At 48.5% G+C, this 135004-nt stretch overlaps 5 protein-coding genes and 1 non-coding gene across 12 annotated transcripts; 4 read left to right on the forward strand and 2 right to left on the reverse strand.

Annotated features, from left to right (window-relative positions):
• Positions 1-1937: 1937 nt before the first annotated feature.
• Positions 1938-15342, reverse strand: THAP8 (THAP domain containing 8). Of its 3 annotated transcripts, none has more exons than XM_048833169.2 (4): positions 15166-15342; positions 13071-13263; positions 10610-11704; positions 1938-4059 (listed from the first exon to the last, which is right to left on the reverse strand). In XM_048833169.2, the coding sequence occupies exons 1-4, from the start codon at positions 15246-15248 to the stop codon at positions 3913-3915; spliced, it is 1518 nt and encodes a 505-aa protein (XP_048689126.2). In that variant the 5' UTR covers positions 15249-15342; the 3' UTR covers positions 1938-3912. The 3 variants fall into 3 exon arrangements, with proteins under 3 accessions (XP_048689126.2, XP_048689129.2, XP_048689127.2); XM_048833172.2 differs by lacking the exon at positions 15166-15342 and adding an exon at positions 13912-14004; XM_048833170.2 differs by lacking the exon at positions 15166-15342 and adding an exon at positions 13940-13996.
• A 10662-nt stretch (positions 15343-26004) lies between these two features.
• On the forward strand, positions 26005-64925 carry WDR62 (WD repeat domain 62). Of its 2 annotated transcripts, XM_048832728.2 has the most exons (30): positions 26005-26243; positions 28783-28874; positions 31400-31462; positions 31845-31902; positions 32254-32424; positions 33895-34029; positions 34601-34783; positions 34932-35092; positions 36609-36783; positions 38204-38341; positions 39449-39624; positions 40244-40335; positions 40738-40863; positions 42301-42368; positions 42765-42886; positions 44456-44531; positions 47991-48102; positions 48918-48981; positions 49915-50037; positions 50883-51013; positions 51391-51443; positions 52662-52865; positions 53437-53588; positions 55371-55495; positions 55902-56060; positions 57477-57603; positions 58756-58867; positions 60510-60576; positions 61661-61746; positions 64229-64925. In XM_048832728.2, exons 1-30 carry the CDS (start codon positions 26136-26138, stop codon positions 64493-64495), a joined length of 3726 nt encoding a protein of 1241 aa, XP_048688685.1. In that variant the 5' UTR covers positions 26005-26135; the 3' UTR covers positions 64496-64925. The 2 variants fall into 2 exon arrangements, with proteins under 2 accessions (XP_048688685.1, XP_074978681.1); XM_075122580.1 differs by lacking the exons at positions 26005-26243; positions 28783-28874; positions 31400-31462 and adding an exon at positions 31306-31356.
• On the forward strand, positions 37316-37457 carry LOC125628497 (small nucleolar RNA SNORA16B/SNORA16A family). The gene has a single exon (XR_007354232.1). It is a non-coding gene; the product is annotated as a small nucleolar RNA SNORA16B/SNORA16A family (small nucleolar RNA).
• Positions 64926-70321: 5396 nt separating the features above from the next.
• Positions 70322-77299, forward strand: OVOL3 (ovo like zinc finger 3). The gene is made up of 4 exons (XM_048832731.2): positions 70322-73197; positions 73863-74011; positions 75106-75289; positions 75855-77299. The coding sequence occupies exons 1-4, from the start codon at positions 73095-73097 to the stop codon at positions 76130-76132; spliced, it is 714 nt and encodes a 237-aa protein (XP_048688688.1). The 5' UTR covers positions 70322-73094; the 3' UTR covers positions 76133-77299.
• On the reverse strand, positions 77287-85029 carry POLR2I (RNA polymerase II subunit I). Of its 2 annotated transcripts, none has more exons than XM_048832732.2 (6): positions 84768-85029; positions 83952-84006; positions 82135-82244; positions 81004-81078; positions 80132-80183; positions 77287-77512 (listed from the first exon to the last, which is right to left on the reverse strand). In XM_048832732.2, exons 1-6 carry the CDS (start codon positions 84824-84826, stop codon positions 77450-77452), a joined length of 414 nt encoding a protein of 137 aa, XP_048688689.1. In that variant the 5' UTR covers positions 84827-85029; the 3' UTR covers positions 77287-77449. The 2 variants fall into 2 exon arrangements, with proteins under 2 accessions (XP_048688689.1, XP_048688690.1); XM_048832733.2 differs by having other exon boundaries at positions 82135-82208; positions 84768-85022.
• Positions 85030-85202: 173 nt separating this feature from the next.
• LOC125628027 (sphingolipid delta(4)-desaturase/C4-monooxygenase DES2) lies at positions 85203-128934 on the forward strand. 3 transcript variants are annotated; one of them, XM_048832727.2, is made up of 4 exons: positions 85203-85523; positions 86185-86322; positions 126912-127654; positions 127928-128934. In XM_048832727.2, exons 3-4 carry the CDS (start codon positions 126938-126940, stop codon positions 128069-128071), a joined length of 861 nt encoding a protein of 286 aa, XP_048688684.1. In that variant the 5' UTR covers positions 85203-85523; positions 86185-86322; positions 126912-126937; the 3' UTR covers positions 128072-128934. The 3 variants fall into 3 exon arrangements, with proteins under 3 accessions (XP_048688684.1, XP_074978682.1, XP_048688681.2); XM_075122581.1 differs by having other exon boundaries at positions 85203-85384; XM_048832724.2 differs by lacking the exons at positions 85203-85523; positions 86185-86322 and adding an exon at positions 109603-110209.
• The last annotated feature ends 6070 nt before the right edge of the window (positions 128935-135004 follow it).

The following is a 135004-nucleotide window of genomic DNA, read 5'->3' on the forward strand; positions in this document are numbered from 1 at the left end:
CTACTTTCCTTAGTCAAGGCAAAGCCTAAATGTCCCCATTGTTAGCTCTCATATGGTACTTATCAGTAGATCCCAAGGAGATAGGTATCCTCAACCCCGAACTGAAGCACAGAGAAGGTGGGGTGACTTACCCAAGCTCACCCAGCAAGCAGAGTCGGGAATAGAACCAATATCTCCTGAGATCCAAACCAGTGCATTATCCACTAGGCCTCCCTTAATTATTAACCATTCCCCTGCTCATTAACGCAGGTCAGAAAGGAGAGGGAGGCTCAAATTAAGAAGATCTACAACAGCATTTTGCAGAGAGCGTGCGGGGTGGCAAGGAGACACATAAAGGACTAGCTGCAACCGATACGCTTGGGGGTGGGATTGTGTTTTCCTTACATGGAGCTTGTCACCTTTAAAATCCCTCCTGGCCAGAGGAAAAATCCTTTCACCTGTAAAGGGTTAAGAAGCTAAAGGTAACCTCGCTGGCACCTGACCAAAATGACCAATGAGGAGACAAGATACTTTCAAAAGCTGGGAGGAGGGAGAAAAACAAAGGGTCTGTGTGGGGACAGAACAGGAATGGAGTCTTAGAATTTAGTAAGTAATCTAGCTAGGTATGTGTTAGATTAGGATTTCTTTAAATGGCTGAGAAAATAGCTGTGCTGAATAGAATGAATATTCCTGTCTGTGTGTCTTTTTTGTAACTTAAGGTTTTGCCTAGAGGGATTCTCTATGTTTTGAATCTAATTACCCTGTAAGGTATTCACCATCCTGATTTTACAGAGGTGATTCTTTTTTACTTCTATTAAAAGTCTTCTTGTAAGGAAACTGAATGCTTTTTCATTGTTCTAAGATCCAAGGGTTTGGGTCTGTGGTCACCTATGCAAATTGGTGAGGATTTTTACCAAACCTTCCCCAGGAAGTGGGGTGCAAGGGTTGGGAAGATTTTGGGGGGAAAGACGTTTCCAAACGACGCTTTCCTAATAAAAAATAAACCCAGATAAATGTTTGGTGGTGGCAGTGAAAGTCCAAGGGTAAAATAGTTTCTACCTTGGGGAAGTTTTAACCTAAGCTGGTAAAAGTAAGCTTAGGAGGTTTTCATGCAGGTCCCCGCATCACACAGACAGACACAGACCCTTTGTTTTTCTCCCTCCTCCCAGCTTTTGAAAGTATCTTGTCTCCTCATTGGTCATTTTGGTCAGGTGCCAGCGAGGTTACCTTTAGCTTCTTAACCCTTTACAGGTGAAAGGATTTTTCCTCTGGCCAGGAAGGATTTTAAAGGTGATTACCCTTCCCTTTATATTTATGATAGAGCTCAACTTTCAAACGTCCGGGACCCACCCGGCTTCATGGTGTGATTTATAATGGGCTTTAGGGAACGTTCCTTTGGCAGAGAATGGCGTTAGCCCAAATAAAAAATGAAAGAGAACAAGCAGGAGTTTGCCGCAGGAGATGTAGCCATCCAAAAGTGCCTAGAAGGGATGGACTGCCCAGTGGTTCAGTGTGTCTCTATACTGCATATTGGAGCCTGCAGCAGCGATGCCCCCAAGCCCCAGCACAGATCCGCTAGCTCAAATCTGCCAGACAAAGGCTAGCAGGAACGCTTTGATGATGCGAGCTCCAGCCCGAGATGCAACTTCAGAGCACTGTCTATATGGCACTTTTGGAAAGCCAGAGCAAGCCTCACCAGCCCACATCAGTCAAGCCAGGCTGGCAGGCTCCAAACCGCAGCGCAAACGTGCTCTCAGGCACTCTGCTCCAGTACAGACGTCATGTGGACCCAGGACTGGTGCCCCAGCTCCACACGCTGACAGTGGTGGCGTTATTCCTGATTTACACTGGGAGAGAGTGAGGAGGAAAAAATAAATAAATCAGACCCCTGATTTTAATACACCCAATAGGCTGGAAGGAAATGCTCCAGGGAGAATTTTTCACTGTGGAAACCGCACTTCTTTGTCATCATCATTCATTTTTATTAAAGCATTTTTTAACCAGGTACAAACACAATCTCTCTGGTGGAGAGACAAATCAAGATTTAAGCACGATGAGGTCCCCGTCCCTCCCCTCAACACATTCAACAAGATCTAAAATCGTGGTGTCACCAGTCAACCTTTGATTCCGGCTGTTTCATTTGCAAACAATTGTATTAAAAATAAACTTAAATAAAAAAATAAAGTGGAAGAGAATTTATTCACACCCTCAGGAAAGAATCAAGTACACAGCTAGTCAGGGAAAGCCACTGGCAACGGGACAACATGGTGCGGGGGAGGAGGGGGGGTGGATAGCCTTGCTTTAAAGCCTTTCAAGGATGAGCTATCCTTAGATCTAAACAAAGCTTTCTCTTCTACTGATAACTTGCAATTCAGGGACCAATCCTGCACCTACTCAAGTCAATGGGAGCTTTGCCATCATCCTCAATAGCAGCCGAATTGCTTAACTGCAGTGTCTTTCAAACAGGGAACCTGATAGACAAGAGCTGCCTGCAAAGCTAGGGCACCCAGCACAGAAGCCCCCACTGGAGTCATGGGTCAGGCTCTAAACATTCATGGATTGGGCTCAGAAAAAAGCAGGAGTCATGGGAGTCTGGAGACACCCCCATCTTTCCACCCCCACCCCCGAAAATCCCAGGTGCCCAACCCCTCTGCCAAATCCTTTATCAAGCTTTCTGATGACCCCAACTCCTGGCAGCCACAAACCTCTCCGCAGAGCTAGTGCACACGTCCACGTTCCCTGAAGTGACTGGCCCTGCCCATCTCCCCAGCTGCTAAACCTGCACCATTACAAGCCTCCTACACAGTGTTGCCAACTCTCATGATTTTGTCCTGAGTCTCATGATAAATTATTATTTTCCTTAAAGCCCCAGCTCCTGGAGATGTGATGATTGCAGCCTTCATTCTTAAAGCAAAAGTAAGCTTCTAGCCCTCCTGGCTGGGGAGAAAGCTTCAAAATGCGACCCCAGGGCACCCTAAAGGCTCAAAAAGCAGAACGCCAATAAAAAGAACCCCAAAGCCCTTATTTTCAAGATTTGAAAGCCAAGCTCCTGATATTTTGGTGATGTTTTGAACATTTGGGGTTGGCACTACTGCCTAGAACAAGCCATTTAAATACCACGGCAAACTGCGCACACCCAGGATGCATGGGACCCTGGGGGGGAGCGGAGAGCCTTGTAAAGACAGCGTTTTGGGTGACAATGCAGCTGGCCAGTGTTAACTGATACACAGTCACACATCCCTCCAGGACCTCTGCAGCCCAGATCTGGGGCAAGCACTGGTATCCTCAAGATTTCCAGCCCAGCTTTGCTGGTTCAGTCTGCTCGGTCCATTTCCCATCCGCACAGACTCTTGTGCATAGGCAGAGAAATTTGTGCTAGGATTCCAAAGCATCAATGGGGGAGGGCTTATACACAGGATGACCCAGGGGAGGCAGAAGCCTCAGGGCCAGCAGCAAAGCAGAGATCTGACAGGAGGAGTTTTCAGCAGCTTAGGACGGGGTGAGTTGGCTTGGCTTATACACACCCCACTCATTTTTGTTGTCACTCAACCAGGCAGCCAGCTTATACGCAGGCAGAGCGAGTACACAAGTAAATACGGCTTTTAATCGGTGGTTATTAAGCCAGTGACAGCAGGTCCCAGCAGCTCAAGATGCTCGGGGAGGTGGATGCATGGACAAGCCAGTAACTCGATCCCCCCCCACGAGAAGACCCTATAGAAACAATCATTCCAACCTGAAACAAACCCACCTCTCTACTCCCCACAAAAATAAGGTGCCATGGCATTAAGGCCATTGAATACGCAGCTGCCGCATCACTGCCAGCAGCACGGGAATCGCCGCTCCTGTTGCTGGGGAGAGAAGGACCTGGGCGATCCCTGAACGTGCAGCTCAGTGAAGCAGGGAGCGGAGGGCTCTAGAGGGCGGGTCTCTGGGTTACTGCTCTTCCACGTGGATGATTGTCTCATTCCCTTCCTCTGGGAGCTGGGGAACAGCGTACACTAGAGCCCGGTCTTCCTCTTGGCAGATGATGGCAACCGTGCTGCCGCTTTCTGGCATCACCGCGCTGGACTGCAGGCAAGCCTGGGGGAAGAGCAAGACGGGAGGTTAAAGATTTTGCTTGGAGAGGTTTTCAGGCAGCGCTGCTTAAAGGACGGGAGGGGCCAGGGCTCAGAGGTGTACATCTAAGACTGCAATAAAAGACCCGCAGCACAGCCACGGCTTGCAGGGCTCAACATTGCAGTGTAGACGGTCAGGCTTGGGCTGGAGCCCAGACTCAAACCCACCAAGCGGCAGGTCTCAGAACCTGGGTTCCAGCCCGAGCATCTACACTGCCATTTTTAGACCCGCAGCTCAAGTCAATGGACCTGGGCTCCAAGCCTCGGTGCCGTGGGTTTTTGCATTGCAGTGTAGACGCACCCTCTGGTGCTTGGCTGGCTGGTTCTTGCTCCTCAGCGTCAAGAAGGAATTTCCCCCTGGAAGGTCACACTGGCGGGGACCTCAGGGGGTTTTCACCAGCATGGGGGGCAGGTCACTTGCCGGGATGATCTGGGTCTATCTCATTGAATCATTTCCCTGTCACTGCTGGGGCCTTGGGCACAGGTGCCCCTCAGTCCCTCCTATTCGCTGCCTGTGGCACATGATAATCCAATCTCCTGCAAGCTGTAATACTTGGTCTAATTTCAGTGGCTGCGTTTAGCACGCAGGTGCTGATGGTAGCCTGTGAGATACAGCGGATCAGTCTAGATGGTCTGGTGGTCCCTTCTGGCCTTACGCTCTCTGACTCTAGCTCCAGATCGCTCCTTAGATCTAACCCCAGGGAACAGCAAATGAGTCGTTCCCGTCTGACAGCTGTTTGGTGGCCCATGGACAAAAGGAGTTTGGTTGCTATCGAACAAGGGTGCAGGAGCCAGAGGTGCACAAGCCAGAGGTGCACTTAGGCCCCCATCAGCAGCCTCAGCAGAGAACCCAAGGGCTGATCGGACCCTGGGGGCTGAACTCTCCCCTCTGAGCCCTAGAAAGGGTCCTGCAGATCACAGAGAAAGGGGGCGACAGAGGAGTTCAGTCTCAGTGGCCTGTGCATTCCTTGGCTTCTCTGCCTAGGCTGCTGGGAAGAGGCCTGGTTTGTGATGGGAACCGCACGCAGAGGTCGGAAACCTCCACTTGAACCGATGACCTAGAAGTGAAAGACGCGCCTCTCTCCTAGTCAAGCCCACAAGCCATTCGACCCCACCTCAACTATTTCAGGGCTCATCAACATGGGAAACTTATTCTGGAACAAGGCAGGGTATGGATTTCAAGTCCTATAGATATTCTGGAATAAGAGTATCCATATGGGAAGCTATTCTGGTCAGTTTCCCTGGGTAGACAAACCCCCAGGTCCACAGATCAGTAGTTTTTTTGTTTTTGTTTTTAAGGCTAGAAGGGACTACCACAATTATCTTAGTCTGGCCTGGGTAAAGCAGATCCTGTTTCATGCAACATAATTTTGCTTCAACTGCCTCTCCCATACCCCCTATTCCAAAATGCTACAGGAAAGCATGGGGGTAAACATACGTCAGGTCTCAGAGCAGCAGCTGTGTTAGTCTGTATTCGCAAAAAGAAAAAGGAGTCCTTGTGGCACCTTAGAGACTAACCAATTTATTTGAGCATAAGCTTTTGTGAGCTACAGCCCACTTCATCGGAATAAACATACTGTCATGCTGAAAGGGCTAAAGGCTGCCAGGAAGCAAACCTTGGATCCAAACACAATCACAGGCCCCACTGTACCCAACGGGTGTGGCCAAGCACTCTTTTAGGCTAAACAGAAGGAGCAATCAAGCCACTTGATGGCAGCTGCAGACAAGAAAGGCTGGCAGCCCAAGGGAACAGGCTGCATGGCACATCAGAGCTATGCCATGTAAACTGAGGAGGGGCCCTGGCTGCAAACTCAAAAGCTAGGCAAGAGAGCCAGGGGAAAGAGCTGTGAGTGTGACCCTGATAGGAAGCAGAGAGATGGGATTTCTTGGGGACAGCCCGCTCTGGAGGGACAGACTTGAAGATGTATGAGCAAGAAAGATGCCTGTTTTGTTTGTACTGTATTCAGGGAATCAGCACTTGGTAGAGATAGTTGTATATAGACAAGATGACATCGTGAGTCTACCTGACTCATAAAATCAATTTCTCATCCTAACAGAGACAACTCTGCCAAGCCCCCAACTTCCCAGCCCCACAATACAGTGTAGGCCAGTGGTTCTCAAACTTTTGTACTGGTGACCCCTTTCACACAGCAAGCCTCTGAGTGCAACCCTCCCTTATAAATTAAAAACACTTTTAAATACATTTAACACCATTATAAATGCTGGGGGCAAAGCACGGTTTGGAGTGGAGGCTGACACCTCGCAACCCCTCACGTAATAACCTCGCGACCCCCTGAGGGGTCACAACTCCCAGTTTGAGAACCCCTGGTGTAGGCAATAAATTAAATCAAAGCCTCTGGTTTCAAGACCAGCATGAGTGAGCAGCAGGAAAAGATCCAACTTCAAGCTACGATCTGAGGAAGACTGGGGGATACAGTCCATCCACATGCATTTATCCAGTTCAATTAAAATGATCAAAAACAATAAACTGGCTGAGTGAATTCCAATTGAGGATGAGGGGAAAGTTCAAAGTTAACAATTAAAACCCTCCTAAAACAAGAGCAGTGTGAGAATCTTTTTGCATCTGAGCCCAGCGACAGGGAGAGAATGGTGACTGAACAGACAGCCGAACAGATGTGCTAACAAAGAACCCAACACCACAGCCAATTTGGCACTTAAGGGCAGACACAAGCCACTCCCACAAAAGATGATTAGGCATGGAAGGTTATTGCACTAGTCAATGGAAAGATAGTCTAGTAGGGGCTCTGAGCAACCCTATCTCCATGGCACAAGGTATTAACAGCCTCTCAAGGGGCGGGGGAAGATACAGAGCTGTGAACATTATCAGATTTATTATCCATCTAGGGTACTTCTATAGTGCCCATCACCATAGTATCTGAGCATCTCACAATCTTTAGTGTATTTCCCCCCACAAGACCCCTGTGAGGCTAAGTGACTTGCAACAGGTCATACAGGGGGTTTGTAGCTGCACAGAGAATTGCACTTGGGTCTCCCATACTGGCATCCTAACCCATGGGGCCACCGTGCCTTCTTGCTAGTACTATTTGCAAGAACTGGCTCCTATGACGGTGAGGAAGCTACGCATTGGTTGGTTTTATGACACTGCTGTATCACTGAATGCCTCGGTGTATGTGGGTTCCACCATCTGCTCTCAGGGCTGTAGCATGTCTCTTCCAGACCAGGGACAACGGAGACTTATTAACCTGAATGGCTCTCATTCAATTGGGAGTGCGCCTCAGGACCAGGCGCTGGCTGAAGCTAAGAGGACTGGTTTTCTCCAGCACCTCTGCGGGGGCCTTGGGTTTGGAACACTGGAATTTCCCAGAAGGGAAGAAACAAAGAAACTGGATGTTATTGCTATGCCATATGAACTCAGAGACCATAGAGAGGAAAAAAAGGGACACACTTTCATAGCAGAAGACAGCTTTTCTGACTGCAGTACCACTCAAGGTCAGAGAAGCTCGCTGGAGAAGAAAGAGAGCAAGAGTAGGGTTCAGAAGAGAAGCGGTGAGTTGCAGGAGGAGGGTCCTGGACACCTGTTTTTTTTATTGTGTGTCATTGCCCTGCCCCAAAAGTCAATAAAAGGTGCCACTTACTTTTCGACTCTGATCTAAGTCCAAAGAAGTTTCAGAGAGGTGAGGAAACTGATGCAGGGAATGCGTGGAGGTGTGCGTGTTTTGTCTGGATCTGTATATCTCTTGGGCCATCTCAAGCAGAGAGTGATTGTTTTATTTGCAAAGCCTCTGTATTGTGCATGTCAACGGTCACATGTCCCTGAGGAGTTCAACGGCAGAGAGGCCACCAGGTTGGAAACCTTATGTTTCCAAACCCTTATAGTTGCCTTTAGTTTGAATCTTTACCTGGAGCTTTAATGTGGTTTTACTATAGACGTGTCTAAGGAGAGTGCTGAACTGAGAAGCCACTGAACAGGGGTGCACTGCTTCCACACAGACAGCGGATTGGCGCACCCTGCAGGCATCCAGAAAATAGGGGACTGGGCACTCACATGTAACAAAGTGGGGTGTGTAAACTGCTAGCCTGCATTGGGAAAGAGGGGGCTCCTGGAGCCCAGAGCAGTGCACCTGTGTTGCCAGCAGCTGGTGGCTGGGGAGAGTTTCCCCTGGTGTGGCACAGACAGGGTGTCCTCCCGCTGTAACCAGGTGGTAGTATTCACCCCGGTCATCCTGGGTAATGCTGAAAAGTGCCCCACTCCCCCTACCAAGGTACCTCCATCATCACCCCAGCAGGGAAGAGGGGGTGTTTGGTCCCAATGGCCCGATGGATTCTGGGCCAAGGCGATGTGGGAGTTAGTGGTTTGGCTTGGCACACAGACCCCTGCTCGCTGCAAAAGACCTCTCCCCCCCACTTCTCCTCACACAGGGACAGCCAGACAGGCTGGCAGATGGGAACAACTTTCCAATGGTTGTTGTAGCCTTGATTCCCATAGCAGTGACATCACCATTAGGAACAGACACCCACAAGACACTGGGTCACCCAGTCACCAGGACAGCATACCAGGCCACATCCTTCCCTGGAGCTGTTCCACAGAGCAGAGTGAAGCCAGCTGGATGAATCTGGCCCCACATATGGTATAGAGTAGGGAACAATAGGCTATACGGTCTGTCCCCCACCCACCGAAGCAGGAAAAAATCCCACCCCTTGTATCCCCACATGAGGCACTCAGAGCATCCTGCTCAGGCTGTTTGTGGGTATCAAACATGGGACCCCTAGCTCTAACTTCATGAGTTGCTACTGCTTGAGCTAAAGGCCCGTATCTGCATTCTTTATGGGACATAGCCACTAGGTAGAACAGAACAGTGTTCCAGTGGCTAGAGCACTGCTTAGGAGACCCAGGTTCAATTCCCGGCTCTGCCACAGGCTTCCTGTGTGACCCTCGGGCAAGTCACTCAGCCTCTCAGAGCCTCAGTTCCCATCTATACAATGGGGACAAGAGCCCTGCCCCACAGGATTTTAAAGATTGTGAAGTGCAGAGATACCACCACGATAGTACCTACGGCTATGTCTACACTGCAGCCACGGGTTTGTCTTGGAGACGTACTCCAGCTAGCCCGCAGTGCCACATCCTGGCTTCAAGAGTGCAACTAGCACAGGTACATCCACACAAATTGCAATCATCCCCATGTATGCATACATGTGTGACCCAGGGACCTCATGGTGCCAACTGACAGAGGGCTACAGGGATCTCCGGAGTCTGGTATTTACATTCTAGTTCACCAAAGGTCCATGTCAGGGTCTACTGAAAGTGTGTCATACACTGGTCCTCTTGATCATTGTAAGATGGATGTACAGGGGATATTTAAGGAGTTATGTTTCTGTAGAATAATTAGCTAAGAAACATTTCTCTCTCTGGTCTGGCTTGTCAAATGCTAACAGAGGGATGTGCCATCAAGGAGAAAGCAGCACAGGAAAAAACAAGCTACAGGGGGTTTATCCTGTTTGCAAACAATGGTTTGGGGGACTATTTCTAGGGGGTGCTTATGAACCCCCATTAGTCCTTCAATCTGTAAGAACAAGCTGTCAGTGGGATTGATTTTATGAGAAGAGGTCTCAACCCTACTGGCTGAAAATGCTGGGGAAAGGACTTGGGGTAGGCTATCTTGTAGGACAGTAGTTCTCAACCAGGGCTCCAGGGCCCCCTGGGGGGCCACAAGCAGTTTTCAGGGGGTCCACCAAGCATGGCTGGCATTAGACTCACTAGGGCCCAGGGCAGAGAGCCAAAGTCCTGCCACCCAGGATTGCACCTCGGGTCCCTGAGTCCTACACCCAGGGCTGAAGCCAAAGCCTGATCAACTTAGCTTCGTGGGGGTCCCGGCAATTGCCCTCCTTGCTACGCCCCTAACATTGGCCCTGGCTTTTATATGCAGAAAAACCGTTGTTGTGGGACAGCTGGACTGTGGAGTTTTTATAGCATGCTGGGGGGGCCTCATAAAGAAAAAGGTTGAGAGCCCCTGCTGTAGGAGGTATGAAAACGCCTTGTGTGAATTAAATATAATCTCTAGAAAGCGTGTTATGATTTTGTTTCATATGTAACCGTTTCCAATATTCCGACGCACTATCACTGGAATCTCTGTCCTTGGATGCTGAACCGATTCTTGTTTTTACTATATAGATACCTACGCAGTGGGGTGTGTGTGTACACTAAAGTGGTGTCCAGAGTTGCATTTTACAAGCTGGAGTGGACTTCTCCTTTGGGAACAGCAAATCTACAAGTTCTGTCAGTGTTCAGAGGAACAGGGCTAGGCCCACAGCAAGATGACATGTGCCTATTGCTTACCTGTGTGGAGAAAGAGGGGCCTGCAGAGGCCTGGAAGGCAGCACTTGTGCTCCCGAGGCTGGTAGTTTCAGGAAGCCAACCCACAGCAGGGACAGACAAGACTCCCTCATGCTAAGGGCAACTGGTGGCGAGGGACCCGGCAAGTATCAGAACATACCCTTAAGGCAGGCAGACAGAGCTTAGACACGCGCCAACCTACCATCTCCAGCAGCTTGAGCTTCTCCTCCGACACCAGGCTCTCCTTCCTCAGCTGCTCCACTACGCCCTCCATGGCTTCCAGTTTGGTGCAGTGACGCCGGTGTCGCTGCTGCAGCACCTTGACCTTCTTCTGCAGGCCCATCACCAGGTCGACCAGCTGCTGGGTGGTTAGCTCGTTCTTGTGGTAGCGGTGCTCCTCGAGCTGCTCCTCCAGGGTTTCGGCACATAGCTCCACCTCGATGGTGGAGGAGTCGTCGTCGTCATCCAGGGAGCTGGCGGCATAGTTCGACACGATGGGCACCGTCGAGACAATGGGCACCGTCAAGGCTGAGGACAACACAGTCTCGGGAGGCGACGCACTGGACGTCAGCGTCCCCATGGCACCGGAGGTCACCACTGGCGCAGTGGGGATGGTCTCGAAATATGCCACCATCTGGGTGGTCGACACCTGCAGGGAGCTCAAGACAGCTGCGGTGGAAGGGTCGGTTTCCAGAAGGGGCTGGATGGACACGTTCTCAATGAAGAGGGTGCCCTGGTCTGCGATCTCCTGTGGGTCCACCGTGGCCACCAAGGTATGCGGCTGATCAGCAGCGAAGGTGCCCTCAGGCTGGTCCACCACAGCAGCATCCTCACAAGAGACCATGATCTCTGTGGCAAACTGCTCAGGCACATCCGCCACGAAAGAGTCCGGTGAGGCCTCAACGGAGAAATCCACACACTGGTCCATGGCGGGAGGAAACGGCTGGCCCGGAAGATGGATGGGGATGGACTCTACGCCCTCTGTGGGCGAGGCCATGGCCAGGGCCACAGCGTTGAGCGGCTCCACGATCTGAACGAGAGGCATCAGGTTCACCGCCCCGACCAGAGGGGAGGAGAGGGCATGGAGGTCCAGATCCGAGACAGAGGGCTGGGTTTCCACGTAGATCGGGGCTGAGGACAGACCTGGGTCGATAGCTATGGCGAGAGCTTCCAGTGTATCCTGAGTGGGGTGGGCAGCCACGGCTTGTGGCCCCTGCACGGTCCTGTCCATGCTGGTCTCAACAATTAGCTTCTTGGTCTGTGTTTCGCATGGAGGCCTGGCAAGATTCTCCCTTTTCTGCAAGCCACCAAAGAAACAACATGTGTTTGCCTCTGAATGACAATGCAGAGGTGAGGGGGCCCAACTACCTGCCCTGCTTGAGGCAGGAGGAAGAGGCGGCTAGCAGTTCCCTTCGCATTCCCCTATGCTGCGGGAGAGCCTTATCTGGCTTCCAATGTCAATTACAGCAGCCTCAGAGCTGCTCTAAGTTATGCTCTTTTTCCTATGGGCCCTGGGGAGCAGAGGATGGACACAGCACAGTGCACTCTGGCCACCCCCACACACACACACTGCTGTGTGCTCTGGCTGTGCCCTGATCTATCCCCAAGCCAGGTGTTACAAGCAGGACCCTTACACCTACTCTGTGCCAGCTGGGGAGGCCTCTGACACAAGAGGGAGGCTCAAGCAGCCGTTTCTGCTCACTTTCGGGCCCCTTTGCACTCTTGAACAGTGAAAAGCGGCTTTAGGTTTTCCAACAGGCCTGATTCTCAACTGCATTACTAGCTGCCATTCCCTGGGGGGCTTTGCAGGGACTGCCCAGATTTAAAGTGCTGTCAAAGGCCTGCCACTGGGGTCCCTGAGTCATCAATCCAGCCCCCTCTCCAACACCTTGCACAAGCATGCACAGTCAGACAGAGCCACATGCTCCTCACCTCCCACTCCTATGTTCTGATTAGGCAATTATTTCCTCCATTGCTATTAGCCTTTGTTAAGTCACATGACAGAGCTGTTTACTCTCAAGCTGTTTGCTCTGGGAGTGACAGACTGTCAATAACCTGTTGAACCAGGGGCAGGTATAGGCAGGCCACCTGACAGTGACTAGGCTGGTTTCTGATCATCTTGCCAGATTCATACAAGTAATAAAAACACAGTGACTCAAGCTCCCCTCAAGGGGCTCAAAGCTTCACAGTCCCCTCAGGAAGCGGTCAATATCATTCTTCCTATTTTACAGATGGGACAACTAGGCTACAGAGAGGGGAAGAGACTTGTCCAAGGTAACACAGAGTCAGTAACAGAGTTGGGAACAGCATCCAGGAGCCCTGAGTCCCCAAGTCCCCCATGTTCTAACCACTGGACCCCACTCCCAGGGTTGAGAGTAGAACCCAGGAGCTGCATTCCAGTCCCTCCTGCTCTAGCCACTAAATGCCATTCCCAGGGTCGGGAATATAACTCAGAAGCCCTTACTTTGAGTCCCTTCATACTTCTGCACCTCAGTCTCCCCAACTATAAGTATGGGAATAATTTCTTCCCAGAGTAAAGAATAGAGCTCAGTCCGCTACACTAGCTACTCAGCCACGCTCCCTCCCAAGTCAGCTATTTTGTAAAACTCTCTTCCAAGTTCACACTGGAAAGTCCCCATATCAGTTGATGACCAGAGACTTACCAGGGGGTTTTCAGACAGTTGAAAGATGGTGGGGACAGCATCAGGCTTTAGATAGCGAACCCCCCACCTGTATTCGAAACACGACGGAGCAAAGTGCTCGCTGCATAAATGCTGGTATCTGGTGGGTACCCACTTCTCTTGGTTCATCTGAGAGAGCCATTGTTGGAGTCGTTCTGGGTTATGCAAGGGAAACCTGCATGGACATCAGAAGAGGTCTTCAGTGATAACCAAACCTCACACTGTCACGGCCACATTCAGCCTCTGATCTCCAAGCAACCCACAAACATTCACTGATTTAGCTTCACAGCCCCCTTTGAGGCAGGTCCATGTTATGATTCCCATTTTACAGATGGGGAAATGGAGTGACAGAAAGGTGAAGAGCTTGCCCAAATTCAAGCAGTGAGTCAGCAGGCTAGCTAGGAAGAGGACCTAAAAGTCCTGACTCCCTGAGCACTGCTCTTGGCCCATATGCTATCAAATATCCAAACAGATAACAGTGATTAGAGAGGTGGCAGCAGACACCAGGATTCGGCTGGCAAGGCCTGAATATCAACCCCAGGGTAATGCTAAATTCCAAATATTTGACACCCTGCTCTTCTCCCCCTACACCCCAGGGCAGCAGGTGCATGGGCTCAGCCAGACACCAATAAAAACAGATGCAGTGAAAGAGTCTCCTGCTCTCCAGCCCATTTCCCTGCCCCATTCCAATACCTTACAGTGCCTAGGGCCTATTAGCCATGGCTACACCCTGGTGTTGTAAGCACCTCTGTAACCATACGGCACTTGTCATTCACTGCTATTAAATAAAGGGCCCGCCTACGCTGAAAGTAATATACAGTACCTGGCAATACCCACCACGTGGCACATACCGATATGACAGCACCATCCTGCTACTGGGGGAGGGGAATTCCATGCACTTCACCCCTGTATGGCCCACTCCCCACGCCAACTGTGCTCCCCCTCACCCCACTGCCTCCTGCCCCCCAGACCACCCCCCCATCTCACTGTCTCCTGCCCCTCTCCACCACCTCCTGCCCCTTCCACGGTCCTCCCCCTCACCCCACTGCCTCTTATCCCCCCCAGACTGACCCCCACTACATCCCACCCCCTCACCTCACTGCCTCCTGCTGCTTCCTATCCCCCCCAACTCCTGCCTGTTCCACGGTCCTCCCCCTCACCTCACTGCCTCCTGCCCCGCACCACCACATCCTGCCCCTTCCACGGTCCTCCCGCTCATGCCACTGCCGCTTGCCCCCCCAGACTGCCCCCACTGCATCCCACCCCCTCACCCTCACCCCACCGCCTCCTGCTCCCCACGGTCCTCCCCATCACCTCACTGCCTCCTGCCCCCCCCACTGCCCCCCACTGCCTCCTACCCACCCACCCTCACCCCACGGCCTCCTGCCCCCCACCACCTCCTGCCCCTTCCATGGTCCTCCCCTCACCTCACTGCCTCTTGCCCCCCCCAGACTGCCCCCCACTGCATCCCACCCCCTCACCCCACTGCCTCCTGCTCCCCACGGTCCTCCCCTCACCTCACTGCCTCCTGCCCCCTCAGACTGCCCCCCACCGCCTCCTGTCCCCCCACCCTCACCCCACCGCCTCCTGCCCCTTCCACGGTCCTCCCCATCACCTCACTGCCTCCTGCCCCTCCCCACTCCCCCCACTGCCTCCTGCCCCCCCACCCTCACCCCACTGCCTCCTGCCCCCGCCCCCCACCGCCTCCTGCCCCTTCCACGGTCCTCCCCATCACCTCACTGCCTCCTGCCCCTCCCCACTCCCCCCACTGCCTCCTGCCCCCCCACCCTCACCCCACTGCCTCCTGCCCCTTCCATGGTCCTCCCCTCACCTCACTGCCTCTTGCCCCCCCCAGACTGCCCCCCACTGCATCCCACCCCCTCACCTCACTGCCCCCTCATAGCCCTCCCGCTCCACAGTCTCCCACCTGCTCCGCCCCCCTCCAGGCCGGCGCCCGCCTCCCGTCCCGCGTTGCTCGGGGCGGGGGGGGAGGAATGGGGGCGACAACGCCGCGCGCGTGACACTCCGGACCGGCGCGTGACGCGTCCTGACGTCACGCCGCGCCCGCGGGACTGACCTATAGAAGCTGAGGCGCTCGCGGCCCGGCCGGCGCTGCCCGGCCGAGTTGGAGCAGTTCGGCGCCCGGCAGTACTTGGGCATCGCCGCTCGGCCGCCCCAGCGCCGGGCTGGCCCCCAACTCCCACGTCACACGCGCCACGCCACGCACGCGAGGCGACGTCGTGCGTCGCCACGCATAACCCCCACCCGCCGGCGCGCGTGCTGCGCTGCGCAGCAAGGTGGAGGGGGCGGAGGAAGGAGGAGCGGCCTAGGATGGGGGCGGGGGTTGCTATGAGAGGGGCGGAGCTAGGGGGTGTCACTCCAGGAGGGAGGAGGGGCCTGGGATGGGGGGTTGCTATGAGAGGGGCTGAGCTAGGGGGTGTCACCCCAGGAGGGAGGAGGGGCCTGGGATGGGGGGTTGCTATGAGAGGGGCGGAGCTAGGGGATGTCACTCCAGGAGGGAGGAGGGGCCTGGGATGGGGGGTTGCTATGAGAGGGGCGGAGCTAGGGGATGTCACTCCAGGAGGGAGGAGCGGCCTAGGATGGGGGCGGGGGTTGCTATCAGAGGGGCGGAGCTAGGGGGTGTCACTCCAGGAGGGAGGAGGGGCCTGGGATGGGGAGTTGCTATGAGAGGGGCGGAGCTAGGGGATGTCACTCCAGGAGGGAGGAGGGGCCTGGGATGGGGGGGTTGCTATGAGAGGGGCGGAGCTAGGGGGTGTCACTCCAGGAGGGAGGAGGGGCCTGGGATGGGGGGTTGCTATGAGAGGGGCGGAGCTAGGGGGTGTCACTCCAGGAGGGAGGAGTGGCCTGGGATGGGGGGTTGCTATGAGAGGGGCGGAGCTAGGGGGTGTCACTCCAGGAGGGAGGAGGGGCCTGGGATGGGGGTTGCTATGAGAGGGGCGGAGCTAGGGGGTGTCACTCCAGGAGGGAGGAGGGGCCTGGGATGGGGGTTGCTATGAGAGGGGCTGAGCTAGGGGGTGTCACTCCAGGAGGAAGGAGGGGCCTGGGATGGGGGGGTTGCTATGAGAGGGGCGGAGCTAGGGGATGTCACTCCAGGAGGGAGGAGGGGCCTGGGATGGGGGGTTGCTATGAGAGGGGCGGAGCTAGGGGATGTCACTCCAGGAGGGAGGAGGGGCCTGGGATGGGGGGTTGCTATGAGAGGGGCTGAGCTAGGGGGTGTCACTCCAGGAGGGAGGAGGGGCCTGGGATGGGGGGTTGCTATGAGAGGGGCTGAGCTAGGGGGTGTCACTCCAGGAGGGAGGAGGGGCCTGGGATGGGGGGTTGCTATGAGAGGGGCGGAGCTAGGGGGTGTCACTCCAGGAGGGAGGAGGGGCCTGGGATGGGGGGTTGCTATGAGAGGGGCGGAGCTAGGGGATGTCACTCCAGGAGGGAGGAGGGGCCTGGGATGGGGGGGTTGCTATGAGAGGGGCTGAGCTAGGGGGTGTCACCCCAGGAGGGAGGAGGGACCTGGGATGGGGGGGTTGCTATGAGAGGGGCTGAGCTAGGGGGTGTCACCCCAGGAGAGAGGTGGGGCCTGGGATGGGGGGTTGCTATGAGAGGGGCTGAGCTAGGGGGTGTCACTCCAGGAGGGAGGAGGGGCCTGGGATGGGGGGGTTGCTATGAGAGGGGCTGAGCTAGGGGGTGTCACCCCAGGAGGGAGGAGGAGCCTGGGATGGGGGGGTTGCTATGAGAGGGGCTGAGCTAGGGGGTGTCACCCCAGGAGAGAGGTGGGGCCTGGGATGGGGGGGTTGCTATGAGAGGGGCTGAGCTAGGGGGTGTCACTCCAGGAGGGAGGAGGGGCCTGGGATGGGGGGTTGCTATGAGAGGGGCTGAGCTAGGGGGTGTCACTCCAGGAGGGAGGAGGGGCCTGGGATGGGGGGGTTGCTATGAGAGGGGCTGAGCTAGGGGGTGTCACTCCAGGAGGGAGGAGGGGCCTGGGATGGGGGGTTGCTATGAGAGGGGCTGAGCTAGGGGGTGTCACTCCAGGAGGGAGGAGGGGCCTGGGATGGGGGGTTGCTATGAGAGGGGCTGAGCTAGGGGGTGTCACTCCAGGAGGGAGGAGGGGCCTGGGATGGGGGGTTGCTATGAGAGGGGCTGAGCTAGGGGGTGTCACTCCAGGAGGGAGGAGGGGCCTGGGATGGGGGTTCACCCTGGAGGTGGGGGCTAAATTAGGGGTCTTGGGCTGGAGGGGTCTTCTTGGGAGTGTTGAGGTGTGGGTGTCACCACAGAAGGGAGGAGGGGTCTGAGCTAGTGAGGCATTGCTCTAAAAGGAATGAAGGGCAGCCAAGAGGGCGGGATTAGAATTAGAGGTGACCAAATAATTGATTTTTCGATTCTGTGGCTTTCAGAAGAGCGCTGTGTGCATTTCTTTGCACAGCACAGCTAGAGGACCCCATAAAAAGGCCACTGTCAGGAATTCCCGGTTGATTTGCTCACAAAGGATTGCACCCTGAGGTCTTTACTGGATCCAACTCTAGATGAAGTTTCTGGGAGTTTTGCATGAGTGTAAATCAAAGCCTGATCTGCACATAAGAATTTTGCTCGCATAGCTCTAATGCTGAGGACAGAGTGTGTGTGTTTGGGGTGGGGGGGAAATCACACCCTTGGTTGACATTGCTCTGTGGCAAAAGCCTTAGACTAGATGCAGTTACACTGGCAAAAAAGTCCATTTTCTAAACGTATAGCAGTTTGAGAACAGGTATAAACTACATCTCTCCTAGGGGTTTTGCTACCATAGTTATGCTTCCTAGGGGGGACAACGTCTCTATTTTAGAAAGGGTTTTCAAAAATCACCTCTTGACTATGCTTGCACTCAGAGCATGTTAGCGGTCTACTGTCCTGGCAAAGTGCTCCTAGTCTGGACGCAGGTATACCGGCAAAGCTGTGCTTTGTGCCTGTATAGTAACCCACTGCCCCATGGGTAAAACAAACACAGTTTTGCTGGTGTAACTGTGGCTATGCTACAGACTCTGCTGCCCCGGCTCTGTTGGTCCAGGCCGTGAAGAGATGTGATTCCCTGACTGGCGGAAGACTGTACTATAGACCTGGCCTTTGTTTCCCAAGTGATTCTCCTACCTCACTCCAGCTCCAAGTGACTTTCAATAAGATTTCTGTTCCTAAGGCCTGGTCTACATTAGTGTTCTCTCTAATTTTTTACATCTATGTGCGGAATAAATTTTGTTATGTGCAACAATATGGAGGTGATGGGTGGGGCCGAGGGGTTCGGAGTGTGGGAGGGGGCTCAGGGCTGGGGCAGACGGTTGGGGTATGTGCAGGGATGAGGGCTCTGGTTGGGGGTACAGAGGTGAGGGCTGCTGGGGATGAGGGGTTCAGGGTGCAGGAGAGGGCTCAGGGTTAGGGCAGAGGGTTGGGGTGTGGAGGGATGAGGGCTCTGGCTAGGGGTGAAGGCTCTGGAGTGTGGCCAGGGATGAGGGGCTTGGCATGGAGGCTGCTCCGCGGCTGCAGTGGGAAGAGAAGGCTCCTCTCCCCGGCAGCTCTGGCAGGGCTGGGGAAGGGCTCCTCTCCACCCCTGCCTGCATGGCCCTTGAGACCCTGCTGTGCAGCCGCATGGCTGTGCAGCTTACAGGGAACCTAGGGACTCTACACTACAGAGTTAGGTCGATGCATGGCAGCTTACATCAGCCTAAGTATGGAAGTGTCTACAGTTAAATTTTGCTACCACCGACTTAATAACTCCACCTCCATGAGTGGCACAGAGTCAAAAACAACATAATTTAAGAGGTGCTATCAACCTGAAATCTAGTAAATCAAAAAAAAAAAAAAAAGTCAGGGAGGAGGCTAAAAATAGTCCCAGGCCCTGTCCCTCATCTTTCTCTCTCAGTCCATCTGCCAAAATTGGTGGTTTTAAGATCACATTTTCCTATTTTTACAGTGTTTTATCTCCCTTGTGTTTGAAGCCATGGACCAGAACCCCAGCTGGTGTAAATTTGCATAGCTCCAGTGGATCTACACTGATTTACACCAGTGAAAGGTCTGTCTCTGTGTTAAAGACACACATGAATAATAGGAAAAAAACTGACTAGCCAGTGTACAGGTTCTTGACCACCCTTCTGCTTTTCTTTGCCATAGGGAAATGAGATTGCTAGAAGGTCTGGCCCACACGGAACTGTTTTTGTTCTTTGCTACCCTCTTGCAGAATTACACAGGAATAAAAACTTGACATCACACCAACTGTGAGCAGCACAAGGAACAAACCACACTTTCATCGTCTTTTTACTCTCTCATTGGCTGCACTGTTAGCAGGATGAGCTCTCACTAAAATACGTTTAAGGATTGTACATGCTGGAAGTTCCGAAGAAACAGAACAGACAAGGATATGGCAAAATAAAAGAGAAGGAAAATTATAGTACAGTAGGACCCAGAGTCCCCAGTTGAGATCGGAGCTTCATTTATTTCTAAGAGAGGAAATTACAAAGGTGATCAAACAAAACTCTTCTTTAAGAAAAGAAAGCTTCAAATCTTGAGAATCTTATCAACATGATGCCGATTTTAAATGTGCACTTAATTTCTCTGGTGCGACCAGTGATTTTTATAGCAGTGATGTTTGTTTCTGTGGTGCAGTGTGTAATCTCTTGGAAATTTACATGTAACCGACTAGTTTCCTCTCTTTATTTTTTAAAAAGGAGCACTCAATTTTAGAATATTTCAAAATATAGGTTTCAGAGTAGCAGCCGTGTTAGTCTGTATTCGCAAAAAGAAAAGGTGTCCTTGTGGCACCTTAGAGACTAACAAATTTATTTGAGCATAAGCTTTCGTGAGCTACAACTCACTTCATCGGATGCATACTTATACTCAAATAAATCTCCCCACTGAATTTTCCACGGTATGCATCCGATGAAATGAGCTGTAGCTCACGAAAGCTTATGCTCAAATAAATTTGTTAGTCTCTAAGGTGCCACAAGGACTCCTTTTCTTTTTTCAAAATATAGTGATTAGCATCTTCACATAAGAAGCTCCCTATTCACAGATAAGACCTTGATTTTAAATAATCCCAATGGTCACAATGGAAGATAGCTACTTTTAATACAAGTCATTTATAACTTGGAGACAGCCTGTTATTCTAATATTTCTCCTTGATTCTTTCACAAATGAACATTCAGAAAAACTCTGCCACCAATATCCATTTAGAAAACAATGACCTATTAGGGCAGGAACTGTTGGTCTGAGGTACAGAATAGGTGCTCCAGTAAAATAAAATCACCATCCCATTATAATGTGCTCTATCACTGGGAAGGTTATAAAAACAAGTGATCCCAAATTCTCCATTTTCCAAAATCATGATTGTCTGATTCATTTGGATTGATGAGGCCTAGTTTATATTGCCTAGTTCCATGCTCATAATTTGCCACAGCTTGCATTGTTGTTGCAAATGATTATATTATTCTTAAAAGAAACTTGCATTATTGCAGCAGTAAGTTCCATAAAAATTGATGTGTTTTGCCGCAGTTCTGTTTAACGTCTATGCCGAACTGTCATGGTTTTATATAGAATTTAACACTCCTCACAACTAGCATTTAATTCAGCACGTGCTATATACAGTAATGCACCATGTGTGAAGGCACAGTGACATCTCGAAAGATGGGCTGTGGCCATTAATTGTATCATGTCCTCAAGAGCCTGGAACAGGTCCTTATACAGCATTTCTGCATTGGTCTCTGGCCAAGATTTCCAGGCAGTGCAGACCACTGCAGTCCAGTTACCTCTGATTCTATAGGAAAAGCCACAGTGCACTGTTGCCAACCAGGTTGGCTGAAAGCACAAAATTCTCACCTTGACTCTTATCCTGAGCCTGCAATGTGACCCCAACTCCCTTCATAGATTCCACCTGTTTACCCCAGAGTCCTCCTGACGGTGGGAGCTCTGGTTTCCCAGTTAGAGATCTATGGAAAACAATGCCAACCTCTCCATGTCTTCCCCATCCCTGTGAGGCCCAAGTTTAGTCGAGTCCCTCCAGCATAGGGTTGCCAACTTTCTAATTGCACAAAACCGAACACCCTAGCCCTGCCCCTTCCCTGAGGCCCTGCCGCCCGCTCACTACATTCCCCCTCCCTTGGTGGCTTGCTCTCTCCCACCCTCACTCACTTTCACTGGACTGGGGTGCAGGTGGGGGTGAGGGCTCTATCTAGGGGTGCAGGGGTGGGGTGGGGCCAGGAATGAGGGGTTCAGGGTGCAGGAGAGGGCTCTGGGCTAGGGCAAGGAGATGGGGTGTGGGAAGGGATGAGGGCTCTGGCTGGGGGTGCAGGCTCTGGGGTGGAGCCAGGAATGAGGAGTTTGGGGTGCAGGAGGGGGCTCCAGACTGGGGGGTGGGGCAGAGGGGTTATGGGTGTGGGAGGGGGCTCTGGGCTGGGACAGGGGGTTGAGGTGCGGGCTTACCTCCAGTGGCTCCTGCGCAGCGGGGGGGCTATGGTAGGCTTCCTGCCTGTCCTGTCTCCACGCTGCGCCCTGGAAGCGGCCAGCAGGTCAGGCACCTAGGCAGAGGTGTGGCAGGCGGTTCTGCACGCGGCACTACTCTTGCCCACAGGCATTGCCCCCGCAGGTCCCATTGGCCATGATTCCTGGCCCATGGGAGTGCAGAGCTAGTGCTTGGGGTGGGGGCAGCACACAGAGCCCCGTGGCCGTCCCGCCTAGGAGCTGGACCTGCTGGCCGCTTCCGGGGCACAGCGCAGAGCCAGGACAGGTAAGGACTAGCCTGCCTTAGCTCTGTTGCACTGCCGACCAGACTTTTAACAGCCTGGTCGGCAGGGCTGACCAGAGCCGCCAGGGTCCCTTTTCGACCGGGTGTTCTGGTCAAAACCAGACACTTGGTCACCCTACTCCAGCAGGGTCTTCTGTTTCTGGTAGCTAGCTAGATTCAAGGTATGTCTACATGTACTGCAATCACAGCTCCGTGCAGTGTAGATATCCCCTTGGCTTAGACAGCGTTCATCTTCTTAAATATGGCCTTTTTTTTGCCCCTGCACTTGGGCAGCACCAATCCCTCCAGTAGGCTTCTGGGCAGAGAGTGAGTCGAAGTCAATGCTGGCACCAAACGTGTTGTTCCATCATTCAATGCTCACGGCACTTGACTGCTCTGTCACAGCTTCCCGGATGTGGTTTCTCCGTCAAGCGTCTCCTACAACAGCGAATGCTCCAAGCTCAGCTAGAGGTTGTGTTCAGGTGAGAGGTTGAACTATAACGTAGCAACCGCAAACCCAAAATGGAATTCATATACTGACACACCTGTATCCCCCAAATGTGTCACGGCCTGGTTACTTAATCCACCACGCACTAGGCTGATAATTCAGTGCAGGTGGGTCAGAGCCCAACTCCCCTGAAAGGGCCAGCCCACCCTGTCACAGCCCCTTTGAAGAATCTCAGGTTTGGCCTCCTTCCCCCCACTAAAAAACAGAGTTATCCGAAATCACTAGTCACTTTTGAAAACCTTGGCTCCTGACTCTCAAGTCATGTGCTCTGATCATTAGACAACACTCCCTCTGCCATGCCTCTGCTTTATCACCTATAATCATAACAACATCTAGCTCTTATCACCCATAGCTCTCAAAGCGCTTTACAGAGGTCAGTATCATTATCTTCATTTTACAAATGGGGAAACTGAGGCACATTGGCGGGAGGCCCAGATCCTCAGAGTTATTTTGGTGCCTAAGTCCCACTGATGGCAATAAGAGTTAGGCACCTAAATATACCTTGGAGGATCTGGGCTGAAGTAACTTGCCCAGGGTCTCATGAGTCCCAGTCCAGTGCTCTGTCCCCTAAATTCCCACTTCGCTGCAAAGTAGCTACTGCTGTCAGAGCTCAGCTTTTTATGAAAAAATTAAGTGATGGCAGCTGAACCTGGGCAGTAGGGAAAGGCCAGGGAGTGTGGTCTGTTGTGAAATTCTTGAAGCTAGCCTTGGTGCCTAGCTATCCCAATGATTAGGCCCTAGGAGATTCCTTGACTGCTGGTGCCACTGATGCAAACAGCACAGGTGTAGCTGTAAATAGATAAATACACAGACCAGCTACTCAGCTTTATTGAGTTCCCTCTGCCTTGCCTTTACCTCCCTAACTGTTAAGTTTTTATACCTCAAATCTAGCTTAGCCATAAGCATTAGGTCTACAGACCAATTTGATTATCATTACATTTGCTTTCTGGGCTTCTCTTCTCACCAGGCATTTAATGATGGCACTGAGACGTGACAAATACATAAAGCTTTAAAAAAAAAAAAGAGCCCACCCCCAAGGGTTAAAAACTCAGCCCCAGAGCTAGCCTGGGCTCTGATGATGATGATCCCAAGTGATGATCCCTCTGGGGGCAAAACAGCAGAGCCATTTCCCCTGCTTGGAGAGCTCTACATTTGGGGGAGGAAGGAGGAGACCATGGTACCCAGAATGAAAGGAGGAAGGGGAATTAACTGCTCGAAGATAAGCCAGTCAGAGGTAAATGGAAGATGTGCTCCCCTGAATAGGTGTTCTATAGAAGCAGAAATTTTCCCAGGTCTAGCAAGGATGTTTTCAGGTTATTTATTTAAATGTACCAAATTAGACTATTAATATTTATTATGGGGGCTACACACTTTGTAGCTAGTGTAGGCTGAAGTTATTACACACACCAGGGACTTGAATCCCTCCATCCCCTTCTTTTTCAAGGACTGTGTGTCCCCCCAATTCCCCGCTTCCCTCCCCAGCCAGAGGCTCTGTATGCTCCTATTCCCTCTCTCCCTGGTTAGAGTGACCACTTTTGTTGGATGGAAGTAAGGGAAAACCACATGAAAAATAAGGGGCTGCTTTATTTTAAAGAAACACTATTTTCCTTTGCAAATCATGTATTTTTTTCTCTGAAGTGTACATTTCTATGGCCCCCAAGGATACAATGCAATTCTCATTAGCTTCACTGTAATGTTTAAAATTGTACTTCTGATCAGAATTAATATATTCCAATACATCTTAAAACAAGGGATGGATGGTCTCCTTAAGGGAAAAAAATCAATTAAATAAAAGATGGCCCTTTAAAATAAGGGATGGGGGTCACACTACCCCCATTTCCAGGTCCCCTATTCTCCCCCTATGGGAGGAACTCTGTGTTTGCCCCCTATTCTACCCTGCCTTCCCCCTCCCCCACATCAGCCTGGTTGGGTAGTTTGTGAAGTCCTTGCAGTCAACTCGACAACATTTCTCTGTCTGTAACACATTAAACTCTAGAATGCTTTATTCAATCCACTCCAAAACTTCAGGGAACATTCCTGACATCAATGGCCAGACCCATATCCCTTTTGGAGAAAACCAAATGGGAAAAATCAGGGGTGGAGGGACATATGGTGTTCCCTTCTGGTTAGCACAGCCACAGCTTCAAGCACCACCAGAGGTGCTGGGGGGTGTGGCAGCACCCCTTGGTTTGAAGTGGTTTCCACCATATACAGGGTTTGCAGTTTTGTTCAACGGCATTCAGTACCCCCACTATAAATATTATTCCAATGCAACGGAGGACCACTGCAATTGTGTATTGATCAAACAATTGGTAATACCCTGCCTCATCTCTGCTCATCTTTCCAATAGAAATTAGCATGTTGACGACACCCTGAATGTCATCTTTCTGTCTAGGAGGTAAATTCCATGTGAGGGGAGGTTAAAAAGACTGTGACTTTTCAGCTTGGAAAAGAGATGCCTAAGAGGCAATATGATAAAATTGGGACTGGTGTGGAGAAAATGAATTAGGAAGTGTTATTTACTCCTTCACAAACACAAGATATTAACAGGGATATTAAAGGGGATATTAACAGGCAGCAGGTTTAAAACAAACAAAAGGAAGTACTTCTTCACGCAATGCACAGTCAACCTGTGGAACTCATTGCCAGGGGATGTTGTGAAGGCCGAAACGGTAATGAGGTGTTTTTTTTTGTTTTTTTTTTAAACTACATAAGTTCCTGGAGGACAGGTTCATCAAATGGCTATTAGCCAAGATGGTCAGGGATGCAACCCCATCTTCTGGGTGTCCCTAGCTTCTGACTGGAAAAAGCTGGGAGTGACTGACAGGGGATGGATCACTTGATGATTGCCTGTTCTGGTCATTCCCTCTGAAACACTTGGCTTTGGCCCCTGTTGGATGACAGGATACTGGGCTAGATGGAGCATTATGGATGCACTATGACTGTTCTTATGTTGTTAAGTTGCTTGGCATACACAAAGCCCCTACCATGGGGGAAGGGGAGAATCGGGGCATTCATAGAGCCTTTTCTGTGTGTGTGTGTGTGAGAGAGAGAGAGAGAGAGAGAGAGAGACAAATAGAGGGATGCAGGGAATCACAGGTGCATTGCAATAAGCTTAAGGTGTACAAGCTGTGAAGCATTTTCTGACCCTTCCAGTTATATTAGGCTTGATCCAACAAGCCCTAGGCGGCACAGAAAGATCATTGGGTTCAAAGGGAGCCTGTGTATAGAGAGGGCTCGCACAATCGGGCTCCAGTTTTCTCCTCTCAGACTCATGGTTTAATTGCTTATAACTGGTGCTAATTCATTAATTGGGTTTTAAATAATTAACTCATGGCATTGAGTGGGGGCTGGGATTCGAACCTTTAACCTTCAGGCCCCTGGTGGGTGTTAGACCTGAAACAGCCCCTACGAGGGGACAGGGGGCGGGATTTTACGGTAGTTCCGCCACTATTGGCTGATCTGGAAAATGATTGGTTCCCTCCCCGCCCCCCACACTAGATTATACGCACGGTATCTTTCACGGGAGGCGGGATTTAATGGTAGCGCCGCCTCTATTGGCGGAACGAGGGATGATTAGCATACACGTCACCCATTGGGGCGTTACGGAGGCGGGGTTTCATGGCAGAGCCGCCGCCGTTGGCTGCGAGCGGAGATGTTTGGCGTGCGCGGCGGCCAATGGGGACGGGGAGCCGGGTGTCCGCGCGCAGTTCGGAGCGGTTGCTGCGGGTAGAGGCCGCTCCAGGGGGTCCAGCCGGGGCGAAGGGGCGCGGAGGGCCCCGCAGCCATGGCAGGGTCCGGCGGCGGCGGCTTCTACACCCGGAGCGGGGGCGCCGACTCGCCGCCGCTCTTAAGCCTGAGGCGGAGATCGAGGCACCAGGGGCCGGAGGAGGCGGTGAGGGGCCGGGATGACCGGGAGAGAGGCTGAGGCACTGAGGGGCGGGGCTTGAGGGGGGCGGGGCCCCAGCGAGACGGTGACGGGGAGGGGTGGGCAGATGCAAAGGAGGCGGGGCTGGGGGAACTGTGAGGGGGCGGGGCGACGGGAGGGGGCGGGGCTGGGGGAGATGCGGGGGAGGAGAACTGGTGAGGGGGCGGGGCTACATGAGAGGCGGGGTTTGGGGAGATGGGAGGGGGCGTGAGACACTTTTGGGGATGTGTGGGGGGGTTGGACTAAGGAAGTGATGGGGGGGGGTTTATTGGGTTGGGGAGATAGAGGTGAAAAGGGGCAGTGATTTGAGACCCTCCTGTGGGTGTCTGTCTCAGCCCCCCCCCCTTTAGATGTAGACCCTGCCCCACCAGTGTCCCCTAGCATGGGCTGTAGGAGCTGGGTGGGTCTAACTTCTTTGGGGAATGGGTGTGTGGCTGTGTGTGCGTGTTTTGAGGGTGGGGGTTGTGTCTCAGTGGGAGCAGGGCTCTCGGTTACACACATATGGTACAAGTTACAAATAACCCCCCCTCCCCCGGCCACTTCAGCAGCTTGAGGGGTTATACAATCTGTCATGCCATTGGGGCGGTTTGTTCGCTTCTTGCACTCTTGGGATTCCTCTTTGCTGTATTCAACTCCTTACCTCCCCCGTCAGCGAGATAGCTAACTTGCTGTAAAATCCTCCTGGAGACAGCATGGGTAGTTTTTTATCTTGACAAGATCAGCCCTATAAACCTTGTGTTCGCTGCCAAAACGGGTGTGTCTTTTGCATGGGAGTAACTAATGTGTTATCCTCAGGTAAAAGCACAGTGAAGATCAAATATTTCAGTTTTACAGCAAGGTAGACTTGCTGAGGTCAGCCTCACCTCACGGTACAAATAAAACACCTTATCTTCACTATGCTTTTGTCTTGGGATAGCTCACGTGTTAGTTACCTCGAGGTTAAAAAGCCCATACCTTTTAATAGTGAAGATAAAGCTATTCCCTCAGTTCTGGTTGACCTCGACTGAAGTAAAAACCACAGAGTCTTGTCTCCACTAGAATTTTTCAGTGAGTTAGTTGTCTTGATGTAAACGTATCTTTTTAAGTGAAGTTACAGTTTCTGATTGGTCTGTTTTTCTTGTTTATATCTCATTTAGGGTCTCGTGTCCCAGTGCAGTGCTGCAGCATATGGGTTAGAAATGCAACAGGAACTGTTAATTTTTGTAAAAAATCGATTACAATATTTTGAAAATCATGAAAACTGATTTCTACAAAGCCAATTTTTCTTTAAACAAACTTGTTCTGACAGCCTCCCTTCAAACGTAACAGATTGGAATCTTTGAATAAAACATTTAAGCTACCAAGACCTGCATTCACAATTCTGTTTCCCCTTCAGACAGTTTGTATCACTGACATCTAAGCCTTTGCAGGGAGCTGTATTCCTATGGTCTCCTTGCCGTGCCATGGATTTCCTGTGTGACCTTGGGCAAGTTACTTAGGCCATTTCTATGCTACAGGTGCACAGCTATGGTGCTGCTGCTGTAGCACTGTGATGTAAACACTTCCTGCATCGATAGAAGGGTTTTTTCTGTCAATTTAGTTAATCCACTTCTCCGAGAGATACTGACTAGTTTGATGGAAGAGTTCTTCCGTTGAGCTAGCTGTATCTATGCTAGTGGTTAAGTTGACCTAACTTTTACAATCGGGGCAGGAGATGTTTTCGCTGCTCTTATTGATGTAGCTAGGTCAATCTAATTTGTAAGTGTAGACCAGGCCTTAGACTCTGTCTCTCAGATCCTCAAAGGTTCTCAATAGGAGTTAGGCACTTTTGAGGATCTTGGCCTCTGTGCCTCAGTTCCCCAGCTATAAAATGGGGATATAATGCTGCCTTACCTACCTCACAAGGGTGTTGAGGATAAATGCTTTAAAGATAGGGAGGTGTTCGGATACTATGGTAATGGGAGGCTTGATAAGTACCTACACTTAATTTATATTGACATAGCTGGATCAATCAGGAGTGTGAAGAAAAAAAACCCCACTCCTGTGATCAACACAACTATTCCGACAAACCCCCCAGTGTAGACACAGCCATGCTGATTGAAGAGTATAGTGTCCATTGGGAAGGTGGTGCTCTTGCACAGGCAAAAGAAGTCCTTCTGTCAGTGTAGGCTGCATCTGTGTTAGGGGACTATGCCAGCAGAGTCACTTACTTTGATCTCTGGTTTTGGAAGAATAGGGAAAAAAACATTTCCAGCCACTGTTTTAAAGCCTGAAAATATAGTCTCTAATTATTTGGGCTATTAAGCAATGTTTCCATTTTTAAAGAAAGTTCAGTGTTAAGCTCGTTTATTGTACATGATTGATTGCTTGAATTTTTATTGGTTCCCTCTTACCTGATGTGGGAAACCTTGCCTTCCAGGTTGCTGGAACAACTGCGTCAAGAATCTAATAATTGGGAGTTATAAATAAGCTCTTACATAGTTCTGACTGTACTAGACTTCAATATTTTTCCCTCTTTTTTGGGCAGGTTATGCTTGAGAAAGTATTGGGAATAACTACCCAAACCAGCAGTGGTTTAGCTTGTGATCCAAACACCGGGCAGATAGCATATCCTACAGGGTAAGTGTACTATATAACTAAATGTGAAAAAGTGTAAGTTTATGTTGTGTGTCTACCTGCATGATTATAGAAACCACTGCAACTTACAGAGAAAAAAATGGACACGGACCCTGGTTGTTTTGCCAACTGTGTGTATGCAGTAATGTTATTTCACTATTACTTTAGGGCTCCATCTTACAGCCCTTTGTCACTCAGGTAGGCTTTACATAAGCAGAGGCTAATGGGACAGCTTGCACGAGTAAAGGTTGGATTCTATCCCATGACATAATCAGCTACCACTGTAAGCATATTCAGAGTAGCTAGAGGCATGCTTGAGCACCAAAATTCCAACTGACTTCAGTAGAAGATGAAGACATTCAGCATCTCATAGGGCTGTGAGCCCTTAGTAGTTTTTTTTTCCCCTTGTGGGGCTTCTCTAAACCTTATCTCACAGTGTTCATCAAGCAGCCAAGGGCTGGAAATGGAAAGCTCTTGGACAACTACAACATCTTCTAGATCTGGCTAAAGAGGTGTATTCGAGTGCTTTAAGTTCACCTCATTCATAGGCATCCACAAGTCTGATATCACTGCTGGATTAGACCTGTCAGCTTCATGATAATGGAGTAGCTTAAGCTATACTCTTTCTTTCCTCTGTATTGACCCCACCACTTCCAGGCATAGATGCTGGAATTTAGGGTGCTGGGGGTGCTGCTGCACCCTCTGGCTCAAAGTGGGTTCCATCATATACAGGGTTTACAGTTTGGTTCAATGGCTCTCAGCACCCACACTATAAAAATTGTTCCAGAACCCCTACTTCCAGGGTCAGACTCGGTCTCTGATGCTGAGAGTCCAGAAAGTGACCAAGCAAGAGTCCTGACCTCTGATCCCAGTATGACAGTGCGTGGTATGATAGTTACCAGCTGGCCTGGCTTGCTGTTTATAAAATGTGTTAGGTGTGGGGTATGGAGGACTGTTGAAATTGCAAGCTTTCATGCTTAGAATGTGGAGTGGTTTCTTGATCCTGCTTGCAGACTGCGGGGGGTGGATCTGTAGCAAAGCATGCAATCTGAGTCATTCTGAAAAGCGCAAGCTTAAAGCAAGGTGGGGTGAGATGTCTTGCTGCCTTAGGGAGCAGCCTGTTTTCTCTATCTCTGTTTTTGAGTTGAGGGTTCTTGTGTCATCGTTCTGGTTTCTAAGAAATAAAGTCGTATTACTTTGCAACCTTTCAGCAAGAGTGTGTGGTTTTTATCTAACTTCTGTGTGTGTGCTGTGAACATATAACATTAAGCAAATCAAGGGACCTGATTAATCAGTAGCTAACCCACTGAAAGTTATAACAGCACAGGCCAAAATTAGCTTGCTAGGTTACATAATAGATATATTACAGCCAATTTAAAAAATATTTGCGGAATTAATTATTCAAAAGAACAAAATAAATTTGTATTCTTTAACACAAACTTTTAAATATTTTGTTTCCTTTATGGTGTTCCACTGAATTAGAGGGAAAGAGTCAATCATGTTCAGAATCATTTTTAAGAAACATTCTTACCTATTTTACAAATTATTATTTATTTGTACTGCTGTAGCACATAGCTACCCCAGTCATGGCCCAGGACGGCCTTGTGCTAGCTGCAGGACAAACATAGTACAAAAAGACTGTTGATTTGAATTATTACAACTGAAAGAATTCTTAAAATCAAAAACTTTTCTTCATGTTCTTAACTGTTTTGCATTTCTCTTGGCTTGTTAAAAGCCAACTAGCAGTCAGATTCATTTTCTGGCTTGATGCTGTGGCATTTGACATATAAACACCACAGGATTGTCTTTTTTTTTTTTTTTTAAATCCCACTATTTACACTGGTATTATTTAACACCGCCCCCGACCCCCACAAACAAACAAACACAAAATATTAGCCTTGTAAAAGCTTATTTTAACAAACCCTAAATTTTAAATTATACTTTAAATGGTCTGTTTAACTTAAAATATTAGTCAAAAGTGACACTAACACCATCGGTATCCACTGTCAGAGGCTGAAACCAGATTCAGTTGTGCTTTAAGGGTAAGTGCTTATTGCTGAACAATGGAAACAGGGGTTTTAGGTAACACTTTTAGTTGTTGTAGTAATCTCCAGATTAGTGTTAGAACAAAAGCCTTTTAACAATATAACATAACATAAACATATAACAGTGTGGCCTAGTCGATAGAACACTGGACTGGACTCTGGAAACCTTGGTCCTATTCCTGACTCTGTGACTGGCCTGCTGGGTGACCTTGGGCAAGTTGTGTCACAACTTTGTGCCTCAGTTTACCATTTGCAAAATGGGGATAATGATACTGACCCTTTTTGTCAACTTGGGGCTTACTGATGACGAGTTACGGTTATTATTTTATTTTAAAAAATAGGATGTGCTTTTCTCTGCAACATGTTCCCTTTTCTGGGAAGTCTTCCAAATGCTGAAGAATGCCATCTTCCTCCTAACATCCCACCGCTCCACAAACCAGGTGAAACACTTATTAATGTAAATGTCTTGTTCTTTCTTTTCAGGTGTGTGGTTGTAATTTTAAATCCCAAAAAGAATAAACAAAGACACATCTTTAATACTTCCAGGTATTGTCAATGCTTAATTTACTCACCACCTTGATAGTGCTTAGGTATCTTTATCCCAAACTTGCTTTTTGGGATTTGGGTTGCTGAGAAAGGAATGTGACTCTGAGCCGAACAAAGTGTAACTGCTGATACTATGCATGGCTGCTATATGCCTACTTATGGGGCCACCACTGTGCCAGGGGCTTTACAAACACATTACAAAAAGACAGTGTCTGCCCCAAAGAGCTGACAGTCAAAGTAGATAAACTATTGTAGACTGTGTGTTTGAATAACACTATGCTGGGTTACATCAGAATATTTTTTTCCTTACCTTAGCGTTTATTGTGGTGAGCGCTGTCTGAACTTTCTCTGAGGGAAAACAAAAGCTATATCTTTCTTTCAGGAAAATGCTGAGTGCTCTGTCTTTCTCACCTGATGGAAAATTTATTGTTACTGGTGAGGTGAGTGAAGTGTATCATAGTGCGTACACTTGGAATGGAATTTCTGATTTCTCTACCAATGCAAATGCTTGTATGCGTGGAAAACCTGCCGTAGTAAGACTAGAAGGAATGCTCAATTAGTGCCCTCTGTTTTGATGCTAGATTTCTGGCCTCCGTACATTGGTTGAATTCTGGCCAGTTGATCAGGTATTACTAATTTGGAATTTAAACTACAGACTAAAATGGCTGAACTGTGAGTTGTCTGCACTAGGATACCAGACTAGATGGACCATTGTTCTGATCTGGGATGGCAATTCCTATTTTTTTTGTGTACGATTCAAATGGCAGCACATATTCAAATTACTCTTGCAGAACGGGCACAGACCAGCTGTACGAGTGTGGGACGTCGAGGAGAAGACACAAGTATCTGAACTGCATGGCCATAAACATGGAGTGGCTTGTGTGGCTTTTTCTCCCAACATGAAGTATATTGTGTCAGTGGGCTATCAGCATGACATGATTGTCAATTTGTGGGACTGGAAGGTAAGGAACCACAGATGTCAGGGACAAATAGCCTCTGTCATTTCTCACTGAAAAGCAAAGAATTTACTGATGCATTTACAATAATATATAATATATCTGTTAGCTATATAATAACGAATGCAATCAAAATAACCCCTCCCTCATTCAAACCAAGAAACCGATCTCACTTGGGGAAAACAGCTGAACTTTGCTATGCGCCTACAAGATTATCAAACTCTAGCATTCCTGGACCAAGGGCAAGTTTCAGAGGACTTTGCCGAGACTATCTGACTCCCTTTTCCTGATGAATAAGGCACGCATTTTTTAACAGGGAGGGTAATTAACCATTGGGACAACTCACCAAGGATTGTAGTGGATTCTCCATCACTGGAAATTTTTAAATCAAGAATGGATCTTTTACCAAAAAAAAAAAAAAAAGATGCTCTAGTTCAAACAGGAATTAACTCGGAAATTCCATGGCCTGTGTAATACAGAAGATCAGACTAAATAATCACAATAGTCCCTTCTATGAACATTATCTGATCTCTCCTCTTCACTTGCTTGTCTATCCTGCCTCCTGCTCCCAGATTAACCCTATTTGATCTCACTGTCGTCTTTCCTTCTGCCTCCCCACTGTATTATCTGTCACACTAGTAATATGAAAGTACCTAGGGCCTGTCATCTTGAGCCGGTGTAGATCACATATCATTCGTGCTGAGCTTGGAAGGTAATACATTGTAACGCCTGCAGGATCACATGCATATCCAAAAGGCTTTATTAACCTTTTGTAGTATGTTTGCTCCCAAAAAGAGAAGTCCAGTGAAGGCACTCCTGCTTGATTGAACCAGCTCAGCCATATACACATGAAGCCTCTAGGTCAAGCTGCTTTTGAGTTATTAGGAGACGGGTGGAGAGTGGCGGAAGCATTAGAATGTTTTCAAAAAGTCGGAACACCTTTTCCTCCTCCCTACCCCCCCAGGGGCACCGGAATGGGGGGGGTCCAATGGCCCCATCGCTTTTTACTTGCCTTAAGGGTGAGCGATGGGAGGGATGAGGGGGTGGAGAGGAGCAAGAGAAGGGCAGGGCCTTGGGGGAAGAGGTGGAGTATGGGGGTTTTGGGGAGGGGAGGAGTGGTGGTGGGGCCTTGGGGAAGGAGTGGGGTGGGGCCACGGTTCTGGCAGTGGTGGCCCCCCCATTTCGAGTGAGCTTCCAGCGTTCCTGCATCTCTCACTCAGGAGAATCGTCGTTTCACAAAAACACCTTGTCCAAATTGTCAGAAAAAACATCTTTCCTGGCAGATTAACTGTATGCTAAATTGTACTTCATGTCAATGTTCATATGAATTGCTAAGTTATGATGATGAGGATGAAGTGGGGTTGTGTCAAAATTGGCCTTGTAGTGGAATTGGAAATTCAGTCATAACTTCCATGTCTCTTGTGCTGTGTATCTGTCGTACAAATTATTGGGTGCTCATTTTTTGTCTCATTACAGAAAGATACCCTAGTAGCATCAAACAAAGTGTCTTGTAAAGTTATTGCGATATCCTTCTCTGAGGACAGCTACTTTGTTACTGTTGGCCACCGCCATGTTAAATTCTGGTTCTTGGATGCATCAAGAGAAGTTAAGGTAAACCTTTCTCGTGTGCTGTACCAGTTGGAAGTGGGAGTAAACGAGTTTAAAAAAAGGTGCTCAGGATATTCAGACAGCTGACTAGATGTTTATTCCATGTCTGTCACTGCAACAGACAGGGATATTATTTTAGGTGGGTGGTGCCAAAGAGCAGTAAGGCTTTTCATGCCCTACGCTCAAGCTCTTTATCATACCATAACTTCCTGCCCTGCTTCAGGAATGACCTATGGCCAGGCAGCTCTAGCTGGGTTTTGAACCTAGCTTTCTGGAAGTAGTCTACAAAGATCACATTCACAACAGAGCACAAGGGTGAAGGGACAAGAAATTGCTAAATTAACGTTTAAAACGCATTTGCAGGATGTTTCAGTTCTTTGACAGAGCTATTGCATACTTGCCGGATTCCAGAAAACATGAATCAATATGTGTGACAATCCTGTTTCCCATTTTTAAAAAGGAGGAACTTACTTATCTCCTAGTGTTATTCAGAGGCTTTCTTTAGATCCTCAGTGAGAGGTGTCGGAAGGACATGTATTAGTATTTATAATGCAAACTAATGTGTTAATTGCAGATTAAAGAGACTGTGCCATTGGTCGGTCGCTCTGGACTTCTGGGAGAACTTCACAATAACATCTTTTGTGGTGTAGCATGCGGGCAAGGGAAAATGTCGGGCAACACTTTCTGCGTTTCTTATTCTGGACTTCTCTGTCAATTTAATGAGAAGCGAATGCTGGAAAAATGGATTGATCTGAAGGTAAAATGCCACCTTGTCTAATTACTGTAAAATAATTCCATTTTGTTTTGGATACCTAAGCTTTCCTTATGTTACTGTAATTGTTTTATAGAAATACATTTTTTATAACCGAGAACGTAACTTTATGCATGTGGACTTTTTCCTTCAGGTATCACTAGCAAATTGCATTTGTGTTAGTGAGGAGTTTATTTTTTGTGGCTGTGCAAATGGAACTGTGAGGATCTTTCATTCCTACAACATGCATTATCTCACTGATCTACCGAAACCTCACTACTTGGGCATTGATGTAGCCAAAGAGCTTGAACCAAGGTACAAAGTTTTGATGTTAAATATAGTGCTTCACTGTGTGTATTATGTTTGACTTGGCTTGAAGGAAAAAGTGCCTTCTCTTTGTAGATCTTAAATACTCCGTACAGCTTCTAAAGATAGTGGCTAAATAGCAAAGACCAGATTTTCAGAAGTGGCCAGTGACCCTGAGCATTTCTGAAAATTTGATCCTGAAAGTTTGTGAGTTTTAGTCTTACATTTAAGAAAAGAAGAAAATGGATCTCTAAGATTAAATAGACTAGAAATCAGTCATCTTTCAGAGGTCTCTATCCCAGTGTTGTTAACATTAAAATGAGTTTCTGACAGAGCTTGAAGAAACTAAAACCTGATGCTTTGCATATAACAATGTAAGGTTTTAAGACAAATCAGACTTGACAGCGTCTTTGCCTGTTTTTATAGAATCATAGAATATCAGGGTTGGAAGGGACCTCAGGAGGTCATCTAGTCCAACCCCCTGCTCAAAGCAGGACCAATCCCCAATTAAATCATCCCAGCCAGGGCTTTGTCAAGCCTGACCTTAAAAACTTCTAAGGAAGGAGATTCTACCACCTCCCTAGGTAAAGCATTCCAGTGTTTCACCACTCTCCTAGTGAAAAAGTTTTTCCTAATATCCAACCTAAACCTCCCCCACTGCAACTTTGAGACCATTACTCCTTGTCCTGTCCTCTTCTACCACTGAGAATAGTCTAGAACCATCCTCTCTGGAACCACCTCTCAGGTAGTTGAAAGCAGCTATCAAATCCCCCCTCATTCTTCTCTTCTGCAGACTAAACAATCCCAGTTCCCTCAGCCTCTCCTCATAAGTCATGTGTTCCAGACCCCTAATCATTTTTGTTGCCCTTCGCTGGACTCTCTCCAATTTATCCACATCCTTCTTGTAGTGTGGGGCCCAAAACTGGACACAGTACTCCAGATGAGGCCGCACCAATGTCGAATAGAGGGGAACGATCACGTCCCTCGATCTGCTCGCTATGCCCCTACTTATACATCCCAAAATGCCATAAATTTTTAGTTTTTATAAAACTAAGTTTTAATAAAATACTTAGCTTTTGTATCAAGCTTTTCATCAGTAGATCTCAAAGCACTTTACGGCTGAAGTAGGTATCATTAATTTGATTTTTATTTCAGGGTAACTAACTGGCATGAATGTTTTCCAAATAGCTAGGTGGCTTTTCAGAGCTGTGCGTTATCAAAACAGTCCGTTGGGCTGTACCCAGGACAGAGAGATTTTTCACAGATACAAAATTCTGGATGGAAGAGGGTAAAAACCCAAGAATAATATTATGCACTGTAAGACTTGAATTGCACCTAGCATGGACATTTGTGAGACTTATTACATGCTCAGAAAAATCTAGCTGTGGTTTTACGATGTCCGGTAGGCTGGAAGATTAGTGATTTTCAGATGTTTAAAACAGAAATTGTTGTATATACCATACTTGCATTTTTTGTTTCTTAAATTCCGCTAAAAAGAATAATTCCTCTTTCTCCGTCTCTTAAGACGACCAGATTCTGTCTACCCAGACACCATTGCCTTAGCCTTTGACCCATGCAATTGTTGGCTCTCCTGTGTGTATAAAGACCACAGTATATACATCTGGGATGTTAAAGACACAAACAAAGTTGGCAAAGTGTGGTCAGACCTCTTCCACAGTTCCTTTGTATGGAATGTTGAGGTAAGATGTAGTTCATGTGCTAGAAATAGTTATAAAGCTCTAAGATCTGCTCCGTTCTGTCCTCATTGGGGCAAGTATGGTGGCTGCACAGCACAAAGGTTCTGATTTGGAGCTTGAAGTCCGGGAGCTAGTGGTGCTTAGTCCTGATGGTGAGACGTTTCCCTTAGGCCTGTTATCTTTGGCCATCAGAAGGAGCAATGCTAATGACTTTCAAAGGGATCATGGAGAGAGAATCTCCATTAAACAGAGCTTCTGAAGGTGGTTCTGGGGAATAAAAATGCCTTAAACTTCTTTACTATCCACTTAGAAAAGATGATTTTACTATCCTTCTATTATTTCCATATCAGACTAGTAACTGGTTAATAATAAAGGTTTTCCTCTAGTCAGACCATACTATCAACCTTCTTTATAGTACAGTAGCTTGAGGCAGAACAGAGGATGGGAAAAGGCAGAGTTAATCTTTGGGATGGATTCAGATGTTCAACAGAAAATAGAACTAGGCAGCCTCCAGTTGCTCCGCTTTAATAGTGCCCATGACCCTGGTCGACGCTGTCTCTCTCTCTTGTGTAGCTGATGTGGTCAAACAGGAGCCGCAAGTGACTTGTTTTCATTGACTGTTGCTGTTCAGTTTGTTGCATGGTAGCTGTCCGGTGACATTTCACAAAAATACACCTGTACTTTGTGTTTATATGCAAGCTTTGTGCTGACAGTGTCCAGCCCAGTGATGTCTCGTGATAGGACATGGCAGATTCCTAAATCCAAAGAAAACTCGGGCACTTATTTTCAGGCAAAGTATTTTGGAGGGGGTAGACTCTTATCTACCCTGAAATGGCTCATCACTTTATCTAGAAGAGGAACTGATACACAGGCTGTCATCTTCCTCCTGGGGCCATGGCAAGGAGTCTGATGATGGGGGAGCTCTTTGAAAGAGGGATGGTGAGACAGCTGGTCAGAGTGACTCTTGTCTATTACAGTTATAACTGTATCACTGTTCCGTTGTGCTTCCTTGTCTGTTGTATCCACCTGTTGTGATCTTATACTTCGAGTGAAAGCTGTTCTGATGGAGACTTATATGTTATACTGTGCCTTACACCGCGAGGATGGGGACCTTTAGGCACAAATGAAGTATCAATGACAATAGAATCTCTTCATCTGAGTTAGGGGAGTTATATTTAAAACAAACAAAACCCCTCCACCCCATTTGGACAAAGGTTTCCAGCTTCCCTTTTTTTATTAGTCAGTTTCACCTAGGAAAAAAGCCAGGTGATGGGGAGAAAATCTCTCCAGTTTTAAGAGGAGAATTGCAGAGGGGTCTTGTAGAACAAACTTCTGCTGTTACTTAGGCTTCTGGACTCCCACTCTGTTTTTAGAATGTAAACTAATTTGTACCCTTCCTCTCTTATGTTGTGGAAATATGTAGGTTTACCCTGAGTTTGAGGATCACAGGTCCTGTTTACCTCCAGGATCTTTTCTAACCTGTTCATCTGATAACACCATACGATTCTGGAACGTGGAAAGCGACACGAGACCTATGTTCCAGAATAACATTTACAGTAACGTAAGCACCATAATGGCTTTTTGTTTTTTGTTGACAGGCACACACAGCTTTAGAATAATGGGGCCAAATTCACCTGTGGCTTACCCCAGTGTAAAGCCTGGCAGATAAGCCTTTAAGTGTACTACAGGGAGTGAAAATTCTCATGGTGGAAATTATTTAAAATCTCTCTCCTGTGCTGGAGTATTGGGAGAGAGAGCACAGCTGAAAAATTGGTTGGTGCTGGCTGGAAAGACATTGAAGTGAGTGGGATATTCTAGTTCAGTTCCTCTCTTCAGCAGTAACCTCTCTCTTTCACATGCATTTGTCTGACTCAAGACAAGTTACGTCCAATTTAAATCTAATTAAAGCTATGAGGTATCTAGCTTTTATTTTAAACCTGTTCAGAGGTTTTACAATGATCTGAAGAACGCAGGGTTCCTGGATATCTTATTCCTGCCTGTAGGAGCAGTTCCTAGCCACATTTGTCAGTTCAGCTAAGCCAACAATATTCTGTACAGATTTGCCTTTTTTGAAAGCAAGAGATGGGGATTTAGTGGCTAAAGAACAAGACTGGTAAACTGATTTCACCTTTCTTTACTGCATTTTCCCATCTGTGAAATGGGGATACTGTGTCTGTGAGGCTCAGTCAGTATCTGTCAGTGCTTTGGAGGTAGTGTTGCCTAGAGACTAGAGCACTGAACTGCAACTCAGGAGACCGGAGTTCTATTTCTATCTCTGCCACTGGGTAACTTTTCCCCTCTGTGCCTCAGTGTTCCCCTCTGTAAAAGGGGGCTAATGACCGCCCTCCTTTATAATGCACATTGAGATCTGATGATGGAAAGTCCCATATTACAACTAGGGATGATGATGATTTGAGTTCTTGAGATTATAAACATTAAGGTGGGATTTCAAAAACACTTGCGTGAGTTAGGTGCACAGGTCCCATTGAAAGTCACTGGGGCTTGTGCTCCCCACTCATTCAAACATTTTTGAAAATCCCATCCTTAAGGTACTAGTATACTATTGAAGTCAAAATTACTGTACTATCTGGGACTCTAGTAAGCGTTCCATTGTTTATTATTATGGTATATACCTAACTTGATCTTTCTTCCCCCTCACAATATAAAGAACTTGCTGAAGGTGGTGTACATGGACAATAATAATCAGCATTTGCAAGATTCAACCAGTGTGCCTGACAGAAATGAAAATGCAGGATATCTAGATGTGAAAGCAGGTGTTCGTGTGATGCAGGTTAGCCCTGATGGCCAGCACTTAGCCTCAGGTGACAGAGGAGGCAACTTGAGGCAAGTATTATCATATCATCAACTGTCACCTCTCCTCTGTTTCACTGAATGTTGCACGTTTTAACAGAAATGATCCTGGAAATGCTAGCAAAGCAGCTACAAGTTCTGCACCTGTCAGGATACATCTGTCAGGATACCCCTACGTTCTCGTTCTGCCTTTCTCTGCTAGGTTAAAGAGCCCTTTAGTACCTGGTATTTTTCTCCCCCATGAAGGTACTTGTACACTGCAAGTCACTTCTCAGTCTTCTTTTAGATAAACTAAACAGATTGAGCTCCTTAAATCTCTCACTGTAAGACATTTTCCCAGTCCTCAAATTATTTTTTGAGGCTTCAGTGGGTTTACTCAATGCTTAAAGATAAGCATGTGCTTATATGTGTTCTATCCCTTTCCCCGCTCTGTGTCTGTCTTGTCTATTAAGATTGTAAGCTTTCCAGGGGCTATCTGCGGTTCTGTGTTTGTACAGTGCCTAGCACAACTGGACCACATTCTTGGTTCACCCTTAGGCCACTACCATAATAAATATGATTGATAAGTGCTTTGCTGGACTGGTTCCTCTCCTTCCCCCGCCCCATCAATGTGTAAAATTGCTGGCTTTTCACTGCTGCATTTTCATTGTAGGATACATGAGTTACAGTTTATGCGTGAAGTGGTTAAGGTGGAAGCTCATGATTCAGAAGTTCTCTGCTTGGAGTATTCCAAACCAGAAACTGGTAAGTATTTGAAAACAAACTCTAAAATCTATTTGAGGAAAATGACAAAAGCACAACTGAACACATGGAAGGTGCTGAAAGTATATTGAAGGATTATTTGTGTTTCTTTGGCTTCAGTCTGCATCAAGCTATGTGTAACGTTAGCAGAAATATTCATCTAAAACTGCCTTCTGTGGATTAGCTCTGTTATATTAAGAACTCCAATAAAATATTTATTTTACTGGAAAAAATGTGTTAAGTAAAATGAACTTATGAGTCTGACTACACATGCTCATTTGTGTAAGAAGATTCCATTTTTACACTGTAATTTTTCAGAATATGACAGTTCAAACAAATGTTGCTTATTTTTAAAGGAAACACAAATCCCCCTGCCTTTAAAAATGTCCCTTTTAACGTCTCTAGGGATGGCACTGCTGGCTTCAGCAAGCAGAGACCGACTGATTCATGTGTTAAATGTAGATAAAAATTATAAATTGGAGCAAACTCTGGATGATCATTCATCTGCCATAACAGCTGTCAAATTTGCAGGTAAGTTTCCAGACTTCATATTAACACTTATTGTTTCTATTAAACTTCCATTGATCTGTCTCAGAGCTGTGAAGAGAGAACTTCAATTACTTTACAATAGGTTTTTAATTTTTTCTTTAAAAGAATGTCTCCTCGCATAGCTTGGCAGTAGAGGTGGGCAAATAACTCCCTCTCCTCCCCCCCAATTTTCTGGAAGTTCAGAAAAATTGTGGGGGGCGGGGGGAATTCAGTTTGACTCAAATCAAAACCAAAAATTTGCACACACAAAAATTAAATCAGTGAATTAATTGTTTGTTTGTTTTTGACAGTGGGAGGGAGCACTTTTAAGTGCCTGGAGGAGGAGGTGGTGAAGTCAGCTCCCTTATAACTAGACTTGGTAGCATTCGATTTTTGTTTTTTGGAATTTTGACAATGTTTATTTTTAAGCATTTTTTTTTCTGTTTATCAATTTTTAAATTTTCACAGTTGTGGGAGATTATGGGGGAGTCGCACGGTTTATTTAATTACAGGGGATGTTGAAATTCAAAAAGTTAAAGCTTTTATAACCATTTAAAACACATGTATATTTTGACATATGATGTTGACAAAGTAAATAGCCGTAAATCAAACTCTGAGTAAAACACTGCTTGAGAACTTTGCCTGTTTGTAAACTTTTTATTATGAATGGAAATAGTTTTTCATCCATGGGTGGTGAAATCAACGTATAAAAATTGCATCTTTCTAAGCCTACTTTTATCTTTTTAGCCTAGCGGCTAAGCAACCCACTGGGGATGTGGGAGACCTGGGTTCAGTCCCTCCTCTGCCTGATGTGTAGAAGAGATTTGAACTTGGATTCCTACACTGCAGGGGAGTGTCCTAACCTCTGGGCTGTGGCATATCCTGGGCAAATCTTTTTCGGTTCCTTCTGCTGAAGCTGTTCCACCATGTATACATTAAATAGTCATTGGAGCAGGGACTCGAACATGGGCACTTTCACATCTTAGGTGAGCGCCCGAACCACCAGTCTGTTTTTAGTCTTTTCCTGACCCAGGGACTAGTCATTGTCATTCAGAGTGTTAATTCATAGATCTTCATAATGACAAAAATTACCCCAGTTTGCAAGAGTGGTTTCCCATTATGTTAGTTTCCCCAGATGGGAAGCAATCTTTGGCATGTTCTCATAACTCTCTATTTGTCAGTGTAAATTTGGAACCAAATCGTCATCTGATGTAAACTGAGTAGCTTCATTGACTCTTATACAGCCTAGCAGATTTACATCTGCTATGGATCTGACCTTTAGATCTTGAACATTTTAATTTTTAAAAGGAGCTACTTAGTGCAATTTTAGCTTTCTTGCTTTACAGTTCTTCAATGGGAGGTATTGCAATGAATTCCTATTAGGTCTTGGTGCCTACCTTAAACTCTGACTTCATTTTTCCTTCCTTCCTTTTCCTTCAGGTAATGGAGAAGTTCAAATGATAAGCTGTGGAGCTGATAAAAGTATTTATTTTCGCAGTGCACAAAAGGTAAGTTGTAGCATCCCCCTGTAGATAGCAGCTGATCACTGGCAAAATAGTGTCCTCTCTTGGGGTGTGTACTCTTTTTTTTTTTTTTTTTTTTTTTTTTAACAAAATTGAAGTTACACTGTATATTCTAAACTTACCCCTGAAAAATCAACTTGAATAATCTCTTTCTAGAGTTTGAGATTTATTTTAAGGTCCTTGCAGGCCCTGTAGATTTACAGGGTTTCTATAGCAGGGATTTATTGGCATTACCTGACACGGGGGTTGCCCATTCTGTATGGGATTTTTTTATTGTACCCATAAACACAGATGGAAAAATTGTTGACAGAAGTCAGGGTTATATTACAAGAAGCAGAGTGCTCCAATCTTGTTTTCTGGTCTGTATGTCTTTTTATGCAGATTGCAGATGGGATTAATTTCATTAGAACTCATCATGTTGCTGAAAAAACCACCTTATATGACATGGATATTGATATCACACAGAAATACGTGGCTGTTGCCTGCCAAGATAGAAATGTCAGGTGATCTGTTTTATTTGCTTTATTTATGAAGGCTAGACTATAAAACATGATGTCTCTATTAGAGAGATTTCCCCAATATGTCTGAATAATAGGAATACATCTCAAGGGTTGTCTGGTAGCCTTTGAGTTGAGAAACCCAAAGGTCAGAGAAGACACCAGAGTCTTAAGTGCCCTAATAATGGCCGTGTCCATTTTTAATGAAATGGTAATTCTTTATTCAGTAATCCCTCAGACAAACGGTACTCCAAGGTTCTTTATCTTCCTGTGATGCTTTCACCCCATCTTTGAAACCAAAGCTTGCAGCAGTTTTAGTAAGCTGGTTAACCTGAACCATTTGTAAATGTCCAGTTCTTCCAAGAATTCACTTTTAGATAATGGTTCTGGTGGAACCAATCACTGGCAAATACCGTCCTGTCCTGTCCAGTCCTCATTGCTGGCTTTTCAGAACATCGGAGTACTATATTAACCCCCACACTTTTTCCAAAGGTCTGTTTTACTTACAGTAGATAAATTTGTTATGCTACTGGCCTGTCTGCTGTTCTCCATAAACCAGGTATGAAGTAAGCCCTCATTATAGAAACTGTTTGTACATCGTACTCTTTTTGAGACAAGTTCTATCTTCCTCTGCATTTAGAAATTGCTTAGCACGTTTTTTTTTGCACTGTTGAAATCTAAGCAATAACGAAGAAGACTTAGAACTAAAACGTTGCACAACATACAGCAAAAATTTCAAACTGCTTATGAGAGAATAAATGCAATTTTAAAATACCCTGAATATGTAAACTAAAACTGCCATTTATAAATAGTTCTATGTCATTTTGGCAAAGTTACTTTCTTGGTGTATGGGGCTAGAACTTGCACCTAACCAGAGTTTCTAGTTCCAAGTCAGTCTTTTAAAATAATAATTATTATTAATAATCCAACAGAGGTTATTAATCACCCAACAGATTTTCCCCTTTCAGAAGGCCCAGCTGTACCAGAGGGGTGGTAACATGCTTCTGTGAGGTTGCCAAAAGGTGACATCTATAGGGAGACCACATATAGCTAAGTGCATATGAGTTCAAGCAGCATTATTGTCTAGAGAGTTAGGACCTGATTTTTTTCCAGTGTGAATTGCAGGTGCTCGGGATATCAGAGACGAGGGGCTAGTCTACATTAGTCTGGTGAGGAGAGCTCTCCCGTCAGCATAATAAAACCACCTCCGTGAGGGGTGGTAGCTGTGTCAGCAAGAGAAGGTCTCACACCAACATAGTGCTGTCCATACTGGCGCTTAGGTCTGTGTAACTTACAACTTAGTCACCCCCTTGAGCAACATAAATTCTACTGACATAAGTAGAAATATGTACAAGGCCTAGGGCACACTGCAGAAGCAAGCCGCTTTGTGCTTTTATAAGCAGGCCTTTGTTTTCTGCTTTTATAAAGGCCTTTATAAAGGCCTTTCTTGATTTGAAAACTACATGGCAAAGTTACCCTGTTCCATTTGTTATGTGTGCACATGAGGCAAGTCTTGACTGAGCCAAATCACTTGTCTACTGCACACTATTAAAATAAGGAATGACCTTCTTACAGAGTCTACAACACTGTCAGTGGGAAACAAAAGTGGTGCTACAAGGGATCGCAAGGTGATGATGGGTCGTTACTAAAGGTAAGCCAGTCATTACTGCAGCTTTTCAAGTGCTCTGTTGAAACTTGTGCTATGGGTTCACATATATGAAATTAAAGCATAATGTTCTATGTATTGCATGTTTGTATGTCGAAATTCTAAAGAGACATCATCTGATGTAGAGATTACAGTGCCATTGCTTCTAGATTTACAGTCCGGTGAAACATAGGTGTTTGCAAGGGACTATGGGAATGTTCCAAAGTTTCAAGACCACAGGAATGGTCCTTTAAAGAAGCAGGTTATACAAATTATCACTTGGAAAGTCCCATCAACTTTGACAATTAATCAGAATGCCAAGTGGAATGTTAGCTTGTTCTGTCTGCAGTGTTGTTGTAATCAAGTTGGTCCCAGTATATTAGTGGGACAAGGTAGGTGAGGTAATACCTTTTAATGGATCAGCTTCTGTTGGTGAAAGAGCGAACTGTTCAAGCTACACAGAGCTGCTCTTCAGGTTTGTAGATCTTGAAAGCTTGTCTCCTTCACCCACAGAAGTTGGTCCAGTAAAAGATATTACCTCACCCACTTTGACTCTTCTGTGGAAGATGCACATGCCATTACAAGGGCATGACCTCTTGTGAGTTTTCTCTCCCTAGGATTTGTTACATTTCAGGTTAGCAAGGCAGGAGTCACAGTGGTCCCCTGGTTTGGATGAAACTATTTATTCTTCCTCCTTCCCTTGTCCTGGCAATTGGAGTCAGTTGCTCTTGATCTCCAAGTGTTCTCATCAAGTACATCTTCCAAGCTGACACCAACTTTCTTCATGTCCTTCAGCAACTTGAACCACTTTTTTTTTTTTTCCCCCTAGGTCTTTCTCTTGGTCCTTGTCCCATGACTGCTAGCTCTTGTACTCTCTGGCCAACATATCCCACATCTCCTTGTCTTGCATAACCGTGCAATCTCAATCAATATTCCCTCAGCTTTTTGATGATGGGGCTACCCGCATCATGGCGCATAGTCTATCAGCTCTTCTCTTACTTGGCATTCACCTGAGCCTTCTCATTTTGGCAGTGTGACGTAGTTGTTCTTCTCTCTTCCTCGTTGGCCAGCATTCCGACCCATATGTCATGGCTGGCCTGAGCACAATCTTATACACTTGGCATATTTTTATCGCAGAGAATTCCCATCAGCTCCCTCCATTTACACCAAGCACTCTTCATGCAGCTGCTAGCATCCTAACGTTCCCATCATGGCTCAACACTGAACTGAGGTATTTAAATTGTTGCACAGACTTTAATTCTATACCATCTAGTTTTACTGGCTTCTCATTTTCCCCCTTAACAAGGGATTGCATATATTCTGCCTTTTGTCAGTTGACTTGTAAGACATTTGCTTCTAATGCAGCCCTCTGCAGTTCTAGCTCTTTTTCCAGTTCACGTTTATTTTCACAGCACAACATAACGCCAACAGCGAAAAGCATGTTCCATGAAGCCTCTGTCTTAATCTCTTACACCAAGGTGTCCATTACAACCAGAAATAGGAATGGGTTTAGGGCAGATGATCCCTGATCTAGATCTACCCTTACTGTCAGTGACGCACCGAAACCACGGCTGCTTCTCACTACTGTTGTGCTACCCTTGTACATGTCCATGATAGCCCGAACCTATGTCTCCGGGAGATTGTACGATCACAGACACCACTTAACAATTCTGTAGGAACTCTGTCATAAGCCTTCTGCAAATCCACAAACACTAAATGCAGTTCCCTGCTTTTCACCCTATACTTCTGCAATATCCGACACGGCATTCCATTGTTGACTTTCCTGACATAAAATCCAAATTGGCTGTGGCTTACTTGATGCTCCAGCTCCTCCAAAAGTCTTTTCTCCATAGTTCTTTCCAGCCATTTCATCATGTGACTCATTAACTTGAGGGTTTGTAATTTCTACGTTCTTGTACGCTTCTTTATGCTTGAAAACAGGGACCAATGGGCTCTTCCTCCACTTGTCGGGCATTTTTCCAGTACAGAGAATTAAGCTGAAAAAGCTTGTCGTTACCACTTCCCTATGGCCAAACGCTTTAAATGTCTCAATCCAGTCCCACTGCCGATGTCCAAGTCTCCACCATGCTGATAGCTCTTGGGAGGTTGTTGCTTGCGCATACTTACCTCCGCTCTTTCTTCACATTCAGTTCATTGAGCGGTTTTTCATAAACCTGCTGCCGCCCCCTAATGATTTCACTGTCATCCATCAGCACTTTTCCGTTTTCATCTTTGGCACACTTTACAGCTCCCAAGTCCTCTAATTCTTTGCTTAGTCTTGGCTGATCTATATATTCCTCTTTCCTCACCGTTCATTAGTAGTTCTGCATATAAGGCTTTAAATTCCTGACCCTTCACTGACCCATTAGAATGAAACCATTTATTCTGTCCTAATAACAAGTGTCAATCTCTTGCTGATCACTTTCCCCCTATTTTGTTTATTTCAATTTAGGTAGAACTAAGCTCTGCACATCTCTTGAAATAAGCAGCCACAACACTTTTAAAAAAATCAGTGTAATAATTTAGTTCTTCAGTCCTCCATCCTGCAAGTCTGCAATTAATAGATTTCCCTTTTTTTCTGACTGCCATGGCAGGGGAAAAATATCTACTAGTCCCACAGGTTGCCTACAATATTCTGTACCATCTACAATCCTTATGAACACTTCTCTCCCAAAGTGTGCTTGATGGTCTGGGAGAGATGGGTTTTACAGCACACTTAGAAAATGATGAAATCCAGTTTATAGTGTGGACCAAGGGAGGAAACAAATTCCACAGTTAGATATCCCTCACGTTTTAAAGGGCTACTAGGATCTCCTGTCTTGGGAGTGACCCTTTATTCCAGATACAGCATTGCCAACACTGTCAGCAATGGCTGAACGTGGGCTGTCAAGAGCTGCACCTTTGAGATGTTTTTTGCTGTGGCAGGGTCAAGAGAGCCATCCATACGATGGCGTTAGAAGTGCCAATTGTCAGGGTTTCTTTTTGTTCTGGTTTTGAGTCGGCATTGGTGTATTGTGGAGCATGTTTGATCAGTTCTTCCTTAGGAAATCTCCGTTCAGCTCCCATCTTTATCCATTCAGCTGTCCTATTTTCTCAGAAATCCAACCTCTTGGTAGGTTCCCCAGAGCATCTACTCTGTTCAGAAACCTGAATCTGCTCTGAAACAGTCTGATAGCTGTTTCTTCAAACCTTTTGGAGTATTAATCCCTCCAAGACAACATGTCTACTCCTTGTTTTTTAAAAAATAATACCTCTGAGCATGACAGAGCTGCCTGGAAATCTACAAGTTCAACAGTTTCTAATGCTCCCACAATGGTAAATATGTATAACACCATAATGTGTGGTTGAAATTATCTGGGCACTGTACTTACAGTTAACTAACCCTGTGCTCTTTAGGTTTTGGAAGGAGGATGTGCAGTTTCTCATAATAAGAGGAATTATTTGAAATATATCTTGTTTCTGCAGGTACAGCTGGATCCCTCAGGAACTTTTCTAGCAACCAGTTGCTCCGATAAGAGTATTTCGGTCATTGACTTCCATTCCGGCGAGTGTGTTGCAAAAATGTTTGGCCATTCAGGTGTGCTTTTCTATTTTATCATTATAGCTGCTTATCTCAAGAACACTTAATCTAGAATTTAGCGTCTGTCTCTTCCACTAGTCATTTCACCTGTGAATTGAAAACAACTAAGTTATTAAAGATTTCCCAAAAGCATTATCCTAGCCAACAGTTTCTCAGGTGAAACTTTACCAGGAATAATCCTATGTGTTCTAAACGAATAGTAAACTATAAAGCATAGTTAGTAGTAAAAGGGACATGATTTTTTAAAAAATGCCTTTCATTAAATGATCTTAACCAGCTCTAATCTTAGTTACATAATTCATTTCATCCAGTATTAGCACATTTTAGAACATTTTTAAACTGCAAGCACAGCACAGTGTTTTTTTGATTGTGTGGTATTGTCTTCCACACAATACGTTTTTCCAAAGCTTTTAGAAATATTTTAATAGCCTTATTGTAGATCAGAATATTCAGTAAGATATCAAAACCTGCATGCTGACTTAACGCTAGCATCCAGAATTGCTTGCATCCAGAGATCTAATATTTAGGAAATGAGAAGTTTTATCAGGAATCACTAGTAGCTTGTGACTTGACTACGGCTATTCCAGTGAGAAAAGAGGAATATGATTTAAATTAATTCAAATCAGGATACGCCTGTAATTTAACTATGTCAACTGTGTCTTCGGTCACTTCATATCGAACCAAGAATATGCCCTTACTAACCAAAACTCATTTTGTTCCTAAAATCGTCTTGAAATAATACTGAAAATTACTACACAAATTCATTGTCTTCTGAACAAGAGACCAATAGGGCTTAATTTCTTATGTTCCAGAAATAGTAACTGGGATGAAGTTTACCTATGATTGCAAGCATTTAATCACAGTCTCAGGAGACAGGTACGTGTGATTTGACAAAATATGCTGATGTCAACACTACTTTGAATTTAATACTCCAAGGGAAGGTACTAAAGTAGGGGAACTATGAATATTTTAACGCATTTACTCAGTAAGCCATTGTTCCTGGGGGAGGGGAATGGGAGGGAAGGGAGGAGGCTCTGACCCTGAGCAAGCTCCCATCGAAGTTACTGGGGGTTTTGTGTGTCTAGGTTTGTCCTAGAATACACAACTCATTATCGCTGGTAGCAATGGTGAAAGCTGCAGTGTAGCCAGGGTGCAGGCTTTTTTTTTTTATTCACTACGTAGACATAATTTCTAACATCACTATGTTAGAAAACTGCACCATGTCTATGCTACAGCTCCCACCATTGCTACTGTCAATGGAGCATCATCAGTGGAAGATTACAGATCTGTTTTAACTAAGTGTTGGCTTCAATGGGAGTTGGACTCGGTCTACCAGATTGGAGCTGAATCTGATGGTATGAACAGGTGAGGTGGTATCGGATATCTCTGATTCTGTTTTGTGGCTTGATGATGGTGTTTGGAGTAGATTTGATTTGGTTTGAGGGTGTTGGGTTGGGGTTTGGTTTGAGGGTGTTGGGTTGGGGTTTGGTTTGAGGGTGTTGGGTTGGGGTTTGGTTTGAGGGTGTTGGGTTGGGGTTTGGTTTGAGGGTGTTGGGTTGGGGTTTGGTTTGAGGGTGTTGGGTTGGGGTTTGGTTTTTTGTTGTTTTTTTTAATAGCTCTGCGTGGGCACTAGCTCACTGAATTGACTTGATGACCATTGGCTAGAGACTTTATTCGGAACGGAGAAGAGTTCAATAATTTGTAGCATTGGGTTTTGTAAACCAATTTGGGATTCTTCAGCCTGAAAGGTATTGCGGAATGCAGACATACCAGAATTTTACGGTCCTAAACCAATCTTTTTATCCACAGTTGTGTGTTTATATGGCACCTTGGCCCTGAGATTACAAACTGTATGAAACGGCACTTAGTGGAGCTCAATCAAATACAGCAGCAGAAGAAAGCCAAGGAATTAAACTGGTCTAATCAAACCAGGTATTAAAGTGGGCTTTCATTAACTGCTTGTTAGGAATTTGATTTTATTGCAGTTCTTATTAATACCTGCAAGTTTTCGGCAGCTCCATGTTTGACCTTCTATGCAAATTATGCAGTGAGCGAACGTGGATATTTGAATAATTCGCAGATGACCATAAAGCTAAGTTTATGGTTAATATACCCTTCCCCAAGCAGTGGTTGGGGGTAGGAAAAGGAGCTGCACGAAACTTGGCAGGTAGCGGTAGGAAGATATCTGAGGGGAAGGGTGCAAGTGGGTGTCTGGGTTAATTGGGAAACTGAGCCCTGCCTAGGGGTAGCTGGGTGAGGTCAAGTAGGGGCATGGCTGCTGGGGGAGTGGGTCACTGGAGTTGGGTGAGTACTGGGGCAGCTAGGTGGGTGGCATCTGGGAGAGTTGGAGGAGCCTGGGGCTAGTATTGAGGCTCCCTTGCCATCTGTCTCCACTCATCCGCCATCATCGCCTCCCCACCGCTTGCTGCAGCTGGTGCCATGACTGCTCACTATTTCTTCCTTGTGCCAAATGCAGCAGGGGAAGCAGCCAGACAGGAGGAAGACGTGTTCTGTGTCTGCCCAGAGCTGGGCTCCATGGCGGCATCTATTGGCCCACACAGGGAACTACAACTTCAGCCCAGTGGTTGGCCAAATGTGTGCTGCATTGCCTAATGGTATTTTGGGCTGGTAGCCTGAACTTCCGCTGGGGATAGTGGCCACTGCCATCTCTGTTATCTGAATCTGGAACTTTCTTATGTAAGACGTGCATGAGTAACAAGTAAGGCAGAGTGGAGCGAGGATGCAGGTAACGGTTGTACACTTACAATGTTCCTCAGGCGGGAGACATATGTTGCTGTTCCAAGTGGAAGGATGTCCCAGAAAGCAGAAGAGCCGACTGACTACGATACTGACGAGGAGAGAGAAGAGGACTCCTCTCTGCAGACTCCAGCCAAAGACTTTGACACAGGCATGCGTTCCAGCTTAGTGTGTCAATCAGTTGTGATGTTTATGTAAACTTACTGTCTTTTTGCACTCTCCTGCTTTTACACCCTGAGCCTTTTGGAAGTTTGTTGGAGAATCACAGAGGAGGGAGAGGGGAATAGAAAATATCCTAGGTGGTCAAGGAGTCTTTTAAACTTCAGTAGAGTGGGAGCGTGTTCCTGTGGTCAAAACACAGTGTAACATGGTTGGCTGGCCTGTGACCCTTTAGGGTCAGACCATCCTGTTACACGCAGGATTAGAAATCACAAGGTCCCACACTCTTCAGCCCATTCCCCTGCAGCAAATGCTTCCCAACATAAGCTTTATTTCTTATCTCAGCAGTCTCTTGGTTTTGTTTTTCAGATCCGATCTGCATACTAACTAATGGCAAGCTGCCTATGTGGGCAAAGAGACTGGTAAGCTGGGCGTTATTATGTAGCTGTATAAAAGGGCTTTATTTGAGAGGAAGGATGATGCAGTGGCTAGAACTAGCCTGAGACCTGGGTTCATTTCCCTGCTCCACCACAGACTTCCTGTGTATGCTTGGGCAAGTCACTTAGCCTCTCTGGGCCTCAGTTCTCCAGTTATTATACAATGGGGACAATAGCACTGGGGTGTTGTGGTGTTAAATACATTAAAGATTATGCAAAAGATCTTTGAGATCTTTTGATGAAAAGCACTATCTACGAGCTGGCTGGTATTGTTGTCCACACATCCCTCATCTAACAATAATAGCAACAAATTGCTGGCCACATTTCTCTCCCTTGCCTTAAATATACCCATGAGAGGGGCAGGAGCAAAGATACATAGAATCTAACATGAGCTTCATGAAAGGCGAGGCATTTGACAAGATTCTGACTCTGCAGGTATTTTTTTATTGGTGCCCCGTTTGCGGTTGCATTAAACTCTCTCATAGCATGATCACTAAACCTGTGTTTCTGTCCCACTGCCAGTGCCCTAAACAATTATTGGAGATACAGCTGGGCACTTAAAAAGAAAGCTGTCGTCATCCTTTGCTTCCCCCATTTAATTACGCAAATGATTTAAAAAGTACGGGGCATATGAGATGTTCTAAGGAGTCTCTGTCACTAAACTGCCTCTGCAGGTGCCCACTTTTATGATGATTTCAGAACCCTCAACTCAAACAGTTTGACCATGGGGCAGGGCTAAATGCTCATATAGTGGCCATGGATTTGACATCATAAACCAGATTTATAAAAGGGGGTCATCCCAAACTCTTCCTCTTCTTCCATTGATTTGAACAGTGCCTGGATAGTCTCCCCCAGATCAAGACAGGCCATCCAAATTCAGAAAGTGCATTTGTTCTATTAGTAAAACATCAGCCACCAATCAGTATGGGCTTTTCTGTTTGAATCTTCAGCAAAATGCCTTTCCTTTTAATCTACTAACTGCAGTTCTCCAAATGCGTAACCTTCTGATCTCAAACTGATGTCTTGGCGGCTAAGTAAAACAGTGATTTTTCTCTCTCTCAAACACATTGTTTTTGTTCTTAAAATATTTTAAGTCTATTCTTTTCATTACTTAACTTAGAAATGAAAAAATGATTGCAGTTGCATTTGATCCATAGAAACTACACACAGTACTTAAAAACCTGGAAAACTTTCTTTCTGTAGCTGGGAGAGGCAGAAAATTCGGACAGCATGACATTTAACCCAAGGGTGAATTACCAGCCCCAAGGACGATGGGCAGAAAGTGCTGACCAAGAGCCAATTAAAACCCTTTTAGACACAGACATGAGTTACTTTACCCCAATAAAAAATGACTTCCTGGGTGACACTGAACTCGAGCCAAAGAATCTGGACCAACTACTCTTGGAGGTTAGTGATCTCATGTTGCTTATAGTTAAGATTGTTTTGACTGTCCTCTTTTTACTCTTTTAAGAGAACCAAAGTCACTTTGTTCAGAATAAATTTTATTTCTGTCAATATCCCTTGTTTGTTGCAGTTGCTATTTATCATTAAATATGACTCCTGGGCACTTGTACCCACCCTACCTTTTATAAAGAACCACATCCAGCCATCTCCAAGTATGTCTACGCTACAGTGCAGTCAGAGATGTGATTGCAGCTCAGGTAGGCATACCTGTGCTAGGTTTCATTTAGCTAGCACAACTTAAATAGCAGTGAAGATGCAGCAGCATGGGCTGTACATATTCTGGATACATATTCATGTTCCTACCCTGAGCTGGGATCCATGTTCCCATGTCGTTGTCACTGCTATTTTTTAGTTGCACTAGCTAGATTAAAACTAACACAGGTATGTCAATGTGAGCTGCAATCACACCTTGGATTGTAGCATAGACACGACATACCCTTAATGTCTGCAGGCCAATGTATAGCTTGAGAACCTTTGTGTTTTAAGAAGAAATGAAGCTTTGTATTTCTTACAGACTGAGAATTCCCCTAGCAATGTCATTGAGGACTTCAAACGCCCGGATCTCTTCTCAGAGGACAAAACAAATCAGGAGCCTGAATCTCTTGAAATTAGTGGAAACAGCATATATGATGCACAGACTGGGGACAGCTCTTTAGAGGCAGAAAGGTTAGTATTGCTATGCAATAAGATTACATTTGAATGTATCTACATATTAGCCCTCCCTTTGTGCCAAATTAAAACTCTTTGTAGAGCTGTATCAAGGTATTCATTCATATGTTAGTCTTAGCAGTTCAGAGGTCTTATTGGGCTGAGTGTCTCGTGTGATCTAGCATTAATTTCCCCAAAGTACTGGGAATTCTCTGTACAGCACCTAGCACAATGGGGTCTTGGTCCATGTTAGGGGCTACTAGATGCTACAATAATAACTGCAAGACCAACCAGTCGAATGTTTCCTATGGTGGAAAAAGTCAGTTTGCGGCTGGGGGTCAGAAACTGGGAAATATCTGCTTTTTAAGGGCTTTCCATTTAGCCACTTGTCTAGCCACCTCCCTGGTGAATCACCATGTCTTTGTTGTGAGGATGCATCGTTAAGCTCTTCTGTAGTCAAAGGACAATATAAGCCTATTTATGTTGCAAAATATTTCACTTTAAGGCCCTAGTGAGGTTAGAAAGCAATCCGAACAACTATTGTTGGGCAGATTGGAAGAACATAAGAACAGCCATGCTGGGTCAGACCAAAGGTCCATCTAGCCCAGTATTCTGTCTTCCGACCGTAGCCAGTGCCAGGTGCTTCAGAAGGAATAAACAGAACAGGTAATCCTCAAGTGATCCATCCCATGTTGCCCATTCCCAGCTTCGAGTAAACTTGGCTTTATATCATTTGTTGCTCCCTCTCCCCCATTCATGCTGTAAGCAAGTGATGTTCCCCATAGAGTTATGGGTCAGCTGCATGATAGTTGGGACGTGTCTTTGCCCTTCCTTCGTAAGGTAGTGCTTGCCTCCTTCACCACCCTGCAGCTAACTTTCCTATAGATCTGGTTGCAGTGTTGAGTATGTTAGGTGCAGGAGTTCGTTCCTCGGCTTTTCTGAGCTCCTTCTGCAAATCTGTTCCGCTTATTAGGCCTTGAATGTCTCTCTCTAGATCTGGTGAAGAGAAGACAAGATAGAACTACTTATCCATAATTGCTGCTTGTTACTCTACTCTTTTCTGTCCTCCTACTATTTTCCTTCTGTCCTACTTGCCTGGTTAATATCCAGCTCTTGGTTTCTCAGATGGCTCAGAAAGCTTCTCGCCTGAGAAGGAAAAGGTGGCAGTTCTAAAGTATCTGCTAGGTTTGAGTAATGGTTCTTGATTGCTAATGGGGGAAAAAAGAGAGTCTACCATCCAGACACACTTACTTGTGATGTGGATATTCTGAGACTCTCAAACAGAATTTCAAAACTAACTTTTTTCAGTGTAACTTCTAAAAGTTCATTCACTCTTATTGCTAGTATTCTGATGTGGGGACTACCTCTCAGGATGAAAGAGTATTTTAGTCTCAAGAAGCAGCAGGCCCAGATGCTCAGAGGTATTTTGGACGTTAGGTGCCTAGATATCTTTTGAGGATCTGGGCCTTAGTCCTGATCCTTCCGGCTGAGCCTTTGAGCTAGAATAATTGTGATGGTGGGATCTTTTTTTCCACTCAGTGTTATCCATCTGTGCAAAGCCAGACTGGAATTGCCAAGTCATATAATGTAGATCAAAATCTGCTATGTGATGGCTGAATACCACTGACCTGGACTGGATTTAAATCTAGTTGCCTACAGATGAAAGACCCTCTCTGCCTGAATTATCGACTCTCCCAGTGTATCATAAAAAGGCCAGTGCTTTAACAGTGCTTTGAAAATTGATACATTAAGAATTCTCACAATCTGCTTTCTCCTTTTTTTTTTCCTTTCCTTTTCAAGTAAATATGAGAAGGAGCTACATCATCAGCCTCTTTATCAGAAGGAAGTCAAAAATGGGAAAGCCAAAGGCTGCCCTGTCACATCTCTGGATTCTGAAACATCTGCTTTTGATCGACAACAGGAAGGTAATATTTGAAAATACAACAGCATAACCAGCCTTTATAATATTAAAAGGTGATAAAGCAGCGGGTTGGGGCTTAAAAATCTCTACTTGTATGGAGCTTAATATCCATGGCAGTTTTGGAAGTATTTAAAACGGTTTTCTAGGATAAGTTCCCAATTCAAAAACACTGTTAAAGCTGGGTGTGACTCTGAGCCTGTGAATAGTCAGGGAATACTTGCACGCTTAAAGTCTCACACATGCTCGAGTGCTATGTTGGTTCGAGGCTTACAGATCTATTTGATCACCTGCCTGTCATAACGTGATTTTTTTTTTTAATTAATAAAAAACCTAACACATACCAGACTCAGTCCTTTTGCATCTCCTCTTTAACTTTTTTTTCTTTCTTGATCTGTGTAATGTAATGCTAGATGAGGACTCCTTGGGCTCAGATGGAGACTTGGACGTAGAAATAGAAACAACTGATTTGGACGGAAACATCCGGAGAGACAGTTCTTTACCCCAAACCCCAGAACAAGAGAAGTACCTGAAACATCATTTTGAGACCTTGACAGATGCCCATGCTGAAGGTACCACTTAAGTTTCAAATAAATTATGAAAATAATGCCATGTATGGTTGGGGCTTTGTAGGGTTGTCCTCATTAAGATGAGAAATTGATGATACAAATCAGGTATATGTTTGTGTGGTCTTGGTGACATACAGAAAATGTCCAGAGGGTCCTGTTTCCCTGCACATAGAATCAAGCATTTCCACATCTGCCCTTCTAGGGGCTCTGTGACCCAGGAGTCCTGTCCCTCTGCTTCCTTTCAGGGTCCCTCTCATAGCTCCTTCCTCTGGCTTTCTGCCTTCTACACCCATCCTATAGCTTGCAACCAGTTTCCTAGCCTGTGTCTGTAGCCAGGGAAACCCCTCAGTCCACACAGCTCAGCAGTGAACTGCTATGTGGCCTATTGACAATGGGGGATGACTGCCCAAGGCAGCAGCTGTTTAAACTACCTGAAGAAGCTTGATTTCTCCATTGAGCGTGAAAGAGTGCTGGGCTCACCCATTGGCTTTAACAAGTCTGTGATTGTCTTTGGATCCAAGCCATTAGCACCTTTCAGCATTATAGTATGTAATGTTTCTGTACCCATGCACCTCAATCGTAATGACTGTATGTTAAAATAAATCTATGTAGTGTGGTAAATTGACACCCATTTTGCATCTTATCTGGAATTGTTTGTATAGTAGGATCAGTCCCTCCCATTGAAGTCAGTGAGAGTTTTTTGCATTTGAGTTCAAAGATCTTGTCTTTTTCATCTCAAAGCCAATACAACTGTCATGTATGACTCGAAGACATAATTATTACCACAGCCTGTCTAACTGCTTGTTGGCTTTCTTGGGGGTATTTCAAGGAGCTTCACTTCTGGCAGCAACCTTTGAAATTGCTTCATGTATGTGAAGTTCTTCTATATGCCTTTATTAGTATGTATTCAGTATCTGGAAGGCACACAGTACTGAGGCTTAAAGTGTAGCTCACTTCAGAACCCAGGCAGATTGCACATGATTCACTCTCTTGAGGCACAAATCCTGTGGCTTGTCTTGGTTTTTCTACTCTGATTCTGTATTTGAAATCAGATGGTAATAAATTCCTAGCTCTGATGTAGCACTTTTCATTCTCTGATCACAAAGCACTTTACAAAGGTGGTCAATATAATTATCACTATACTTCACTTTGCCTGAATATTCTATCCCTTTCCACTGCTTTGTGGGTGTCTAGTCTGCTGGACTGTAAGCTCTTTTGGAGCTGGATCTGTCTGCTACTGTACAGCACATAGCACAATTGGACCCTGTTCTCACTTGGTCCCTGGGCACTACCCTAATAAACATGACTTTTTTTTTTTTCCTCTTGAACTTTTTCATTATTGGTCTGTGATTGTAGAGCAGTGGGCCTAGGGAATCCGAACGCAGTTCCGATAGGATGTTTCTCTCTCCTTAAACACAGAAAAGTTTAATGGCTGCTTAAAGGATTTGAAGCCACCTGAAGATGCGGATGACGAAAAAACCCTGTTCTTGAATCCACGTTTGAGTATTTCTGCAAGATTTCTCTCACGCTGCCAGAAGAACAGTAGGTAGGTGCAGCGTGTTTCCTGGGTCCAAATACATCTTTTCATATGGTTATTTCCCCCTTTCACTCACCAGTCTGTCTCAATATATCCTGTTTATAGAGCATCAATCACCATGGTATCTGAAATAACTTAAGACAGCAAGATACTTGGTGCAGAGACTTTGTCTTGTCTGTAAAGTGCCACTTACTTTTTATTCACTTTTTGCCTGTCATTTGAGTTCTCAGAAAGTGGTACTGTTGATCAGTACGACTCCAGCTGCTAACTGTGTACACTAGTTCTTCTAGTCCAAGACAGCTGGATAAAAGATAGTGACAGTGATTTAAAGGTCAGGGGTTTCTAAAGCACCTAAGCAGTTCCAAACTGTGTATCTCCTTGACTTCCAGTGCAACTTTAATCATTTTAAATCCATTAGGTGCTTCTGAAAAATCCTGCACTAAGTCGATAAGGCAGCTGCTTGTGGGCATTCCATTAAAGAGGTTTCATTTCAAGCTTTAAAATGCAAGTTGAGCATCTTAGCTCCAGAAAGTAGAACATATGGACTCTTGCAGGGTCTAATCTTTTTGGAAACTCAAATAGGACTTTAATATTTCACTTGGGAACAGAGAGGACTAACCTAAAGTATTAGATTCAGGTCTTTAAAGGACCTGAAGAAGAGCTCTGTGTAAGCTCAATAGAAGCGTTCCAATGAAAGTGACCTCATCCTCCTTGTCCAACAACCAACCTGGGACAAACACAGCTACAACAGCACTGCACACAATACTCGAATGCAGTGATTCTCAAACTTTTGTACTGGTGACCCCTTTCACATAGCAAGCCTCTGAGGGTGATTCCCCCCCCCCCACACCCTTATAAATTAAAAACACAAATTTTTCTATATTTAACACCATTATCAATGCTGGAGGAAAAGTGGGGTTTGGGGTGGCGGCTGACAGCTCGCATCCCCCTATGTAATAATCTCATGACCCCCTGAGGGGTCCCGACCCCCAGTTTGAGAACCCCTGATTTAATGTATGTAAACTGACAAATATCTTGTCTCTTGGCTGGTAATTTCAGGGCTTTCGTGGTAAAGCTCCTTGTCTATCATAAAGGTTGTTTGGTACGCAACTTTAACTGATAGATCAAACCTGATTCAGATTCCTGTATATTTACATCCAGGCTTGCCGCTGCCTTTCTTCCCAGAGCACATCAGCAATTGCAAAGTACTACAGATGCAACAGACCAAGTTAAGGAAGAGAGTAGATTGTCTAGTGAGGCCAAGAATTCAGAGGTATGTTCATCTTCCAAAGAGAACCCTTCCTGCTACAGAATACTGAATGAGACACTGTGTCTTATTACAACAAGTGACTGAAGTGTGACAAAGGGTGTGTTTTGAACCCCAATCCTAGAAACTGACCACAAATCACACTGACTGGATGGGAAATTCTCAACCTTCAAAGCAATAAACAATCACATGGTTCATTGTTTCTTGGTCTAGGGCTCTGTGTAATTCAAAATTTTTAGAAAATTCATAAGAGAGTAAATGGCAAAATATTGAATTTTACAGAGTTTGCACAGAATAAATCTTTCAAGTAAATTTAGTCAATTTCAAGGTTAGAATGAATTTTTACAAATAACATTTGAGACTTTTTACTTGTAAAAATTCATTCCATCCTTAAAATTGGCTAGTTAAGATAGTTTTTTGTATTAAAGTCTTTTTGCAGAGATTTTCCTGTTCAACCAACCAAGCAAACACAAACAACTTAAAAGATCACTGTTTGGGGGCATTTGGGGGCCATGCCTTCCATGAAATTGATTTACACAGGGCTCTAGTTATCTTTCTCCAACAGTTATTTTTTCCCCTCCCTGTTCTCTTCCCCACCCCCAGAGGTGATGGCATTAAATGAACTAGAGAAGGATAGTCCAGTGGTTAGGGCTTGAGAGCTGGGTGACCAGGGTTCAATTGTTGATCCTCTGCAAACATATTGTGTGACTCTGGGCAAGTCACTTAGGCCCAGATCCTCATAGGTATTTAGGCTCCTAACTTCCATTAAACTCAAAAGCCTAAATACCTTTTGAGGATCTGGGTCTTAGCCTCTCTGGGCCTTAGTTCCCTATCTCTGCAAACGGGGATAATAGCACTGTCCTGCATCCCAGGGATGCTGTGAGAATAAAAATAATAAAGTTGTGAGGCATCAAGATACTGTGGTGATGTGGGAAATAGAAGTACCCCAGATACGGATCCTCCAATCGGAGACTAGCTGGTGTATTGCCCGTGATGATACCCATAGCAGAAAGGGGACCACTGGGTTTTCAGATGCTCAGTGGCATTTGTGACACCGCCTGTTAGGAAAATCACCGTTTGACATGTAAACTGAATCAATTACAGATTCACTATCACAATTAAAGATTATGAGGCTCTCTGGTGCTATGGTGATAGATCAACAGCTACAATACAAAAGGATTTTCATTGTTCACTTGCTTCCTGTTTTAGCAATGTTATTTGCTCTTAGTGCAGAAAACAGAACTGTTACTAGGAGTGTTGGAAGTTGAGGGAAAAAATTATTTTCATGAGTTTGTAATTTTAAGTCCACCTCTGTATTCTGTTAAGTTTGTAGTTCCTGTATCTAATAAATACTGGTTTCCTCTGTGTTCTTCTTCAGTGGAACATAGCACAATGGCTACTGCAATACGAGAACCAGGATATATGAAACGTATAGTGTATGTCTTATTGAGACTTGAGGGTGTGATTTATTAAAGTATGTAATGTAGGTGCATAAATCCAATCTGAAAATCAACAGGACTGGAGTATTTTTAAAAATTCCACCTTTAGAGGATCATTTCAAACTTTTGTAACACACTTTAGCCAAACTAAGATCTTTGTTATATTGGTTTATTTTCCAACTTTTCTCTGAATATTCTTTTTTTTAAAGAAACCATTGGAGGAAAAGCCCCTTGAGGTAGTGGAAAAAACAGACCCCAAGGCATGCAGTCCCTCAGGTAAGATGCTGATTAATTGTAAGACGAGATGCATGCTTCATTTGGGAAAGGGGAAAAACATGGAAAATGACCCAAGCACGCTTCACATTTTGTTCCCACAAGTGTACAGCTGGCTTTCTCTCTCTCTCACACTCACTCACACACACACACACACGGCTGGAAACATGATTTAGCGCCATTTGTCTGTCGGAGTATAGCAATATAGGTCTTAAAAAGCTTGGGTACAATTTTCAAAAATACCTAAGTTCCATTTTCAAAATCAATGGGACTTAGCCTCCTAAGTCACTTAGGTGCTTCTGAAAACATTGCCCTTGTCTTCAGTTTCACTTAATGACAGCGATATCCGTAATGAGCAGGAATGGCATGCGCACCACACTTTGAATCTTCAGAGTTGCTGTATTCAGAGGAACAGCCGTGTTAGTCTGTATTCGCAAAAAGAAAAGGAGTACTTGTGGCACCTTAGAGACTAACCAATTTATTTGAGCATGAGCTTTCGTGAGCTACAGCTAGTAGTTCTCGCCTTTCCTCCTGACTTCCACAAGGTGGCGATGTTTGCTCTCCTCTCTTCAAAAGACCTTTCTTTGTGTCCCTTGTTCATTCATAGTAGCTTTGCTTGTCCCAACACCAGACAGATAGAGCCCTTGAAGTAAAAGTTTTAAGGTGATCAGCAATGTAAATGGGACTGTTTTCCTCCACTAATAAATTCTGTGACACTTGAGCCTTGAACTCGCTCTCTGCCTTCTGTGTAAACTCTCCCATGACTTAATCTGCTCTAGCTGTAATTGGTTATTGAGATTATTCTGATGTTGTCTTTTTGACTTTGTGAAGAGAATGAAAGGGTCTAACTTGCCCTTGAAGAGCCAAAAACTTGTCACTCAATCGGCAGGAACGGTTAGATGAGACTTCAAGTTTTATACTAGTCCTCTTGGAGAGGTTTAGCGCCGTCATTTAAAGAAAGTAGCTGGCTAAAATAATGGAAGATTACAGCTGAATTTTGCAGTACAACCACTTGATGCAGTTTGTCTAGGAAGGCTCAAGATGTGGAAACTGCATGTCCAAACCCAGTAAATCTTTTTATTCTTAGAAACCCAGATCCTCCTCAAAAGTTTTGAAATGAATCTGCAATCTTTGTGCACTGCATTCCAGGAGACGTTGCAGCTTTATGACAAGGTACAGTGTGGGATAAAGAAATGTGATAAACTGAAAGCACATGATGTTATCGCATCATGGGAAGGAATAACAAATTCCAGCATCCTTGCTAGGAGCCCTACCGATTGTTGGAATTACTAACCTTTGAAATTCACTGTGGTGATTATAATCAAAATGGCTGCAAACAATTTGTTAATGATGTATAGATTTAGCATAGAGGAACACTGTCAAGGAGTGGTGTTTAACTTGCCCACTGAGCCTGCTTAGGTGACTTTACAATGTGGTTTATCTAGACTGGATGTGCCATAACAGATTGTCATAGGAGTGGCCATACTGGGTCCACCTAGTCCTGTATCCTATAGTGGCCGGGGCCAGATGCTTCAGAGGAAGGTGTAAAGAACCCGATAGTAGACAGATGTGGGATACTCTGTCCCCTAAATGGCACATGTATGGAGCCAGATGTAGGTAACTACAGATGTAGGTGCTGGTGCTAAATTCTTGTTTCAGTCCCAGCTCTGAAACTGACGTGATGTTGTTGTCTTGGGGAAGTAGTTGAGCTGAAATTTTCAAATCCCTCCACTGTGTGTAAGCTTGTGAATTGTAAACACACACGCTCAGTCCTGACATGTGCACGCTCTTCTGGCACCTTCACACCTGCATCAGAGGGACGCGTATATTTGACGATTTAAGACCAGATTTTGACAGGTATTTTAGCCATCTAACGCCCATTGATTTCAATGGGTGGGTGCATGGTAGGGAAGGTGCGTACATGGGTCCATAGCTCTCTGTTGGGGGTGAAAGCAATGGTTAGGCACCTAAATATCTTTGACTTTCAATAGGAATTAAGTACCTAACCTGCTTAGGCACTTCGTAAACGCCACTAGGCCTGCATCTTTAGGTGCCTAAATCCCTTTGTAAATCTGGCCCTTGGTTCTTAACCTTTCTGTCTTTCACCAGCTATAAACCTGGGATAATTCTCATAGCACAGAGGTGCTGAGGCTTCCTTAATAGCCTTATGAAGATACAAAACACCACATGGGAGGTATGGGAGACATGGAAGATAATTGTCCTGCTTTGGCACTGGTGAGGCCTCAGGTGGTGTGTCCAATTTGGGTGTCACGCTTTAGAAAAAATGCGGACAAACTGTAGAGAGTCCAGAGGAGAGCAAGAAAAAAAATAAAGGGTTTAGCAAACCTGATCTATGAGGAAAGATTAAAAACTGGACACGTTTAGTCTTGAGAGAAGAAAACGGAGGAGACTGATAACAGTGGTCCAATATGCTAATGGCTGTTGTAAGGAGGATGGTGATCAATTGTTCTCCATGTCCTCTGTAGGTAGGACAAGAAGCAATGGGTTAATCTGCAGCAAGGGAGATTTAGGTGAGATATTAGGAGAAACTTTCTAACGCCCAGGGGAGTGAAGCTGAGGTGTCCCGGGGGGCTGTGGGATCCCCGTCATTGGAGGTTTTTAAGAACAGGTTAGACGAACACCTGTCAGGGCTGGTCTAGGTTTATTTGGCCCTGCCTCAGCCCTGGGAGATGGACTTGATGACTTCTCGAGGTCCTTTACAGCCCTACATTTCTAAGATTCTATAAATGCTGGGCCTACGTGCAGGTACGGCCCATTTCCCAATACGTCTGTGCACTTCTCGGGATGGGAAAAGAAGGAACTTGCCCATTAACCAGAGAGAGTGGGGATGGCTGTGTGTGCTTGCTTCGTGTATTTCTGAATGCATGTAGTCGCTCGCCTAAAGGATGGGAGTGTCCTTGCTACTGTGTTGAAAGGAGTATGCCTGAAATAGCACACAATTCAGCTGGGGTGTGCGCCCCCAGGCTGTGACCGAGGTAGAATGTCAGACTCCGTGGGATCAGTGTGGAGCTTGGGGCTGGCTGAGGAGAATTCTCTTAAGGAAAATTCCATCCTGAGTGCTTACACTCTGCTGACTTGGATTCCATCTCATCATCATCTGGAAAAGGTCTTCTTCGCAGAGGCTGGTGTGGCATTCCTGTACCTTGTAAAACAGCTGGGTTCCACCCCCTTATGGCTGAAAATGCATATTAACATGGAGCACTTAAACAGCAGCGCATTGTCCAAGTGCTTCACAAGTATTGATCTGAATGCTTCTGAGAGGTAGGCATGAATGTCGCTCTGAGGGGAAACTGAGGTACGGAGGTTGTGACTTCCACAAGTCCACTGAAGAAGTAGGGTGGCAGAGCCAGGCCTGAAGTGTTTTTTCTAGGCCTTGGGGCTGTGTGCACCCATATGGTATAATTTGCATACCAGCTTGTGTCACTCTTAAGGATCCTTTAAATCTAAGATTCAATACAGCATAAAATGTAAGATCATGTCAATAATCTAGGAGCTTAATGACGAACCTGACCCTATGTTGACAAAAATCCACTGAGGAGGCAGCTATAGATCTGATCAGGACTCAAATAGCTTACTGGGCTGTTAGGGAAAGACTAAGTGTACTGTCCAATTCCTTAAAGCTCTCTCTCCATAGGTGACCTCATGCAAAGAATCCACGGAGGAAGAGCTCCTCCAGATAAAAACCATGCTTGCCAGCACTTTCAGCTGGATGAAAACTGAACTGGATTCCAGAGTGGTCAAAAACAATGCTGACGTCGCAACAGCTACGGACAGTCTGTCCCCTCAGCTCAAGCGCCTGCGTGACAATGAGACGCTTTATCTCTTGAAACATTACTCGGAATCACTGGTGAGGATGGTCCAGGAAAAACTCGATGACTCTATTAAACCAGAAGTGGCTTGAGTGACCCCGGCAGGTAGCTACGCCAAGGGTATGTTTTATTGCAATGCAGAGCTTGAGAACACACAAATTAAATCAAGGCCCCACATGCGACTCCTGCGGAGTCCGACCTTTTACATAATACGCGTGTTAACGGTTGTCTTCTGCACTGGTTTTTTGTCAGTTTTTGTTTTGTTGTGTGTACATTGTATTTTAATGGCCTCGGCAAACGCGGTCCTAAGCAGTAGCCTAACAAACGGCCTTTTTGGAAGAAAGCGCTCAGACTGTTACAGCGGAAACAAGGGGAGAGGATTGACGCGCCGTCGATATGTTTTGGATCTGTATTTTAGGTTGGTGTGTTGTAAGCTGCTTCGGCAAAAGTATTTTTGTTTTTTTGTTTTTTAGATCCCTGCCACTTTCAAGAAGCCTTTAAAATAAATATGTTTTGTTTGAAGGAATGATCCTCCTATTGCTTCATAGATGGAATAGATTTTAAAGGGGCCATCATTAGACTATCTTCTCTGAACCTTGCATGGCACAGCTGGAGAATTTCAATGCCGCTGTTGTCTCAGGGCTCGTGTCCCAGCGTACTGGTCTGCTCTAAGGGTTAGCTTTGGGGGAACTGGTGATTTGATGGCTTTGGAAGACTGGTAATGGGGTAACTGAGCCTTTCACCTCTAGTCGGCTGGTTCAAATCCAGCCTACGTTGATCATGATAGGAAGCCCATCTGAAGACCACCGAGTAGCCTAATGATTATCTACTATGCTTTTAATATAGCACTCTTCACACCGAGATCTCAAATGTTTTACAGAGGTCAGTATCATTACCTCCATTTGGCAAATAGGGAAACTGAGGCACGGGGCGGGGAAGAGACTGCCAAGGTCACCCGGAAGACCAAAAGTCTCCCCATTTTAGAAGGGGAAACTGAGGCACGGAAAGGCAGTGACTTGCTTAAAGCAATACGGGGGGAAGTGGGAGAGTTAAGACTGTAGAACCCCAGAGCTCCTGAAAGAGAGGTTAGGGAAGCTGTGCCAGTCAGTGCCCAAGCTTCGCTTGTCCTACAGCTAAACGGAGCTTCAACCCTTACCCTGGCTGTGGGATTCATAATGGTCACAGGCAGCCAAGGCTTGAGTATACAGCTCAGCTGTGTATATCAGTGAGCTGAGGCACTGTGCAGTGGGAGGCAGCATCCTCTGAGCGCAGGGAAGTGCTCCCCGCTGTCAGATCAGACCAGCACCAGGTGGGGAATGGAATGGGGGTGGTGAGCAAATGCACTTCAATGGGGAGGACAGTGAAGGAAGGAGGCTAGGCTGGACTATGGCCAGAAACTGACTAGATGTTAAGTGCTGGGACTGAAAAGGGGCTAGAACCAACCAAACTGGTCAGCTGTTTGGAAAGGGCTGACACCACGGGGCTGGGAGGAGAGAGTAAGGAAGCCCTGAATTGGAGCTCAGGACCATATTCTACAAAGGCTGGCAGAGTTCGGAGTGTCCGGTTCCAGGAAGATAGTGGGGTAAAGGTTCTGAGGGAAAGGCCAGAGGATGGCAGAGAGCTTTTGGCCAGGGCAATAGCCATCAGAAGATGGGAAAATGGGGGGTTCTGTTGACCAGATGAGGTCTAGCAGGGAAAACAGGAGACAAAGGAATTAGCTCTTGCACAAAGACTGGGATTTGAAATGAGATGGAAAACCGGGGGGGTAGAGGCACAGGGAAGCTCTTCCAGATGGCAGGAACTACAGAGGAGAAGGCTCTTGTTCCCCCATGGGCCAGAGAGGAGGCCAGCATTAGATTAGCAGGGAGAGAAGAATGAAAGACGACTAGCAAGACCACGGAGGGTTCTGAGCAGCACAGAGCCACAAAGGAGGCACGAAGAGAAGTGGGTGTGGAGGGTTTTAATTACCAAATGAGAAATGTGTGCAGCATGCTAGCGCAGCCTAGCTCTAGTCTCCTCCAAACAAAGAGGAGCTATAAATAACCTCTACTTCCTTCCAGCCTGCCCTTTGTCAGTTGCAGGGGAATGCCCTGGGCTCTGTGCAATGCCTGGAGAAATTTACTGGTGTAATTATACGGCTATTGTACTAGTATAACTGCCCGTGTGGCCGTTGCTATTCCAGAATTCGTGCTTGTTATGTTGCTTGTGAAGGGGGTTAAACTAGATTGAAAAAAGCCACCACTGTTCCCGAAGAAAAGTGTGTATATGGGGCACTAAACTGGTGTAACTAGACCTGTATAACTATAGTGGTATATAATGGCTATGTAGACAAAGTCTTGCTCTAAGCTGAACCAAACACACAACCTCTTGAGCACCGGAGTGGCTACGGAATCAAGTCTGCAGCATGAGAGCTATTGGCCGGTGGAACGTTCCTAAGGGAATGATGTAGAAAGTCCAGAACTTAGCGCAGTTAAAACCTAGATTGGATGTTATGCTGTACGGAACAACGCCTTTCCTGGGGGGCAGTATGGTCCAGTGGATGATGCACTGGATTGGGAACCAGGAGACTTGAGTTATATTCCTGGCTCTGCCACGTGATCTTTGGAAAGTCCTCTTTCCCTTCCGCCTTCTGCGTCCGTTTTCTTCTCTGCAGAATAAGTGCTGACTTTTATGAAGTGCTTTTGAGGCCTACAGATGAAATGGCTATTAGAGCTAAGCCAAGTTCTTATTACATTAGCCAAAGTGTAGACTGGATGGGATCTATTAGCTTCTTGGGTTCACTAGCCAATGCTCATTGTCTGCTCCTCTGACACTTAATTGATACCAAAGTAAATAAATCTCTTTTAAACAGACCCACGTTTTCATATCACTCTGCCACAGTTTTGCTTGGTGCTTTGATTTGAATAAACCTGTTTCCATGGACAGCTTTGCGAGCAGTTTGATTTTATGCATTTGCCCTTTATTTGACTAACAAACATCCCAAGAGAGGAGATCAGCTGGTGTTCTCCTGGCTGTGTCTGAACGGCTACATAGGGTGACCTCTTTTCTTTGTTTCACTCCTGCAAATCTAATGATTCTCACCAGAACTGTGTTGGAAGTGCCTTGGATTTGTAGATTTCCAAGCCAGAAGGGACCATAATGATGACCTAGTCTGAGCCCCTGTATAATCCATGAATTCCTCTATCCAACCTAACCGCTTGGGTTTGGACCGAGTGCTGATCTGACTGTTCTTTCTGAAAAGAGGCAGACCCTGCCTCAGAGAGCTTGCGCTGTAAACAAAGGGCTTGTCTACACTGGCAAGTTTCTGCACAGTAACTCTCGAGGTGCACACACGGCCAAGCCACTTAATGCTCAGAAACTGCGCAGTTGCAGGGCTGTAAAAAAAAAAAACCACCCCAATGAGAGGCGTCAAGCTTTCTGCGCCGGGGGTACAGTGTAGACACTCTGGTCGATTACAGCGCTGCGATTGGCCTCCGGGAGGTCTCCCATAATGCCTGCTCTCGCCTCTCTGTTCATCGGTTTGAACTCTACTGCCCTGCCTTCAGGTGACCAGCTGTCATCCCCACCCCTTAAATTCCTTGGGAATTTTGAAAGTCCCCTTCCTGTTTGCTCTGATGTGTGCAGTGGTCTCAGTGCATCTTTCCATGTGACCATGCCTGCTCCATGCACCAAGCGATCCCCCGCTTGGAGCAATGCCGAGCTGCTGGACCTCATCAGCATTTGGGGAGAGGAGGCTGTCCAGTCCCAGCTGTGCTCCAGCCGTAGGAATTATGATACCTTCGGACAGATTTCACGCTGCATGACAGAAAGGGGCCATGAGCGGGACACATTGCAGTGCACGGTCAAAGTGAAGGAGCTGCAGAACGCCTACCACAAGGTGCAGGAGGCAAACCACTGCTATGGTGCTGTGCCCACGAGCTGCCGGTTTTACAAAGAGTTGGATGTGGTACTTGGCAGCGACCCCACCTCCACTGCGAAGGCCACTGTGGATACTTTGGTGGCTCGTGTGTCAGTTGAGAGTGGGCCGAGCCAGGAGGAGGAAATCTTTGGATGAGGATGTGGAGGGGGACCCAGAGGCAGAGGATGACTCAGAGATGCATGCAACCTGGAGCTCTCCTCTACCCCTGAGGAGGCTAGCCAGTCACAGCTGTCGGATCTTGGTGAAGTGCAAACAGGAGAGGAGGCCCCGGTAAGTGGCTTTGATTTTGGGAATCACTGAAGCGAGTTGTTGAGGGCAGGAGAGTTGCAGAAAGCAGTCTTGTGTCTGTATGATGCGTGCACCACTACTTGCTTTGTCTGAGCAGCGGAACAGGGTGTTGATTGACTCCCTCTCTTCACCGCATAAGGGTCAGGGCGGAAGCCAGGGTCTTGGAGAAGACCCTCCCTTGATTCTCTGCTCATCCTCAGCAGCGAGATATCGTCCAGAATGATCACAGCCTGTGGAAAATTTGGGGACAGGAATGATTATAAGGCCCCCACTATAGTGCTGGCTCTCCCCAAGAGCCCCGTGCCCCGTGTACAGTATGGTCCTGGAACACTGATTGATGTCCCCTGCCCCTGTGGTTACTCACCATTTTGGGGGTCTTTTGTGGCTCGTGTGTGCTTGCCCAGGGTCAGCCAGTTAGTGACAGGTATGTGAACAGTGGCTGTGTTTTAAATCAGTGGTTGCAAACAATACTGCTTCTGTAAAATGTTGCATTTTGGCTTCACAGATATCATCACCTTGGGAGCCCAGCCTCCCTCTTTGTTCTCACCGGCTGAATGGCTGCGCAGAATTAGAAAGTGGCCACGAAGAACTAAAGAGGACTTTCTGCGTGAGGTCATGATGCGCTTCACAGCCGAAAAACAAGAATTGAAGGAGTGGTGGGACAGCGAGAAGAGGGACCGAAAGGAGAAGGCGGTGTGCCAGAACGAAGCCACGGAGCGGCTCTTAAACGTTACGGAGCGCCAAGCGGACACGCTCCAGGTGCTACTAGCACTGCAGACCGAGCAGCTCCGTGCGCCCTCCCCTGCAGCCGCTGTCGCAAAACTCTTTCCCAGGCACCCCTCAGACACCGCCAACACACGCTTATCAACCTCCTGGCTCCAGTCTGTACCCGCTGCATTCCACTCCCGCCCCGTCACAGTCCATCCCTGCGGGCTCCTGCAGTACCCACTGCACTCAACGCCCATCCCTCTGCAGTTTAGCCCTACTGAAGTACAGTACTGGGTGCACTGTACTCCAAAGGAGAAGGTTGGGTATGATACCTGGACATACACAAATCTTTAACCGTCCCAGAACCCCACCTCCTCCTGGGACTCTCCCTTCCCCTATCCCCCTCAGTGCTGATGTATTTTTGTTTGTTTGTTTGTTTGTCTCTCTCCTCTGGTGGCTGTTTTTTAAATAAAGAATTGTTTTGGTTTGAAAGCAATCTTTATTTCATTAATTGAAAGCAAACCGAGCCCTGCAAAGCCACTGGCAACTTTCTTACACCTTCATAGTGCATCATCTGCACCAATCACGATCACTTCCTAGCATTACAAGCACTGCACTCCCAAGCGTAGCAACAAACATTAGTGGCTTTCAGCTTCAAATTGCTGCCTCAAGGCATCCCTGATCCTTATGGCCCTGCGCTGCGCCCCTCTAATAGCCCTGGTCTCTGGCTGTTCAAGTTCAGCCTCCAGGCACTGTGTGAAGCTTTCACCCTTCCCTTCACAAATATTATGGAGCATACCGCACGTGGCTATAACCATAGGAATATTGTCATCGTCCAGGTCCAGCTTCCCATATAGACAGCGCCAGCGAGCCTTTAAATAGCCAAAAGCACACTCAACAGTTATTCTGCTCTTGCTCAGCCTGTTGTTGAACCACTCCTTGCTGCTGTCAAGTTGCCCCTTGTATGGCTTCATAAGCCACAGCATTAGGGGGTAGGCAGGGTCTCCCAGGATCACAATGGGCATTTTGACTTCCCCTACAGTGATCTTCTGGTCCAGGAAGAAAGTCTCTGCTTGCAGCTTCCTGAACAGGCCAGTGTTCTGAAAGATGTGTGCGTCATGCACCTTTCCAGACCAGTCTACGTTAATGTCCGTGAAATGCCCACAGTGATCCACAAGCACCTGGAGAACCATCGAGAAATACCCCTTGCGATTAATGTACTCTGGGGGTAGGTGGTCTGGTGCCAGAATTGGAATATGTGTGCCATCTACCTCCCCTCCGTAGTTAGGGAAGCCCATCTGTGCACCGCCATCCACAATGTCATGCATGTTGCCCAGAGTCAAGGTCTTTCTGAGCAGGATGCGATGAATGGCCCTGCACACTTCCGTCAACACAAGTCCAACAGTCGACTTTCCACTCTGAACTGGTTAGCGACCGATCAGTAGCTGTCTGGAGTAGCCAGCTTCCACAGTGCAATCGCCACACACTTCTCCAATGGCAGGGCAGCTCTCATTCTCATGTCCTTGTGCCGCAGGGCTGGGGCGAGCTCATCACACAGTCCCATGAATATGGCTTTCCGCAGCCACTGTTCATCCTCCCAGACGTGCATGATGATGTGATCCCACCACCCAGTGCTTGTTTCCCGAGCCCAAAAGTGGCATTCCACTGTGGTCAGCACCTCTGTGAATATCACAAGCAATCTCGGGTCGTAGCTACTACGTGTGGCGAGAGGAGTGTCACACTCCTCTTGCCTTTGTAGTTTAAGGAATAACTCCACTGCCACTCGTGACGTGTTAGTCAGAGCGACTAGCATATTTTGTCAACAGTGCGGGATCCATTCCTGCAGACCTGAAGAGGTGGAGCGTGCAGTACAGAAACTGTTGAAAGATGGTGCCAAATGCGGACGGAAGCACAGGGATTGCTGGGATGCGAAGCAATGCATCGTGGGGCATTGGGACAGGACCTAGAATGCCCCACGACCCCTTCTGCCTTCCCACAACTCTTAGCGGCGGAAAAGGAAGAGGGGCTCTGGGGGACAGCTGCCCAGAGTGCACCACTGCGAATACCGCTGCAAGTGTGACCACGCTGTCGCGCAGGCAGCTGACCGTGTGAACGCTCAACAGCAGTTTCCCTTCAGCGCTCTCGGAGCGGCGCTGTATCTGCCGGTACTGTAACTCTGCCGGTGTAGATGTAGCCTGAGCTATAGCACGCCAGCTTGCCATGCAGTAACTCGCTAAGTGCCTGCCGCTCCAGCGAAGTGAAGGTCCGAGGGCATAGCTGGGAACCCCCGTCTCGGTTCCAAGGGCGCCCGGTCTGGGTTGGAGTGGGTGATGTATGTGTCTGGCAGGGCGTTCAGAAGGCTCAGTGTCCCATTCCCAGTCCCCAGGGTCGTCCAAAATGATCTGAGCAGGAATCGGTTTTCTCCAAGTATGTCTGGCGCCTGCCACCAACTTGATTTCTGGTTGGAAGGAAACAAACCAGACAAGGGGTGTTCATTCGAGGAATGATGGCCTAGTGCTTCGGGGCACTAGCTGAGGCTGTGAAAGACCTGGGTCCAAGCCCCTGCCTTGCCACAGGTTTCCTGTGTGACCTGGGCCCAGATCCTCAGGTATTTGGGTGCCTAACTCCCACTGATTTCAAGAACCTCCAGAGAAGCTGGGCCTCGCCTCAGTTCTGCACCTGCCCTCAGTTCTGCACCAGCCTCACAAGTTGGCTGTGAGGGTGACTTCATTGAATATGAATGCTACAGGAGCGGGAGCCAGGTGGGTCCCTTAGATGTGCAGTTAACAAGGCCGGATCCTGATCACCCATGCGGCGTGAGCCCGCTTTCCATCCAAGCCTGCTGACAAAGGGCAGGTAACCGTCAGCGATTCTGCCCGGGGTCAGAGCTGTAGATTTGCATGAAGAGGATGGAGGGCTTTATTTTGTTGACAACTAAGCACAGTGCATGCAAAGAACGAGGCTTCATATTCCTGGCCCGCTCGGGCCATTCAAATCCTCATTGCGATCAGTATCTACACACACGCGCGTGCACGCTTTCCTTGACCTGCTGATCTGGAGCGTAAGTGGTGGCTTTGCAAGAGGAGATTGATCTGGGAGGGTGTTGCTATCCATATATATTTGCTTGACAGGCAGTGTAGGCTAGTCCACTGAGCATAGTTCTGGGAACTTGGACTTCTAATCCTACTGTGATGTGACCTGAGACTAGCCGCACTGACTGGGTGTGCCTCAGTTTCCCCATGTGTCAAAGGAGGGTAAGAAGTAGTGACTCACCTCACAGCGGGGAAGCAGCATGTCTGGATGTTAGAGCAATGGCTTAGAAGCTCAGACTGCTCTAGTGGCTAGAGTGGGGGGTTGGGAGCCAGGACGCCTGGGTTCTATTGCCAGCTCTGGGAGCGGAGTGGGGTCTAGTGGTTACCGGGTGACTGGGAGCCTGGACTCTTGGGTCCTGTGAGCTCAACTGAGTCAGTTCCCCTCTCCGTGCCTCACTTTTTCCATCTGTAAAATGGAGACAGGCCCTCCTTGGGGGGAGCATGAAGCATCCAGGGTTGTTTGAAGATGCTTGGTGCTCTTTGGGATCGGCTGCTTCTTGATCACAAGACCCCGTGTTACCGCCTGCCTGTACCAAAGGCATTCCCATTTCTACTTGCTCCCCGGTGTCCCTATTACTCCTGGCAACGGGGTGTCGAACAAGGAACGTTGAGGTGGGGAAGCACTGGAACGGTCCACCGGGACTTCTGAGACCTTTCCTGGCTAAGCCTGGAATTGCATCTGCCATGCCGAAGGCTTTCCTGGTGAAAAGGCACCGGGCAACCACGCTGGGGTCCCAGGACTGGGGAGAGCTCTCGGACCAGCTGCGGGGCGACGCCTACGTCCCAGGTAGGTGCCTAGTTCATTACCCTTGGTGGGGGGTGGGGGATTCCACTTACTTTAGGGCATAGGCCACTCTTAATGCTGGTGAAAGCGACCAGATTCACCGCCCTGATGTTCTCTGCTTACCCACTGAGTGCCCAGCCCAGGGAGCTGCACCCGCTCTGGGGCAGAAGGGCGCTCCGTCTCCATGGCCTGGTAGATCCACAGCCTCTGTGATCAGACTGTGAATGAGGCAGGGACAACGGTGGTGGGTTTTGTGACCTAGCCATGCCTCCCATAAGGCCCCCCACCCAGCCCGCACAGGGAATAGAGGGCCCTGAGTGGGACTGGAACCAGTGGCCAAGAGGGAAGATGCGTTCTAGCCTGGGCTGTTCAACTCCCTCCCACGTAATGGCCATGGTGTCCCGACTGGTACCGCGGTGGCCTGGCTGGCTGGCTGGCTTGATGTATGGGCGCAGGGCAGTCTAACCTGCCCCTTTTGCCGGGTGCTTTTCATGGAGCTGCTGAGGGCTGTGAACCAAGGATGGTACCCAGCAGGAAGCGATTCCTGCTGGGTGATTTCCCCACACGCACACTGCCTCTCTCTCTGTGAGGCTGTGCCTGATTTCCACTAGGCGCTCATGGCAGGAAGCAAGGGCAAGTCTAAGGTCATGTGTGTTTTGACCTTCCAGGGAGCAGCATGAGCATCTGCCCCGCAGCCTCAGGGGCGTTCCCAGAGGACAGGAAGAGCAGCTGGGACGGACCAAGTCAGAGAAGCTCCCCTAGGCCCCATCCAAACCTGCTGCCCCCTGATACTGCAGTGAAATACCCTAGAGCAAAGGTAAAGTGTGTGTCTATTTGATAAGAGCAGGGAGGGGGACTGGAAGCCAGGACTCCTGGGTTCAATTCCTGGCTGGGTGTGAAGTGTGCCATCCAGTGACTAGAGTGGGTGTGGGGGACAAAGAGTCTGGATTCCTGGGGCCCATGCTTAGTTCTGGGGAATGGGTTTAGCAGTTTGAGCAGATGAATAGGAATCTGGACTCCTGGGCTCTATTCCTGGCTCTAGTGGGTTAGAGTGGGGCGGGCTGGGAGTCAGGACTCCTGGGTTCTGTCTCCAGCTGTGGGGTGTAAGGGATTGGGGGAGGGCAGGGAGCGAGGATCCTGGGTTCTATTCCTAGCTCTGAGAGGGGAGGGGAGACTAGTGGTTAGGGTTGGGGCAGGGCTGGGAGTCAGGATGCCTGGGTTCTGTTCTCAGCTCTGGGGAGTGGTTTAGCAGTTTGAGCAGGTGACTGAGAATCGGGCTCCTGGGCTGTATGGTCATGGCTGAGGACCAAGCTCCAGAGTGAGGCAGTGGAGGAGCCAGCAATAGATTCCCCCCACCTCCCAATTCCCTGTTGCTTGCTCTAACCGCTGCACCTTGCCCAGAGGGGAAACCTAGTGAGTACCCAGGATAGAAAATCTTTCTCCCGTGCCGGAGGGAGGAGGTTTTGCTCCAGCCCGTACAGCTCCTTTGGAGCCCCTGGGGCTGTCTGGGAGTAGAACAGGACCCAGCATGGCTATGTGCCTGCATAGGGTAGGCAACACCCCTCACCCCTTCCTGTAGGGTTGTGATCACACTCCCCCTTGGGAGTGACCAGGGCTAGATCGTGATCAGCCGTGAGGGGAAGATCCCAACGGCTGCCATGACCCTGGTTGTGGAAACATGGGGTATTTTCTTCCCCCTGAGACCAGGTGGAAAAAAGGGATTGGGCACACCGAGCCGCAGGCATGGGAGGAGGAATGTGGGGGCACCCGGAGCCCCTGCTTTCCCTTCCCCACCCTGCCGGGGGCTCTAAGATTTTCAAGCCAGCAAGCGACACCGCTCAGCCCTGCTGTCAGGGGCAGTGCCCCCCACCTGCTCCATTTCCCACCTCCCTCCCGCACTCCCTTTTGCAGGGGAAAGGGCCCCAGGGGCCGGGCGACTTCCCCTGCCCTGGGTGCAGCAAGGCCTTCCCCCTGCAGCGCATGCTGACCCGCCACCTGAAGTGCCACAGCGCGGTCAAGAAGCACGTCTGCCGATACTGCGGCAAGGGCTTCAACGACATTTTCGATCTGAAGAGACACACGCGGACCCACACCGGTGAGGCTGGGGCTGCACGTGGGAAGCAGGTTGTTTAAGTGGGAGGCTCTTCTGCTCAGTCCCTCCCTTCTGCCCTGAGGCCTCCCCCCACAGGGGCCAGGTCCCTTATAATTAGGCTCCTTCTCCCTCTCCCTTGTGGACTCTCCGGGGCAGGAGAGGGGAGCTAGGTGGAATGGCAGGCAAAGGCAGCCCCAGGGCAATTGTGGGAAAGCATTGGAGGACCATCAGCACCCCAGATAAGCAGCCTGCATCCACACTGCACAAAGTGGGCAGGTTCGAGCAGAGCCTGGGCCCCAATCCAACCCCCCAGCTAGCCTGGGTTTAAAGTACCGGCAAAGCCAGATCTGAGAGTTCTTTGTGTGTGGATGGGATTTGGCCACGGTCCCACAGGCAAATCAGGGACTCGAACCCAGGTCTCCCAAGTGCTCGGTTGGTGCCTTACCCCGGGTCATCCTGCCTCTCTGCCCGCTAACCTGCGTGGACTCCCCTCCCCCACGCGATTTGGGGGAGAAGAAGTTAGGTCTTGGGTTCTCTCTGTCCCCTAACCCTGTCCCGCTCGCTGCAGGCATCCGCCCGTACCGCTGCCACGTCTGTGCCAAGGCCTTCACCCAGCGCTGCTCCCTGGAGTCCCACCTCTGCAAGATCCACGGGGTGCAGCAGAACTACGCCTACCGTGAGCGGCGCGCCAAGCTCTTCGTCTGCGAGGAGTGCGGCTTCACCTGTGCTGCGGGCGATGAGTACTGCGGCCACGTGCGGCGGCTCCACCCTGGCAACTCCCTGCTGCGCAAGCAGGCCGCCGCCTCCCTCCGCTTCCTCCTCTACCCCAGCGGTCATTACGCCTGAGGCTGGGCCCAGAGCCTCTCGTGCAGCGGGACCTCCAGCCCCAGGGCACGCGGGGATCCTACAGCAATCCGGTCAAGGGGATAGCTAGCCACCCGACAGGGCTAGTAAGCGTTGTTCCCTGCCAGCCAAGCCCTTCCTCAGGGACAAGAGTCCACTGGGCTGACAGGATCCCTGTAATCATTGAGTCAGGCCTCTGTGTAACACAGGCACTAGGGCTGCCTGGAATTGGTTCCTGCTTGACAGAGAGCAGACCTCTTAGAAAAACAGCCCGTGGGGGAGGCTGTCACAGCCCTCCATCACATACAGTGGCTGATTCGCCTCCCTGTAGATAATACAGTAATGAAGAGACACTTCCCAGAGCACTTAAGTGCTACTGTTTTATACCATTTAATCAGCTGAGCCTTCAGCTTCTGTCCCTGGTTGTGCCCTTAGAGGGTCAGCCTCAAATTTAAGGTCAGAAGGGACTGCCCCGATCAGCTCAGCCGACCTCTGCATATCACAGCCCCCCCGGGACCCGGATTAGGCTAACAGGAGCCCGCCCTGTTGTGTGCCACAGGCAGAGTACAGGAGGGAGGGAGGTCTGTAGCTTTGCGATGCGGAGTGCCACTACCAAAATGCCAACCAAACTTGTCTTGTGCCCTTTATCTGCCTCCTCTGCCCAGCCTGAATTGCATCAGTGCCCATGGTTGGTATCAGTCACAGGTCCAAGTTGGAGCCAGGCCTTGCCCCTGCTTGGAATAAATGCCACAGGCACAAATCTGGAGCAGGCCACCCCCAGAACTGGTTTCCTTTAATTGCTGGATTCATCCCACTTCCAGCCTGGCTGCCCTTGAGCAGCTCCCTGCAGTTCTACCTACCCTAGGATGTGCTGATAGGGGGCAGGACCTCTGGGTGGAGCTGGGCTTGGACATTCCCACATGCAACAGGAAATGCAGAGAATTCAGAGGTGGAATGTAATTATCCTGGTTTGGATCAAGCCAGGACAAACTTACCACGCTAATTCCATGGAAGCTCTAATGATAATGTAGAGCATGGTGACTGATCCTGCCCAAGGGGTTGTGCCCTCTCTCCTGAGAGGCAGGTCCCTCTAGATAATACAGTAGTGAAGACACCCTCTTAGGCTACAACAGACCCGATTTTACAGAAGTACGTGCTTGTGTGACTTGAAAAATAAAACCTTTTTATTAACAAAAATACAGCGGTTAGATGACCCCAGGGCAGAACCAGGAGCAGAGGCTATCCAAGAAGGGAACTGAGCCCAAATGTTTCTGACAACCGGGGGCCAGAGGTGATGTCAGGTCTCAAACAGCTGCCCCTTTATTCAGTCCAGCGGTGGCCGCAGTGCGGAGCGGTGCACACGTAATACAGCCTCATGGCATCCTAGACAACAGGAGAATGCAACAACTGAGTGTGACCCAGGGACATCTTGATGCCAACTAGTGAAGGGTGCAGGGACTCAGATTCCAAGGCTAGGACAGCCAGTTGTGACCACCTAGTCTGACCTCTATCCTAGCCTGAGCAAGAGAACAGCCCCAGGTCTCTTAGAAACACATCCCCGTCTTGATTTAAACATTGTCCGTGATGGAGAATCCACCAGGACCCGTGTTCCAACGATTAATTACTCGTGCTATTCAATGTACACCTTATTCCCGGTCTGAATTTCTCTAGCTTCAACCTCCAGCTCTCGGAGCATGTTAGCCCAGGGGTAGTCAGACCTCAGTGGCTCAGGAGCCAAATTATCAAGCAACATTACGCAAAAGAGCCACAGTCATGGGAATTCATTGTTTCATTTACTATAGTACTATAGATTCATATTGAAACAGGATGGGAAATAGCCCGACTTGATTATGTAAAGAGTTGTCACTTTGGATGGGCTAGCACCAGCAGGAGAGTGAATTTGTGTGGGGGGGTGGAGGGTGAGAAAACCTGGATTTGTGCTGGAAATGGCCCACCTGTTGATCATTTTAGATAAGCTATTACCAGCAGGACAGTGGGGTAGGAGGAGGTATTGTTTCATATTCTCTGTGTGTATATAAAGTCTGCTGCAGTTTCCACGGTAAACATCTGATGAAGTGAGCTGTAGCTCACGAAAGCTCATGCTCAAATAAATTGGTTAGTCTCTAAGGTGCCACAAGTACTCCTTTTCATTTAGTTCTATATAATTCTCACAGCAAAATGACACCAAATATTATTATTTTATCAACTACAATTGGCTAATAACATAGTAAAAGCATCCTGCTTGGTTGTTAATTAAATCAGTGTTTTAATATCACATGCTGCAAAAAGCCACAAGAGACACATTAAAGAGCCACTTATGGCTCTCCAGCGTCTGTCTGAGTATGACTCTGTTAGACCTTTCTCTGCTAGACTGAAGAGCCCGTTATTAAATATTTGTTCACCATGTCGGTACTGAGAGACCCCTCGAGTCACTTCTTCACCTTCTCTTTGTTATGCTAAATAGATTGAGCTCCTTCAGTCTATCACTATAAGCCAGGTTTTCTAAGCCTTTGATCATTCTTGTGGCTTTTCTCTCACCCCTCTCCAATTTATCATCAACATCCTTCTTGAATGGTGGATGCCAGAACTGGACCCAGGATCCCAGCAGCAGTCGCACCAGTGCCAAACACAGAGGGAAAATAACCTCAGCATCTACTTGAGATTCCTGTTTATGCATCCCAGGATCACATAGATCCCAGCATCACTCTGGGAGTTAATGTTCAGCTGATTATCCACCCCCACTCCCAAAATTTATTTCAGCATCACTGCTTCCCAGGCTAGAGTCCCCCATCCTCTAAGGATGACCTGCATTCTTTGTTCCCAGATGGATACATTTAGTTGTATTAAAAGGCACGAGGTTTACAGGGATCCCCTGGGTCTGGTATCTTAGTAGTTCGCCAAAGAGTGTCACGTGTCACAAAGTCTCTCCTAAAAGCCTGTGTCTCACTGGTGTCCATAATCATTGCAAAATGTTCATACCAACAACATGTAAGGAGCTGGGTATCTATACTGAACATTCTGTTCTTACGGGCTGTGGCTTGTCACCAGCAAAGGTGAGAAATGGGTTTCTTTCAGGCAAGAGATGTTTATCTAGCTGTCTGTCTACATGTAAAGTGAGTACTGTATGGGTCACAACGGCATCCCTTTACAGTCTGAGCAAAATGCTAATCAAGTGATCGCAGAGTCTCCAGGGGAGACCCTGGGCAGGAAAACCCATGCGAAGGCAAGTGCGGACAATGGAGTTTTGGACTATAACTGTAAAGACAAACTCCACCGAGGAGGAAAGCGTGCTTGTTTCATGAACAGAAGATCCCAGCAAAGCCTGGCTGTAGTATGCTGGAAGGATTTTGAGGGAGCTTTTGCTTTCATGGCATGCCGTAGTCGTCTTAGTTAAGTTGAGGCTCTAGGATGCGTGTTATGGTTTTATTTTCTATGTAACCCCTTATTTCCAGTAATTCTGATTTCTATCCTTTGATGCTGTTCTTTGTTAAATAAACTTATTCTTGCTTTCTCTACAAAGAAATTAAACGCTGTGGGTTGAACGAAGCTGTTTTCGGTGGTGTAACTGATATGCTGTGATATACTGGGAGGAGGAGCTGGGAGTTCTTTGAGTGTCCAGTGGATCAGGGATTGGACACCACAGCAGGATGCTTGAGGATTGCAGTGTCTGATTGTTAACCTGCAAAGAGACAGTGGGGCCTGCGTAGGCCTAGAGGGGAAGCCGGTGTTGCCTGAGGCTGGTGGTGGTGGACAGATAAGCCCCGGCAGGCACAGACCCAGCTGCCTAATGTTAAGGGCAGCTTGTGGTGAGGTGCATCACACTGGGACTAATCCATTCCTTGATGGGATGCAGCTTAGTCCATCTAGCTTCAACTTCCAGCCAGTGGATCCTGTTACAACATTGAAACCGCTCCACATGGGCCCAAGACAGGCAGGAACATGAAAATAAGACCCTAACTACTAACTCTATGTTATTCCAAACCTAGGAGCAGATCCCCTCACCTCAGCCCTTGCGCTGTGAGACTGGAAGAATACTGCTTCTTTGTGCCCGCACCTGGAATGAAGGGACAGGTCAGCATGGAATCAGAGTAGGGATGTAAGCTCAGAGAGAACGGATTTGGGTTGGCATGTGCTTTGCTGGGAAGGAACCAGCAGGATCACTGGGAGTCTTTTGGTTAAACACATGATGTTATTGTTAGCCACGTTTATTACAGTTGTGCTGAAAGCCCAGTCAAGATCAGGCCCCTTTGTGCTAGGTGCAATTCTTGTCCCAGGGTATGTCAACACTGCAGTAAAAGACCCAAGAGGGCTCAGGCTGCAGGGCAATGAATTGCAATGCAGAAGTGCAGGGGCGGGCAGGGGTTTTAGGGAAACTGGAGGGGGCAGGAGCCAGAGGAGAATGGGTGGAGGGGGAGTCCAGGAAATGGACACAATCCCCCTGCTATTAAAACGGTGCAGGGAATTTAAGCAGGCAGAATGCAAATACCCAAGCCTGGACACACACAACTGCCTGATTCCTTGGGATCTTTAATGATCACAGGTAGGGAGGCTCTCTGTTTAACATTTCATCTGAGAAACAGCACCTCTAGATATATGGAGCTGCCTTGGAGGGGCCAGCCCTCCATACTGAACACTAGAGCCTGCTGCCACCAGGGTTTTCCTTGAAGGTCTCCCCACCAGGAATTCCTGCTTAGCTTGTGAGAACCGGCAGGACTGTAGCTAGAGCTTTCCAGATAAGTGACTCTGTTGGTTTATCTTCCGACTCTTGGAAATCTTACATGTCAGAGCTAACCAGTTAACGTAACCCTCAAGCCACTGCAATTTCCAGACCTAAAAGAACGGCTGGCAGCAGGCTCGAAAGGGTTAACACTCACTTCTGACATGGGTGATCCTCTGTCCGGGGCAAAGTTGGGTCCTGGGAAACGTCCGCAATGATTTGTGTCAATTCACTGTAATGAAAACAGACCTGTGAGGAGCTAAGAATCTATAAGTAATGAGCTGCCTTCAGGGCAGACAGGGACCGTGATAATCATACGACTCCACCCAACAGTTCCTGTGTTAAGACTGACAGATGTGTGGGAAAGACATCCAGTCTTGACTTAAATATTTCAAGTGATGGAAAATCCACCCTGTCCTTAGGCCAGTTGTTCCAATGGTTAATTACCCTCCCTTAAAAATATGCATCTTATTTCTAGTCTGAATTTGTCTAGCTTAAGCTTCCAGACACTGGGTTCTAGTATGATTTTTCTACTAGGTGAAAGAGCTGCCCGTTCCCTTCAAGGCAACTGGACCCATATTCCCCCTCTACAGTCCAGCACCAGTTCCAAATGCTTCACGATGACCCCTCCGATCGATGGGGCTGCCCCATTCAACAGGGGGAGAAAACCAGGCATTAAGAGGTGAAGTGACTAGCCTAACATCACACGGCGTGGCAGACCTAGAGACAGAATCCAGGAGTCTTGACTCACCTCCCCCTGCGCTAACCACTAGAGCACACTCATACCCAGAACCACAAAGAGAATCCAGGAGTCCCGGCTCCCAGTCCCCTGTTTCTGACAACTAGACCACGCTCACTCCCAAAGCCAAGCCTAAAGCTGGGAATTCCTGACTCCCAACCCTACACCAATTTTAGTCCATTAATTTTCACTCCTATGCTTCTTTTCTTTACCAGGCATAACCATAACACAATTCTTACACTGTATTAATAAGGTGTTTAAACCAATTCAGTCTGTCTTCCTTTTACATCTTTTCTCATTAACATTTGTTATAAACTATTATAACATTTGATAAGCTTTTATTCATGGTGCCACAGTTACGCTTACAACTGGGATAGGCCTAGTAGCTCCCGTTACTGCTCCAGCTGTTGGCTCTGACCCCTACACCACACTCTCTCCATGAGAGGTGTGTTTAATCAACAGCTCGGTAAATGCGGGGAGGGGATAATCAACAGCTCGGAATCGCCACAGACTTTGTTCAGCACCAGGTCTGAGCCCTCTCATACTCACTCCACTTCATGGGTGATCTTATTGACATAGATGCAGCTGTTGTCGGCTTCCTGTTGGTAATCGCAGTTTCGACACTTGGGAAGGAAACGGAGAGAGACATAAAATGTACCCTAGAATGGGGATATCCAATCAGAAGTTGCTACCTTAGTAAGCTCTGTTCAGTCTTGTTAATATAACCAATCAGATGCATTTTGCATGACAAATCTAGGGGTAGGTCTTCACAGCACAGTTAGCCTAGGTGATTGGTTCCCAGATCTGAGCACCAAACTTGACCTAGACCAGGTGCAAGCAACCCTACGCCCTACCCACATTACTGTGTCCTTGCTGTTTCTGCACTCGCCTGTGTGTGTCTGGGGTAGGTCCCATGGGTCTTCATGCTGAGACGCTCTCTGATTCTTTCCCAGTCATTTATGTTAATTGCAGGAGAACTAGTCTGTCCTTCGCAGGTGAATTGTGGGAAGGGCATTGGAGGGCTATCAGCAGGACAGTGATTTTGCAAAGTAGACAGGTTCCAACCCAAGTGAAGAGCCCGGCTCTAACATCCCCTCTCCAGCCATTCCAGCTACCCCGGACTGAACGCATTTCCAGACCTGGGTCAGAGGTTTTTCTGTGTAGATGGTAAGGGCAGGTTGGGGCTAAAACCTGGGGAAGAGCCCAGGGTAACAGTAAAGATATATCCTTGGTGTCTTTATTTCTCACTACTTTTCCTGGCAGGAAATCTCTACTTAAACCATTTTGAATATAACCCCGAATTGTGGCAAAACAGGAAGCACAGAGGTATAGCACACGTGTGTGTGGAGAAGGGAATATTAGAGCTTGACTCTGTATTCCTGCACAGACAGAAACGGGGAGCGACGAAGAAAGAGTGCAACACCTCAACCTAGCGATTCACTGTTGACAGCATGAGGTTCACTACCTATCTAGCTATTCCTAACACATCCATTGCTATGGGATCTGAATACCCATATCAGAGGGGGAAGCGATCCTCAGCCCTCCATAGCCAGGAGGAAAAAGGTTGGAGGGAGGGAAGTAAAATGAAGAGGAAAAGCCAGTAGGAATCAGAAAAAACACCTCCCCAAATACATACCATTTCCTAACACACAGCAGAGACTAGTCGTTTAATGAGCCCCAGTTAACCCTTATAAAAATCAATGCAACAGGCACGCCAAGTACAAGAATCACCTCTTCCCTCTGTTGGGGTTGGAGGGAGTGTCAAAAGAGCTTAAGTGATTTAGGAGCATACATCCTACTGAAATTCAATGGGATTTGCACTCCTAAATCACTTCAAGCTCAGACCTCAAAGGTACGTAGGCACTTGGGAGTTACTGATGGGCTTTGGCCCATGAAAGTTTATGCCCAAATAAATTTGTTAGTCTCTAAGGTGCCACAAGGACGCCTCATTGTTTTTGCTGATACAGACTAACACGGCTACCACTCTGAAATACCTTGGAGGATCATTGCTTTAGGCACTTTAGGAAATCCCACCCTGTTTTCTCAGAAGGAAAGGACTGGGACGGTGATCTCAGTCCTGGAAGGGGCGGGGGCAGGATAAGGACAAGCATACCCATAGCAAGCTCCAGCTGACAACAAAATCCTCAACAGGCTATTGCAGAAAGCAGCCCAAGTGCATATGAGGTTAAACACTAGAATCTTTTAAAGCGGTTTCTTCCCCTCGGGAAGCCAAGATCAGCCCTCGCCTCAGTTTACCGTGAGGGAGAGGTAGCTAAAAGCTGAGTCAGTATGAAATTGGACCAACTCTGCTACAGTCACTGGGCTCAGAGCAGGGCTGAATTTGGCCTTGGCCGTTTGAAACTCACCGCATAGAGCAGGATTCTGTTTTCCTTGTCTTCCTTGGGGTACAGCATGTTGTTGCTATCACAGACACAAAGGACAACAATGAGGAGCAAGGTCCCTGGCACGTGTCAGCGGGCAGGGGACACCCTTCCCTAGCTTTTTATATTAGATTCCGGGGGGGGGGGGGGGCCGCAAAACTTCCCTCCCCCTCTTCGCGGCGGCTACAGCGCGGGTTTGTTACTGTGGGGTCCGCGGGCAGCAAAGCCTGGCTTGTTGCGGGTGGAGTCTCTCCTCGGGCGGCGGACACAGCGGATCCGCACTGTCGGGCCTTGCAGTTCATCGGGGAGCCCGGCGGCACCCCGGGGAGCCCGTGACCGCCGGATCTCTCGCAGCGTCGGGGCCCGCGGTGCCATGCCAGGGGCTCCCGTTCCAAGCCACGCGCCTGGCCCGATCGCAAGGCAAAGAGCCTCCTGCAGCTCCCCAGCCTCTGGGGAGGGGGGGGGGGCGAGATCAGGAGAAGGGGGGGCAGGAGCCTGCAGGGGGGCTGGGGCCTGAGGGGGGGTCCGGGGGGGGCTCATGCGGTGGGGTGTCGGGGGGGTATCCTGGGGAGGGGCGGGACCCACAGGGGGACCCGAGCAGCGGGGGGGGGGGGCTGGGGGACGCAGGGGTTCAAAGGAGACCGGAGGGAGCAAGACCCGGGGGAAGGTTGGGGGAGGGGGGCTGAGCCCCAGAGGAGCCCGAAGGGGGGGGCCCGCTGGGGGAGGGGGGCGGTGGGAGGAATCGGGGGACGGGACCGGAGGGGGGGGGGGAGGTGCAGGCCCCCCCCCGCCAGCGCTCACCACTCCTGGCAGAAGCGGATCCCCACGAAGCCCGGCTCGTACGTCCCGTCCGCCTCCATAGCAACCGCGCCACCTGCGCAGGCCCAGAACCCTTTTCCGCCGCGGCCGGGCCGCCTTTGCGCGCGCACGCTACGGGCCGCCAGCGGGGGCAAAAGAGGCTCGAAGGCGGCGGCGCGAGCCCAGGGCTTCTCCCTCCACGTGCCCCGCGCGGGAGCGGGACGTGTGACTTTCCTCCGGCCACCTTGGCGTCACGCCGTGCGCGTGCCGGGCCGTGACGTCACAGTAGACGGGGCCGGGGCCCTGCAGGAAGGGGGCGCGCGCGCGCGCGCGCGCGCGGGGCCTCAGTGCGTCGCGCGCTGCAGGGGGAGTCGGGGGTGCACGACGGGTGCCAAGCAAGGGGGCCGCCATTTTGGGCCGTAGCCGCAGGCAAGCCAGGGCGACGCGAGGCCGTCCCCTCTGCTCCCCGCGGACAGGGCCTCGGCGGGAGGGTGGCGGCCCGGTCTGGGCGCCGGGGCTCAGGAAGGATGTGGGCCCACCGGCGAAAGTCCAGAGAAGAGCACGGAGAACGATCGACGGTCTGGACGGCGTGAGCTGGGAGGGACGAGCGAAACCACCGGGTTCGTGTAGGCTGGTGTTGCCGGCACCCAGTGCCGAGAGGCTGAACAACAGCTGGGGTTGGTTCGTTACCCGGTGTGCTACACCCAATAATCACAACGGGGTGGAGAAGCAGAAAAGTTTATTTGCAGCTGCAAAAAGGTACAGGGAGAATAAAATCTCAAATCCTGCACAACAGAGCAGGAAGTTACACAGGCTTTTATACATCCTTTTTCCCAGCATACTTATCCAATAGCAAGCTGCTCCAAGTAGCCATATAGCCAGCCAATCCAGTTCCCAGCTAGTTCCCTGATTCTCTGTATCATTTGTTAAACTCTACATAAAGCTGCTTTATTCAGCATTGTTCTTCCATATCTCCCGTTTGGCCTTGCTTAGTTTCAGGCAGTCTGACTCTGCAACATACTGTTGCAGATTCTCAGCATAACTGCTGTGTGTGCCTCCAGGCAGGGGGGCCAAGGACACTTGGGCCTAGTACGCAGAGCTGCTGCGAGTGCCTCCAGGCAGGAGGGGGGGGCCAATGACACCTGGGCCTAGTGCGAGGGGGCTTCATCGACACTCGTGGTCTTTCATCCCCTCGAGTTACCTAGTGGCCATGCCCCAGTGTCCCCAACACTGGGGAGGAGACGCCTGAGCGGGGACACGATCGCGGTTGTCCAGGAAGGCAGGTCTCGGTCGGGCGGCTCCCGTCTTTTCACGTGCGGTGTATTTATACCTCCCGACTGCATTTTCCGGGCCATGCATCTGATGAAGTGGGTTTTAGTCCACGACAGCTTATGCCCAGATAAATTTGTTCGTCTCCAAGGGCATGTCTGCGCTTACCTCCGGTGCGATCGATCCAGCTGACAACTCGACCGCCAAGCGCTCTCCCATCAAGCGAGAAGCGCAGGCAGAGTCGAAAGGGGAGCATCAGCAGTTGACCTACTGCAGTGAAGACGCCGCGGTAAGTAGATCTAAGTACATCAACTTCGTAGCTGAAGTTGCGTAACTTGGATCGATCCCTCCCCCCCGCAGCGTAGACCAGGCCTCACGTGCCACAAGGAGTCCTCGTTGTTTTTGCAAGTACATAAAAGGTTGTTACAAGGAGGAGGGAGAAAAATTGTTCTTCTTAACCTCTGAGGATCGGACAAGAAGCAGTGGGCTTAAATTGCAGCCATGGAGGTTTATGTTGGACATTAGGAAAAACTTACGAACTATCAGGGTGGTTAAGCTCTGGAATAAATTGCCTAGGGAGGTTGTGGAATCTCCGTCATTGGGGATTTTTAAGAGCAGGTTGGACAAACACCTGACAGGGATGGTCTAGATCAGTGGTTCTCAAACTTTTTTGTTTGCGGACCACTTGAAAAGTGCTGAGGGACTCGGCGGACCACTTAATGATCTTTCCAAATGTTGTTTGTACCATTAGCTAACTATTGTAAAGCGCTTTGGATAAAAGTGCTGTATAAAAATTCTCTTCATTCTCTTGTGTGTGGCCGCCCAGGTGCACACCTTAGAGCAGAGGTGGGCAAACTACGGCCCGCAGGCCACATCCGGCCCGCTGGACCGTCCTCCCAGCCCTGGAGCTCCTGGCCAGAGAGGCTTGCCCCTGGCCTCTTCCCTGCTGTCCCCACTTCCCTGCAGCCATGCTGCCGTGGGCGGCAGGGCTGCAAGCTCCTGCTGCTCTGAGCAGCATGGGTGTGGATAGGGGGTGGGGCGGCAGTCAGGGGATAAGGAGCAAGGGGGGTTGGATAGGGGCTGGGGTCCCGGGTGGAGGGTCCTGGGCGGGGGCGGTCAGGGGACAAGGAGCAGGGGGGGTTGGATAGGTTGGAAGTTCTGAGGGGGGCAGTCAGGGGGCAGGAAGTGGGAGAGGGCGGATAGGGGACAGGGGACAGGCTGTTTGGGGAGGCACAGCCTTCTCTACCCGGCTCCATACAGTTTCGCACCCCAATGTGGCCCTGGGGCCAAAAAGTTGGCCCACCCCTGCCTTAGAGGGAACTATCCACGGACCACCTGAATAGGGTTCGTGGACTGCAGGTGGTCCACGGATCACAGTTCGAGAACCTCTGGTCTAGATAATACTTAGTCCTGCCTTGAGTGAAGGGGACTGGACTAGATGACCTCTCGAGGTCCCTTCCAGTTCTATGATTGATTCTATGATCATCCCCTGGTCAGGCTGCCTTGTGATGTCATTGCCTGGGCAATGATGCAACGATGTCTGTGTTGCCATGATGTCTCCTTGTGGAGGCGGGATGAGACACCACTATGATGTCATCGCCCAGTGACACAACACCGCCACATTGCGATGTCATCACTTGGTGATGCGATACCAAACTGCATTGTGACATCAGCGGTGCCACGTTTTCCTCCGCAGTGGTGGGATTTGGGGCTGGGGCTGGAGCCACCAGCTTCTAGCACATCTGAGCCCTCTGATTGGCTGCCCACCCCCCTGGCCCGTTTCCTGGCGCAGGAGAACCCATAGCGCTGTGCCTGGCTGAGCTCTCTCCCCTTCCCTTCAGCCACCTACCCAAACCCATTCTCACCGGGATGGAGGAGGGAACTAAAGAACCTAGCAGCTCAGGGTGGCTCTGCCCCCTTCTCCTCCCTTCTGTCCTGTGAGCAACAGGGATAACATGGTGATTCTGCCCTTATCACCCGCCTCCGTGGAGCACCTGCCTGGGAAGAGGCAGATAGAGGTGAGAAGCTGGGCATTTTTATTGCTATTCGGTGCATTACAGTAGTAGCTAGCGTCGAGGACTCAAACCCCAGATGGCGCGGTTCGTTGTCTGACCAGAGAGAGACAGGCAACACCAGCAAGGTCCGAACACAAAGCTCTTTATTGAAGAGTGCACACAACAATAAAGAGCAACCCGTCTCCAAAGAGAACCAGCAGCCTCTAAGTAAAACTAATAGGTTTTTATAGACAGTCCCGTCGTGTCACAGATTTATTAATAAAGCAGCCCACCCACCCCCCATGTTACTTAAAATCCTCTTTCTCTATTATGCATGCACTCTACCCCCTTATTGTAGCTAACTTTTAGCAAATCATAATGCTTCACTAACTTTCTTATCGGTATGGGTGTCAACCAGGAGACAAGGAGTTAAAAACAGACATAACACAAGAGCAGGGAGTGGAAAACAGTGCCTCCATAGCTCAACAAACTGTTCCCAGAACATTTGGTACAAAAAATGCAGGAATGCAGGCCTCCCCTTTTTTCTTACTCCCTGCAACTTAAACAAGTATTCTTTCATTCTACTTATCTCGTTCAGGGACTTCCCCAGCAACCTTTATTGGCCTGACTTTGGTTTGGTTGGCATAACTGCTTCATATTTAATTTTTCTCACCTAACAGTAGACACCCCAGTCATGGATTAGGCCCTCGTTGGAATTCCCTCCGAGACCCCTTTCCATTTGGCTCCCCAAGAACTCAGTTCGACTCCAGCCTCCGTCCCTCTGGTGTCTTTGTTTGGCATACCGCAGCGCTACGCTGAGTTGATCAGATTCAAACGCAGCGGGGGGATGGCCGCAGAAACCTTCTCGCTTTGTATACATCACACATCTCATTGTATTTACTGTACGTTGGTTGCATAACACATTTTTGGACAGGCTGGGTTACTTTGCAGGAACAAATCCCTGTGCAGCATGTGCTAACCGCGCCCTGACCAGGCTTTGACTTCCTCTTTACCTCATCTCTACATTCCTAACGTCCCTGGCTATCTAGTTTATCGGAAATAGTTCCCTGCGTGTTCTCCTTTTTATCTTAGTTGGCTCAGTTATTTTGTCTTAGCTTACTGACCTAGTTACTTACCTTATTTAGCACAGATAGTCTGTTTTTAACTGGATGATTCATTTATATCCCTAATTCTATCTTCCAAAAAATGAAGCCTCCCGCCATGTGTTAATTACTCACGTCAGGCCAGGCCTCAGCTACAATTGTTCCCAGTGTGATGTTGCACTCCATATGTTTTATGGAAATATGCTTATGAGTGTGAATATGACGTAACTGGAATATGCTTTATGCAAAGGTCTCTTGTAAGGTATCATAACAAAGGTTATAACCTATTGAATATATTCCTCCTATTTGTATGCATGTATCATTCTTGTTATCTGAAGCTAGAAATACGAAGTATAACTCTGAGGTCCTATTGTTATTATGCAAAGTATGGGCCATTAATGGTGGTTTAGAATCTTGATGGCTCCCATTGACTAGGACAATTGATTGTAAATTATTTATTTACCTGCACACCTTCCTGTGTAGGTGGGGGCCAACCCAGGAAGAAGGGAGACTAGGGGGTCTTACAGTGACATGTGACCATGTCACATGATAGTGGAATCCATCTTAATTCTTGTACTTTTCCATTGATGAGGTGGGGGTGGGGACCAGGACAAGCACAGGCAAAAGAGTCCCGCCTTGTGCCAAAGCTATAAAAGCAGGTGGAGCAGGACAAAAGGGGTGGCCAGTCATGAGAAAAGAAAAGGAGTACTTGTGGCACCTTAGAGACTAACCAATTTATTTGAGCATAAGCTTTCGTGAGCTACAGCTCACTTCATCGGATGCATACTGTGGAAAGTGTAGAAGATCTTTTATACACACAAAGCATGAAAAAATACCTCCCCCCACCCCACTCTCCTGCTGGCAATAGCTTATCTAAAGTGATCACTCTCCTTACAATGTGTATGATAATCAAGGTGGGCCATTTCCAGCACAAATCCAGGGTTTAACAAGAACGTCTGGGGTGGGTGGGGGGGGTAGGAAAAAACAAGGGGAAATAGGTTACCTTGCATAATGACTTAGCCACTCCCAGTCTCTATTCAAGCCTAAGATAATTGTATCCAATTTGCAAATGAATTCCAATTCAACAGTCTCTCCCTGGAGTCTGGTTTTGAAGTTTTTTTGTTGTAATATCGCAACTTTCATGTCTGTAATTGTGTGACCAGAGAGATTGAAGTGTTCTCCGACTGGTTTATGAATGTTATAATTCTTGACATCTGATTTGTGTCCATTTATTCTTTTACGTAGAGACTGTCCAGTTTGACCAATGTACATGGCAGAGGGGCATTGCTGGCACATGATGGCATATATCACATTGGTGGATGTGCAGGTGAACGAGCCTCTGATAGAGTGGCTGATGATATTAGGCCCTGTGATGGTGTCCCCTGAATAGATATGTGGGCACAGTTGGCAACGGGCTTTGTTGCAAGGATAGGTTCCTGGGTTAGTGGTTCTGTTGTGTGGTATGTGGTTGTTGGTGAGTATTTGCTTCAGGCTGGGGGGCTGTCTGTAGGCAAAGACTGGCCTGTCTCCCAAGATTTGTGAGAGTGTTGGGTCATCCTTCAGGATAGGTTGTAGATCCTTAATAATGCGTTGGAGGGGTTTTAGTTGGGGGCTGAAGGTGACGGCTAGCGGCGTTCTGTTATTTTCTTTGTTAGGCCTGTCCTGTAGTAGGTGACTTCTGGGAACTCTTCTGGCTCTATCAATCTGTTTCTTCACTTCCGCAGGTGGGTATTGTAGTTGTAAGAATGCTTGATAGAGCTCTTGTAGGTGTTTGTCTCTGTCTGAGGGGTTGGAGCAAATGCGGTTGTATCGCAGAGCTTGGCTGTAGACGATGGATCGTGTGGTGTGGTCAGGGTGAAAGCTGGAGGCATGTAGGTAGGAATAGTGGTCAGTAGGTTTCCGGTATAGGGTGGTGTTTATGTGACCATTGTTTATTAGCACTGTAGTGTCCAGGAAGTGGATCTCTTGTGTGGACTGGACCAGGCTGAGGTTGATGGTGGGATGGAAATTGTTGAAATCATGGTGGAATTCCTCAAGGGCTTCTTTTCCATGGGTCCAGATGATGAAGATGTCATCAATATAGCGCAAGTAGAGTAGGGGCGTTAGGGGACGAGAGCTGAGGAAGTGTTGTTCTAAATCAGCCATAAAAATGTTGGCATACTGTGGGGCCATGCAGGTACCCATAGCAGTGCCGCTGATCTGAAGGTATACATTGTCCCCAAATGTAAAATTGTTATGGGTAAGGACAAAATCACAAAGTTCAGCCACCAGGTTAGCTGTGACATTATCGGGGATACTGTTCCTGACGGCTTGTAGTCCATCTTTGTGTGGAATGTTGGTGTAGAGGGCTTCTACATCCATAGTGGCCAGGATGGTGTTACCAGGAAGATCACCGATGAATTGTAGTTTCCTCAGGAAGTCAGTGGTGTCTCGAAGGTAGCTGGGAGTGCTGGTAGCGTAGGGCCTGAGGAGGGAGTCCACATAGCCAGACAATCCTGCTGTCAGGGTGCCAATGCCTGAGATGATGGGGCGCCCAGGATTTCCAGGTTTATGGATCTTGGGTAGTAGATAGAATATCCCAGGTCGGGGTTCCAGGGGTGTGTCTGTGCGGATTTGATCTTGTGCTTTTTCAGGGAGTTTCTTGAGCAACTGCTGTAGTTTCTTTTGGTAACTCTCAGTGGGATCAGAGGGTAATGGCTTGTAGAAAGTGGTGTTGGAGAGCTGCCGAGCAGCCTCTTGTTCATATTCCGACCTATTCGTGATGACAACAGCACCTCCTTTGTCAGCCTTTTTGATTATGATGTCAGAGTTGTTTCTGAAGCTGTGGATGGCATTGTGTTCCGCACGGCTGAGGTTATGGGGCAAGTGATGCTGCTTTTCCACAATTTCCGCCCGTGCATGTCGGCGGAAGCACTCTATGTAGAAATCCAGTCTGCTGTCTCGACCTTCAGGAGGAGTCCACCTAGAATCCTTCTTTTTGTAGTGTTGGTAGGAAGGTCTCTGTGGGTTAGTATGTTGTTCAGAGGTGTGTTGGAAATATTCCTTGAGTCAGAGACGTTGAAAATAGGATTCTAGGTCACCACAAATGTATCATGTTCGTGGGAGTGGAGGGGCAGAAGGAGAGGCCCCGAGATAGGACAGCTGCTTCTGCTGGGATGAGAGTATGGTTGGATAGGTTAACAATATTGCTGGGTGGGTTGAGGGAACCATTGCTGTGGCCCCTTGTGGCATGTAGTAGTTTAGAAAGTTTAGTGTCCTTTTTCTTTTGTAGAGAAGCAAAGTGTGTGTTGTAAATGGCTTGTCTAGTTTTAGTAAAGTCCAGCCACGAGGAAGTTTGTGTGGAAGGTTGTTTTTTTTATGAGAGTATCCATTTTTGAGAGCTCATTCTTTATCTTTCCCTGTTTGCCGTAGAGGATGTTGATCAGGTGGTTCCGCAGTTTCTTTGAGACCATGTGGCACAAGCTATCAGCATAGTCTGTGTGGTATGTAGATTGTAATGGATTTTTTACCTTCAGTCCTTTTGGTATGATGTCCATCTGTTTGCATTTGGAAAGGAAGATGATGTCTGTCTGTATCTGTACAAGTTTTTTCATGCAGTTGATAGATTTCCACTCCATACGGCTAAATGCAGTGCCTTGCATAATGACAGGTTTCAGAGTAACAGCCGTGTTAGTCTGTATTCGCAAAAAGAAAAGGAGTACTTGTGGCACCTTAGAGACTAACCAATTTATTTGAGCATAAGCTTTCGTGAGCTACAGCTCACTTCATCGGATGCATTCAGTGGAAAGTGTAGAAGATCTTTTATACACACAAAGCATGAAAAAATACCTCCCCCCACCCCACTCTCCTGCTGGCAATAGCTTATCTAAAGTGATCACTCTCCTTACAATGTGTATGATAATCAAGGTGGGCCATTTCCAGCACAAATCCAGGGTTTAACAAGAACGTCTGGGGTGGGTGGGGGGGGTAGGAAAAAACAAGGGGAAATAGGTTACCTTGCATAATGACTTAGCCACTCCCAGTCTCTATTCAAGCCTAAGATAATTGTATCCAATTTGCAAATGAATTCCAATTCAACAGTCTCTCCCTGGAGTCTGGTTTTGAAGTTTTTTTGTTGTAATATCGCAACTTTCATGTCTGTAATTGTGTGACCAGAGAGATTGAAGTGTTCTCCGACTGGTTTATGAATGTTATAATTCTTGACATCTGATTTGTGTCCATTTATTCTTTTACGTAGAGACTGTCCAGTTTGACCAATGTACATGGCAGAGGGGCATTGCTGGCACATGATGGCATATATCACATTGGTGGATGTGCAGGTGAACGAGCCTCTGATAGAGTGGCTGATGATATTAGGCCCTGTGATGGTGTCCCCTGAATAGATATGTGGGCACAGTTGGCAACGGGCTTTGTTGCAAGGATAGGTTCCTGGGTTAGTGGTTCTGTTGTGTGGTATGTGGTTGTTGGTGAGTATTTGCTTCAGGCTGGGGGGCTGTCTGTAGGCAAAGACTGGCCTGTCTCCCAAGATTTGTGAGAGTGTTGGGTCATCCTTCAGGATAGGTTGTAGATCCTTAATAATGCGTTGGAGGGGTTTTAGTTGGGGGCTGAAGGTGACGGCTAGTGGCGTTCTGTTATTTTCTTTGTTAGGCCTGTCCTGTAGTAGGTGACTTCTGGGAACTCTTCTGGCTCTATCAATCTGTTTCTTCACTTCCGCAGGTGGGTATTGTAGTTGTAAGAATGCTTGATAGAGCTCTTGTAGGTGTTTGTCTCTGTCTGAGGGGTTGGAGCAAATGCGGTTGTATCGCAGAGCTTGGCTGTAGACGATGGATCGTGTGGTGTGGTCAGGGTGAAAGCTGGAGGCATGTAGGTAGGAATAGTGGTCAGTAGGTTTCCGGTATAGGGTGGTGTTTATGTGACCATTGTTTATTAGCACTGTAGTGTCCAGGAAGTGGATCTCTTGTGTGGACTGGACCAGGCTGAGGTTGATGGTGGGATGGAAATTGTTGAAATCATGGTGGAATTCCTCAAGGGCTTCTTTTCCATGGGTCCAGATGATGAAGATGTCATCAATATAGCGCAAGTAGAGTAGGGGCGTTAGGGGACGAGAGCTGAGGAAGTGTTGTTCTAAATCAGCCATAAAAATGTTGGCATACTGTGGGGCCATGCAGGTACCCATAGCAGTGCCGCTGATCTGAAGGTATACATTGTCCCCAAATGTAAAATTGTTATGGGTAAGGACAAAATCACAAAGTTCAGCCACCAGGTTAGCTGTGACATTATCGGGGATACTGTTCCTGACGGCTTGTAGTCCATCTTTGTGTGGAATGTTGGTGTAGAGGGCTTCTACATCCATAGTGGCCAGGATGGTGTTACCAGGAAGATCACCGATGAATTGTAGTTTCCTCAGGAAGTCAGTGGTGTCTCGAAGGTAGCTGGGAGTGCTGGTAGCGTAGGGCCTGAGGAGGGAGTCCACATAGCCAGACAATCCTGCTGTCAGGGTGCCAATGCCTGAGATGATGGGGCGCCCAGGATTTCCAGGTTTATGGATCTTGGGTAGTAGATAGAATATCCCAGGTCGGGGTTCCAGGGGTGTGTCTGTGCGGATTTGATCTTGTGCTTTTTCAGGGAGTTTCTTGAGCAACTGCTGTAGTTTCTTTTGGTAACTCTCAGTGGGATCAGAGGGTAATGGCTTGTAGAAAGTGGTGTTGGAGAGCTGCCGAGCAGCCTCTTGTTCATATTCCGACCTATTCGTGATGACAACAGCACCTCCTTTGTCAGCCTTTTTGATTATGATGTCAGAGTTGTTTCTGAAGCTGTGGATGGCATTGTGTTCCGCACGGCTGAGGTTATGGGGCAAGTGATGCTGCTTTTCCACAATTTCCGCCCGTGCATGTCGGCGGAAGCACTCTATGTAGAAATCCAGTCTGCTGTCTCGACCTTCAGGAGGAGTCCACCTAGAATCCTTCTTTTTGTAGTGTTGGTAGGAAGGTCTCTGTGGGTTAGTATGTTGTTCAGAGGTGTGTTGGAAATATTCCTTGAGTCAGAGACGTTGAAAATAGGATTCTAGGTCACCACAAATGTATCATGTTCGTGGGAGTGGAGGGGCAGAAGGAGAGGCCCCGAGATAGGACAGCTGCTTCTGCTGGGATGAGAGTATGGTTGGATAGGTTAACAATATTGCTGGGTGGGTTGAGGGAACCATTGCTGTGGCCCCTTGTGGCATGTAGTAGTTTAGAAAGTTTAGTGTCCTTTTTCTTTTGTAGAGAAGCAAAGTGTGTGTTGTAAATGGCTTGTCTAGTTTTAGTAAAGTCCAGCCACGAGGAAGTTTGTGTGGAAGGTTGTTTTTTTTATGAGAGTATCCATTTTTGAGAGCTCATTCTTTATCTTTCCCTGTTTGCCGTAGAGGATGTTGATCAGGTGGTTCCGCAGTTTCTTTGAGACCATGTGGCACAAGCTATCAGCATAGTCTGTGTGGTATGTAGATTGTAATGGATTTTTTACCTTCAGTCCTTTTGGTATGATGTCCATCTGTTTGCATTTGGAAAGGAAGATGATGTCTGTCTGTATCTGTACAAGTTTTTTCATGCAGTTGATAGATTTCCACTCCATACGGCTAAATGCAGTGCCTTGCATAATGACAGGTTTCAGAGTAACAGCCGTGTTAGTCTGTATTCGCAAAAAGAAAAGGAGTACTTGTGGCACCTTAGAGACTAACCAATTTATTTGAGCATAAGCTTTCGTGAGCTACAGCTCACTTCATCGGATGCATTCAGTGGAAAGTGTAGAAGATCTTTTATACACACAAAGCATGAAAAAATACCTCCCCCCACCCCACTCTCCTGCTGGCAATAGCTTATCTAAAGTGATCACTCTCCTTACAATGTGTATGATAATCAAGGTGGGCCATTTCCAGCACAAATCCAGGGTTTAACAAGAACGTCTGGGGTGGGTGGGGGGGGTAGGAAAAAACAAGGGGAAATAGGTTACCTTGCATAATGACTTAGCCACTCCCAGTCTCTATTCAAGCCTAAGATAATTGTATCCAATTTGCAAATGAATTCCAATTCAACAGTCTCTCCCTGGAGTCTGGTTTTGAAGTTTTTTTGTTGTAATATCGCAACTTTCATGTCTGTAATTGTGTGACCAGAGAGATTGAAGTGTTCTCCGACTGGTTTATGAATGTTATAATTCTTGACATCTGATTTGTGTCCATTTATTCTTTTACGTAGAGACTGTCCAGTTTGACCAATGTACATGGCAGAGGGGCATTGCTGGCACATGATGGCATATATCACATTGGTGGATGTGCAGGTGAACGAGCCTCTGATAGAGTGGCTGATGATATTAGGCCCTGTGATGGTGTCCCCTGAATAGATATGTGGGCACAGTTGGCAACGGGCTTTGTTGCAAGGATAGGTTCCTGGGTTAGTGGTTCTGTTGTGTGGTATGTGGTTGTTGGTGAGTATTTGCTTCAGGCTGGGGGGCTGTCTGTAGGCAAAGACTGGCCTGTCTCCCAAGATTTGTGAGAGTGTTGGGTCATCCTTCAGGATAGGTTGTAGATCCTTAATAATGCGTTGGAGGGGTTTTAGTTGGGGGCTGAAGGTGACGGCTAGCGGCGTTCTGTTATTTTCTTTGTTAGGCCTGTCCTGTAGTAGGTGACTTCTGGGAACTCTTCTGGCTCTATCAATCTGTTTCTTCACTTCCGCAGGTGGGTATTGTAGTTGTAAGAATGCTTGATAGAGCTCTTGTAGGTGTTTGTCTCTGTCTGAGGGGTTGGAGCAAATGCGGTTGTATCGCAGAGCTTGGCTGTAGACGATGGATCGTGTGGTGTGGTCAGGGTGAAAGCTGGAGGCATGTAGGTAGGAATAGTGGTCAGTAGGTTTCCGGTATAGGGTGGTGTTTATGTGACCATTGTTTATTAGCACTGTAGTGTCCAGGAAGTGGATCTCTTGTGTGGACTGGACCAGGCTGAGGTTGATGGTGGGATGGAAATTGTTGAAATCATGGTGGAATTCCTCAAGGGCTTCTTTTCCATGGGTCCAGATGATGAAGATGTCATCAATATAGCGCAAGTAGAGTAGGGGCGTTAGGGGACGAGAGCTGAGGAAGTGTTGTTCTAAATCAGCCATAAAAATGTTGGCATACTGTGGGGCCATGCAGGTACCCATAGCAGTGCTGCTGATCTGAAGGTATACATTGTCCCCAAATGTAAAATTGTTATGGGTAAGGACAAAATCACAAAGTTCAGCCACCAGGTTAGCTGTGACATTATCGGGGATACTGTTCCTGACGGCTTGTAGTCCATCTTTGTGTGGAATGTTGGTGTAGAGGGCTTCTACATCCATAGTGGCCAGGATGGTGTTACCAGGAAGATCACCGATGAATTGTAGTTTCCTCAGGAAGTCAGTGGTGTCTCGAAGGTAGCTGGGAGTGCTGGTAGCGTAGGGCCTGAGGAGGGAGTCCACATAGCCAGACAATCCTGCTGTCAGGGTGCCAATGCCTGAGATGATGGGGCGCCCAGGATTTCCAGGTTTATGGATCTTGGGTAGTAGATAGAATATCCCAGGTCGGGGTTCCAGGGGTGTGTCTGTGCGGATTTGATCTTGTGCTTTTTCAGGGAGTTTCTTGAGCAACTGCTGTAGTTTCTTTTGGTAACTCTCAGTGGGATCAGAGGGTAATGGCTTGTAGAAAGTGGTGTTGGAGAGCTGCCGAGCAGCCTCTTGTTCATATTCCGACCTATTCGTGATGACAACAGCACCTCCTTTGTCAGCCTTTTTGATTATGATGTCAGAGTTGTTTCTGAGGCTGTGGATGGCATTGTGTTCCGCACGGCTGAGGTTATGGGGCAAGTGATGCTGCTTTTCCACAATTTCCGCCCGTGCATGTCGGCGGAAGCACTCTATGTAGAAATCCAGTCTGCTGTCTCGACCTTCAGGAGGAGTCCACCTAGAATCCTTCTTTTTGTAGTGTTGGTAGGAAGGTCTCTGTGGGTTAGTATGTTGTTCAGAGGTGTGTTGGAAATATTCCTTGAGTCAGAGACGTTGAAAATAGGATTCTAGGTCACCACAAATGTATCATGTTCGTGGGAGTGGAGGGGCAGAAGGAGAGGCCCCGAGATAGGACAGCTGCTTCTGCTGGGATGAGAGTATGGTTGGATAGGTTAACAATATTGCTGGGTGGGTTGAGGGAACCATTGCTGTGGCCCCTTGTGGCATGTAGTAGTTTAGAAAGTTTAGTGTCCTTTTTCTTTTGTAGAGAAGCAAAGTGTGTGTTGTAAATGGCTTGTCTAGTTTTAGTAAAGTCCAGCCACGAGGAAGTTTGTGTGGAAGGTTGTTTTTTTTATGAGAGTATCCATTTTTGAGAGCTCATTCTTTATCTTTCCCTGTTTGCCGTAGAGGATGTTGATCAGGTGGTTCCGCAGTTTCTTTGAGACCATGTGGCACAAGCTATCAGCATAGTCTGTGTGGTATGTAGATTGTAATGGATTTTTTACCTTCAGTCCTTTTGGTATGATGTCCATCTGTTTGCATTTGGAAAGGAAGATGATGTCTGTCTGTATCTGTACAAGTTTTTTCATGCAGTTGATAGATTTCCACTCCATACGGCTAAATGCAGTGCCTTGCATAATGACAGGTTTCAGAGTAACAGCCGTGTTAGTCTGTATTCGCAAAAAGAAAAGGAGTACTTGTGGCACCTTAGAGACTAACCAATTTATTTGAGCATAAGCTTTCGTGAGCTACAGCTCACTTCATCGGATGCATTCAGTGGAAAGTGTAGAAGATCTTTTATACACACAAAGCATGAAAAAATACCTCCCCCCACCCCACTCTCCTGCTGGCAATAGCTTATCTAAAGTGATCACTCTCCTTACAATGTGTATGATAATCAAGGTGGGCCATTTCCAGCACAAATCCAGGGTTTAACAAGAACGTCTGGGGTGGGTGGGGGGGGTAGGAAAAAACAAGGGGAAATAGGTTACCTTGCATAATGACTTAGCCACTCCCAGTCTCTATTCAAGCCTAAGATAATTGTATCCAATTTGCAAATGAATTCCAATTCAACAGTCTCTCCCTGGAGTCTGGTTTTGAAGTTTTTTTGTTGTAATATCGCAACTTTCATGTCTGTAATTGTGTGACCAGAGAGATTGAAGTGTTCTCCGACTGGTTTATGAATGTTATAATTCTTGACATCTGATTTGTGTCCATTTATTCTTTTACGTAGAGACTGTCCAGTTTGACCAATGTACATGGCAGAGGGGCATTGCTGGCACATGATGGCATATATCACATTGGTGGATGTGCAGGTGAACGAGCCTCTGATAGAGTGGCTGATGATATTAGGCCCTGTGATGGTGTCCCCTGAATAGATATGTGGGCACAGTTGGCAACGGGCTTTGTTGCAAGGATAGGTTCCTGGGTTAGTGGTTCTGTTGTGTGGTATGTGGTTGTTGGTGAGTATTTGCTTCAGGCTGGGGGGCTGTCTGTAGGCAAAGACTGGCCTGTCTCCCAAGATTTGTGAGAGTGTTGGGTCATCCTTCAGGATAGGTTGTAGATCCTTAATAATGCGTTGGAGGGGTTTTAGTTGGGGGCTGAAGGTGACGGCTAGCGGCGTTCTGTTATTTTCTTTGTTAGGCCTGTCCTGTAGTAGGTGACTTCTGGGAACTCTTCTGGCTCTATCAATCTGTTTCTTCACTTCCGCAGGTGGGTATTGTAGTTGTAAGAATGCTTGATAGAGCTCTTGTAGGTGTTTGTCTCTGTCTGAGGGGTTGGAGCAAATGCGGTTGTATCGCAGAGCTTGGCTGTAGACGATGGATCGTGTGGTGTGGTCAGGGTGAAAGCTGGAGGCATGTAGGTAGGAATAGTGGTCAGTAGGTTTCCGGTATAGGGTGGTGTTTATGTGACCATTGTTTATTAGCACTGTAGTGTCCAGGAAGTGGATCTCTTGTGTGGACTGGACCAGGCTGAGGTTGATGGTGGGATGGAAATTGTTGAAATCATGGTGGAATTCCTCAAGGGCTTCTTTTCCATGGGTCCAGATGATGAAGATGTCATCAATATAGCGCAAGTAGAGTAGGGGCGTTAGGGGACGAGAGCTGAGGAAGTGTTGTTCTAAATCAGCCATAAAAATGTTGGCATACTGTGGGGCCATGCAGGTACCCATAGCAGTGCTGCTGATCTGAAGGTATACATTGTCCCCAAATGTAAAATTGTTATGGGTAAGGACAAAATCACAAAGTTCAGCCACCAGGTTAGCTGTGACATTATCGGGGATACTGTTCCTGACGGCTTGTAGTCCATCTTTGTGTGGAATGTTGGTGTAGAGGGCTTCTACATCCATAGTGGCCAGGATGGTGTTACCAGGAAGATCACCGATGAATTGTAGTTTCCTCAGGAAGTCAGTGGTGTCTCGAAGGTAGCTGGGAGTGCTGGTAGCGTAGGGCCTGAGGAGGGAGTCCACATAGCCAGACAATCCTGCTGTCAGGGTGCCAATGCCTGAGATGATGGGGCGCCCAGGATTTCCAGGTTTATGGATCTTGGGTAGTAGATAGAATATCCCAGGTCGGGGTTCCAGGGGTGTGTCTGTGCGGATTTGATCTTGTGCTTTTTCAGGGAGTTTCTTGAGCAACTGCTGTAGTTTCTTTTGGTAACTCTCAGTGGGATCAGAGGGTAATGGCTTGTAGAAAGTGGTGTTGGAGAGCTGCCGAGCAGCCTCTTGTTCATATTCCGACCTATTCGTGATGACAACAGCACCTCCTTTGTCAGCCTTTTTGATTATGATGTCAGAGTTGTTTCTGAGGCTGTGGATGGCATTGTGTTCCGCACGGCTGAGGTTATGGGGCAAGTGATGCTGCTTTTCCACAATTTCCGCCCGTGCATGTCGGCGGAAGCACTCTATGTAGAAATCCAGTCTGCTGTCTCGACCTTCAGGAGGAGTCCACCTAGAATCCTTCTTTTTGTAGTGTTGGTAGGAAGGTCTCTGTGGGTTAGTATGTTGTTCAGAGGTGTGTTGGAAATATTCCTTGAGTCAGAGACGTTGAAAATAGGATTCTAGGTCACCACAAATGTATCATGTTCGTGGGAGTGGAGGGGCAGAAGGAGAGGCCCCGAGATAGGACAGCTGCTTCTGCTGGGATGAGAGTATGGTTGGATAGGTTAACAATATTGCTGGGTGGGTTGAGGGAACCATTGCTGTGGCCCCTTGTGGCATGTAGTAGTTTAGAAAGTTTAGTGTCCTTTTTCTTTTGTAGAGAAGCAAAGTGTGTGTTGTAAATGGCTTGTCTAGTTTTAGTAAAGTCCAGCCACGAGGAAGTTTGTGTGGAAGGTTGTTTTTTTTATGAGAGTATCCATTTTTGAGAGCTCATTCTTTATCTTTCCCTGTTTGCCGTAGAGGATGTTGATCAGGTGGTTCCGCAGTTTCTTTGAGACCATGTGGCACAAGCTATCAGCATAGTCTGTGTGGTATGTAGATTGTAATGGATTTTTTACCTTCAGTCCTTTTGGTATGATGTCCATCTGTTTGCATTTGGAAAGGAAGATGATGTCTGTCTGTATCTGTACAAGTTTTTTCATGCAGTTGATAGATTTCCACTCCATACGGCTAAATGCAGTGCCTTGCATAATGACAGGTTTCAGAGTAACAGCCGTGTTAGTCTGTATTCGCAAAAAGAAAAGGAGTACTTGTGGCACCTTAGAGACTAACCAATTTATTTGAGCATAAGCTTTCGTGAGCTACAGCTCACTTCATCGGATGCATTCAGTGGAAAGTGTAGAAGATCTTTTATACACACAAAGCATGAAAAAATACCTCCCCCCACCCCACTCTCCTGCTGGCAATAGCTTATCTAAAGTGATCACTCTCCTTACAATGTGTATGATAATCAAGGTGGGCCATTTCCAGCACAAATCCAGGGTTTAACAAGAACGTCTGGGGTGGGTGGGGGGGGTAGGAAAAAACAAGGGGAAATAGGTTACCTTGCATAATGACTTAGCCACTCCCAGTCTCTATTCAAGCCTAAGATAATTGTATCCAATTTGCAAATGAATTCCAATTCAACAGTCTCTCCCTGGAGTCTGGTTTTGAAGTTTTTTTGTTGTAATATCGCAACTTTCATGTCTGTAATTGTGTGACCAGAGAGATTGAAGTGTTCTCCGACTGGTTTATGAATGTTATAATTCTTGACATCTGATTTGTGTCCATTTATTCTTTTACGTAGAGACTGTCCAGTTTGACCAATGTACATGGCAGAGGGGCATTGCTGGCACATGATGGCATATATCACATTGGTGGATGTGCAGGTGAACAAGCCTCTGATAGAGTGGCTGATGATATTAGGCCCTGTGATGGTGTCCCCTGAATAGATATGTGGGCACAGTTGGCAACGGGCTTTGTTGCAAGGATAGGTTCCTGGGTTAGTGGTTCTGTTGTGTGGTATGTGGTTGTTGGTGAGTATTTGCTTCAGGCTGGGGGGCTGTCTGTAGGCAAAGACTGGCCTGTCTCCCAAGATTTGTGAGAGTGTTGGGTCATCCTTCAGGATAGGTTGTAGATCCTTAATAATGCGTTGGAGGGGTTTTAGTTGGGGGCTGAAGGTGACGGCTAGCGGCGTTCTGTTATTTTCTTTGTTAGGCCTGTCCTGTAGTAGGTGACTTCTGGGAACTCTTCTGGCTCTATCAATCTGTTTCTTCACTTCCGCAGGTGGGTATTGTAGTTGTAAGAATGCTTGATAGAGCTCTTGTAGGTGTTTGTCTCTGTCTGAGGGGTTGGAGCAAATGCGGTTGTATCGCAGAGCTTGGCTGTAGACGATGGATCGTGTGGTGTGGTCAGGGTGAAAGCTGGAGGCATGTAGGTAGGAATAGTGGTCAGTAGGTTTCCGGTATAGGGTGGTGTTTATGTGACCATTGTTTATTAGCACTGTAGTGTCCAGGAAGTGGATCTCTTGTGTGGACTGGACCAGGCTGAGGTTGATGGTGGGATGGAAATTGTTGAAATCATGGTGGAATTCCTCAAGGGCTTCTTTTCCATGGGTCCAGATGATGAAGATGTCATCAATATAGCGCAAGTAGAGTAGGGGCGTTAGGGGACGAGAGCTGAGGAAGTGTTGTTCTAAATCAGCCATAAAAATGTTGGCATACTGTGGGGCCATGCAGGTACCCATAGCAGTGCTGCTGATCTGAAGGTATACATTGTCCCCAAATGTAAAATTGTTATGGGTAAGGACAAAATCACAAAGTTCAGCCACCAGGTTAGCTGTGACATTATCGGGGATACTGTTCCTGACGGCTTGTAGTCCATCTTTGTGTGGAATGTTGGTGTAGAGGGCTTCTACATCCATAGTGGCCAGGATGGTGTTACCAGGAAGATCACCGATGAATTGTAGTTTCCTCAGGAAGTCAGTGGTGTCTCGAAGGTAGCTGGGAGTGCTGGTAGCGTAGGGCCTGAGGAGGGAGTCCACATAGCCAGACAATCCTGCTGTCAGGGTGCCAATGCCTGAGATGATGGGGCGCCCAGGATTTCCAGGTTTATGGATCTTGGGTAGTAGATAGAATATCCCAGGTCGGGGTTCCAGGGGTGTGTCTGTGCGGATTTGATCTTGTGCTTTTTCAGGGAGTTTCTTGAGCAACTGCTGTAGTTTCTTTTGGTAACTCTCAGTGGGATCAGAGGGTAATGGCTTGTAGAAAGTGGTGTTGGAGAGCTGCCGAGCAGCCTCTTGTTCATATTCCGACCTATTCGTGATGACAACAGCACCTCCTTTGTCAGCCTTTTTGATTATGATGTCAGAGTTGTTTCTGAGGCTGTGGATGGCATTGTGTTCCGCACGGCTGAGGTTATGGGGCAAGTGATGCTGCTTTTCCACAATTTCCGCCCGTGCATGTCGGCGGAAGCACTCTATGTAGAAATCCAGTCTGCTGTCTCGACCTTCAGGAGGAGTCCACCTAGAATCCTTCTTTTTGTAGTGTTGGTAGGAAGGTCTCTGTGGGTTAGTATGTTGTTCAGAGGTGTGTTGGAAATATTCCTTGAGTCAGAGACGTTGAAAATAGGATTCTAGGTCACCACAAATGTATCATGTTCGTGGGAGTGGAGGGGCAGAAGGAGAGGCCCCGAGATAGGACAGCTGCTTCTGCTGGGATGAGAGTATGGTTGGATAGGTTAACAATATTGCTGGGTGGGTTGAGGGAACCATTGCTGTGGCCCCTTGTGGCATGTAGTAGTTTAGAAAGTTTAGTGTCCTTTTTCTTTTGTAGAGAAGCAAAGTGTGTGTTGTAAATGGCTTGTCTAGTTTTAGTAAAGTCCAGCCACGAGGAAGTTTGTGTGGAAGGTTGTTTTTTTTATGAGAGTATCCATTTTTGAGAGCTCATTCTTTATCTTTCCCTGTTTGCCGTAGAGGATGTTGATCAGGTGGTTCCGCAGTTTCTTTGAGACCATGTGGCACAAGCTATCAGCATAGTCTGTGTGGTATGTAGATTGTAATGGATTTTTTACCTTCAGTCCTTTTGGTATGATGTCCATCTGTTTGCATTTGGAAAGGAAGATGATGTCTGTCTGTATCTGTACAAGTTTTTTCATGCAGTTGATAGATTTCCACTCCATACGGCTAAATGCAGTGCCTTGCATAATGACAGGTTTCAGAGTAACAGCCGTGTTAGTCTGTATTCGCAAAAAGAAAAGGAGTACTTGTGGCACCTTAGAGACTAACCAATTTATTTGAGCATAAGCTTTCGTGAGCTACAGCTCACTTCATCGGATGCATTCAGTGGAAAGTGTAGAAGATCTTTTATACACACAAAGCATGAAAAAATACCTCCCCCCACCCCACTCTCCTGCTGGCAATAGCTTATCTAAAGTGATCACTCTCCTTACAATGTGTATGATAATCAAGGTGGGCCATTTCCAGCACAAATCCAGGGTTTAACAAGAACGTCTGGGGTGGGTGGGGGGGGTAGGAAAAAACAAGGGGAAATAGGTTACCTTGCATAATGACTTAGCCACTCCCAGTCTCTATTCAAGCCTAAGATAATTGTATCCAATTTGCAAATGAATTCCAATTCAACAGTCTCTCCCTGGAGTCTGGTTTTGAAGTTTTTTTGTTGTAATATCGCAACTTTCATGTCTGTAATTGTGTGACCAGAGAGATTGAAGTGTTCTCCGACTGGTTTATGAATGTTATAATTCTTGACATCTGATTTGTGTCCATTTATTCTTTTACGTAGAGACTGTCCAGTTTGACCAATGTACATGGCAGAGGGGCATTGCTGGCACATGATGGCATATATCACATTGGTGGATGTGCAGGTGAACGAGCCTCTGATAGTGTGGCTGATGTTATTAGGCCCTGTGATGGTGTCCCCTGAATAGATATGTGGGCACAGTTGGCAACGGGCTTTGTTGCAAGGATAGGTTCCTGGGTTAGTGGTTCTGTTGTGTGGTATGTGGTTGTTGGTGAGTATTTGCTTCAGGTTGCGGGGCTGTCTGTAGGCAAGGACTGGCCTGTCTCCCAAGATTTGTGAGAGTGTTGGGTCATCCTTCAGGATAGGTTGTAGATCCTTAATAATGCGTTGGAGGGGTTTTAGTTGGGGGCTGAAGGTGACGGCTAGTGGCGTTCTGTTATTTTCTTTGTTAGGCCTGTCCTGTAGTAGGAGACTTCTGGGAACTCTTCTGGCTCTATCAATCTGTTTCTTCACTTCCGCAGGTGGGTATTGTAGTTGTAAGAATGCTTGATAGAGCTCTTGTAGGTGTTTGTCTCTGTCTGAGGGGTTGGAGCAAATGCGGTTGTATCGCAGAGCTTGGCTGTAGACGATGGATCGTGTGGTGTGGTCAGGGTGAAAGCTGGAGGCATGTAGGTAGGAATAGTGGTCAGTAGGTTTCCGGTATAGGGTGGTGTTTATGTGACCATTGTTTATTAGCACTGTAGTGTCCAGGAAGTGGATCTCTTGTGTGGACTGGACCAGGCTGAGGTTGATGGTGGGATGGAAATTGTTGAAATCATGGTGGAATTCCTCAAGGGCTTCTTTTCCATGGGTCCAGATGATGAAGATGTCATCAATATAGCGCAAGTAGAGTAGGGGCGTTAGGGGACGAGAGCTGAGGAAGCGTTGTTCTAAGTCAGCCATAAAAATGTTGGCATACTGTGGGGCCATGCAGGTACCCATAGCAGTGCCGCTGATCTGAAGGTATACATTGTCCCCAAATGTGAAATAGTTATGGGTAAGGACAAAGTCACAAAGTTCAGCCACCAGGTTAGCCGTGACATTATCGGGGATACTGTTCCTGATGGCTTGTAGTCCATCTTTGTGTAGAATGTTGGTGTAAAGGGCTTCTACATCCATAGTGGCCAGGATGGTGTTATCAGGAAGATCACCGATGGATTGTAGTTTCCTCAGGAAGTCAGTGGTGTCTCGAAGGTAGCTGGGAGTGCTGGTAGCATAGGGCCTGAGGAGGGAGTCCACATAGCCAGACAGTCCTGCTGTCAGGGTGCCAATGCCTGAGATGATGGGGCGCCCAGGATTTCCAGGTTTATGGATCTTGGGTAGTAGATAGAATATCCCAGGTCGGGATTCCAGGGGTGTGTCTGTGCGGATTTGATCTTGTGCTTTTTCAGGGAGTTTCTTGAGCAATTCCACCATGAGTGATCACTTTAGATAAGCTATTTCCAGCAGGAGAGTGGGGTGGGGGGAGAGAAAACCTTTTGTAGTGGTAAACACCCATTTTTTCATGCTTTGTGTGTATAAAAAGATGTTCTATACTTTCCACAGTATGCATCCGATGAAGTGAGCTGTAGCTCACGAAAGCTTATGCTCAAATAAATTGGTTAGTCTCTAAGGTGCCACAAGTACTCCTTTTCTTTTTGCGAATACAGACTAACACGGCTGTTACTCTGAAACCAGTCATGAGAAGACCCTGGCTTACCACCTGAGATGTCTGCTGGATCCAACAAAGACTGTACCAGGGGAGAAGATTGGGCCCAGACTAGGAAGGAATCTAGTCTGTGAAAGAAGCTTATTGGAAGATCTTTGAGGGTCAGATATTACCTGTAATCAGTTTCTTAATGTATGAGGCTTAGACTTATGTGTTTTTTACTTTATTTTGCTTGGTGACTTACTTTGTTCGGTCTGTTATTATTTGAAACCACTTAAATCCTACTTTTTATACTTAATATAATCACTTTAGTTTATTAATAAATCCAGAGTAAGTGATTAATATTTGGGGGAGCAAACAGTCATGCATCTTTCTCTATCAGTGATATAGAGGGCGAACAATTTACGAATTTACTCTGTATAAGCTTTATGTAGAGTAAAAGGGATTTATTTAGAGTTTCGATCTTATTGGGAGCTGGGTGTCTGGGTCCTGGAGATAAGTAACTTGCTGAGCTGTTTTCAGTTAAATCTGCAGCTTTGGGGGCGTGGACCAGACCCTGGGTCTGTGTTGCAGCAGGCTAGCGTGTCTGGCTCAACAAGGCAGGGTTCTGGAGTCCCAAGCTGGCAGGAATAACGAGCTCAGAGGTAATTTCAGCACATCAGGTGACAGTCCCAAGGGGATCTCTGTCATCAGTTCTGTTCGGCCTTCCTCCAGTAGCTTAAAGAGCCTTTAGTACAGGGGTGGCCAACCTGAGAGTGAGAAGGAGCCAGAATTTACCAGTGTATGTTGCCAAAGAGCCACAGTAATACGTCAGCAGCTCCCCCCCCCCGACTCCCAGCGCCTCCCGCCCACCGGCAGCTCCGCCAATCAGCGCCTCCCTGCATCTCCCGATCAGCTGTTTTGTGGTGGGCAGGAGGCTTGGAGGGGCGGGGGGGAGCGAGGGCATAGCAGGAAGGGGTGGAGTGGGGGCAGAGCCAGGGGTGGAGCAGTGAGCACCCCCTGGCACCTTGGAAAGTCGGTGCCGGTAGCTCCAGCCCCCAGAGTCGGTGTCTGTACAAGGAGCCACATACTAACTTCCGAAGAGCTGCATGTGACTTCGGAGCCACAGGTTGGCCACACCTGGGTTAGTACCTGGTATTTTCTCCCGTGAAGGTACTGATACATTGTAATCAACTCTCTGTATCCTTTTAGATATGTGAAGCAGATGGAGTGCTAGGTGTAAGAGATGAGAGGTAATTGTCCTGCTCCAGTCAGCACTGGTGAGGCTTCGGGTGGAGTGCTGTGTCTGCCTGCGGGGGGAGGCCGCAGTCTAGGAAGGATGTGGACAAACTGGAGAGAGTCTGGAGCAGAGCAAAAAAATGACAAAAGGTTTAGCAAACCTGACCTGTGAGGAGGAAAGGATAAAAAATATAGGCCTGTTCACTCTTGTGAGAAGGAGACTGCCGGGGGAGCGGACCTGAGAGCAGTCGTCATAGATGTTAAGGACTGTTACAAAGAGGATGGTGATCAATTGTTCTCCATGCCCTCTGTAGGTAGGATAAGAAGCAATGGGTTAATCTGCAGCAAGGGAGATTTCGGTGAGATATCAGGACAAACTTTCTAACTCTCAGGGGAGTGAAGCTCTGGAACAGGCGTCCAAGGGAGGTCGTGGGATCCCCATCACTGGAGATTTTAAAGAACAAGTTGGACAAATGCCTGTCAGGGCTGGGCTGGTTTATTTCGTCCTATCTCAGTGCAGGAGGCTTGACTGGATGACCTCTTGTGGTCCCTTCCAACCTGACATTTCTGTGATGGTGCTCATTAAGTCTCTCTCTGTAAGGCACTTTCAGATCTTTTTGGTGCCTCTTTCCTGTCTCCTGACTGGTCACTTGTTATGACTGCTGTATCACCCGTCGGTCAGCGGCAGGGACTGAGCCTGTCATCTTTAGCTCCAGAGCCCAGATCTCAACCGTGTGAGCTAATGGACTCATTCCAGCAGCTGGAAGCAATAGAAGGCAGTTATCCCTTTCGGATCAGCCGTAGCAGGCGTGCTTGGTCAGTGTATTCCATTACTGCTATTTATGATTTCTATTACAGTAGAAGCTAGAACCCCCAGTAAGTTTTGATGCCCTATTGTGTTAGGGGCTGGGCCTTTGGACTCCCCCTGAGAGCAGTGTAAAGCGGAGGAGTATGGTCCAGCGGGGAGACGTGCATGATATTCCAGCCATTAACCTGCTGTCTGGCCTTAAGCAAATCTCTTTGCTTTTGTTTCCTACCCTCTTTTATAGGGTAGGAGTAACCGTCCTTAGCCCTGGTCTACACTAGGACTTTAGGTCGAATTTAGCAGCGTTAAATCGATGTAAACCTGCACCCGTCCACGCAATGAAGCCCTTTATTTTGACTTAAAGGGCTCTTAAAATCGATTTCCTTATTCCACCCCTGACAAGTGGATTAGTGCTTAAATTGACCTTGCCGGCTCGAATTTGGGGTACTGTGGACACAATTCGATGGTATTGGTCTCCGGGAGTTATCCCAGAGTGCTCCATTGTGACCGCTCTGGACAGCACTCTCAACTCAGATGCACTGGCCAGGTAGACAGGAAAAGAACCACGCACTTTTAAATCTCATTTCCTGTTTGGCCAGCGTGGCAAGCTGCAGGTGACCATGCAGAGCTCATCAGCACAGGTGACCATGATGGAGTCCCAGAATCGCAAAAGAGCTCCAGCATGGACCGAACGGGAGGTACGGGATCTGATCGCTGTTTGGGGAGAGGAATCCGTGCTATCAGAACTCCGTTCCAGTTTTTGAAATGCCAAAACCTTTGTCAAAATCTCCCAGGGCATGAAGGACAGAGGCCATAACAGGGACCCGAAGCAGTGCCGCATGAAACTGAAGGAGCTGAGGCAAGCCTACCAGAAAACCAGAGAGGCGAACGGCCGCTCCGGGTCAGAGCCCCAACCATGCCGCTTCTATGATGAGCTGCATGCCATTTTAGGGGGTTCAGCCACCACTACCCCAGCCGTGTTGTTTGACTCCTTCAATGGAGATGGAGGCAATACGGAAGCAGGTTTTGGGGACGAAGAAGATGATGATGAGGAGGAGGAGGTTGTAGATAGCTCAGAGCAAGCAAGCAGAGAAACCGGTTTTCCTGACAGCCAGGAACTGTTTCTCACCCTGGACCTGGAGCCAGTACCCCCCGAACCCACCCAAGGCTGCCTCCTGGACCCAGCAGGCGGAGAAGGGACCTCTGGTGAGTGTACCTTTTAAAATACTATACATGGTTTAAAAGCAAGCATGTGAAAGGATTACTTTGCCCTGGCATTCGCGGTTCTCCTAGATGTACTCCTAAAGCCTTTGCAGAAGGTTTCTGGGGAGGGCAGCCTTATTGCGTCCTTCATGGTAGGACACTTTACCACTCCAGGCCAGTAACACGTACTCGGGAATCATTGTAGAACAAAGCATTGCAGTGTATGTTTGCTGGCATTCAAACAACATCCGTTCTTTATCTCTCTGTGTTATCCTCAGGAGAGTGAGATATAATTCATGGTCACCTGGTTGAAATAGAGTGCTTTTCTTCAGGGGACACTCAGAGGAGCCCATTCCTGCTGGGCTGTTTGCCTGTGGCTAAACAGAAATGTTCCCCGCTGTTAGCCACGGGGAGGGGGGAGGGTTGAGGGGGTAGCCACGCGGTGGGGGGAGGCAAAATGCGACCTTGTAACGAAAGCACATGTGCTATGTATGTAATGTTAACAGCAAGGTTTACCCTGAAAGAGTGTAGCCACTGTTTTATAAAATGTGTCTTTTTAAATACCGCTGTCCCTTTTTTTTTCTCCACCAGCTGCATGTGTTTCAATGATCACAGGATCTTCTCCTTCCCAGAGGCTAGTGAAGCTTAGAAAGAAAAAAAAACGCACTCGCGATGAAATGTTCTCCGAGCTCATGCTGTCCTCCCACACTAACAGAGCTCTGACGCAGGGAGGGGCGACTGAGGACACGGCTTACAGGGTTGGCTTCAGGGAGCTAAAATCAACAAAGGGGGTGTCTTTACATTAAGGAGTATTTCAGGCAGGACTTCACGGAGGGTTCCAATAAGAAATGGTGCACCTAAGTTATCGTTCTTATTGGAACAAGAAGGTTAGCCTGGCCTCTGATTGATACATGGCTAGATTTACCTCGCTGCACCTTCTCTGTGAGTGACTGCAGTGTGATCTAGAAGAATGAGTCCCCTAGACGGGGGAGGGGGGGAAGCAAATGAATACAGAACAAATCTGGTCTATTTCTTGTTTTGATCCACTCCATCTATCTTTTACATCTTTGGCTGGCAGCAGACGGTGCAGAAGGACTGCATGCCATCCACATCTCATGGCTGCTCGGCAGAAGATGGTACAGTACGACTGCTAGCCATCCTCATCTCTTGCCTGCCCGGCAGAAGATGGTACAGTACGACTGCTAGCAATCCGTATCGCCTGCCTGCTCACAATAAGACGGTTCAATAGGACTGACTGCAGGACTAAAGAGAATGACCTGGTCAAGTCACTCTAAATTAAGTCCCTGTACCCATGTCTGTCCAGGCGCTCCCAGCCGACGTGGCCAGGAGCACCTCAGACATGACGATGACGGCTACCAGTCGTACTGTACCGTCTGCTGCCACAAGGCAAGGGGTTGCTGCTACTGTGTAGCAAAGCCGTACCGCGTCTGCCAGCACCCAGGAGACATACGGTGACGGTTACCTGAGCGGGCTCCATGCTTGCCGTGGTATGGCGTCTGCACAGGTAACTCAGGAAAAAAGGCGCGAAACGATTGTCTGCCCTTGCTTTCACGGAGGGAGGGAGGGAACGGGGGCCTGACGATATGTACCCAGAACCACCCGCGACAATGTTTTAGTCCCATCAGGCATTGGGATCTCAACCCAGAATTCCAATGGGCAGCGGAGACTGCGGGAACTGTGGGATAGCTATCCACAGTGCAACGCTCCGGAAGTCGACTCTAGCCTCGGTACTGTGGAAGCACTCCGCCGAGTTAATGCACTTAATGCACTTAGAGCATTTTCTGTGGGGACACACACACTTGAATATATAAAACCGATTTCTAAAAAACCGACTTCTATAAATTCGACCTTATTCCGTAGTGTAGACATACCCTTAGATAAGCACCTTGAGAAGGGTAAGAACCAGCTTGTTTGGCTAGAGGCAAGAGACCGTGATGATTAGGAGTTTACTAAACAGTGCTTTCAGGTAACACCAGAGAGGAAGGATGGCTCAGTGCTTAGAGCGCTAACCTGTCCTCTGGGAGACCAGGATTCGATTCCTTGCTCCGTCATTGTCTTCTGGTGTGACACTGGGCAAGTCACTTAGTCTCTCTGTGCCTCGGTTTCCCCATCTGTGAAATGGAGATAACAGTAGTGCCTTACCTCAGGGGCCTTGTGACAATAAATACATTAAAGATTACGAGGGGCTCAGATGCTGTAGAGAGGGGAGCCAGCCAAGTCCTTTGGACAGATAGCTTTCCGTTCCATCAGAGATGGATTTTCTCATGAGTCTAACAAAACAGATATCAGATCTCCAGCGAGGAGATGCAAAAGCCATAACGAAAAGACGCTGGCCTTCGCTGCCATAGTCCGGAGGCTAGAATGTGCGAATCTGAGCTGCAAGCTCACCTGTGATGCTGAGACATCACCTTGTCCCGACAGTCCCTCAAGGAGCCCTCAGCTAAAGACACAAAACCGCCCAGAGAGGTGACCCATCTGAGGTTCTAAATCAGCACAGAGCCGGCAATATGGCTTCAGTCCTCACTCCAGGGCCTTACACACTGGCACCTTGCTCTGTGCTCTGTTCAGTGACACTTTCTCCACTCGCGATTCCCTTTCTTTCCCAAGCCGTGTCTTCGCTTGCTCGTCCCACTTCCTCGCTGGGGTTGGAGCCAATCCGTATAAATCACAGATTCTTGTCAAGGCTTTTAAATAGGCCAAGCAAGGCTTACAGGTGTAACCAGGCAGGCCAGCGCCCACAGCAATGCAGGACACTTCCCTGTTTGGAAAGATGTAGTCTTTCTCCTGGCTCTGGGCCAGATGCTCAGACACAAGGGCTTGCCGTTAGGTTCTGACATCTATATTTAGGCACCTAAAGAAATGGCCCAGGTGTGGGATGGGAGAGTTTTTTCCAAATGGAAGCATTGCTTCCTGGTTAGCCAAACCTCTTCAGGGTGGCTTCCTGCTCAGAATAGGGTCAGCAGCAGTGCAAGCTTCCCACCATGGGCCCCCCCGCCCCCCTCCGGGAGACTGCCCCTGTCCTGCGGGGGAGTGGCTCTCGAGGGTACGTTTATTCACCATGCAGTGCAATGCTAGGGGGCGCTGTGTTGCAGGGATGGAGGTGCTCTCCCCTTGCAGTACATGCTGACCCCAGTACCCCAGTGCAGTACTAGGGGGCACTGCACTGCAGGGAGCGCGGGTGGGGACACTCTCGCCTTGGTGTCACTGCTGACCCCAGTGTTTCAAGGTGGTAATCCTTTCCCTCTCGCCCCATAACACCCCCACACACACACACATTTTGCCCCTTGGCAGCTGCGGGCAGGAGCACTTGCACAGGGGGCCCCTAGGAACTAGGGGAAGAAGCAGAGGGGCTGGTTAGAGGAAGCAGAGCCCAAAACAAGAGGGTTGGCACTGGGGAGGGGAGTCCCAGAAGCAGGAGTCCTGGCTCGGCACTACCGGAGAAGTGGCACAGGAGAGAAGATAAGCTGGGAGCGCTCAGGGCGGATGGCCCGGGACCGTCCTGTTTTCTAGCAGGCACAAGCAGCCGAGGGCGTTTTCCTCATGAATGTACGGCAGCCTCTGCCCTTCAGGAACCGGAGTGAGACCAGGGATGTACACTGTAAAGCAGAACTCTCTTTATTCGTTACATTACAGGATGGCTCCAAAGACGCAGACTGGGGTGTGCACCCTCTATCTGCATCTGGTGATTACACACGATTAAACGCTGCCCTACACGGGGACATGCAGGGAAATAAATCTGAATGAACCAGAGGTGTGAATAGAAGTGGATTTGTTCAGCCACTTCAGTCCCTGTGTGGATGCTGTTATTCATTGTTCAAATGGCCTGAATTTGCTTTAGTTTAATTCACCATTCAGCTAAACGGAATTAAGGCCACTTTAATTCTGCACAACAGTCTCCACACTGGGATTGAACGGGGTTTAAGTAACCCTCTTCCAGTTCACCCCTTTCGTTGATCTGGATTAGCTTTCCTAGGTGTCCCAGTTGTAGACCAACCTAATTTCAAAGACACAGTGGCACCATGGGCAACACCTCCCTTTCTTCTTTCTCAAAATCACGCCCAGTAAATCCCATGTCAAACAAACAAGGTCCCCCACCCAGGGCTGAGTAGTGTATCAGAGCATTGCTGATGGCTCAGTGTTAAATCTTCCCGTGGGTGAGTCAGAGGTTGTTAATGCTTACCAGTTAGAGCTCATTCCTTATCATTGGCTCAGTCTGTTTCGCTTGTCATCTCTCGCACAAAATTGCCCTCCAAGTCTCGGTATCATTCTGGCACGTGCCCCTGACTTCCATTATCAGTTTACTTTCTGTGACACAACCCAGCACCTGAGAAGAAGCTGGTGTTGATTCCGCTTGGCTGCCAAGTTTGGATGGCTGGGCCCAGGCCCACGCTGCCCTGAGTCCTCTTTTGGGCAAGAGCCCCTTCGCGCTGGGCAGTAGCTGGCCGAGAGATGATTTGTGGCTTTATGGTTTGTGAGGTTCAGCAAACAGGGCTCCCTCGCCAACCTTTCCGACTGTCCTTTATCGAGGACACTGACCACAGTTTTGTCTCCGAGCGTGCCTGGGACGGGCTGTGTTCCCCATGCTCGCACTGAAGGGGTTCACGTAGTTTACACTGAGAGGAGAACCTTAATGGGGGAAGCTCACCTGTGTAGGGACAGGAGGGGTTTCCGTGAAACCAGGGAGCTCGTAGCAGGAAAAGAGCTACTGCTGCTCCCCTGGCAAAAGGGGTTTTGGACTGAAGAGGAAGGATGGAAAAGGCAAGCCTGGGAAGTTGTCCTGGGGAGAGACAGGAAGGTTTAGGGTAGCACAGACCTCGGTGCAGGAGCTTGGGGCCCTGGCCTGGAACCCAGAGTAGAGGGTGGGCCTGGATTCCCCTATTCCTGAATGAGTGGCACAGATGGGCAGTGATCTCGAAGACTGGCGAGGACCATTGGCCTCAAGTTACTGAGGGGGAGACTCAACCAGGAAAGTGGACGTAAGGATGGCCGGGGACACTGTGGAGGACTTTGATAGCACCCCGGATGGGGAGGACTCTTGTGACTTGGTCGGTGAGCTAAGCCACCAAGTCGGGGTGCGGCAGGAGCAAGAGAGGGGGCCACAGAGCGAGACGACGAGCCAAGAAACGGCAAGAAGAGGGCGTGGGGCTGAAAGAGCTAATCCCCAGAGCGGCCAGCAGGAGGCGCCCCTAGCTGTGAGTAGCAAAACCTGTGATGATGCCATTTCTCAGTATTTCCAGACTCTCCATTTCTTGCTCTTTGCCTCAGCTCGGGGACGCTTCTCTGCGTGAGATCAGAACGGGTATCATTCAAACACAGCGGTTTTCTCGGGGTTACATTCCTCCCTAAGCAGTAACACCGCAGCCAAAGTGGGAGCATTTTCAGATGGCACCTGTCAGACCATGTTACATACACCTCCAGAACCGCCTCCTCCCCCTATGAGCACTAAAATGGCTACTTTTATGTCCTCTTCTCTTTTTTTTTTAATCTGCTCCTATATAGACTTGGAAACCTTGTCCTCATCTTCTCCGATCCTCAGCAAGATTATCTGGGAAGGCTAAAGGCGGGGGTGGCTTGCAACCCTCCATGTCCCAGTTTTTTAATGCTTTTAACTCGTTTACACTCGCTGAGGTTCAGTACTCAGGTTCCAGTTGACCGGTGGATTACAGTTTCTTGTCTGGGTTTAGCAGTTTGCACCGTTTACTAATCTGCTGGGCCCCTGACAAAAACAGCCACTCCTTGCTTCATGCAGAGCGTGCTTTCCACCATGAGGTTAGGTAGATGGATGATGGGTGAGTGGCTATGGGGATAGATAGATAGATGGCTGGATGGCTAGAAAGCCGAGAGTGTCTTCCTTGTGAGTATGCTGCAATCTCTTCGCTTCAAGAACCAGAGTGAGACTAGTTTAAACCAGGACTCTCTTTTAGGGCCATGATGGCTCCTACAGACTGGGAACGATGAGCAGGCAGGCTTGGAGTGGTGTCTGCATCATGGGATGTCCTCTGGTAATTATGCATGATTAATTTTAAAGAGGCAGGACCACAATATACGACAGAAATGGACTCTCAGGAAGGTGAGCTGGAATGGATTTCCTGAGTGGAAAATTGCTGTGAGCCCCTTGTACTTCGGGATTTTGGGGAGAATGGTTTTACCATAAGGTTTCTGTGGACTATTGTACATGTCTAGGAATAAATTCTGCTCCAAGTGTGGCTGCCTTCTCACATGCTTGTAATACCAGAACCTGGAGACTCTCAGTGAGAGTGAAAGCAATGCTCCCTTTCCCCCATTAACACACTGTTAGCCTGTGGAACTCAATGCCATATGATGTTCTTGAGGCAAAAAGTTTTGGAATATGTGGCTAATAAAACACAGTATGCATCCGATGAAGTGAGCTGTAGCTCACGAAAGCTTATGCTCAAATAAATTGGTTAGTTTCTAAGGTGCCACAAGTACTCCTTTTCTTTTTGAAAACACAGAGAGGAGACCTGTTTGCCTCCAACCTCAGCCCTCTTGCATCAGAGTGAAAACCAACCTCTTTCCCCTGCTGAGACAAGGTGGGAGAAGTCATAGTTTTTATTGGACCAACTTCTGTTGGTGAGAGAGGACCAGCTTTTGAGTTTACACAGAGCTCTTCTTCTTTCCCCATCAAACAGATTATTACACCATTGCCCACGCTGTGTATGTGGGTGGGTGGGTGGGTGGAGAGGGCAGGGGAGGAGGTTGTTCCTGGAATTTTGCTCTCCAGCAAGTGAGACTAGCAGCTGTCAGAGACAGGATACAGGTATTGCTGGCCTGTGATCTCATCTAGCAGAGCACTTTTTAAAATAAGTGCCACAGAGCCAAAGATACAGGAAAGTTGCGTCACTTCTCCTGGGCTTGTCTACAGAGGGAAGTTATTCTGGCTTGGGGTAGGGTGTGAATTCAATGAAATACACATTGGGCCAGAAGGAGATACCCACTGTACAGCCCAATGGTTAGGGCACCTACTTGGGAAGGGGGCGATCTAGGTACAAGCCGCTGCTCTGAATCAAGCCAAGCGGGGATTTGAACCCCGCAGGCCCCCTCCCCCGCCCCCATCTCCAGCGGGCGAGGTGAGCGCTGTGAGCATCAGGCGATGGCGGCTGGCTGGTTTGGAGAAGGAATTCCATGGTGGAGCTGAGAAAGTTCAGCCCAAGCTGCCCCTCTTGTGGGAAAAGCTTCGGGTTTGACAGCTTGGCGTTTTCTGCAGGAAACCCTGTTCCGTCCAATACCTCCCTACCGGCTGTCCTTGCCCCAGCAAAAGCCTGTTTCCCAGGAGCTGTTCCAGTCAAGTTTCCTGTGTGGCCGAGCCGCGGTGGTCTGTGTCCTTGTCCTCCAGGGCATCGGTGCGGCACCTGGAGGTACTTCAGTGCAGGGTCACTGGAAGCTGCACCTTAGCGAGGGCTCCACCAGCCTGTTTCCCAAGATGAAACCACCAAGAGCCTGACTTTGATGGGCCCAAAGGCTCTAGAAAGGACGTCCAGGCCGGTCACATCAGGCTGTCGGTGACCACGCAAGGGAACATCTGCACAGCCCGCCGCAGCGCGTCTCGGGGCCCAGGTTTGCAGACTTGGGCTCCCGCTCAAAAGAGCTGTGCGTACATGCCCCCTTTGCGGCCAGAGCCATTAATCTGGCCCCGGGCCCAATACCAGGAACTTACAGACCAACTCCACCCCAGGGAGTTCTGATGCCCAGCCAAACAGGTCTGGCAGGTGCTTTGGGGAAGGGCAGGCAGGAAGACATTTCAGCTGAGCCAGGTGTCTGCGTTGCAGTGCTTCTGGGAAAGTCAGTGAGAGGATACAGCACACCTGTGCAGGTGACGCTGCCCCGGCCGGGAGTTCTGGTTCTTTCGGCACAGTGGGAACTGGGCCGGCTCCGGTGGAGAGGACGCAGCATGGGGAACCGGGTCACCAGGGATGACTTTGAGTGGGTCTATACAGATCAGCCTCATACAGAGAGAAGGAAGGAGATCTTGGGTGAGTCTGGGTTGGGTTGGTACCACCATGGCTCCTGTCTGGAAGGGGGATGGCACTGTGGGAGGCGGATCAGAATCAGAGGCGAGCAGGAAGGGGAAGAGGGTCAGAACCAGAACTAGGGTCAGGGAGGAGGTGGGAGCCAGAACCAGAGGCAGGGAGGTCAGGACCAGAGGTGACAGGGACAAGAGGAGAGATGGGTCAGAACCAGGTGGGAACAGGGAGAACCAGAGAGAGGTGAGTCAGAACCTGCAGGGATAAGGGGGTACCAGGGAGGGAAGAGGTAGGTCAGAACCAGGGTCGGGGGAAGATGGGTCAGAACTGAGTGGGAACCGGAGCCACCAGAGAGAGAGGAGGTGAGTCAGAACCGGCTGGTGTTGAATGTAGAGAGTTGTAAGCAGCTCTCTCGATATTAGGCCAGGTCCACACTAAAAAATTGTCGACCCAGCTACGTTGTCCGGAGTTGTGAAAAATCCATACCCCTCGGTGGCATAGTGAAGCCAGCGTTTGCTTGATGGAAGACTTCTTCCATCTAGCTACCGTGTCTCGTGGAGGTGGATTAACTACAGCGATGGGAGAACCCTTTCTGTCAGTGTAGCTAGTGTCTGCATTGAAGCACTTCCGCGGTAACCTTTCCAGTGTAGTCAAGCCCTTCTACTGGGGTTAGTAGATATTTGTAGATTGGTAATTGTTATATAATTAACTCATCACTGTTTCTTTATCTGTGGGGCAAATCGATTATGCATAGGGTGACCATGTTTCCCAAAGGGAAAAGGGGACACCGTGTAAGGCTAGCCCGAGGTCCTCCCCACGGCACATGGGTCTGACCCAAGGTGCTCAGCTCACCTGAGTCCTGCTCCCTCCCGTCCCCACAGGTCTGGCCTGAGCCGGTTGCCTGAGACCTGCCTGCCCCCCTGTGACTGGCGTCGCTGCTCGGCCAAGCCCTGCCTGCCCCCCTGCCCGAGCCCTCTCTCCCCCCTGGTGTGATGCTGGCATCACCGCTCGCCCCCCCATGTTTCTCTGCACCTTGCTTTTTTGACAAAAGTGGACATTTGTCCCATCCCAAGCTTCATCAGTTGGCAAGAGCAAATGGGACAAATGCCCACTTTTGTCAAAAATGTCGGGATGGCCGGGACAGGGCTTAAAAAAGGGACTGTCCCAGCCAAAATGGGATGTGTGGACACCCTAATTATAGAGGGATTAGTTTTTGCTTCAGCATGCTTTTGGGCAGGGAAGGGGGGTGTTCAGAGACTCTAAGAAGCATGGAGGTTGCTAAAGGAAGTGTTTCTCTGCTCCCCTCTCCTGGCTGTTCTCACAACACGCGGCTGCCTAAATCCACTGGGACTGTTGTGGAACTTCTCCTGCTCCAAACCCCAGATCCCCACTAATTGAGCTTCTGGAGAATCCCCACCAGCACTTAGCAGTATAGGCCCTATGACACACAGTAGCAGTTCTCATCCCATCCAGCAGAGGGCAACAGCCACATACACTAGCCTGAGCCTCATTCTCAGTCAACTCCGCTCCTGCCCCTGGGGCAACAATGGAGAGGAATGGAAAAGATTCAGGTGACTTTAAACCCTCTTTGTGCTCCCCATATTCTGGGCCTTGCCTGTCCCCGGTGTCATTTAGTGCAACCACATATAACTAATCCATGCTGCTGCTGGAATCCAAGCTCCACACCCTGTGGTCCCGGTGTGGGCACATAGTATACTCTGGCCTCACCCTGGATCCACCCCCTATGGACCCTGGGGGGCAGAGAATAGCTACAGCACAATGCATGCCAGCCACACCACACACCCTCAATCCACACCAATGCAATGAACCGTGTCCTTAGGCCAGCTCCATACTGCCTGGGGCGGCCCCCAGCATGGAGGGGATGCTTAAGGTGTCGCGAAGCCGGCTCAACCCCCACGCCTCTACCCCAGCACAAAACGCAGCTCCACGGTGACAGTCAGCGCCTTAGAGACCACAGTGATACAAAGCCCTGCGCCGAGGAGACAGAGCTCTGCCCCAAATATACCTGTTTGCAAATCCAGGGGCAATATCCCACACGAGGTCAGGGTAGAACAGCACCAATGTTCAGGGGCTAGGTGGATGTAGGAGACAAGATCAAAAGACCTGATGGGGAGGGCCCTGGCCACATCCGTGGCCGTGAAAAACACGTCACGGACCGTGAAAACTGGAGTCCCCCATGAAATCTGGCTTTGGTAGGAGGGGGGGAGGGGGTGTCACGATATTGCCACCCTCACTTCTGCACTGCTGCTGGTGATTGCACTGCCTTCTGAGCTGGGCAGCCGGAGAGTGGCTGCTGCTGGCCTTGAAACCCCCTGCTTCCCCCCCCCAACTTCCTTTGCGTCAGGATCCCCACGTTTACAACCCCCTGACATTTCAGATTTTTTAAAACCCTATGACTGTGAAATTTACCAAAATGGACCTTGAATTCGGTAGGGCCCTACTGATGGGGCTTGATTGTTTTTGGGGGGGCTTCGCAAGTTGACGTGCTCAGTCATCAGTCACATCGGTTGGGTCAACCTTACCAAATGGCTCAGGGCCAGATCATAGAATCACAGAATATCAGGGTTGAAAGGGACGTCAGGAAGTCATCTAGTCCAACCCCCTGCTCAAAGCAGGACCTAATCCCCAGCTAAATCAAAGATGTTCCCAAAGGCGAATTGTGGGGCGACAATTCACAGCCTGTTTTCCTATAAAGTGTTAGGGACGTCTTACGGGGGTAGAGGGCAGCAAAAGCAGCTGGCAGATTTAAAGGGATTGCGTGTCTGTTGCTAGGAAACCATCAGCTGTGGAGTCGATCCTGGGCCCAGCTGATCAAGGAAACCTGAGCACTCCAGAAACAACCCCACGTTTCTCCCTCTTGATGTTCGTCCCCCCAGGACCGAAGATTTGACGCAGATCAATAGTTGTCCGATTTGACACTGAGGCTTACAAACGGCACAGCCGCGTTTGCTGAGGCCAGTCAGACGGAAGGAATTTGAAACGTAAATTCCTTCCCTTTTTACCGTGGGAGGTTTGTTGGTTTGTGCCGTGGCCTTTGGCTCCATTTGGAGTCGTGTGGAAGGGACCATTAGATGACGCACAGAGAGGTCAGGTTGAGTTCTGCAGCTCTGCAGACGTCAGGTGTGAAACTTTGCAGAGTCATCGTGCCCTAGCTTGTGTCACCATTTCACTCCAGCGCAAAGTGGGGGGGTACAAAGCTTCACGCCGGGGGGGGAGGGGGAATTCTGGCATTTTCCACGGACATGGCCAGCCTTTACTCCAGTGCAGAGAGGGGGAAAAATACTCTGGTGCTGTCTTACAACTCACTTTGCAGTGTGACCTCACGCAGCGAAGGGGGATCGGGGCCCTGGTCTGAGAATCAGACATGGCGTTAAACAACCGACTGCTGTCAGCTGTAAAAGACACTTAGCACAGTGCTGCTGGCAGCTGCCACTTTGAGGCGTGCCCTGGTGATGCACTGAGAAAAGCCCTCTCCTGGCTCATCTGGGTGGGGAGTGTTCTTTTTGTGTGTGTGTGTATGCACAATCGCTGGGGAAACTGAAACAGGAGGCCCTCAATCTTCTTTTTAATAACAAGATCCAGGGATTAATTATTATTATCATCATCATCAGTCAATCTCAGATTGCTTTAGAAGGGGAGGCCAGTATCACGAGCCTTATTTCATAGATGGGGAAACTGAGGCACGGGGACCAAGTGACTTGACCAAGCTCACCCAGCAGCAGAGGCCGAAGCAGACCCCAGCTCCCTTGAATCCCACTTCCGTGCACTATCCACTAGGTGACAGTGCCTCCCTGAGATGCTACCCTCCTTGAACTCGCTCGCTGCCAGGCATTTTGTCCAGCCCTCAGATCGCTTTTGCGGCTTGGTTTCAACAGGGTGAGGGATGGGGATTTCAATCCAGCCCAGCCCAGCCTCCTGCCTGAGCCCCCATCACCAGCTGGACTGAGGGCCTGAGGCAAAGCTCAGTGGAGTCAGGGCAAGGTTGTCTACTGATGGCACTGGGTGTTGAAGCAGGACCCATTGTGGCTTTTCTGGCTCTCTGCACAGGGCATGATGTTTGCATTCACCAGGTGCCTTTGTGCCTTATGTAACATGCAGGTGGGGTGGGTGCTCCTGGCACAAAGGTGGCTGCCTCTTGGCGCTTTGTCTCCCCAGGGCTAGGCGGCGGCTGCCTCCTGGCAACGGGGCTCTGCACATGCACGGACAGGCTCTGCTGGTTGCCCTGGAGGCTCTGGACGTGATGCACTACAGACACCAGGCAGGCCTGGGCCAGATCCCTCCGGGGAGCAGTCCCATTGGGTTGGTGGCGCTTTTCCAAAGAGCTCAGCATGGAGAGCAAGGGAGAATTCCCTGCCCTCCAACCCCGTGCAGACCAGTGGAGACTTTCCTCTCCCTACCCCACTGATATGGATGGAAACTTCCCCCTCCTCCGCCCCCTCCGCCCACATTGAGAAAAATGGAAAATTCCCCCCTTCCTTCCACGGAGAACAACAGGGAAGCTCCTCCATTGAAATCCCCATCCCTCACCCTGTTGAGTGCAATAGAGGCTGTTGGGGGTCTGAGGTAGGGTGACCACACGTCCCGTTTTGGCCTGGACAGCCCCCCTTTTTAAGCCCTGTCCCGGATGTCCTTTTTTGGCCAAACTGGGCATTTGTCCCATTTGCTCTTGCCAGTTGCAAGTTGCTCTGATCTGTTGGCAAGAGCAAATAGAATAAATGCCCAGGCTTGCCAAACAAAAGTGGTTTGCAACCCCGATAGGGGGGCGCGGAGGAACATTTGGGGAGGCCAGTGGCAACATGAGGCGCTGGGCGGGGTAGGGCTCGGGCAGTCAGCCCCAGTCCTGAGTGGCATGGGGCGTGGGCGAGCAGCAGGCAGCTTGGCTCAGCCTCATGTGTATCCTGATTGTACTTTGGTAAATATGGGCACCCTAGTGTGAGGCCTTTTAAAATAGGGGTGTGTGTGTGTGTGTGTGTAACGATGGGTTCCAGGTGTATTTGTGCCACGCCGAGTCTCCGTCAAACGCCACCTTGTAGATCTAGCAGCTGTCCCGAGCAATACCACCGAAATGCACCTGGTCCTGGGGTGGAACACGGCACTTCCTGCCCAGCAGGTTAGGACTGGAAAGGAAGAAGACAACGAATTATGTTGACGCCCCAGGGGATTTTTAATGGAGGATGCCGACAGTTAGCCCCGAGATCTGGGTTGGAAGTCCTCCGCTTTCTGGCAGTGTCAGAGCAATTCTGCGACTAGTAAGTGGGGCCCGTGCAGGGGAAAGAGCACCCCCTACTGGTTGGCAGGCAGTAGTGGGGCTCCCCAGCCTGGAGACGCGGTCACCGCTCCAACACGCACCCAGCTCAGCGCATTCCACCGAGGTTGGGCCACGTTCACCTGCCCCCAGGGCAGCAGCGGGCCCACATTCTGCAAATTCCCCTGTTTCTTCCTTTGGCTTTGGTTTCACTACGTCAGGCCCGACTTGCTAATCCCCTTGCCCAGTGCGGCAGCTGCATTCCTGCCCCAGATCATGCCTGATCAGGCTCGCGTTCCCGCCACTGATTGGCTCGACAAGGAACACTGATGGGTCTGGAACCAGAAAAACAGGGTGGAGGCCACGCTGACCGTTGGCTCTAACTTGGTATCACCCCTCAGCTGGGCCGAGGCTGCTGCTGGTTGCACTGTGTCACAGGGTGGCTGGCCCTTTACGGGGAGATGTCCCTGAGCCCCACCTGTGACACCTTCCCAGCTGGGGGAAATGAGTGTAGTCATGTGACAGAGAGGTCATGTGACAAACTTGGGCCAGATAGAGGGGTCTAAGGGAGAGCACCGTAGGAGCTGCAAATATTTTAGCGAGGTAGGGCCAGGAGCACCAGGCGGGACAGCGACTGGCCTGAGAGGTGCAGAGAGCAAAGGGATTGTCCGGGACGGAGGGCCGAGGACTCCTGGCTCAAGGAGAATGAGCTATTTGGGCGATTGAAAGGCCCAGCTGGGTGAAGGCAGCATGGCCAGCATGTTTAAGGATGAAGGCCCCGATCCTCAGAAGGGAGGTAGGCCCCCAAATTGGATTCCCTCCCCACCTCCAGCAGGGACATGTTTTAAAATGCTAGGGACTGGACGGAGTTTTTGAGGAGCCCTTTAAGAGAGGGAAACTGAGGCAGGGCGCTGCAGAGGCACCGCAGGCCATGAAGAGGCGCTCTGGAGGAAAACCTGTTTACGTTCCCCCCCCACACACACTTTTTGACGTGATCAAAGGTTGGGGCCCTGAGGGTTGCTCCAGGTGAGAGGGAAATTGACAAGGGAGTCTGGTACCCGGCAAGGAACATTTAAAATCCCTGTTTCCCTGAACACAGGAGGAACAAAAACAAAAAAACCCCAAACAGGAGGCAACTTCCTTATAGCACCAAGCTCAGGTCGCTGGTTCAGGCTGCAGATGTCTGGCTTTCCTCGTCACTCTCTGGTCCTCCAGCTTGGGCTGCAGCTCCCCCATATGAGCTCTTTACCCCGGCTTTGCCTTCGGTGCAGCTGCTTAGCTGTCTCTCACAGCTAATGTAAATAAGGCGTGGGGTGACCACAGTTTAGATGAGGTCTAACCCAACCCAACGGATAATATTTGTAGCCTGCTGACTCCTCCTCCACCCCTTCTCTGCTGTGTAGCACTGGGGATTGGCGGTCTAGTCCCAGAGGGTGGGTTCTAGTCTGTGGCAGTGATTTAAAAACACCTGTTTCTGGTATTTTGATGCCTTATTCATGCAAATGGATGGAGCTGGTTCAAAACCAGGCTGGCATCACTCCCCAGCTGGTGTCAGTCAGGTGTTGTTCCATTGGAATCAGCAGGCTGGATCCCCAGACAGGTCTAAACCATCCCCTCCCTTGGGATTCAAATCCCTTTCAAAGTTCTGATCCAAACCCAAACTTCCCAACCCTATAACGGGCTGACTCCAAACTTGCATCCTCTGTCGCCCCCTTGTGGTAGAGGAGAGCCAAGATTGGGCTGGGGTGCGAATAAAGGGGATTTTCTGGGGGTGTTGGTGGGGTTGCGTAAAGCAGCCAGGGGAAGGGATCTGCCGAGAACACAATTACAGCCAAATCCCGTCTCTTCTGTCCGGTGCGGGACCACACAGCACAGAGCAGCCCTGAGTTCAGCTCAGGTCCATCTTCGGCATATTTCCTGCTGCACTTCTTGGAGATCAGCTAGCATGGGGGAGGAGTATTGGTTAGAGCTGGTTGGGGAATTTTTTGCTGGAACTTTTTGCTGATTCATCAAAACCAAAACTCTCTGGGGCAACGTCGGTTCTGGTAAAACTTGAGTCAGGAATTCCCTAGGTGAGACAACTCCACTGTAGAGTTGTCACCATCTTGATTGTTAGGCCACTTATTTGGGGATCTAGGTGATGCAGGGTCAAGTCCCTTGTTCCAGTGGCCAAGCTCAAGAGAGACTTTAGATTCTGTAAAAGAGGGAAGATTCATAGACTTTTTTATTTTTATTTTTTTAAGGCCAGCAAAAACTGTTAGAGGAGGACCTTGAACCTGGGTTTCTCCACATCCCAAGTGAATATTCGAACCACGGGGCTAGCCCAGTGGCTCTGTGGGGTGTCTCCCTTGTGTAGTTTCATAACAAATTTTGAAAGGTCTTGGTTTGGTTTGGTTTTCCGATGTGGAATCCAAACAAATTTCCAAGCCTCTCAATGTTTTGTGAAAAGGGGCTTGTGTTTTCCAGCCGGCCTGGAATAACAATACCAGTTCACAAACTCAAACCACAGACTCCCAACCCACAAGTTTATACGGGTACAGAACGTACTTATAGACAGATGGCCTGGAAAACGGGACGTGAGCGTAACCTGCTGCAGGAACAGCTGCTTGAGTTTGCAGAGAGCCTGGGACAATTGCTCTGCAGGGTGGGATCTGCCCCGGCTCCACAGGAGCTCACTCAGAGGCCCAGCAATGGCAGTGGGGATGAACAAGCTCATTTGCCCGTTAAAGCAGGTGAGAGAGGATCAGGTTAGAAGCTGGGAGCAACAGCTCATTCTGGCACCACCAGAGGGTGGGTTTATCACCACATCCCCACCCCGGGGGTATTCCATGAGGACCCAGGGTTTTAGGTGCTTTGACTAAAGCACTTGTCTGCTTCCGACTGGCTGTGCATAACCAGAGCCTCACGGTGTCCTCTGTGTCTGGGGAGCTCAGCGCTCAAGGGCGCGGCCTGTAAAGCCATAACCCATGAAGGAGCCAGGCCCAAGATAAATCTTAGATGCTGGAAACCAGAAAAGATTCATAGATTTTTAGGGCCACCTGGCCACCTAAATTAGGTCATCAAGTTTGACCTCCTGTATAACACACCTCTGTCTCAGTAAGGTACCATGGTATCAGAGCGCCTTACAGCCCCGCCATGATACAAAGGGGGAAACTGAGGCATGGATCCACAAAGGAATTAAGACTCCCCATGCCCATTGATTTCAGTGCCTAAAAATTCTTGAGGATCTGGGCCTAGGGAGTCTGTAGCAGAGGAGGGACTTGAACCTCCGTCTTGCAGATTCTTGCCCAGCTTCTCTCCCAAGATTGCCCACCGGCTACGAATGCATTGAGCGCAATGGTTTGTGTAAGGCGGTACTGACGTGCCATACCGCCACCGGCAGGCTGGATCCCAGCCCTGCCCTTCCTGAGCTAACGTTTCTGCATCCCCTCCACAGCCAAGTACCCTGAGATCAAGAAGCTGATGGGTCCAGATCCCCAGCTGAAGTGGGTAGTGACCCTGATGGTGCTGACCCAGCTGGTGGCCTGCTACCTGGTGAAGGACCTGCCTTGGAAGTGGGTCTTCTTCTGGGCTTACGCCTTCGGGGGCTGCCTCAACCACTCCATGACACTGGCCATCCATGACATCTCCCACAACGTGGCCTTCGGCAACAAGGAGGCCAAGTGGAACCGCCTCTTCGGCATGTTCGCCAACCTGCCCATCGGGGTCCCCTACGCCACCTCCTTCAAGAAGTACCATGTCGACCACCACCGCTACCTGGCCGGGGACGGGCTCGACGTGGACATCCCCACGGCCTTCGAGGGACGCTTCTTCCACTCGCCGCCCCGCAAGATCCTCTGGCTCTTTCTGCAGCCCGTCTTCTACATCCTGCGGCCCCTCTACGTCAACCCCAAGCCCGTCACTGGCCTGGAGGTGATCAACGTCGCCGTGCAGCTGGCTTATGACCTCTTGATCTACTCCTTGTGGGGGCCCAAGCCCATCTTCTACATGATCGCCGGCTCCACACTGGCCATGGGGATCCATCCCATCTCCGGACATTTCATCGCTGAGCACTACATGTATCTCAAGGGCTACGACACCTTCTCCTACTACGGCCCCTTGAACTGGCTGACCTTCAACGTGGGTTATCACATGGAGCATCATGATTTCCCCAGCATCCCGGGCAGCAAGCTGCCACTGGTAAGAACTTCTCTGCTTGCAAGCGTCTGGCTGGAAGGGGTAGAATCCCTGGGAAAGTGGGTGGAGCCCAGCGGGGAACCAAAAGACCTTAAAATGGGCAGGGAACCTGTAGCGGAGCGGTCACCCCGCTCCGGGTTGAAAGGGGTTAAAAACAGCCCTAGTATACCATGAACGTGACACCACAGAACGCTGGGCAGTTGTGCATCTCCATCGAAACATCCCAGGGCAGAGATTTGTGTTCACGGTCAGACCCCAGTGTGTCTCTGCTTCCAGGTGAAGAAGATCGCTGCTGAGTACTACGACCATCTGCCCTACCACACCTCCTGGGTCTGCGTCCTCTGGGACTTTGTCTTCTGCGAGTCACTGGGGCCCTTCGCCCGCGTGAAGAGGAAGTACAAAGTGGCCAAGGCGGAGTGAAACAAGAGGGTTACCCAACAGAGCTCCCCGCTCTCCAGCCTCTCAGGGGACGGGGGGAGGTTTGACATCAGGGGAGTTATTTATACCTGTTGCCTAATACCAGACGTGTACACGCTTCATTTAAGGGTCAAATATTGTCAAAGACTCCACTGACCGAGACATGAGTCATTAGGCAGCCTGATCGGGCCATGGGAGCACTCCTCCTGGCCGCTCGGCTGGTGTACAACTACCCCAGACCACCCACGCCCCTCCCAGCAACCAACACAGGGGGTGCGGCCAGTGGTACTGGGACATGGCTGAGAAGGGGGTGTAGCTAGGGCATCTCCTGGGATCACCAGCTGCTGCTAACAGACAGTGTAGATTAGAGCAGCCTTCAGGCTATTCTGTGCCAGGGACTAGCTTGGCATCCCGATGGCTTTCCTGCCACCTTCATTCCCCCCACACCCCAGACTTCTTATCAAATGGTCCCCAGCCAATTTGGAGCATTGGCTGGTATGTGTACATAGGTATTACTAAGGGCCACCAAAGATACCTCGAATCTAGGCTGCAGCATTACAGGCCTGATTCCCCGCTCCCTCAAAGTGGTGTGATTCTGGAGTGACCCCATTGAAATCAGTGGCATTGAACAGGCATAAATCCATGGGAGTCAGTGGGGCTGATTCATGCCTCCCTCACCCTGCTCTAGACCAGGAGCAACTGCCCTAGTACGGATGTAAAGGAAACAAGAATCAGGCCCCTTATAAAATTTGAACTGTAATAAGTGAATACCCAGATCTGCAAGAAAGGACCAGGCATACATAATGCAAAGAGACAGCCCTACTTAATTAGTCATGTTCCTTATATTAAAAGTAACATGAGGAGAAGCTTCAGTTGGATCAGTGCCTTTTTTAGCTCCTTTGATGGAAAAAAGAGACTGAAAATATACATATATTTTTTTAAACCATCAGAATGTCAACTCTGGCTTGGTTTCTGCTGGAGAGCTGCTTGGAGGTCTCCAAGGTGTCGCTTGAAACCACTCCTGGAAAGGAAAGGGAGAGGCTGGCAGTTTAACAAAGAGAGCTCACCTCCCACCTGTTTGTGGGGCGCTTGAGTTTGTTGGTGTCACCGGGGATCTGGCCCTGGATATCTGCAAACCTTTGGTCCATACCTGTCTTGCATTATCTCTGCGAGTTTGTGGTGGTGGGATCATTTGCTTACAAGTGACAGGTGGGGTTTTGAAAGTGTAAATTAAGTTGGAGTTGTCAGATCTTACTGTGAAAGGGCGGGGGTAAAGATTTGATGTGGGAGCTGGGTTTTGTTAAAAATAATAATGTCTTATTTTATAGGGTCTTTCATTCTTAAGGATCCCAAGGACTTTACGTAATCTGGAGAAATCGTGTCTTTTGGTGCTGAGGCGTAGTGGCTGTTTCGTAGCACAAAGCTCCAGACTTCAGAGCGGGTCGTAAAGAAGTCCCATCTCTGATTGAGATTGCTGGGCAAGTTTAGAGAGCTGAACAGAATTACAGGAGTGGGAATTTTGCCAGAAGCCTGAGCCTCTTGGGGGAGGGGAAGCACCCTGGCATTTTTAATGATCACAAATTAGTCAAGACACTGGGTTGACGTGGCAACACAGCGCCCCCTAGTGCCATGCTGGAGCACTGAGGTCAGCACTGGTGAGGGGAGCGCCACCCTGTGAGTCACCCACCCTGCTCCCCGCAGCACAGCGCCCCCTAGTGCCACACTGCTGTCCCTCTCCCTGCAGCACCGTCCCTGGTTGTGTATTTATTTTCCACACAAACCTCTCCAAGTCCTGACCCATCAGCCGCCCTGCCGAGCTTGTGAGATCTCAACGCAGCCATAGCAGCCCGAGTGGGTAGGTCCAGCAGGCCCCTTCTACCATCTGTCACTCCCCCGGCCCATTTCAGTTCTGGAACGCCCAGCGCTGGTCCTCCCCTCAGTGGCACGGGAGGAGTTCTGCAGATACATCCACGGTTGTCAGCACGCGACAGCAGACGCCCCCTCCAGACCGATCCACGAGCCCCGTCTCTGTCCCCCAACTATCTGCCTTTCCTCCCCCAGTTTGTGTTGATCTCTCATATTATTTCTCCCTCGGAACAAGAGGGCCATTGACCGGTGTGTTGAACGCTATTCACTGCACTGGAATCACAGCAGGGGCAGGCTGAGTGGTGTTTTAGACGGTCTGACTGTGTGTGTGTGTGGTGCCAATCATGGGGCATCGGACAAGGTCTTTAGGTGCTACCTGAATGCATGTAATAATACAACCCGGACTTAAAAGGCTGGCTTTGGGATACTGGTTCGTTTGACGTTACAGAGCCGTGGAATGAGCTGGTTGGTGTGTGTCTGTGTGCACGCCCTCTGCTGAACTGAACATAAGACCGGCCAGACTGGGTCAGAGCAAAGACCCATCTATCCTCCTATTGTCTTCCAACAGCTGGTGCCAGATGCTTTAGAGGGAATGACCAGAACAAGGCAATTATCGAGTGATCCATCCCCTATTGTCCAGTCCCAGCTTCTGGCAGTCAGAGGCTTAGGGACACCCAGAGCATGGGGTTGTGTCCCTGACCATCTAGGCTAATAGCCATTGATGGACCTATGCTCCAGGAACTTCTCTCATTCTTTTTTGGACCCAGTTATATTACTGGCCTTCACAGCATCCCTTGGCAATGAGTCCCCCGGGTTGACTGTGTGTTGGGTGAAGAAATACTTCCTTATGTTTGTGGCACCTTAGAGACTAACCAATTTATTTGAGCATAAGCTTTCGTGGGCTACAGCTCACTTCATCTTGCATCCGATGAAGTGAGCTGTAGCTCACGAAAGCTTATGCTCAGATAAATTGGTTAGTCTCTAAGGTGCCACAAGTACTCCTTTTCTTTTTGCGAATACAGACTAACACGGCTGTTACTCTGAAACCTTTCCTTATGTTTGTTTTCATCCCGCTGCCTGTTAATTTCATGGGGTGACGCCTGGTTCTTGTCACAGGCGCCGACCTTTCAAACTGCCGGGGGGTGCTCAACCCCAGGTCCTGCCCCCACTCCATCCCTTAATCCAAGGCCCCACCCTCCCTCTTCCCGCCCACTTCCACCCCCTCCCCAGAGCACCGGGTCTCTGCTCCTCCCCCTCTCTGCCAGCCTCCCTGTACGCTGCGAAACAGCTGTTTGCCGAGGGTGGGAGGCGGAAGGCGCTGATCTGCGGGGCCGCCAGTGGGCAGGAGGCACCGGGGGGGAGAACTGGTGGGGGGGCTGCTGGTGGGTGTTCCACCCCTACCATTTTCCCCCCGTGGGTGCTCCAGCCCCAAAGCACTCACAAAGTCGGCACCTATGTTTCTTGTGTTATGAGAAGGGGTAAATGACACGTCCCTAGTCACTTTCTCCGCACCAGCCCCAATTTTATAGACCTCGCTCCGATCCCGCTTCGGGCATCTCTTTTCCAAGTTGGAAAGTCCCAGGCTTTATAATCTCTCCTCACCTGGAAGCTGTTTCGTGCCCCTCCTCACTTTTGTTGACCTTCTCTTCACTTTTCCCACTTCTAATATATCTTGTGAAACGGGGCGACCCAAACAGCATGCTGTAGTCAAGCTGGGGGCGTACCATGGATTGATACCGTGGCGTTATGATATTTACTGCCTTACGATCTTCCCCTTTCCTAAGGGTTCCTAACCTTCTTGTTGCTTTTTTCTGATGGCTGCTGCCCAGCGAGCAGAGGGTTTTTGGAGCACTCGAGCCGCTCAGCCGCATTGTTGGTGCTAGCAGCAGTCCCACGCCGTTCAGTGGAGTCCTGGAAGAGGTTGTGGTCAGGCCAGGGGGGACGCTGAAGGATCAGTGCTGCACCCCGAGGGGTTGGGCAACTGGACAGCAGGTTCCAGCTCTCAAGAAGGGGGTGCTAGCCAGAGGGTTTGTGTCCTGAGAATGTGCCTGGGGACCCCAAGACTGGGGCAGTGGCTGGTTCCAGAGACTTAAAAGACGGTCACGGCCATCTAGTGAGTGGCCGAGGGGGGGCGCTCAGTTGGGAGCTGACTCACCTGCTGTATTGCTAATCACAAGGGAGGTTCCCCATCATCATCTCATGTGGCAGGGGACTAGGGTTCTGCCACAGGGAGATGTTAAGTTCTGTCCTTGCTGCTCCTGTGAAGGTCTGAGCCACTCTGTATGTGCAGCACAGAGCCAACTGTGACGTTCCATGGGTTCTTCTCCAGCTCCGAATCAGAAGCCCGGGGGCTATAGTGGGGGACAGAACCCCTGCCTCTGAACCTTTCTGTTGGACCAAACCCACCAGCCACCGATTTCACCATCTGGTTTGGACAGAGCTGAAAACTCATGCCCTGAAGCCAGCCGCAGAACCTAATTTGGATGTCGGCAGAGCTTCCTCATTCCCTTGTTACTGATCAGTTCAAATCTCCATCCCCTGCCCCTGCTACCCTCTTCCTCCAAAATGCTGCTGCAAAGAATCAGGGGAAGGGATAACTTTTATGAGTGAATTTCAGTGCCCAGTCAGGAGTGGCAGCCCCTGGGGCCTGGCTCCTGTGCTTATGGAGAAGGTGACTCACTAAGGTAGGCCAAGGAGAAGCAGGACAAACCACATAGAATCATAGGACTGGAAGGGACCTCAAGAGGTTATCTAGACCAGTCCCCTACACTTATGGCTGGACTAAGTATTATCTTCTAGACCATCCCTGACAGGTGTTTGTCCAACCTGCTCTTAAAAATCCCCAATAATGGAGATTCCACAACCTCCCTAGGCAATTTATTCCAGTGCTTAACCACCCTGACAGTTAGGAATTTTCTCCTAATGTCCAACCTAAATCTCCCTTGCTGCAATTTAAGCCCATTGCTTCTTGTCCTAGCCTTAGAGATTAAGAAAAACAAATTTTCCCTCCTCCTTTCAACAACCTTTTATTGAAAACTGTTGTCATGTCCCCTCTCAGTCTTCTCTTCTCCAGCCTAATCAAATCCATTTTTTTCAGTCTTCCCTCATAGCTCATGTTTTCTAGACGTTTAATCATTTTTGTTGCTCTCCTCTGGACTTTCTCCAATTTGTCCACATCCTTCCTGAAATGTGGTGCCCAGAACTGGACACAATCCTGGGCACAATCAGTGCAAAGTAGGGTGGAAGAATTACAACACTCCTGCTAATACATCCCAGAATGATGTTCCCTTTTTGTGCAACAGCGTTACACTGTTGACTCATATTTAGCTTGTGGTCCACTATGACCCCCAGATCCCTTTCTGCAGTGCTCCTTCCGAGGCAGTCATGTCCCATTTCCCACCTACACACCTGTGTGTGTGCTATTTAGGGGAGTTGTCTGGGGAGTTGTCCCCATTCAGGCCTGAAAGTGGAGGCACTGCTGGGGCTGGATCCACAGCCATCGGGCAGATCTGCCAGTTGCATGTAGAAGGGCCCCCAGGAGGCAATTGGTGTGGGCTCCTAGACACATCAGATGAAGTCCTAACAGAGGCTAACCATGCACCCGGCTCTTCACTCGTTAGAATTCAGCGCACAGGGTGGCTGGCTAGGAAGACAATGCTGTTCTCCCGTGACCTTGCTGTCGGGTGACCATTAGCAGAGCCTTTGATTAAGGGGAAGCATCGATGGAAAATAACTCACGCTGGGCACCTGCCAGCTCCCCTCCCTAGCCACTGTCCCTCCTGTGAGTGCCGTCTGAACTCAGCGCCTGATTCTGAGCCCCACAGGGCCCAGCCTGATTCCCCCTCTCCTCCCCCCCCCGTGCCACTCCCCAGGGGTCCATAGCCACTAGCGTGAAGCAGTCTTATCTGTGCTGTGGCTCAGCTCTCTAAAACCACCAGCCTCTGGCAGCAAGAGCCCTGCCCTGCAGGCCTCCACAGGCCCCGCTCAGGCTGCGCAGGTAAGCGATAAGCTCACGCCAAAGTCCTCGGCCCAGGCCCTGTTCCGCTGAACACGCTCAGAATTCCCAGGAACTGTACAGCACAGTTCTGCTCAACACACAGCCCTGAGCTATAGTGATCAGGAAACCGAGAATAAGTTGATTATCAAAGAATAGACATTCCAGTGCTGGGGGCGGGGGTAAGAATATTGGGACCAAACGGTTACATATCAGAACACGCTTCCTGGAGACAAAGCACCAGACAAGTTCTCTTCCCAGCTAAAGACGCTTGTCTCGCCCAAAGTCGTGTTCAGCCAAGCCTGGTTGAGGTCCCTTTTTCATGAAGCAAACTCGCTGGCCGTTCGCTGCCAAGGGCCCCCCCCCCAAACGTACCAGAACAAACCTTTGATGTTCACCCCAACATAATGTCGTCGTCCCCCCACGCCGCTATACCTCTTCCTGTTAGCTTCCTTCTGAAGTCCCCGCCAGGTTTCATTAGCATTTCTAATGGGTGCCCAGTGTGAACCAGACAGTGCTCAATTTACACGTAAAGAGATAGATGGATACATGGATCTTGCCTGGAGGACAATCTTCTTTTCCCCTTTCCTGGTGACCCACTCCCAAGCTGTACCTTCAGAACATAGGTTTCAGAGTAACAGCCGTGCTAGTCTGTATTCGCAAAAAGAAAAGGACGACTTGTGGCACCTTAGAGACTAACCAATTTATTTGAGCATAAGCTTTCCGATGAAGTGAGCTGTAGCTCATGAAAGCTTATGCTCAAATAAATTGGTTAGTCTCTAAGGTGCCACAAGTACTCCTATTCTCCTGTTGGTAATAGCTTATCTAAAGACAGGTTTCAGAGGAACAGCCGTGTTAGTCTGTATTCGCAAAAAGAAAAGGAGTACTTGTGGCACCTTAGAGACTAACCAATTTATTTGAGCATGAGCTTTCGTGAGCCACAGCTCACTTCATCAGATGTGTACCGTGGAAACTGCAGCAGACTTTATATACACACAGAGAATATGAAACAATACCTCCTCCCACCCCACTGTCCTGCTGGTAATAGCTTATCTAAAGTGATCAACAGGTGGGCC

The sequence above is a fragment of the Caretta caretta genome, chromosome 23 (assembly GCF_965140235.1).
Source record: "Caretta caretta isolate rCarCar2 chromosome 23, rCarCar1.hap1, whole genome shotgun sequence".
NCBI classification, from domain to species: Eukaryota; Metazoa; Chordata; order Testudines; family Cheloniidae; genus Caretta; species Caretta caretta.

What these genes read in the sequence shown, in the direction of transcription:
- THAP8 (XM_048833169.2), bottom strand. Translation starts at nt 15,248, where the DNA reads ATGCCCAAGTACTGCCGGGCGCCGAACTGCTCCAACTCGGCCGGGCAG. An exon ending in GAGCGCCTCAGCTTCTATAG is followed by an intron (nt 13,264 to 15,165) that starts GTCAGTCCCGCG and finishes ATGTCCATGCAG; the next exon opens with GTTTCCCTTGCATAACCCAG. An exon ending in AACTGTCTGAAAACCCCCTG is followed by an intron (nt 11,705 to 13,070) that starts GTAAGTCTCTGG and finishes GGTGGCTTGCAG; the next exon opens with AAAAGGGAGAATCTTGCCAG.
- WDR62 (XM_048832728.2), top strand. Translation starts at nt 26,136, where the DNA reads ATGGCAGGGTCCGGCGGCGGCGGCTTCTACACCCGGAGCGGGGGCGCC. An exon ending in GACAGAGGAGGCAACTTGAG is followed by an intron (nt 39,625 to 40,243) that starts GCAAGTATTATC and finishes TTTTCATTGTAG; the next exon opens with GATACATGAGTTACAGTTTA. An exon ending in CGCTGCCAGAAGAACAGTAG is followed by an intron (nt 57,604 to 58,755) that starts GTAGGTGCAGCG and finishes ATTTACATCCAG; the next exon opens with GCTTGCCGCTGCCTTTCTTC.
- OVOL3 (XM_048832731.2), top strand. Translation starts at nt 73,095, where the DNA reads ATGCCGAAGGCTTTCCTGGTGAAAAGGCACCGGGCAACCACGCTGGGG. An exon ending in GGGCGACGCCTACGTCCCAG is followed by an intron (nt 73,198 to 73,862) that starts GTAGGTGCCTAG and finishes TTGACCTTCCAG; the next exon opens with GGAGCAGCATGAGCATCTGC. An exon ending in TGAAATACCCTAGAGCAAAG is followed by an intron (nt 74,012 to 75,105) that starts GTAAAGTGTGTG and finishes TCCCTTTTGCAG; the next exon opens with GGGAAAGGGCCCCAGGGGCC.
- POLR2I (XM_048832732.2), bottom strand. Translation starts at nt 84,826, where the DNA reads ATGGAGGCGGACGGGACGTACGAGCCGGGCTTCGTGGGGATCCGCTTC. An exon ending in GAGGATCACCCATGTCAGAA is followed by an intron (nt 80,184 to 81,003) that starts GTGAGTGTTAAC and finishes CCTTCATTCCAG; the next exon opens with GTGCGGGCACAAAGAAGCAG. An exon ending in CTCACAGCGCAAGGGCTGAG is followed by an intron (nt 77,513 to 80,131) that starts GTGAGGGGATCT and finishes CCTGTTGTCTAG; the next exon opens with GATGCCATGAGGCTGTATTA.
- LOC125628027 (XM_048832724.2), top strand. Translation starts at nt 109,801, where the DNA reads ATGAAGGACAGAGGCCATAACAGGGACCCGAAGCAGTGCCGCATGAAA. An exon ending in AGGCGGAGAAGGGACCTCTG is followed by an intron (nt 110,210 to 126,911) that starts GTGAGTGTACCT and finishes TCCCCTCCACAG; the next exon opens with CCAAGTACCCTGAGATCAAG. An exon ending in CGGGCAGCAAGCTGCCACTG is followed by an intron (nt 127,655 to 127,927) that starts GTAAGAACTTCT and finishes CTCTGCTTCCAG; the next exon opens with GTGAAGAAGATCGCTGCTGA.